The 113529-nt window shown below is 41.8% G+C and overlaps 1 pseudogene; it reads right to left on the bottom strand.

The window, feature by feature from the left end:
* Positions 1–25201: 25201 nt before the first annotated feature.
* On the bottom strand, positions 25202–95259 carry LOC128049512 (mitochondrial-processing peptidase subunit beta-like; annotated as a pseudogene).
* Positions 95260–113529: the final 18270 nt, after the last annotated feature.

Below are 113529 nucleotides of genomic sequence, written 5' to 3'. Positions count from 1 at the left end.
AGTAGTGGGTCGGTTTGAAAGTTGTCATTCTTATTTATGGCTCTCTGATTTTTTTTTTTCACTATATATGTCATGATACATACCCCGTCCATTGAACCCACCAACTGTTCAGACATGGTGCTTTTGACGGTTTGCTTTGAGAATTGATTCTCTGAAAGACTTCATCTTTAAGACCTTGATGAATTCTTTTAAGCAAGCACTATTTATAACAGTTTCCTTGCTAAGAGTGATTTTATGAATGTACTTTCATGAAAGTATTTTTGAAGCTTACTGGCAATTTATAAAAATAGAATATATGAAGATTCTAGCATCCTATACCTTCTACAATGTACCAACCAAAAACATAAGATATTCAAATATCATATTCACTTGAGTTAAACTCAACATTTAGTAAAATATCATATAACTACTGTGTTAAAGGTGTGTGCGTGCTAAGTTGTTTTAGTTGTGCCTGACTCTTTGTGACCCCATGGGCTGTAGCCCACCAGGCTCCTCTGTCCATGGGATTCTCCAGGCAAGAATACTGGGGTGGGTTGCCATGCCCTCCTCCATGGGATCTTCCCCATCCAGGGATCAAAACTGAGTCTTTTACATCTCCTGCACTGGCAGGCAGGTTCTTTACTGCTAGTGCCACTCGGGAAGCTCAGTCTTCACGAAACATTTTTTTTAAAAACATAAACACTTTTATGGAAAGCCTGAGTAGATTCATCCACATCCTTGATCCTTAACATGTTACAAATATGCAAAGTAACATGGAATAGGCATTAATAGGTTTGGTAGATCTGCAAGAAATAGACGTTGGTCATGGTGCACTTTAGAGGCAAAAAGCTCAGCCCAGGAGGAACTGATATGAGAAAACCCCAAAGCAAATCCCTGGCTTGAAGGTTTAAGGGAAATAGCAATGGAGGTGTCTGCAGAGGTGTCTTCATCCATCAAAATGCTTTCAGGTGTAACGAACAGAAAACCCTGACTCAGATGGATTTGCCCCTGAAGACCTTGACGTAACCTTGGAATAACCTGGAAATTGGTAGTTTCTAAACTCCCTAGAGATTCTGTTACACAGTGGAAGTTATGAAACACTGATTTAAGCAATAATAAAATGTATTAGCCCACATAACAGCAAGCCTGGATGTAAAACTGGCTTCAGCAGCTCTGCGCTGCCACCTGATACCCAGGTTATTTCCATCTCTTTGGTTTCTGATCTTTGGCAGCAGTTGCAAAGATCTGCAGGACGGCTGTGGTTGGTCTAGACCACAGTGAGAGAAAGTGAAGGAGAAACCGTCTCCTCCTTGGGCTCTCTCAGAGGCAAGCAAATGATCCCTACTCACACTCTGGACTTCACCTGATGGCTCATTTGTCAGAATTAGCCACTTCTGAGTCAGTCACTGGCAAGGAGAATGGGATTATCCTTAGATCTATCAAGAAGTCCTGGGAACCAAAAGTAAGATGGCCAACATCCATGGCTTTGCCATAAAGCACAAGACCATGTGCGTGAATAAACTCTTATGAAAAAAAATAAAGTCTGGATGAAGGAGACCATTCACTGTGAATGATGAGATGAACTGGAGTGACTTGTTTGGTTTTATTTTATGTTTTACTGCTTTGAAAAATACTTATTTATTTGGCTACATTGGGTCTTTGTTTCGGCATGTGGGATCTTAATTCCCCGACCAGGGATCGAACCTGCAACCCCTGCATTAGAAGGCAGATTCTTAACCACTGGGCCAACACGGAAGTTCCTCACTGCTTTTTCTTTTCTTCAAGTCACAAAACTAATATATGTTCTTTACACAAAATTTTTAAAATTCAGGAAATTAAAATCACATTACTCTCTACCTAATAACATTATTATAATTTGGTTTTAATCATATGTTTTAAATATGAGCTTCCCTGATGGCACTGCAGGAGACACAGGAGATGCAGGTTCAATCCCTGGGTTGGGAAGATCCCCTGAAGAAGGAAATGGCAACCCACTTCAGTCTTCTTGCTGGAAAATCTCATGGTCAGAGAAGCCTGGCAGGCTACAGTCCATGGGGTCACAGTGTTAGACACAACTGAGTGGCTAAACACATAGATACACATTTTAAATATATGTTATATATATTTAGCACATATAGTATATTTAGAATGTATATGATTAGAAACCAAACAGTAACACAAAACACATTTAAGTCTATATGTGTGTATATATTTTAGATATCTATGTATGTCATACATAGATATGTAAGTATATAATTGTATAATAATACACATGGCATTTGTAAGTCTGCTTTTTCGCTAAATATATACTGTGAACATTTCCCCATGTTAGTAAATACTCTTCTAAATCTTGATTTTTGATAGTCAGAGTCTTCCATAGTTAAATGTATAAAATCCAGTATTCTGTTTTTGACCTTTGTTTTTTCTCATGTTTTTAAAATTATAAATATTAGTTAGGTAAACATAACTGTCTTTTCTTTCTCTTAGAGATCTATTCCTAGAGGTGGAGTGGTAGACTTAAGATTAAGAACATTTTTAAAGCCTTTATTAACTACTGCCAATTTATCAACTGCTATCAGCCAGACATCCTGGAATGTGAAGTCAAGTGGGCCTTAGAAAGCATCACTATGAACAAAGCTAGTGGAGGAGATGGAATTCCAGTGGAGCTATTTCAAATCCTGAAAGATAATGCTCTGAAAGTGCTGCACTCAATATGCCAGCAGATTTGGAAAACTCAGCAGTGGCCACAGGACTGCTCAGTTTTCATTCCAATCCCAGAGAAAGGCAATGCCAAAGAATGCTCAAACTACCACACAATTGCACTCATCTCACACGCCAGTAAAGTAATGCTCAAAATTCTCCAAGCCAGGCTTCAGCAATACGTGAACCATGAACTCCCAGATGTTCAAGCTGGGTTTAGAAAAGGCAGAGGAACCAGAGGTCAAATTGCCAACATCCGCTGGATCGTCTAAAAAGCAAGAGAGTTCCAGAAAAACATCTCTTTCTGCTTTATTGACTATGCCAAAGCCTTTGACTGTGTGGATCACAATAAACTGTAGAAAATTCTGAGAGAGATGGGAATACCAGACCACGTGACCTGCTTCTTGAGAAACCTGTATGTAGGTCAGGAAGCAACAGTTAGAACTGGACATGGAACAACAAACAGACTGGTTCCAAATAAGAAAACGAGTATGTCAAGGCTGTATATTGTCACCCTGCTTATTTAACTTATATGCAGAGTACATCATGAGAAACGCTGGGCTGGAGGAAGCATAGGCTGGAATCAAAATTGCCAGGAGAAATATCAATAATCTCAGATATGCAGATGACACCACCCTTATGGCAGAAAGTGAAGAGGAACTAAAGAGCCTCTTGATGAAGGTGAAAGAGGAGAGTGAAAAAGTTGGCTTAAAGCTCAACATTCAGAAAACTAAGGTCATGGCATCCGGTCCCATCACGTCATGGCAAATAGATGGGAAACAGTGGAAATAGTGTCAAACTTTATTTTTTTGGGCTCCAAAATCACTGCAGATGGTGATTGCAGCCATGAAATTAAGACGCTTACTCCTTGGAAGGAAAGTTATGACCAACCTAGATAGCATATTCAAAAGCAGAGACATTACTTTCCCAACAAAGGTCCGTCTAGACAAGGCTATGGTCTTTCCAGTGGTCATGTATGGATGTGAGAGTTGGACTGTGAAGAAAGCTGAGAGCCAAAGAATTTATGCTTTTGAACTATGGTGTTGGAGAAGACTCTTGAGAGTCCCTTGGACTGCAAGGAGATCCAACCAGTCCATTCTAAAGATCAGTCCTGGGTGTTCATTGGAAGGACTGATGCTAAAGCTGAGACTCCAATACTTTGGCCACCTCATGTGAAGAGCTGACTCACTGGAAAAGACTCTAATGCTGGGAGGGATTGGGGGCAGGAGGAGAAGGGGACGACAGAGGATGAGATGGCTGGATGGCATCACCGACTCGATGGACATGGGTTTGGGTAAACTCTGGGAGTTGGTGATGGACAGGGAGGCCTGGTGAGCTGGGATTCATGACGTCTCAAAGAGTTGGACACGACTGAGCGACTGAACTGAACTGAACTGATGAGTGGTATAATGCCTTAGGAAAGCAACTTAGAGAATATATCTGGTCTGTTGTATCAAAAGCTTTAAACATATTTATATCTACTAATCCTGTTCCTGGGGATTTATACTGAGGAATTAATTTGAACTAAACAAAAATAAAAGGTTATTTGCACAAAGATGTTACTGGCAGCCTCTTTTATAACAGTAAACTTTTGGAAACAACTAAATGCTTTAGAAATACATTACTGGAAGCGTTCTGGAGATCATCTTTTACTTTCCACATGTGAAAAACTAGCATCCAGAGAGTTAAAGTATCTTCCCTACGATCACACAGAAAGCTGAGGTATTCTGACTCCCGTCCCATAGCAGGAGACTTATAAAAGTTTAACTTAGAGTGTGAAGAACCTGCCTGCAATGCAGGAGACCTTATAGTTCGACCCCTGGCTTGAGAAGGTCCACTGGAGAAGGGAATGGCTACCCACTCCAGTATTCTTGCCAGAAGAATTCCATGGACAGAGGAATCTAGTGGGCTACAGTCCATGAGGTCGCAGAGTTGGACATAACTGAGCCACTACACTTCAACCCACTTATTTTTTCAAAATATTAAAGTTTATTCATAATGAATACTCAGCCCTTAAAGATTTAATCTCTTTTGGGGGAAATAAAGTTTCTAAAATATAATATAAATTATATTATGATATATGCAAAATAAGCTAATTTTACAAATGTAAAATCTCATAAGATTTTAAAGCATTGAAAAAGCTATATATCCTACTTGAGCTTCATTGTACAGTGCTTATAAGATAATATTATTTTTAAAATTAGAAAACATTAAAATATTTTTAATGTAAAAGATATTTTAAAAACAATGTTCTGTAAGAAAATCTACCTGTTTTGAACAAAGCAAAACTTCTACCGTATTTCTAGTTTCTTCTTAAATAACATAGGAATTTAGAATGCACTAATTTTATACTGTCCCAGTTTCCATCTTCATATTAACTAGAACTCAAATTCTCTAAAATTAGTATTTTTAACATAAGATAAATCATAGTTCAAAATAGTGCAAAAGATTTATATGTACAGTTAAAATAATAATTACAATGTCAATATCCATCTTGATACCCAAATTCCAAAAGAGATTTACTTCTGAGAACAATGAGCTAATTCAAGAAATTGAATTAAACCAGTGTTCCAGAAACCATTCACAACCCTCCCAAATCAAATCCCCCTACTTCATCAGAGTTAGTCACTATCTAAGTTTTAGTGACAAAAACATCTCTTAGAGTTACAGATGCAGAAAACAAACTTATTGTTACCAGGATGTAAGGGTGAGGAGGGATAAACTGGAAGATTGGGATTGATATATACACACTCCGTGAGTCAGTTCAGTCACTCAGTCCTGTTTAGCTCTTTGTGATCTCATGAACTACAGCACACCAGGCCTCCCTGTCCATCACCAACACCTAGAGCTTACTCAAAGTCATGTCCATCGAGTCAGTTATGCCATCCAGCCATCTCATCCTCTGTCATCCCCTTCTCCTCCTGCCCCCAATCCCTCCCAGCATTAGAGTCTTTTCCAATGAGTCAACTCTTCTCATGAGGTGGCCAAAGTTTTGGAGTTTCAGCTTTAGCATCAGTCCTTCCAATGAACACCCAGGACTGATCTTTAGAATGGACTGGTTGGATCTCCTTGCAGTCCAAGGGACTCTCAAGAGTCTTCTGCAACACCACAGTTCAAAAGCATCAATTCTTTAGAGCTCAGCTTTCTTTATAGTCCAACTCTCACATCCATACATGACTACTGGAAAAACCATAGCTTTGACGAGACAGACCTTTGTTAGCATAGTACCGTCTCTGCTTTTCAATATGCTGTCTAGGTTGGTCATAAATTTTCTTCCAAGGGGCAAGTGTCTTTTAATATCATGGCTGCAGTCATCATCTGTAGTGATGTTGGAGCCCCCAAAATAAAGTGTGTCCCTGTTTCCATTGTTTCTCCATCTATTTGCCATGAAGTGGTGGGACCAGATGCCATGATCTTTAGTTTTCTGAATGTTGAGTTTTAAGCCAACTTTTTCACTCTCATCTTTTGCCTTCATCAAGAGGCTCTTTAGTTCCTCTTCACTTTCTGCCATAAGGGTGGTGTCATCTGCATATCTGAGGTTATTGATATTTCTCCCAGCAATCTTGATTCCAGCTTGTGCTTCATCCAGACCAGCATTCCTCAAGATATACTCTGCATAATAAGTTAAATAAGCAGGTTGACAATATACAGCCTTGATGTACTCCTTTCCTGATTTGGAACCAGTCTGTTGTTCCATGTCCAATTCTAACCGTTGCTTCTTGACCTGCATACAGATTTCTCAAGAGGCAGGTCAGGTGGTCTGGTATTCCCATCTCTTTAAGAATTTTCCACAGTTTGTCGTGACCCACACAGTCAAAGGTTTGGCATAGTGAATAAAGCAGAAATAGATGTTCTTCTGGTACTCTCTTGCTTTTTCAATGACCCAATGGATGTTGGCAATTTGATCTCTGCTTCCTCTGCCTTTTCTAAACCCAGCTTGAACATCCAGAATTTCATGGTTCATGTACTGTTGAAGCATATATAGACACTACAATATACAAAATAGATAACTAGTAAGGACCTACTGTATAGCACAGAGAACGCTACTCAATACTCTGTAATGGCCTATATGGAAAAAGAATCTAAAAAAAGTAGGTATATGTATATATATAACTGATTCATTTCGCTGTACACCTGAAACTAACACAACACTGTGAATCAACTATACTCCAATAAAAACTATTTTTAAAAATTTCTCATTGTTTACAGTTTTAACAAGTATGTATATGTTCCAAAACAGTATAATTTTGGTTTGCCTGTCTTGGGACTTTAAGACTTTGACTATAAGAACCAATTGTAAGTATCCTTTTCTTATTTGCATCTGCTTAGATTATTGTTAGTTAGATTTAATAACATTATCAACTTTTTGTTTACTGCTTTATGCATTCATTTCTTCTGTTTTCAATTCCTTCTTTTGTACATTATTTTCTATGTTGTGTGTGTGTGTTAGTCACTCAGTTGTGTTTGACTCTTTGTGACCCCTGACCAGGAGTGGTGGATTTCACTGAAGACAAAATTTAAGTGCGTCTTGATTCTCTGCAGTATGAGTTTCTTCCCCAGGTTGATGGTTCCTGTGTCCTCATATGTGTGATTTTCTTGTTCAGTGTTCAAACAGATCTTCACTGGAGAGAGGAACAGAGCTGTGGAGTGTCCCTTGAGGGCATGAGGAAACAACAACCCCCCAGGAGCATCCTTTCATGAGAAAAGATACTTCAAAAAAACTTAAAAAAACTGTGTTGGGTGGAGAATAATAATGCTAGAGCAACTATTTCTACTAGAATTAGGAAAAGCTTTTTGGTTTGGACAGATTTATATTTACTAGAGGGTGAGGAAGGGAGAGGCCAAAGGCCAGGGAGGATATGCTTCCTTCCTTCTTTTAATTGTTTAGGCAGTCACTGCACACACACACACACACACACACACACACACACACACACACACACACATCCATATTCTACGGTAGGTGTTTGCCAAGAGTAGATTCTCCATATATGCACATGGTGAAAAGCAACCTAACTAGATGATAATCTACATTTATTTATGTGTTATTCAGTATACAGCATGTATACCTTACACTGTGATGTGTTGTAAATAGACTTTGGATTCAGGCAGCATACATTCAAATGCTTTGGGTCTTACTCATAGTATATTGTTTGGTAAATTAGCTAAACACTGGTTTCTCATCCCGCAGTTACCTTTTAGGATTATTGCAAGTATTGGTAACAAGGTAAGGTGCTTAACGTATTCCCTAGCTTTATGGTACCTGCTTAGTAAATAGAGTAACAGTAGTAACTGTCATTTCGTTTGTTCTCTCACTGGAAAAACGTATTAACCATTTTGACAAAGATACACAATTCTATACTTTATCAGTTCTATACTTTAGACTTCTTGCTGAAAGTTGTTTCCACTGATGCTGGGTAAAGAGGACAGTTGAAATGTGTGGATCATTTATTTTGAAATTTACTCCAAGGTTTTCAATAGGATAGAACATCATTTAATTTATTAATTAATATGTTTATACTTTGTTCTGGACACTGCACTAAAATGCTGAAGATAAAATGGTGAGCACGATAAATTGGATTCTGCCTTCCTGGAGTTGATAGCACAGGGGACTTTTCTCCCACCTTTTTTGGGCCATATAGGCAATGTTCTTTGTACTAGAATAATGGATCCTTTGAGATGTCCATCTGGAGACCTTGTCCTCTCAACAGATCTCAGTCTGAGCACCTTTGGAAGCAATGCTTGCTGCATTTGGGGATCCCTAGCTCAATCCCAAATAGGCCACCAGCCATGAAGGAGCCATGGCAAATTTAGGCAAGGAAATCTCCTACAACTTCAGGAACCTGGGCATTTCCGACCTATTCTGGAAGGATTTGAAACCCCCTTAATATAGATATCCTGTAGAACTCCATTCTACTGGGATCTTTGTATAATCAGTTTTTATAGAAGTAGTTTCTTCTGCAGAAGTAACAATCTTCTAAGGAGAAGGAGCAGCTCCCTAATTACCCATTCCCTTCCTGCCAGTCCCCCTCCCCTTTTTCTAAAAAAAAAAAAACAAAAAAAAATTATCTTCTTTTTGGGGTGGGGGGAATTTTCCAATATTTTAACGTGAACAATTTCAAATTATAGTATAGTTGATAAAATTGACAGTAAACACTTGTACACCCTCCACCTAGAATCTACTATTAACATTTAACTAAATTTGCTTTTTCATGTATCTGTTCATCTGTTTCTCCCTCTATCCATCCATGAATGCATCTTTTCTTTACTGCATTGCAAATTGCAGACATCAGTTTTTTTTCCCCTATAAATATTTCAGTATGCGTAACGTTAAGGAGGGTTCAGTATTTGTTTGCAGCCTTTTGTTTTGCTATAAAATGCACAGAACAAATCTTAATTTATCTTAGGTATATATGCTGGTTTTGATAATTCATAAACTTGTAATACCCAAACCTCTTTTGAACAGTACCTTCAGGTTCAGGAAGTTGTTTCTTGCCCTTCCCAGTCAATCTCTGCCAACTCCCACCCACCAGAGTCAACCGTAGTTCTCATTTTTTCTATCATAATTAGTTTTCCCTATAACAGAGTCATGCAGTACTTAGTCTTGTGTGAGGCTTTTTCTACTCGGCAAAATATTTTTAAGTTTCAATCATATTTTTTTGTTTATCAGTGGTTCATCAGTGGTTTATATTACTAAGTAGCATTCCATTTTATGGCTAAGCCACAGATTTAGTATGTCAGCTTCAAGGTAGTTAAAATTTTTACATACTGGTTCAGGGTTTCAAAAGTGAGTGTTTTCAGGAATCAAGGCCGAAGTTGTGTGACATTTTATGACCTAGCCTCAAAAGTCACCTTGATGAAAGTGTTTATAAGCCTACCCAGATTCAAGGGAGGAGAGACAGACTCCAACATTCAATGGTGTGGACATCAGAGAATTTGCAACCATGTGTTAAAACTAACACCAGTGGGTTTACGCTTACCATCTTATGTTTGTTTTCAACTTGTTCTATCTGATTGTTTATTTCCTTGTTCTTGCTTACATGTTTTCTCTTGGATTATTTGGATGCTTTTTACTATTCTTCTGGCTTTTTGATATGTATAATAACAGAATGTTCTTAATTCCTCCCTTCTATTCCTTATATCACTGGTATCATTCATTTAATTTATATATAATCATACATAAACAAAGGTCTATCTAGTTAAGGCTATGGTTTTTCCAGTGGTCATGTATGGATGTGAGAGTTGGACTGTGAAGAAGGCTGAGTGCTGAAGAATTGATGCTTTTGAACTGTGGTGTTGGAGAAGACTCTTGAGAGTCCCTTGGACTGCAAGGAGATCCAACCAGTCCATTCTAAAGGGGATCAGTCCTGGGTGTTCATTGGAAGGACTAATGCTGAAGCTGAGACTCCAATACTTTGGCCACCTCATGCGAAGAGTTGACTCATTGGAAAAGACTCTGATGCTGGGAGGGATTGGGGGCAGAAGGAGAAGGGGACGACAGAGAATGAGATGGCTGGATGGCATCACCGACTGGATGGACGTGAGTTTGAGTGAACTCCGGGAGTTGGTGATGGACAGGGAGGCCTGGCGTGCTGCGATTCATGGGGTCGCAAAGAGTCGGACACGACTGAGCAACTGAACTGAACTGAACTGAAACCTATGTATGGGCTTCCCTTGGTGGCTCTGACAGTAAAGAATCCTCCTGCAATGAAGGAGACCTGGGTTCAATCCCCTGGAGAAGGGAATGGCTGTCCACTCCAGTATTCTTGCCTGGAGAATTCCAAGGACAGAGGAGCCTGGTGGGCTACAGTCCATGGGGTTGCAAAGAGTGAGATGTGACTAAGCAACTAACACTTAAAAAAAAAAATTGAGCTTTTTTTATAATGAATACTCACAAACATATGCATGCTTATATATATATGCTTATATATTTATAAACATTTATAACTGAACATATTATTGCTATTATTATTTTGAATGAACTGTTATATAAACTAATAATAAGAAAAATAGATGTTTTTATTTTACTTTCATTTATTATCTGGTGCTCTTTCTTTCTTTTTGTAAATCTGAGTTTTTAATCAAAATCAATTTCCTTCTCTAAAACACTTCTGAACATTTTCTTGCAAGGCAGGTCTACTGGCAACAAATTCCCTCAGTTTTTGTTTTTCTGAGAAAGTCTTTATTTCTCCTTCACTTTTGAAGGATAACTTCACAGAGTACAGAATTCTAAGTTGGAAGTTTTTTCTATTAACATTTTAAATATTTCTCCCTATTCTCTTCTTGCTTATATGATTTCTGTAGAGAAGTTGGATGTAATTGATATCTTTGCTCCTCTATACATAACTGTTTCTTTTAAGAATTTTTCTTTATGCTTGGTTTTTTAAAATTTGAATATGATATACCCAGGTGTGTGTGTGTGTTTTTTTTATTTCTGTGTTTATTTTTCTTTTATTCTGTTTAGTGTTCTCTGAGATTCCTAGATTGGTGCTTTCATGTCTAATGTTAATTTGGGGAAATTCTAAGCCCTTATGGCTTTATATATTTCTTTATTTCCTGTGTCTCTTCTCCTTCCAAGATTTGCATTATGTGTTTGTAACACCTTTGGTAGTTATGCCTATTTTTGGATACTCTGCTCTGTTTTTTTCAGCCTTTTTTTTTTTTTCCTTCTCTCTTTTGGAAGTTTTTAACATCATATCCTCAAGCTTAGAGATTCTTTCCTCAGCCATGTTCAGTCCACTAGTGACATCAAAAGGCATTCTTCATTTCTGTTACAGAATTTTCAGTCTTTAACATCTTGTTTCAACGAGTTTTAAGATTTCTTATCTCTCTGCTTAAGTTGTACATGTGTTCTTGAATGTCGTCTACTTTTCCCATAAAGCCTTAGCATGTTGATCATAGTTTTAAAAATTCCTGGTCTGATGATTCCAGCATTCCTGTCATCTCTGGCTCTGGATCTGATGCTTGTTTCATCTCTTCAAATAGTGTTTTTCTTGCCCTCTAGCATGCCTTGTGCTTTTTTGTTGAAAGGTGGACATCATGTAGTGTATAAAGGAACTGCAGTAAATGTGCCTTTAGTAATATGGTGGTAAAGTCTGGGGAGGGGGAAAATGTTCACTAATCCTATGATTAGGCCTCAGTCTTTTGGTGACCTGTGTCCTGGACAGTGAATTTCATCAGTTCTTCTCAATTTTATTCCCACCATTCTGTCCTTCAGTAGGACAGAAGGCCTGGTAGGGGCTAAAGTTGGGTATTTCCCTTTCTCCAGTGAGTTTAGGTTCTGATAGAACCCTAGGAAGTTGGGCTTTGATAGAGTAGTTTCTCTAGAGTACAGGTCTTGCTAAGAAGAACAGAATGCTCTAGCATATTTCAAAAGGGTTTCTTTTCTAGTTTCCTGCTGGACGCACTGAGAGAGATTTCTCCACTGTTTACTGTAAAGACCTGGTAAAACTCTTAGAAGTAAACCTCACAAAAGTGTGGGAGTTTTTGCGAGTTGTGAGCCTCTATGACTGGGCCTCTCTGAAGACTTTTTAAAAGACTTTATCTTTTCAATGTTTGCATTTATTAAATTTTATTTAATTAATTTATTTATGGCTGTGTTGGGTCTTTGTTGCTACTTGTGGGCTTTCTCTAGTTGCATGAATGGAGGCTACTCTTCATTGTGGTTTGTTGGCTTCTCATTGCAGTGGCTTCTCTTGTAGACCACAGGCTGTAAGGTACACAGGCTTCAGTAGTTGCAGCTTATGGGCTCAGTAGTTGGGGTGCGTGGGCTTAGCTCCCTTGCAGCATGTGGGATCCTCCTGGACCAGGGATTGAAGCCATGTTCCCTGCATTAGTAGCAAATTCTTAACTACCGGACCACCAGGGAAGCCCCAGACTTGATTTTTTTTTTTTTCGAGCTGTTTTAGGTTCACACCATAATTAAGAGGAACGTACAGAGATTTCCCTCATACCCTCTGCACCTACACATGCATAGCCTTCCCCACTACCAACATCATTCAACCAAATGTTTCATCTTTTACCAAGGGATGAATCTACATTGGCACATAATCACCCAAAGTCTTTAGGGTTCATTCTGGAAATTGTATATTCTAGGGGCTTGGGCAAATGTATAATGACGTGTACTCATCATTATAATATCATACAGAGTATTCTAACTGCCCTAAAATTCCTGGAAGCTTTGCGTCTTCATCCTTTATGTCCTCTCTCCTGGCGATCTCTGATCTGTCACCACAGTTTTGCCATTTCCAGAATGCTATAGAGTTGAAATCACACAGTATGTAGTCTTCCCAGGCTTTCACTTAGCAATGTACATTTTCACTTGCTAATACACATTTAAGGTTCTCTCGTGTCCTTTCACAGTTTGATAGCTCATTTCTTCTTAGTACTGAATAATATTCCATTGCCTGGATAGTTTATCTGTCCATACGCCCACTGAAGGACACCTTGGTTGTTTCCAAGTTTAAGCAATAATGCATAAGGTTATTTCAGTTATAACATCTGTGTGCAAGTTTTTGTGGGCCATGAGTTTTCACCTCTTTTGGATAAATACCAAGGAGTATGACTGCTGGATTTTATGATATGAGTATGTTTACTTATGTGAAACATTGACAAACCATCTTCCAAAATGATTGCACTATTTTTGAATTCCTACCAGAAATGTGTATGAGTTCCAGTTACTCCACACCCTTGCCAGTATTTGGTGGTGTCAGTGTTTCAGATTGTGGTCATTCTCATAGGTGTGGTAATACCTTCACTTTACTTCACTTTAGTCGCTCAGTCGTGTCTGACGCTTTGCGACCCCATGAACCGCAGCACGCCAGGCCTCACTGTCCATCACCAACTCCCGGAGTTCACTCAGACTCACGTCCATTGAGTCAGTGATGCCATCCAGCCATCTCATCCTCTGTCGTCCCCTTCTCCTCCTGCCCTCAATCCCTCCCAACATCAGAGTCTTTTCCAATGAGTCAACACTTCGCATGAGGTGGCCAAAGTATTGGAGTTTCAGCTTCAGCATCAGTCCTTCCAAAGAACACCCAGGACTGATCTCCTTTAGAATGAACTGGTTGGAAAAACAACAAATAACACACAAGGGGATTCCCATAAGGATAACTGCAGATCTTTCAATAGAAACGCTTCAGCCAGGAGGGAATGGCAAAACATACTTAAAGTGATGAAAGAAAATAACCTACAGCCCAGATTACTGTACCCAGCAAGGATCTCATTCAAATATGAAGAAGATATCAAAAGCTTTACAGACAAGCAAAAGCTGAGAGAATTCAGCACCACCAAACCAGCTCTCCAACAAATGCTAAAGGATATTCTCTAGACAGGAAACACAAAAAGGGCATATAAACCCGAACCCAAAACAATAAAGTAAATGGCAATGGGATCATGCTTATCAATAATTACCTTAAACGTAAATGGGTTGAATGCCCCAACCAAAAGACAAAGACTGGCTGAATGGATACAAAAACAAGACCCGTATATATGCTGCCTACAAGAGACCCACCTCAAAACAAGGGACACATACAGACTGAAAGTGAAGGGCTGGAAAAAGATATTCCATGCAAACAGAGACCAAAAGAAAGCAGGAGTAGCAATACTCATATCAGATAAAATAGACTTTAAAACAAAGGCTGTGAAAATAGACAAAGAAGGACACTACATAATGATCAAAGGATCAATCCAAGAAGAAGATATAACAATTATAAATATATATGCACCCAACATAGGAGCACAGCAATATGTAAGACAAATGCTAACAAGTATGAAAGGGGAAATTAACAATAACACAATAATAGTGGGAGACTTTAATACCCCACTCACACCTATGGATAGATCAACTAAACAGAAAATTAACAAAGAAACACAAACTTTAAATGATACAATAGACCAGTTAGACCTAATTGATATCTATAGGACATTTCACCCTAAAACAATGAATTTCACCTGTTTCTCAAGTGCTCATGGAACCTTCTCCAGGAAAGATCACATCCTGGGCCGTAATCTAACCTTGATAAATTCAAAAAAATTGAAATCATTCCAAGCATCTTTTCTGACCATAATACATTAAGATTAGATCCCAATTACAAGAGAAAAACTATTAAAAATTCCAACATATGGAGGCAGAACAACACACTTCTGAATAACCAACAAATCACAGAAGAAGTCAAAAAATAGAATGAACTGGTTGGATCTCCTTGCAGTCCAAGGGACTCTAAAGAGTTTTCTCAACACCACAGTTCAAAAGCATCAATTCTTCGGCTCTCAGCTTTCTTCACAGTTGAACTCTCACATCCATACATGACCACTGGAAAAACCATAGCCTCGACTAGACGGACCTTTGTTGGCAAAGTAATGTCTCTGCTTTTTAATATGCTGTCTAGGTTGGTCATAACTTTCCTTCCAAGGAGTAACAGTCTTTTAATTTCATGGCTGCAGTCACCATCTGCAGTGATTTTTGGAGCCCACAAAAATAAAGTCTGACACTGTTTCCCATCTATTTCCCATGAAGTGATGGGACCACCAGATGCCATGATCTTCATTTTCTGAATGTTGAACTTTAAGCCAACTTTGTCACTCACCTCTTTCCCTTTCATCAAGAGGCTTTTTAGTTCCTTTTCACTTACTGCCATAAGGGTGGTGTCATCTGCATATCTGAGGTTATTGATATTTCTCCCGGCAGTCTTGATTCCAGCTTGTGCTTCCTACAGCCCAGGGTTTCTCATGATGTGCTCAGCATAGAAGTTAAATAAGCAGGGTGACAATATACAGCCTTGACGTACTCCTTTTCCTATTTGGAACCAGCCTGTTGTTCCATGTCCAGTTCTAACTGTTGCTTCCTGGCCTGCATATAGGTTTCTCAAGAGGCAGATCAGGTGGTCTGGTATTCCCATCTCTTTCAGAACTTTCTAGTTTATTGTGATCCATACCTTACTGATGTTTTAATTTGCATCTTCCTAATGACATAGTCTATGGAGCATCTTTTCTTATGCTTATTTGCCACCTTATTTGTACATCATTTTTGGTGAGGTAATTGATCCATTTTAAAATCATTTTTTCCTAATTGTTAAGTTTCAAGAGCTCTTTGTATACATTGAATAACAGTCTTTTATCAGTTGTATCTTTTGCAAATATTTTCTCTCAGTCTGTGGACTGTCTTCTCATGCTCTTAACATTGTCTTTCACAGAGAAGAAGTTTGTAATTTTAATGAAGCCAGCTTATCAGTTTCTTTTGTGGATCATGCCTCTGCATTGTATGTAAAAAGTCATTTCTATACTCAAGGTCATCTCGATTTTCTCCTATGTTATAATCTAGGAGTTTTACAGTTTTGCATCTTACACTTAGATCCATGACCTTTTGGAAATAATTTTTGTGAAGGGTATAAGGTCTGTGTGTAGCTTTTTTTTTTTTTTTTTTGCATGTGGATGTCCAGTTGTTCCCATACCATTTAGTGAAAAGACTATCTTTGCTGCATTGTACTGAATGTGGTCCACTGGAGAAGGGAATGGCAAACCACTTCAGGATTCTCAACTTGAGAACCCCATGAACAGTATGAAAAAGCAAAATGATAGGACACTGAAAAAGGAACTCCCAAGGTCGGTAGGTGCCCAATATACTACTGCAGATCAGTGGAAAAATAACTCCAGAAAGAATGAAGGGATAGAGCCAAAGCAAGAACAATACCCAGTTGTGGATGTAACTGGTGATAGAAACAAGGTCCGATGCTGTAAAGAGCAATATTACATAGGAACCTGGAATGTTAGTTCCATGAATCAAGGCAAATTGGAAGCGGTCAAACAGGAGATGGCAAGAGTGAACATCAACATTCTAGGAATCCGTGATCTAAAATGGACTGGAATGGGTGAATTTAACTCAGATGACCATTATATCTACTATGTGGGCAGGAACCCCTTAGAAGAAATGGAGTAGCCATCATGGTCAAAAAAAAGAGTCTGAAATGCAGTACTTGGATGCAATCTCAAAAACGACAGAATGATCTCTGTTTGTTTCCAAGGCAAACCATTTAATATCACGGTGATCCAAGCCTACGCCCCAACCAGTAACGCTGAAGAAGCTAAAACTGAACGATTCTGTGAAGACCTACAAGACCTTTTAGAACTAACACCCCCAAAATATCTCCTTTTCATTATAGGGGACTGGAATGCAAAAGTAGGAAGTCAAGAAACACCTGAAGTAACAGGAAAATTTGGCCTTGGAATGTGGAATGAAGCAGGGCAAAACTAATAGAGTTTTGCCAAGAAAATGCACTGGTCATAGCAAACACCCTCTTCCAACAATACAAGAGAAGACTCTACACATGGACAACACCAGATGGTCAACACCAAAATCAGATTGATTATATTCTTTGCAGCCAAAGATGGAGAAGCTCTAAATAGTTAGCAAAACAAGACCGGGAGCTGATTGTGGCTCAGATCATGAACTCCTTATTGCCAAATTCAGACTGAAATTGAAGAAAGTAGGGAAAACCACTAGACCACTTAGGTATGACCTAAATCAAATCCCTTATGATTATATAGTGGAAGTGAGAAATAGATTTAAGGGACTAGATCTGATAGACAGAGTACCTGATGAACTATGGATGGAAGTTCGCGACATTGTACAGGAGACAGGGATCAAGACCATCCCCATGCAAAAGAAATGCATAAAAGCAAAATGGTTGTCTGAGGACGTCTTACAAATAGCTGTGAAAAGAAGAGAAGCAAAAAGCAAAGGAGAAAAGGAAAGCTATTCCCATTTGGATGCAGAGTTCCAAAGAATAGCAACGAGAGATAAGAAAGCCTTCCTCAGTGATCAATGCAAAGAAATAGAGGAAAACAATAGAATGGGAAAGACTAGAGATCTCTTCAAGAAAATTAGAGATACCAAGGGAACATTTCATGCAAAGATGGGCTCAATAAAGGACAGAAATTGTATGGACCTAACAGAAGCAGAAGATATTAAGAAGTGGTGGCAAGAATACACAGAAGAACACTACAAAAAAGATCTTCACGACCCAGATAACCATGACGGTGTGATCATTCACCTAGAGCCAGACATCCTGGAATGTGAAGTCAAGTGGGCCTGAGGAAGCATCACTATGAACAAAGCTAGCGGAGGTGATGGGATCCCAGTGGAGCCATGAAAGTGCTGCACCCAATATGCCAGCAAATTTGGAAAACTTAGCAGTGGCCACAGGACTGGAAAAGGTCAGTTTTCATTCCAATCCCAAAGAAAGGCAATGCCAAAGAATGCTCAAACTACCACACAGTTGCACTCATCTCGCATGATAGTAATGCTCAAAATTCTCCAAGCCAGCCTTCAGTAATACGTGAACCGTGAACTTCCAGATGTTCAAGCTGATTTTAGAAAAGGCAGAGGAACCAGAAATCAAATTGCCAACATCTGCTGGATCATCTAAAAAGCAAGAGATTTCCAGAAAAACATCTATTTCTGCTTTATTGACTATGCCAAAGACTTTGACTGTGTGGATCACAATAAACTGTGGAAAATTCTGAAAAAGATGGGAGTACCAGGCCACCTGACCTGCCTCTTGAGAAACCTATATGCAGATCAGGAAGCAACAGTTAGAACTGGACATGGAACAGCAGACTGGTTCCAAATAGGAAAAGGAGTCCGTCAAGGCTGTATATTGTCACCCTGCTTATTTAACTTCTATGCTGAGCACATCATGAGAAATGCTGGGCTGGAAGAAGCACAAGCTGGAATCATGATTGCCAGGAGAAATATCAATAACCTGAGATATGCAGATGACACCACCGTTATGGCAGAAAGTGAAGAGGAACTACAAAGCCTCTTGATGAAAGGGAAAGAGGAGAGTGACAAAGTTGGCTTAAAGCTCAACATTCAGAAAATGAAGATCATGGCACCTGGTCCCATCACTTCATGGGAAATAGATGGGGAAACAGTGGAAACAGTGTCAGACTTTATTTTTGTGGGCTCCAAAATCACTGCAGATGGTGATTGCAGCCATGAAATTAAAAGACGGTTACTCCTTGGAAGGAAAGTTATGAACAACTTAGACAGCATATTAAAAAGCAGAGACAAAGGTCCATCTAGTCAAGGCTATGGTTTTTCCAGTAGTCATGTATGGATGTGAGAGTTCGACTGTGATGAAAGCTGAGCACCGAAGAATTGAAGCTTTTGAACTGTGGTGCTGGAGAAGACTCTTGCAAATCCCTTGGACTGCAAGGAGATCCAACCAGTCCATCCTAAAGGAGATCAATCCTGGGTATTCATTGGAAGCACTGATGCTGAAGCTGAAACTCCAATACTTTGGCCACATCATGCGAAGTGTTGACTCATTGGAAAAGACTCTGGTGTTGGGAGGGATTGGGGGCAGGAGGAGAAGGGGACAACAGAGGATGAGATGGCTGGATGGCATCACCAACTCTATGGACATCAGTTTCGGTGAACTCCGGGAGTTGGTGATGGACAGGGAGGCCTGGCGTGCTGCAATTCATGGGGTTGCAAAGAGTCGGACGTGACTGAGCGACTGAACTGAACTGACTGAACTGATGGCTTTTTCTCCTCTGTCAAAGAACAGTTGACTATATCTGTGGAAAGCTATTTCTAGGCTCTCAATTGTATCCCATTTATCTATTTTCTACTCTTTTGTCAACATCACGCAAGACTCCTGCTGTAAGTCTTAAAGCTGGGTGGTATCCATCCTCCAACTTTTTTCTTCTCTGTTAGTATTGTTTTGGCTATTCTAGGCCTTCTACCCCTCTATGTAAACTTTCAAATCAGTTTGTCTGCCAATATCTATTAAGTAATGTGCTAGGATTTTGATTGGAATTGCGCTGAATCTATAGATCAAGCTGGGAAGAACTGACATCTTGATAATGCTGTTTTCCTATTCATGAACACAGAGTATCTGTCCAGTTATTCAGTTCTTTCATTTTGTAGTTTTCCTTATATAGATCTTGTATATATTTTGTTAGATTTACAAATATTTAATCTTGGAGGGTGATAAGTAAATGATAAGGAACTTCAAGAAAATGGTCACCACTTTCAAAAGAATCTTCTGAGATGGTCTTGATCATCTGATAGAATCATAATAGCAGCTGGCTCAGTCAACATGTTTATGTTTGTGCAGGATTTCAGAAACAGGAGTATTTTGTGAGAGCTGCCCAACCATGCTGGCTCCATCAGTGAAATGTCTTTCTACCCTGATGTGTCCATCATTCACTCATCATCCAGTGACATGAAACTTATATGGGGGAGATTCAGTGAAGATATGGAACGGAAGACTTGAGGCTACTTGACCTTGATATCTCAGATTGGCTAAGTGACATCAAACGGTGCCCAGGCCAGCATCCTCCCTTCATATGAAGATCATTACTGACAAGAAACAATATGGCCATCTTCCAATGACCACATGTATTCCATTTCACCAGAATGATTAAGGCAAGCTTCCAGGGCTCTCTAAAAACCAGCTGCCACATTTCAAAGACTATTTTATTTTCCTCTTTTCTGTTCTTTAAATAAGATTTCTTCAAAAGGGCAGGTTTTGCTTTGCCTATAGTTTACTGTTCTCTAGTCCAAGCTGAAGACAGGGACTGTGGCTAAAATTTGTTGGGGAATTTTTTCAATAACTGGCTTTCTGTGCTTCTTTGAGTTCAGTTCAGTTCAGTTGCTTAGTCGTATCCGACTCTTTGCGACCCCATGAATAAAAACCAAATAGATGCCTTTCTTGCCTACAAGGCAAGAAAGTGCATTTTTAGTTTCAAATTTTACCTTTCCTTGAGAATTCTCAGAGTTGTCCACACTCAGCCTGCAGCAATTTGTCAATTACAGTTGAGGTTTTTCTATCCAGGCAGTGGTTCCCACAGAAGTTTCTACTTAGAAGTTTCTGCTGCAATAAGTTGTAGCTCTCTGTATTCACTTGTTTCTTCAATTTGAAGGGCAACAGTTTGACCTTTGACCTCACTTCTCCGACAGAGAAGTCTAAGAATTGTTGATTTTCCAGTTTGTTCAGCTTTTCACTCTTAGGACAGAGTTCAGTTCAGTTCAGTTGCTCAGTCTTGTCCGACTCTTTGCGACCCCATGAATCGCAGCACGCCAGGCCTCCCTGTCCATCACCAACTCCCGGAGTTCACTCAAACTCATGTCCATCGAGTCGGTGATGCCATCCAGCCATCTCATCCTCTGTTGTCCCCTTTTCCTTCTGCCCCCAATCCCTCCCAGCATCAGACAGAGTAGTGGCTTCTTAAAGTTCCTTACATGTTGGATAGGAAACTGGGAGCTCATTATCTTTCCTCATTATTTTTTACTTTCTGTATATCCAAGTTGCTATCTGATAAATTTCTTTTTAGTCTGAGATTTTTTTTCTTTAGCATATAATGTATTGAATAGTATAAATTTACTTGCAGCAAATTCTGTCTGCCTTCTTTCATCTGAAAATGTCCCTACTTTACCTTCATTTTTGAAGAATCTTTTAGTTGGATATAGAATTCAATGGTGACAGTTTTATTTCCTTTAAAGATGGTATTGCATTGTCTTCTGAGATGTTTTTTGTCTTGTATAGCTTCTGATGAGAAATCAGCTATCATTCATATCATTGTTCCTGGTATGTATATCTTACGTTTCTGGTTGCTTTTAAAATATTCTCTTTCTCTTTATGTTTCACCAGTTTGGGCATCATATATTTAGGAGGAGTTTTCTCTATATTTATCTTGCATGGGGCTTGTTGAATATCTTGGATCCATGGGTTCATGTTTCCATCAGATTTGGAGAGTTTCAGTTATTATTTCTTAAAGTATTTTTTTCTGCCTGCTTATTTCTCTCCCCCTCATGCTCAAATTACATGGATATGGACTGCCCTGCTGGTCCAGTGGTTAAGACTCCATGCTTCCACTGCAGGGGACACAGGTTCAATCCCTGGTTAGGGAAGTTCCACATGCCATTTAGTGTGGCCAAAAAATAACAAAATAAAAAATAAAGAAGGCATAGTTTCCAGAGGCTGAGGAGAGGAAAGAATGGGGGTGACTGTTTAAAAAAATTGCATATACATTAGAAACTTGATTTTATTTTATTGATAACATATTCATTTTTCTATCTTTTTTTCTCTTTCCTCCTATTTCAGTAATTGCTATTGTGCTTTCTTCCCATTCACTGATCCTTTCCTCTGCAGTATTTAAATGCTATTCTTAAGTGCCAGTGTCATAGATACCATATTTTTCAGTTTTATATTTTCAATTTTTTATTGTTTAAATTGTTCTCCTAAAATACTTCATCTCTTTACCTATTATATCCATATTTTAATACAATTTCTTTAACATATTACAATAGTTGATTAAAAGTCCTGCTATGATAATTCTAATAACTGAGTCATCTTTGGGTTTGTATCTGTTGACTGTTCCTACATCCTAACTCCAAATATGAGTTCTCTGATGCCATTTCTTAAAAAGTCAATTCTCCCATGATGCAGCTTTCAAATTGGTGTAGAAAAAAATCCAACATGATCTGAAATGTCAGTGAAGCCTCTTTTCTGGTTTAAAATTTACCTGAAAGGTAGAAGAAGACAGAATCCCATTGGAGTCAGCCTGGAGATGGTGAAAGTATTTGGATGACTTTAGACATCTGAACAGTCCTAGGTTTCAAATGTAGAGGATTTTCTGGGTTCAGTTTAGACTTTACCCTCTTCTTACTCTATGTACTTTTACTGGATGATCCTATCCATTCTTATGGCTCCAATTGCTATCTACATACTGATAAATTTCAGAGCTATACTTATAGCCCAAAACTTCCTAAGTTCCAACCCAAATATCCACTGCGTACATTTCCATGCACAGGTCATAAAGACACTTTCAACCGAGCATGCTGCTGCTGCTGCTAAGTCACTTCAGTTGTGCCCGACTCTGTGCAACCCCATAGACGGCAGCCCACCAGGCTCCTCTGTCTCTGAGATTCTCCAGGCGAGAATACTGGAGTGGGTTGCCATTTCCTTCTCTTATGCATGCGTGCATGCTAAGTTGCTTCAGTTGTGTCTGACTCTGTCCTATCCTTTGGGCAGCAGCCCATCAGGCTCCTCTGTCCACAGGATTCTCCAGGCAAGTATACTTGAGTGGGTTGCCATTTCCTTCTCCTCAACTGAGCATATTCATAACATAATACATGTACACATTCTCTCTCTCTTTCTTTTCTTGCTAGACTTTGTGAAAAATCGTTAGTTGCTCAGTCATGTCTGACTCCTTGTGACCCCATAAACTGTAGCCCACCAGGCTTCTCTGTCCACAGAATTCTCCAGTCAGGAATATTGGAGTGGGTAACCATTTCCTTCTCCAGGGACTCTTCCCGACCCAGGGATTGAACCCACATCTCCTGCATTGTAGACAGATTCTTTACCATTTGAGTTACCAGGGAAGCCCAGACTTTAGGATATCACAATAAAAAACTTTTAAATACTTTATATGAAATTGTATATAAAATTTTTATATTAATAATTGGGGTGGCAAGATTAAATTCCTAAGGTATAATTTCTTGTTAAAGTGTTCACTTTAATAATTAAATCAACATCCTATTTGATATCATTTTACATTAGAATTTTTATTATTTGACCTTTGAATATATATTACTTACATAATCAAAAATATAAAAAGTCTATTAAAACAAGTCATTGCCCAGGCATAAAGAAGATTTAGAGGAAGCATAAATGATTGTCTTTGAATGTGTAAAGGTGTAGCAAGCATAAATCAATACAATATCTCTTCACCACTTCAACTAAAATCTAAAAAGAAAACCTGTTAACTTCACTGAGTTGTGAGTTGGCATACCCTATGAGTTTAAGTTATGAATATCCATAACATCTTTATCGCTGAAACCTGAAAAGACAAGTCCTTTGTTAGGGTGTATCCCAGAAAACCAAAGGGAGTGAGTCACATTCCCTAGCCTGGGATAGGACACGAAATGATGCACAACTGCTGATGTGAAGTCTATAGGTAAGACCATCATGTATTTCTCCTAGTGTAAAGTTGCTGGAAAGAACACTCTTTTCTTTCTTTCTTTAGAGAACATAGGTGATCATTTGAGGCTAAATTGGGAGGAGTTGGCTACTTAGGCTATAGAACAGAACAGCTTGAAAAAATTAAAATTCTTCAAAACTTTGCTCAGGATGTGTCTTTGATTCCCATGCTCTTGTCCTGCTCTACATCTTAAGTGAGCATGGCAGCAAAGACTTGGGGTTTGTCTCAAAACTGCCCGTGAGAAACTGTAAGCCCCGCACCTGAAAGTCTGCTAGCTTTTCCCCTCACTGGGCAATTCAGTGTGTATCCTTGGGGAAGGCCAGCCCCAGGGAGGCAGACAGCCTGCACTAAGTCTCCAGAACTAGTTCCACAGTTGGGCTTTGTTTTTTCCACGGGTCAATAAAGTAGTAGAAATGGTGAAAAGAGCCCAAAAGCTGAAGTCAGAGACCAATATTCAAATTCCTGCTTCTGTGCCTTGATAACCTTAGGTAATTCTTATCTTTCCTTCTCTGAAAAAAATGGAAGTAATAGTACCTTTCTTGCACGGTTGCTGTGGCAACTAGGTTAAGACACTGTAGTACCTGATAGCCAGTTAGTGCTCTGTAAATGCTAATTTTTCCCCACTCCTTTTCCTTTCAACCTCTAGGTAAGTTATGGGAAAGAGTGATGCAGATCTCCAGCTATAGCCACAAAGATGTCAGAAAGACAGGTCTGTGGAAGTGGATATTGTGCATGTTTGTATTTTTACTCCCCTTAATTCTCCATTAGTCCTACAGTTTGGTATGGAAAGAAAGAAGGGAGAATTCCCTATGGTCCAGTGGTTAGGACTCTGCACTTTCACTGCTGAGGGCACGGGTTCAGTTTCTGGTTTGGGAACTAAGATTCTATAAGCCATGTCATGTGACCAAAAAAAAAAAAAGAAAAAGAAAATTATGTTCTCCTACTAAGGTTGGCCAGGCTTCACTGGCAGCTCAGCTGGTAAATGATCCGCCTGCAATGCAGGAGACCCCGGTCGATTCCTGGGTTGGGAAATTCCCCTGGAGAAGGTGTAGGCTACCCACTCCAGTATTCTTGGGCTTCCCTGGTGGCTCAGATGGTAAAGAATCTGCCTGCAATTTGGGAGACCTGGGTTCAATCCCTGGGTTGGGAAGATCCCCTGGAGGAGGGCATGGCAACCCACTCCAGTATTCTTGCCCAGAGAACTGCCATGGACAGAGGAACCTGGCGGGCTACAGTTCATGGAGTCATAAGGAGTCAGACACGACTGAGCGACTAAGCACAGCACACCACTAGGGCTGGACACTTTCAGTTGGATCCAATCTGTTTCACAAACTTCCTCCAAGCAGAGGGCAGCATCTTGCCCCTCCTTTTACTGCAGGATCCGGTAACGAGGGTGTACTCCCCATGGGATAATTGCTGTCCGTAGGAGTCCTCTGTACCGGCAGAAGCTAAAGCCTGGGAAACACTTGTGGGAAAAAACAATCAAATGCACAATGCCAAGGATGTTGTAGTGACTCAGGTTTTTCTCAGTTCAGTAGTAGCCATTCTCCACATTCAGCCTGAAGGAAAAGAGAGGTTATGTGAGGAAGGTGATTCGGAATCCGAAAGCAAAAAATTTCTGATATTTATATACACAGACCTTTTCCCCTCAGTGGTTCACACGGAAATTCAAGAACAGCACTGCTCTTCTGAAAGCTATTTCAGGATTCCACACATCTTGTTGACATTTGGAGACAAACTTAAGCAGTGATGTACTGGTAGGCTGGCTCTCTGGGTGGGGTGTGAGGGACCCTATTGATGGCACCTGCTGGTTTCCATGGTGTAAATACTGCCACCTTGGTCAGTGACAAGCTACCGATATGACATCACTGAGTGTGAGGTTGGGAAAAACTGGCTCTCTTGATTTGGGGCAAGCCAGCTCCGACACAACACTGAGCTCATATTTAGTGAAAATTGCTATAGCTATTGGCGAATTCAACCCTTGTTGAAAAAAGACATCATCGAGTTCTAACATTCACCACCTCCTGCTTTCTAGCCTGGATTTTGGTCATTGTTCCTCCCGCTTTTGGAAGCGGCTTTAGTGAATCTCACTGCTGTGGACCCCAGACCCTTTGACTTAATGAAGATTGATGTCTTCATTAGATTCTGAAAAGGAATGCTCGGACATTTTATTACCTGGTGGCTGGTGCCTAGTACTCTCTGTTCCATGGCCCATCTCCCCCACCTCCTGTGACACATTCCTGAAAAGGCTCCAGGAAAAAAAATGTTACAGACTTGGCAGATCAGCGTTTTCTGATTGTGCAATGTTCTTCCTGAGAAAGCCCATTCTCCAAAGGCATTCATTCTGAAACCAGAGCAAGAAATGTGGGGACAAGCTGGCCACCAGGAGGGCAGCCTAGGAAGACAGGCAGTAGAGCACTTAGGCAGAGTAAGCCGATGGGAGATGGCATTCGTGTCTAGTGCCTCAGTTCTATAGGTTCACGTAAACTGTCAAAAATTGCATCAGAGAGAATAAAGGAATGAAAGTGTTTACTTTTCCAAATACTCTTTCATTTTAATTATTTCACATGCCTTATGAACAATTTCTCATTATCTCGTTTGTGCTTCATAGCAGGCTGATGAGACATGATAAAAATATTGTTAATATAATAAGTATAATAACATAGTACATATAATACATTGGTATAATATGTGACATAACAAGTCTTAATATGATGAATATGATTATGCCCCCTTTACAGACAAAGACACTGAGATTCAGAGAAGACAAATGACTTCTTTAGGATCACACAGACGTAATGATAGTGGAAGAACTTGAACCCCACATGTCTGATGCCAGGCTAGAACTCGCTCTATACCAGACTGTGTGTATGTGGTGATGGGAGGTTTCTATCAGCTCTGATTATGTAATCACATGTGCCAGGTGGCATCAGAACCATCAGAAGGTTCAAACAAGTCTGAAGTTATGCTACTATCCAAGGAGTTTCAACAGGCTCCTGGAGGTCAGGTTTTCTCCAAGGTGTAGTTCAGTGACACCTCACTTACTGAAGGACTGGCAGCGAAGGAGATAATCTGCAAAAATAAAATAACTACGTAATTATTTGTATTCTATAAGCTTCCAAATTTTGAACAAAATATTTTAAAGCTACTTGGCACATCATCCTGTGTTTTTAAACACAGGATGCAAAATGCAGTTTGCTAACCTTTCTCGTTGACTTAGGGTATCACTGTAAATCTCAATATTTTTAGACTTGAATTTACAACCCTCTAGGGCTCTATACCACAAGGTTCCAGACTGCTATGCTGTTTGGAATTCCTGCTTCTTTTTGGGTTCTACAAGTGCATTTACCTTTAAGAGTCTCTTCAACTGGTCCAGATAGACCTGTTAATAAAATGAGAGGAGATAGGCTTTAAATAAAGGTTTACATAATCCTTTCTAGGGGTAAATCCTTTCATCATCTTTTGTTTTAAGGGTATGGTAGAAGCTTTATGGTTGTGCTTCCCAGATCCTTTCCCAGGCCAGCTCTCTTGTCACTCCACTGCTGTGAGTCAGTGACCAATGGCTTGCCGCTTGATCCTTCCCTGAAGACTTGCTCTTTGTCCACAGGAGGTCCTCTACCCAGAAATGCCTGAGAGGTGTCCAGGGGTGGTTGCAGCCAACTACAAATTCAAGGGTATAAAATCCCAGCTCCTTTGCCTCCAGATGGGATAATTCTGTGAGGCCATCCTTGTCCCTTGTCCCAGAGCTTCCCATGGCATTGGGCTAAGGCTGGACTGCAGCAGAATCCATGTCTTGCTTAACTTTGCCTCCAAAATGTCCCTGAGAGCACTTGCATGAGACTCAGCCTCCAATTTCAGAGACTCTAAACTAAGGTCTGTCTAGTCAAGGCTATGGTATTTCCTGCGGTCGTGTATGGATGTGAGAGTTGGACTGTGAAGAAGGTTGAGCGCCGAAGAATTGATGCTTTTGAACTGTGGTGTTGGAGAAGACTCTTGAGAGTCCCTTGGACTGCAAAGAGATCCAACCAGTCCATTCTGAAGGAGATCAGCCCTGGGATTTCTTTGGAAGGAATGATGCTAAAGCTGAAGCTCCAGTACTTTGGCCACCTCATGTGAAGAGTTGACTCATTGGAAAAGACTCTGATACTGGGAGGGATTGGGGGCAGGAGGAGAAGGAGACGACAGAGGATGAGATGGCTGGATGGCATCACGGACTCAATGGATGCGAGTCTGAGTGAACTCCGGGAGTTGGTGATGGACAGGGAGGCCTGGTGTGCTGGGATTCATGGGGTCGCAAAGAGCTGGACACAACTGAGTGACTGAACTGAACCTAAGACAGGTTCACCTGCTTTCCAGCTGTTCATGTTCTGAGCTGTATTTTGGATACATCTACCTATCCCTTTCCTCAACTCAACATTTAACAGAGAAGGGCAACCTAATCATCAAAGAAAGAATTCATAATAAGAAAAAAATATTAGTTTTGCAAAAAATATATTAGAAAATTTTAAATTTGTCAGAACTCAACTTAAAGCCTTATGAGTCACATACTAGGATCCTAGAATACAAATATAAAGGACACACTTTCCCTTCACCTCATCCTTTTGAGAAACTCATGGCCTGAGGAAGAAACCAAGTTAAGTAGGACAATTACCACACATCATAATAAATGCTATTATTGAAGTCTGAACTCATTCAAGAAATATTTCTTGAACATATTACTATATACAAAACTTCTGGAGTCTAAAAAACCCAGAACAAAGAATTGTTGAGTCCAAAGGCTGGAGAAGAGATGATAGTTTTTACTTTGGAAATGATACTGAAGCTGCTTCTGGTAGAGTGAGCAAGGGTTGACCAGGTTAAGGAAGGTGTTCAGATTAAAGAACAATGACCTGAAAGGATGTGGTATTTCAGGGCACTGGGGAGAAGTTTATCATGGCAGGAGTTAAGGAGAAGGCAGAGAATAAGGAAGGGATGAATGTAAAGACCATTATCTGATAGGCTAAGAAGTTTGGGATGAGATGGTTGAATGGCATCACCAACACAGTGGACATGAGTTTGAGCAAGCTCCAGGAGATAGTGAAGGACAGGGAAACCTGGCATGCTGCAGTCCATGGGGTCACAAAGAGCTGGACATGACTGAGTGACTGAATGATTTGAAGTCAAGACAAACCTATGAACCTAGGAATGAGGCCAAGACCATCCCAGTAGGGGCATGACTGTCAACCATTGAGCAGGGAGAGATGTGAGAGATCACAGCTTGACAAGCAGAGGTCTGCATCAGGCCCTTGTGTGCAGCTACCAACAGCCCTAATGGTCTGTGACATCATGGCTTAGCTATGACACTGGTGGTCCAATCCATGTCTCTGCCTGAAAGAATTCTTGTTTTCACTCTTGAAAATTTGATCTATAAAGGAACTTGAAATTCTCCTGCTCAGAGCTTCTTGTGTTCGAGGTGATTAGCTGTCCATATATGACTTGATAGGATCAAAAAGTATTTAAGAGAATCTCGGTCCCCAGACCCCTTAGTCTGTCATCATTGCCTGAAAGATTACAGTTGTAGATCCATCCTTATGATTCACCAGGGTTAGGTTGGGAAAGAAGGTGGGGACTGGAGGGAGGAGAGGGTAAAGAGGAGAGATTGTAGGTGCTCAGTGGGACCATGGGGATACAGAGGTAGTAGGGATGGGGAAAGAAGCAGGAAACCAGAGCTTGAGAGAGGTATAAATGGACATTTTCTTTCCCTCAAAATGATGCAATGGGCAGGTTTTGGCTGCTCAAATTTATCATACATAAATATCACTTAATATCAAGTATTTTAATTATTTTATTATGGAGAAAACCTATTTTCAGACTGAGCAATTCCTGCCTTGGTTTATGTTTTTCCTAGTACTAATAGAAACAATAATAATATATAAACACTGAATAGTTACTATATGCCTGGCATTGGGCTAAGAACTTTATCTTCACTAATCTCATTTAATTCTTCTCTAAAATTATGATGGAGGTATTGTGGGTGCTGACTTATAACGGACCAGAGAAGTAGAGCTTAGAGTGCTTCCCTGACTTGCTCAGAATCACACAGTTGGTGAGTGGCATACCCAGGCCTGCTTCCCTCCAAAGTCAATCCTTAAGCTCTGGCTTTCCCAGCACAGCTATTTGCTCCTTCCTCCATCATTTCAAGGACTTCCCAGGTGATGCTAGTGGTAAAGAACCTGCCTGCCATTGTAGGAAATGTAAGAGACGCAGGTTAGATCCCTGGATCAGGAAGATCCCCTGGAGGAGAGCATGGTAACCCATTCCAGTATTCTTGCCTGGAGAATCCCATGGACAGAGGAGTCTGGCAGGTTACAGTCCATTGGCTTGCAAAGAGTCAGACACTACTGAAGAGACTTAGTACACAGCACCACCATTTCAAATGCTTTTTGTCCTTTAAATCCAATTTCCATTTTCCTTCATTCACTAAACTGATACCATCGAGCACCTTCTGTGTATACTGCATCCCCATCCTCCATGGAGCTTTCCCCACTGATTTCTACTGTTTTTAAACACCTGAGTCTTTAACGTAGGGAGTGAATCTTATGAATAGATTTGTACGGTTCTCTAAATGTTTTTAGTGGGTTTATTTTGTTTTCTCGCCAAAGGTTTTAATCTATGGCTGGGTCAGGATCAAGCCTTCAAGTTTCTGATCTTCTCAACAGCACCCAACTCGGTGTTTTGTGGATATGTCAGGATGCCTCTGACTCTTAGCCCATCCAGGGCCTGTATTTTTAGGAAGAAGAAATGCATGTGTGGACCTGATAAGATCTGAGTGACATGTGGAGAAGATGCCCTACGAGTGATGATCAGCTATGTTTACCATTTAACTCCACAGCGGCCCGCCAAGATAACTGTCGCTGTCTGTGGACAGAAGTTCATGAAGATCACTGCTTGACAGATCAGGGTAAAGGTCTCTTTCTTTCAAAATATGTGAAGGGGCAGGAAACGTGTACACCAGGTGTTTTGTGTTCATGGCTGCCTGGGAAAGATAATTCTGTCTGCTCGATAAGAACACTGTGCTCTGCCCACCAGATTGTTTTTCCAGCAGCTATTTTCTGCCTATAAAACGAGCATCGCTGGCTCTCAACTTCTTTCCGCAAATCCCTTGGGCTACAAACAATAACAAAAGGTATCTCATATTTATACAACACAGTCCTCAGAAAAGCTCAAGGACCTGAACAAAGCTTGTTTTCATATATAAGGGTTCTTATATAATCCCCAAGGGGAAAGGGCAGAGGGTGACAATTGAGTTTGGAACGCTGTCATTCCTAGCTAATAAAACGGAAAAGTGAGGCCCTACAGCAGGATACGCTAACGGTCACGATCAGGACAGGAAGGCCGTTCTTCCCCACTTCCTGTCCAACAGTGTTCTTGCCACTGGGCCACACTGCCTTGTCAGAAATCTGAAAACCTGGAGGAGATGACTGGCAGGGAATGAGTGGGAGAGGAAGCCCAGCCATTCGGGGAGCGATGCCTCAGTCTCACTGTATTTGACAACTGTTGTTTTCACTGGTCAGGATTTTGCAGTTCCTCACATGAGTGCCCTTTTTGTCCTTGGTAGAACAGATCCTGGGGAGAGTGTTCATCACCCTCAGCAGGAGTTGGAGCTGGATCAGAGTAGATTTCCAAGGTCTGGATAGTTTGGGGAAGAAGAGCCATCTGAGCAAAGGGGATTTTGTAAATATTTATTACACACTTAGATACAAAGATGAGTAAGGCATAAGCTTGGGACTCAATCCGGGCACCGTGTTGCAAGGGAGACACGCTGAATGGAAGGATCTGTGAGAGCTGGATGAATACAGTAAAGGAAAGGCAGTCACTTTGATTGTGAATTTGAATCAGGACTCTGTGGGCCTGGGAGAGGGACATTTGTGTTGAGGCTTGAAGGATAAACAGGAAGAGTTTTAAAGGATACCTTCTACACTGCACTGAGGCTGTGGCTCTCTAGTAAAATCACCTGGGGAAGGTTTAAGGCAATCTCTGTCCCTAAATAATTGGATTTAATTGATCCGAGTATTACCTGGGCATTGGTATTGCTGAAGGGCTCCCAGGTCATTTTACTGAGCAAACAAGAGAGACAACCACAGAAGGAGCATGGGCTCTGGAATTAATTCTGTTTGAACACGCTGTTACCTTGGACTAGGGCCGTTGTGGGGGCTGTGTCGGTGTCCCACCACTGCCGTTTCCTCCCACTTCTACCTGTGCCTGTGAAGAAACTCTGCCACGGGAGAGTCTTTCCCTTCTGACAAGCTTTCCTTGACTCAAAAATCCCGGACTGGGAATCAGGAAATCTGGCTTCTATCCCAGGTCTGCCACTGAGGTGCTACATGAGTGTGCTGGGTCACATAAAGACATAAAGACATTCGGCTTTTATATTTGCAAGACACTATGCTGAGGACTCGATGCATATACAGGCTTTGATGTCTCCCATCTGTTGAAGTTTTTAGATCAGGATTTGTAGGTCACAGAATCTATTTAGGACCAGAATTATTTTTCAAGAATGATATAGGGATTTTCCTGGCAGTCCAGTGGTTGAGACTTTGCCTTTCAATGCATGAGGTGTGAGTTCCATCTCTGGTCAAGGAACTAAGATTCCACATACCTTGGGGCCAAAAAATTAAAAACATAAAATAGAAGCAATATTGTAACAAATCCAATGAAGACTTTTAAAATGGCCCACATTTTAAAAATTCTTTAAAAAGATGTAAAACAAAGAAAAGTAGGGTACACTGCATAAAATTGGGGCCAGTATTGAAGTAAAATTTTGTTTCAGTTATAAATATATGCATTTACTGGGTCATAAAGACCTTGATGCTGGGAAAAATTGAAGGCAGAAGAGAAGGGAATGACAGAGGATGAGATGGTTAGATGGCATCACCAACTCAATGGACATGAGTTTGAGTAAGCTCCAGGAGTTGGTCATGGACAGGGAAGCCTGGCGTGCTGCAGTGCATGGGGTTACAAAGAGTCAGACATGACTGAGCGACTGAAATGAACTGAATGTAAAATACATGTCATGTTGTGGGTTGTAAGTTAAAAACGGTAAGAGTACTTTTACCTTTATATGTATGGTAGTACATATACTAAAATTGGAAAGAATCAAAGAAAATTAGCATGGCACCTGTAGAAACTCACAAAACATTCCATATTTTTTTAATGTTACTTTTTTTTAACAACTTAGAAGAATTTGAGAAATATGGGATCAGAGGCTGTCTATGGACCCCTTCCTTCTGCTCTATAACCCTTAACTACTCCAGCTTACCATGAATTCACCTTTCTGTAACTTCCTTTTACTTAGTACCATGTATTTCTGGTATTATTTCATATATTAGCTCAGTTGGTAAAGAATCTGCCTGCAATGCAGGAGACCCTGGTTTGGTTCCTGGGTTTGGAAGATCCACTGGAGAAGGGATAGGCTACCCACTCCAGTATTCTTGGGCTTCCCTTGTGGCTCAGCTGGTAAAGATTCTGCCTGTAATGCAGAAGACCTGGGTTTGATCCCTGGATCCTTGGGAAGGTCCCTTGTAGAAAGGAAAGGCTACCCACTCCAGTATTCTGGCCTAGAGAATTCCATAGACTATATAGTCCATGGGTCACAAAGAGTCAGACACGACTGAGCGACTTTCACGTGACTTCATGTATTTCTGGCCTATCATTTATTTTCTCTAAGAGGGAGGCAGGACAGTGTAATGGTTAAAAGCACCTTAGGTAAATCTATGTTTGAATTTAATTTCGTCAGTCTTTAGTTGAATGACCTGGAAAATACACCCAACCTCTCCCAGCCTTGGGTTTCTTATGTGAGTGATCACATCTAGGACACACAGTGTTTCTAAGATTAAATAAGACACTGTAAGTCAAGCTCACAGCATGAAAATCTTGTTCACAGAAAGTGCTTGGTGTAAGACAGAAATTATTATCTGACTTCCTGTCCCACAGATTTTAAGGCACAGTCCGCAATTTAGTGCCTGGGGTACACAAAGGCATAAATACCGAATGCATAGAAAATCAAGAATTCCAGCCTCAAGCAGCCTTGCAAGATGCAGAACAGCCATTCTCTGTGGGCATACCCCAAGAGCATCCAGGTCTCAGGAGCAGAGACAGGGCACTCTGTCCTCTACCCACACATTCCCTTCACTTTCCCTCTGACATGACTGGCTGAACCTGAGAAGGCAAGTCAGAAAGAAGGATGCAGATCTTGACTACAATTTTCTTCAATGATCAAAACAATCCATGATGTTTCAGTGCAATCCAAACTAAGAGAGATGGAAACTCAAGATCAACTGTTTCACAAGCATGTACCTGAGAAGATTTCAGGCAGAAGCACAGGACAAAGAAATGAGAAAGAGCCAGTGGCTGGAACACTGAGAAAATGAGTCTCCATTTCACACAATACACCAGGAAAAAAATGACTGTCATCCAACAGTCAAAAAGTAAGCAACTGACGAGGTCTTAATTGCCTTAGAAATACTCTGGGAATCAAAGCATTGTCTTGTAAATGATTCATTTCAGGAAATACCTACTAATCAATTACTAGGGCTTCTGTGTAATAGTTTCCCCACGTTTATAGGCAGTGATCATGTGAACTGGATCCTTGACTTTAGAATGAGATAAGCAGCAGTACTGGTAACCTAATCTACTTACTCCAAGTAGCTACAAAGAAATTAGCTGCCTTTAGTGGAAGCCAGCACTTTACAAAGAGTGAAAAAAATCCATGAGAAAGCCTCACACCAACCAAGTCCCCTCCAAGGACTAAGTTGAGAAGATGTTGATGGAAAAGGGGATAATGATCCATAAATAGGCATATGAGAAAGGAGTGGGAAGGGGAGGGAAGCATCATGAGATTGGAGAGGGGAAAAAATGGGCTTTAAAATGATAAAATGTTAAAAATATTATAAGGATTATCCAAATAGTATTACAAAGGACAGGACTGTTGAAAGTAGCACTCGATGCTGGCATTTTTTGTGTGTGTTGGGGGAGGATTTAGTTTGAAATTGTATGATGAAAAAGAAAAGAAAATGTATGTGAATAACGTAGCCCCACCTAAAAATATGTTGCTAACACAATGGTTTTTCAGGAAAGAAAAGGCAAGGATGCCTGGAAATAGCTGCATCTAATCAGCCCCCATCCCAAGCAATCAACTGAAATCCAGGAAATTCCATATGTAACCAGAAGAATAGACATCCTGGAGCATTTTGCCACAGTTAAGATTAGCGGAAACAGACCCCCATCAGCACTGGTAACAAAGAAGAATTAAAGGTGAAGAAACTGCTGTGGGTCCCTGTGCCTCCCTTCTGGGAAGGTGGTGGCCGTGGGGGCAGAAGGATGGGAATTAGGACAGAGGCAGTGGCCCTGGCTGGGCCGACAGCCTATTGTTCTGAAACTGCCCCTTCAGCGGCAGCTCAGAGCAGTGTATTCCTCCAGGGAAAACAATTAAAACAACAGCAGCTAGAGGTCAACTTATCCTCCTGACTTATCCTAACAGTCTCTAAAAATGTTTGTTAACATAGCAATGGTTTATGATTAACAGTTTTGGGGTCTCATTTAAGAAATCCTTCTGTACCCAAAGGTTATAAAGGTGTTCGCCTGTATTTTCTTCTAAAAGATTTGAAGTTTTCCCTTTCACAGTGAATTCCTCTTTCTCTATGGAATTGAAATACACAAAAAGCGCAAACCAAAAAGGAAAAAAATGAATAAATCTCACTTCACTAAAATTAATAACTTCTGCTTGCTGAAAATATCATAAAGAGAGTAAAAAGATAAGCCATAAACTTGGAAGAAAATCCTGATATCACATCTGACAAAGAACTAGGATGAAGAGTAAATAAAGAATGGCTGCAACCTATTGAAATCCAAAAAGACTTGATAAAGTAATTCACAAAAAGAAATATAGATGACTATTCAAGATATTAAAAGTTTCTGTTTTTTTGTTTTTGTCTTTGGTTGCACCTTGAGGCTCGTGGGAATTTTATTTCTCTGACCAGGGATGGGACCTGGGCCCTCAGCAGTAAAAATGCAGAATCCTAATCATTCAGCCACCAGGGAATTCCCAAAAGATTCGTAACTTCCTTAGCAATCAGGGAAATGCAAAATAAAATCATAATGAGATATCATTTTACATCCACTGTACATGTGTGCATGCTAAATCGTTCAGTTATGTCCGACTCTGTGTGACCCTATAGACTGTAGCCAGACAGGCTCCTCTGTCTATGGGATTCTCCAGGCAAGAACACTGGAGTGGGTTGCCATTTCCTTCTCCAGGGGCTCTTCCTGATCTAGGGACTGAACCCGTGTCCCTTGTGTCTCCTGCATTAGCAGGTGGGTTCTTTACCACTGTTGCCACCTGGGTTCATCCACTAGGTGACCAAAAAAGAAATTAGTAATCAGAGAAATGCAAATTAAAATCATAATGAGATATCATTTTACATCCACTAGATTAACAAAAAAATGATGAAATCTGGTAATACAAAGTGTTGGTGAGGGTGTGGAAAAACTGAATCTTATTTATTACTGTTGAGCTATAGAATAGTACAATTTCTTAGGAAAATAACCTGACACTATCTAAAATGAGTAAGGATTACATTTCTATGGCCTAAGTGTGGAAAATCTTGCGTATATGTATAACACTATCAATAGAAAGGAGCACAATCTATATTATTCATAGCAAAACACAAAAAAAGCCAAGCACCACTGTTTGGGGATACCTACCTTGTCGTCTACTATTTTTAAAAAGCAAGAGATGATAAACACAAAATTCAGGAAACTGGTTATGTTTGTGGGACAGGCAGGAAGGTGGGAAAAATTGGGGACAAGGACAAGCCAGAGTCAATTATATCGTTAATGTTAGGAATCCTCTGTTGGCCAGTGGCTTTATATATAATACACATATCCCATTGTAGGCACAGAATATTACATAACAAGTTGCTTTCCATTTCTTAAGAAAAGAAATGGGTGAACAAAGAACAACAATCTCTAATGGCTCAGTGCCAAGGAAGGCAGACCTTGGTAACATGGGTCTCACTAATACAAGAGGAGAAGTGTCACTCAAGAAGTGATGGATTGCTCTATGTCAGGGAGGGTCCGCATAATTTGTGTGCCCCTGGAGGTCCTCCCAGAACATGGGCAGCTGGCCTAGTAACCAGGACCTGTGCCCAGGGTTCCACCCTATTACTCAGGTTGGCATGTGGCCTGGGTGGGCAAGTGGTGATCAGTTATGGAAAAGGCGTGCCACTTAGCACATGAATGATGTATGTGGCAAGATCCATTTTAGATGATTTTCCAAACAGAAAACTGAAGGCTGTTCTGTGGCAAGCCCTTTTGGTCTAATATTGGAGATACCCTACTGTACTGTCCACCTTAACTACATGAATTTGACCCTGAAACAAGGCTGATTTCTCAACAGTTGATACTTTGAATTGTTATTTCAAAGACTCAGTACTGAAGTCTTGAAATTGTTGGTCTTTGTAACCCTAGCATTACTCATATGACTACAACCATTTTCCTGTTATTTCTATCTTTAATATATTTTCATCTTACCTATTCTCCCAAAAGGATTATAAAGTTACTAGAGGGAAGTATGGTATAAAGCCCTGTTTTTTTCACCCTTGCTGCCAAAAACTTGGCAAAATAAGGGCTTGGCTAAAAAATAGGTTGTTATTTTGAAAAATTATAAATTCATAGGTAGTTGCAAAAAATAGAGAGGTTCTATGTACCCTTCACTGAGGTTCCCACAATGATTACATCTTACATAACTATGGAATAAGGTCAAAACTAGGAAACCGACATTGGTGCAATGTGTGTTCCAAGTCCATCCATGTTGCTGAAAATGGCAAAATAAATTTTTTTTATAGCTGAGTAGTATTTCGGTGCCTGGTGGGCCACAGTCCATGGGGTCGCTAAGAGTCGGACACGACTGAGTGACTTCACTTTCACTTTTCACTTTCATGCATTGGAGAAGGAAATGGCAACCCACTGCAGTGTTCTTGCCTGGAGAATCCCAGGGACGGGGGAGCCTCATGGGCTGCCGTCTATGGGGTCGCACAGAGTCGGACACGACTGAGGCGACTTAGCAGCAGCAGCAGCAGCAGTATTTCATAAGCCTATATATGTATCACATCTTCTTTATTTGCTTTAAACGTTCAGCTCTCTGCTACTGCTAAGTCACTTCAGTCGTGTCCGACTCTGTGCGACCCCATAGACGGCAGCCTACCAGGCTCCCCCGTCCCTGGGATTGTCCAGGCAAGAACACTGGAGTGGGTTGCCATTTCCTTCTCCAATGCATGAAAGTGAAAAGTGAAAAGTGAAAGTGAAGTCGCTCAGTCGTGTCCGACCCTCAGCGACCCCATGGACTGCAGCCTTCCAGGCTCCTCCGTCCATGGGACTTTCCAGGCAAGAGTACTGGAGTGGGGTGCCATTGCCTTCTCCATTCAGTTCTCTATCAGTTGTATTAATAATTATGTTCAAAATATTTTGACTGAGAGCATTTTAATCACAAAATTAACATGTTACTATTAATCCAGTTAAAATCTTACACAACAGAACCAATAGCAGCAGTAACTGAACCCCTATAAAATTATATTTGGTACACACTTTTGAATTGTCTCAATATATACAGCATCAGTTCCTGCTTCCAAGCTCAGGGATACTGGGAATTCTTTTATAATATAATATTTGCCTACCAATATCTTTGTGGAGTTGAACAATAGAGCTACAAAACTATGTTTTAGAAGAATTTTTGTGCGACTTTACTTTCAGTGAGACTTATACAGAGTCACATCTATTCTGTTTGAACAAGATGTAGCATGTCTGCAACAACGTCAGATTTGCAACTCATACAGATTCCCCACAATCCTGTATCTGTGTGGGAAGTGTGGAAAGACTAGAAGCTATAGCAGAGGCTGTCATGACAGATGAGATGGCCTGGCTTACTGCTGCTGCTGCTAAGTCGCTTCAGTCGTGTCTGACTCTGTGCGACCCCATAGATGGCAGCCCACCAGGCTCCACCATCCCTGGGATTCTCCAGGCAAGTACACTGGAGTGGGTTGCCATTTCCTTCTCCAATGCATGAAAGTGAAAAGTGAAAGTGAAGTCGCTCAGTTGTATCCAACTCTTCATGACAGCCTGGACTGCAGCCTACCAGGCTCCTCCATCCATGGGATTTTCCAGGCAAGAGTACTGGAGTGGGTTACCATTGCCTTCTCCAAGTCTGGCTTACTAGATAAATTCAACCCTCTGAAATGACAATCCGAGTTGCCCATGAGTATGTTTGCAACTGTAAGAGAGACTGTACCTTTGATGTTTGTAACCAACAACTTCAACATCTCTTGCAAGGTGTGTCAAAGGCAACTTGTCATCCATCAAACAAATCTCACTTCCTATGAATTAACAGGGAGGCAGAGCTGTTCTTTTTCCTTTGTGTGGGCACAAAAAGTCACCAAAATGAAACTTTGCTAACTTAAGCTTTCCATCATAGGAGATTCCTCCAGTCATAGTGAGAACTATTCTTGGACCTTTATAATGTGTGTTTGTATACACAAGGTCTTAATAATTTATAAGTAAGTAAAGTCACTCAGTCGTGTCCGACTCTTTGTGACCCCGTGGACTGCAACCCACCAGGCTCCTCAGTCCATGGGATTCTCCAGGCAAGAATACTGGAGTGGGTTGCCATTTCCTTCTCCAGGGGATCTTCCTGACCCAGGGATCGAACCCAGGTCTCCCTCATTGGAGGCAGACGCTTTAACCTCTGAGCCACCAGGGTAGATTTGATATTTTCAGTTGGTCCCCAAATTATCCATCCAGGTGCAGAATTTTGATATGCTGTGGCATGAAGATAATAAAAAACAGCTCTTTGTAAATTGCATATCACTTTGTGCATCTCTCCAAGGATTACTCTGTGCTCATATTCAGTTTCTGCTTCCCCAATGTACTGTTTTGTGTTATATCAGCAAGAATTTCTACGGATCTTGACAAGTCTTTAGAGAATTCTTTGGCATAATATGTCATCTGCTTTCTGGTGGTATAGGCTTTGAAATGAGCAGCCTTTTTTCTTTCATTTTCTTTTTGGTGACCTTGAAGTTTGAATGTTCCAGAGAATGAGCTGTTCCATTATTCTTATTTTCATATCAAATTCCAACATTAATCCAGACATATGGTGCATATGACAATCCAGAGTTTCCAGAGACCAGTCTGAGTTCATTTTCCAAACATGTTACTTATGTTTCAGGAACATTCAGAGCAACCTATATAGTAGTTTGTGTATTTCTCAATCTGTTGTTTCTGAGTTATAATGACGACCCACTGGCCCATCTGATCAGGACCCTCTCAGTGAAACCCCACCACCACTACCACACCATGGGCATCAGCATGACTTAGACATCCACTGCTACCATCTCTTCTCAATGTCTTTTATCTTCTGTTTTATTTTTTCAATCTCTTTTCCTCTCTGCTGAATATCTATCTAGTAGCTCTTCAGTTCTTTCTTCCAGTTCATTAATACTCTTTTCCATTGTGTCTAATGGTGTACCCATCCACTTGGTTTTTCTAGTTTCATTTACTATGTGTGTTTCTTTTCACCCAGGAGTTTTATTTGGTTCTTTTGTAAGATCCACTTGGTCAAATTCTATAATTTCTGATATCTTGTTATACTGCAAATATTCTCATTTCTTTATTAAGACAATCAATCTACTTATTTTATATTTCTTAATTTATAATTCTAATATCATCTATTCTTATAGCTATAATCTTGTCATTTGTTATTGATCTTGTTCTTTTTACTTATTCTCATTCCAATGACTTGTTTCCTCTTGCAGTTTTTTTTACTTAAAAAATTTATTCCTCTTGTGTTTTTATAATTTTTGTATTTCAGTTAGTTTGTAATTATTTGAGGAAACTATTTGAGGTCTTGATTTAAGAATATCTATCCAGGAACTTGTTATGAATCTTGAATCACTTTCAGTTAAATTCCAAAGCTGAATATTATGGGACCGCAATTCTAGTTTCCAGCTCTAAACCATCATGAAGACCACTTGTGAACAGCAGTTTTCAAGATAGACTCTATCCAGTGGTAAGCTTGAGATAAGAAAATTTCTTTATTGTTTTCTTTTGTGGTTAGGTTTTCTTCCTTTGGTTTACATTTGCATTAAAAATGTCAACTTCTGTGTCTTGAATTACTTAAGATAGATCTTTTTCTGTCTTCATCTGGTTCAATTTCTAGGCATTGTATCCCCAACCCTGCTTGATGCCAATTAAAATAAAGACTCTAGGCCACCAGTGATAAGTTAATAATCATAGGGACCCATTGCTTCAGGATGGTTGGTTACCTCTGAAGATTTGTGCTTTCTTGCATTTTTAACCTCTGATGATTTCCATCATTTTCCTGACAGCTCAGATAACCATTTTAACATCTTTTATCCATGCATTTTAGATGTTGTGAGCCCAGGAGATTCCTTGTGATATTTATTCTTTAATATTTTGGAAAGTAGAAATTTGAGCACTATTCTTAGTGAAGTTGCTCAGTCACGTCTGACTCTTTGTGACCTGTGGACTGTAGTCTGCCAGGCTCCTCCGTCCACGGGATTCTCTTCCAGTTCATTAATACTCTTTTCCCTTGTATCTAGTGGTGGGTTGCCATTTCCTTCTCTAGGGGATCTTTCCGACCCAGGGATCAAACTCGGTCTCCCACATTGCAGGCAAATGCTTTACCCTCTGAGCCACCAGGGAAGCCCCAGGTACTCTAATTTATAAGGTTTCTGTTGTAAGGTAAGCTATATCAAGAAACTGATAGAGTCCTCATCACTCCCCTACTCCCACCATCAGATAAAAATCCTCTAAACACATCAGACTCAAACACTTGAGCTATTAGGGCCAAGTTACCATTTTTACCCCATTACAGCATGACTGCTGCCCCAGTGCAACACTAGATAACTTCTTTCAGTAGAAGATAGACTGAAGATAAAGTAAGGAGGAACAGTGTCTGGGTTATGGATAGGCATCCAGCATGAATTACTTATTTCGAGATTCACGATAACCTAATGAAATTAGTAGCCTTGCTTTCATTTTATAAGTAAGAAAGCGGAACCTCAACAACATTAAGCAATTCATCTGAAGGATACAGAAGGAGTGAAAATGTTCTGAAAGCTCACCCAGGCACATTTTCCTAGAACAGGCCTTCAGAGGACCTGAGGGTTAACCATTTACTTACTTATCCACTCATTTGTGGATTCATTCAAGAAATCCTTCTTTCTTTTTAAAAAAAAATTTATCAGGGAAAAGTTGATTTAAAGAAACTTTTCTTGGGAACTTGCCACATGTATGACACTGTGCTAGACACTGACCTACAAAAATAAGACAAAGAGTTTATATTTCACATTCTCATATAAAAAGGGTTAGAGATGACTGGATCATAAGTTGTATGACTGGGGTTATGAGACCACTGGAAAGGGTGTCACCCTGGAGACTGGCTCATGTGTAGTTTGGGATGGAAAAGGGAAGATGTTTCCTACCAAAATGGGTAGTGAAGTAGAGGTAGGAACTTCAACAACAAGTGAAGGAGCAGTCTTTCTTTTTCCAGGAGCTGACTTTTTCCTTTTTCTAAAAAAAGGAACATTAGAACTCAAAACGGTTGTCTTTAAGAAGGATTTATTCTTTCTAGTTACCAGGTGCAAAGCTGTCTTAGTACAAGACCAGCTCACTTGCTGGATGGGATAGATCAGTAATGGTTTGGTTATCCAGCTTGTGGTCTTCTCTAAAATTGAAACATCACACAGGAAAAGACTTGTCTAGTACAACAGCTTATAATTGCGTGTTCCTCTTGATCACATAAGTCCTTATATCAGGAGCGCTAATCCAATTTTTTTAGATTCCATTTCCCTACTGGCCAACAAAGTTTCCTTGCTGGGTCTTGCAAAATTAAGCTATAAGCTTTTCTTCCACCAAGAGTTCAAATCTAAGCACAGATGTCAGAATTAATCCCATTACCTTCAGGCACTCTTAACCCCCCTAGAAAAGTAAATTTGTCTTGCTGCCTTTTTTTTTTTTATGATGAGGAATTCTCCCGTACTCAACAACTTTCTTCACATTGTTGGTTACACTTAATTGGGTTTATCTTTGTCTAAAAAGACATGATGGACAGGCCTTTTGGCAAGTGTTCCGTGTTTATTTCTAGGGCTTAAAATGTGGGTCATAGACACTGCTAAAGACTAACTATCCGCTGGGAATCTTTATCCCACTCTACCTGTTTATTCTAAAAACAAAACTGTCATCAATGACCCTGGAAAACAGAACCTGGAACTTTAAGGATGTTGTACCAGTTACATGATATTACAGCTAAACCGAGTATGCCCAGTGGTGTTAATTGGGGTCATCTTCCAACGTACTTTTGAGGTCTGTGATTGCTGCCTCTGTAATCGAAGTCTCTTAAATGCTGCCTACTTATCAGTAGTTCAAACTGACCCTTGGTCTTTTAGATAAGTCACTTACCATCAGAGTTGGGCATTTAATTTGAAATTGGGGTCTTTTCTAACTAAACTTTTGTTGAGTGATCTCTAATGAGTCCCTTATATCTGTAATTCTTGGCAGTACGCTTTGGACAGGACAGAAAGGGTTGCTTCACATTCTGACTGGAATACTTTGTAAATGTGTAACCTTGGACAAGTTACTCAAACTCCATTAGAGTTTCTTTATCCACAAAATTGGGATAATAATGTTCATCTAAAACATTTTTTGTGAGGAATAAGCAAAATAATGTATGTAAAATTTAGCATAGGACATGACTTTGAGTAAGCACTCAATAAACAGAAGTTGTTCTGATTTCCTTACTAATAAGGGCATGCTGTCCACAGTTTTGACAAGAATGGGTTGCCAACTTATTGCCAAGAAGAGGGAAGCTACAGGTTTACGCTCAAGATGGTATGAAGAGCCAAAGTGTCCAAGTTGGTAAACAGATTTTATACACTCATCTCTGCCCAGGGTTTGGCAAATAATATTGCAGGAACTGTGAAACAAAGGGGACTGTGGAAAGTGGGGTAGATTGAAATTGTACAGCGGTTTTGCAGTCTCTCTATTTCCATAGCCTGGGCCCATCAGTCCTCATTATCTCTACTGCCTGCAGCTCCTCTTTGCTTCCCAGTCTAGGATTCCTGAGACCACTTTGCATGTTAGGCATTAGGTCTTAAAGCACCTAGGGGAGTTATGTTGGGTGTGGTGGTGAAGCAGATGTGTTGAAGTGCCTGGAAGAGGAGTCCAGCTACATTAGTGTGCCAGGTGCTTTGCTGGGAGCCTAGGAAACCATGGCCATGCCCATTTCTGTCCTCAGTTTGTGTACCACAGTCCAGTGGGTGAGAAAATCAAGGCAATGCCACAGTAGAGCAGTGAGCGCCATGCCGGTTTCAGCATAGGGTTCTAGAAGCCACAGCTAACCCTCCTGGACATCAGAGCTAGGGATACCAATGCTGAGAAACAAAGGTGTAAATAGGGAGTCAGCTAAAAGACAGATGTGTGTGCATGTGCGTGGACCTGCCCCTGTGTGCTTAGTGGGATGTAGGGGAGGGCAGGAATGTTCAAAGGAGACGAGAGATGGAGCATTTGGAAAGTACTCCTGGTACAAAGATACAACTCGTGTGGCATTTGGAAGTGCAGGCATTGGAGGAACTGTTTGTCTAACTGCTGTTGGTGCCTCTCCGGTGTCTTGTATGGGACTCAGTCAGCTATGGGAGATTCCTGAGCCATGTGGAGGGTCCTCTGCTCTGAGGACGCTGCTACGAGAGACAAATTCCTTCTTCCCAGCTTCTCTTTGATCTTCCTTGTTTCCTTCTCCCAGTCTTCTCCATATCCTCCCAAAGTGTTTCTGCTGAAATCCTGGGCTTTGTCCTGGAGTTCTGCAGCTTGTGGAGTTTTTAAGGAGCAGATTCTCAGGGGTGGGGTCAGGAACGGAGCCACCACCTTCCCGTCAAGCTGCACCCATGCATAGGGCAGGGACACTTGCTGTCCGAGCTTCCTGTTGTGTCCAGCCCACTTTGGCCCTCTTCCTAATCCCTGGGACCTCTTTGCCCGCTTCCTTCTAAGAGAAGCTTGTTCTTTCAGCTCCAAGTTCAGAAAAGAAAGCATAGTCCTTTCTTCCTGCACCCCAGTTCTGTCTCAACTCCTGACAGAAACTGTTCTACATTCCACTGAACCCTGACTAGGAAAAGTATTCATTACCCACTATTCACAGGAATCTCTCTGCCACAATAGTCAGCCTCCCTCCTTTCTCTCTCGGTTTGTGTGTGTGTAAGTAAATGTGATCATATCCACTTTTTGCAAATAAGAATATTGGGGATCAAAGATATGATTTGTCCAAGATCACCAGCTAGTGAGTAGCAGAGAATCCATGTCATGTCTGATTCAAAAACCCCCGAGTTTTCTTTTGTGTTTAAAAAAAATTTTTCTGACTTTGAAATATTTATGTAGAAAAACCCAAATAATACAAAAAAAAAAGATGTAGCTTCCTATATTCTTACATCTTAACTCACTATTGACATTTTATGTATTTATCCTGTTTTTATTTTATGCAGTTTTAAATAAATGTTTATAAAATTGGCTCATATGTATGAATGTATATATTTTTCCAACTTAATTGGGATATAACTGACACATAATACTGTAAGTTTCAGGCGTACAGTGTGATTATTTGATACACAGATATTGTGAAACGAATGTCACAGTAAAATTATTAGCACATCTGTTTCACAAAACTATCATTTTTTGTGGTGACTATATCTAAGCTCTACTGTCTTAGCAACTTCAAGTAGACAGTATAGTGTTGTTAATCGTAGTCATGCTGTACATTACATCCCCAGAATGTTTTCATTGTATAAGAAAAGTTTATATCCTTTTACCAAAATTCCCCCATTTAACCTAACCGTCAACCCTGGTAGTCACTATTCTAATCTATTTAACTTTTTAAATTCCATATATAAGCAATCTCAAACAATATTTGTCAACCTCTGTCTGACTTACTTCACTTAACATAATAGGCATATATATATATTATATACATGTACAGTACACATGGGCTTCCCTGGTGGCTCAGACGGTAAAGCATCCGCCTGTAATACAGGAGACCTGGGTTTGATCCCTGGGTTGGGAAGATTCCCCTGGAGAAGGGAATGGCTACCTACTCCAGTATTCTTGCCTGGATAATTCCATGGACAGAGGAGACTGTTGGGCTACTGTCTACGTTGGACACGATCTAACTTTCTACAACAAATTAATTTTGAGTTAAGTTATACCTATTCAGACTTTTATCCAAATTATATAAACTAAATCTCTTTTAACAAGAACTTGTTAAAAATATTTGTCACTTGTTTGTTGATAAATGATTCCATTACTGTTTATAGTTTTTGGATTCCTACCAAATTATTTTTCAAACGTGTAGTGATCTGCATATTTGTTAATTTCCTCATTTTTAGAGCAAGTGTTGGGTTGGCAAACTCTAGTCCACAGACCAATCTAGCCTGTCATCTGTTTTGGTAAACAGAATTTTATCAGGACACAGCCATACCTCTTTATTTATGTATTGCCTATGTTGCTTTGTATTTATCTATTTATTGCTTTGTATTTATGTAATGCCTATGGAAGATTTGGGCTTCCCTAGTGGCCCGGTGGGTTGCCATTCATGGGGTCGCACAGAGTCGGACACGACTGAAGCGACTTAGCAGCAGCAGTGGCTCAGATGGTAAAGAATCTGCCTGCAATGCAGGAGACCTGGGTCCCTCCATGGGCCTGGAAGATCCCCTGGGGGAGGGCATGGCAGCCCACTCCAATATTCTCGCCTGGAGAATTCCATGGCCAGAGGAACCTGGTGGGGTCCATGGGGTCTCTAAGAACCAGGCATGACTGAGTGACTAACACCAGGCCTGCTTTGTGCCCTTCTGTCAAGTTACGTAATTGTGACAGAAACAGTATGATCTGTAACACCTCAAAAACTTCACCACCTGGATCTTTACAAAAAACTTTTGCCACCTTGCTCTAGAGAATAGACTCCTGTATTGTCAACCTCCTATTCCTCTTATCTTGGATTTTCAATACTGTTCCTGTAAGTCTTGAGTTGATTTTTTTCATGCTGCTCAGTTAGAGAGAGATGTATCTGGACTAGGTGTGTGTCACTAAGTGGGATGCAGGGATTTCTCTCAGTTGTCCTCGTTGATCACTTCTGGTTGAGTCCTTCTCAGGTTTACAGAACAGTGACTGCACATTCATTTCCTAATCTTCTGTAACCAGCAGGGGCTAGCGTAACCTGGCTCTGGGGTTCCAAGAGAGAATTTTCTGTCTTCCATCCACAGTTTTCTCTGTTACAAATCACTAATAAAATCATTGGCACCTCTATTACTTTTGAAAGGCAATACAATTGTCCCTTAAACAATGCAAGGGTTTGGGGTATCCACCCTTGTGCAGTCGAAAATCCACATGTCCCTTTACAGTCAGCCTTCTGTAACCATGAATCATGTAATACTGAGGCACATATTTACAGGACAAAATTCTGCATATATCAGTGGACTCATACAATTCAAAGCCATGTTGTTCAAGGATCAACTACATAATGTAATCTTTAAAAGCACAAATTCTGGAATCAGATTGTCTGGTTAAAATTGCAAGTCTGTCACTTACTAACAATGTGGATTTGGGTAAATTATTTTTTCTTTGTTCCAATTTCTCATCATCTGTAAAAATCATAGGGATTATGCTATTACCTTTCTCACAAGTGTTGTGAATAAGACAGCTAGTGCTCACTAGGATATTCAGGAGCTCCTTGACATTTCCCAGATGTCTCTGCTGTGATTGAGGCCATGTGACCAATTCTTGCCAATGGCCTGGGAATGGAAGTGTCATAGGTCACTGCCAGGCTGGGGCAGGTAGGAGCTGGTTTGCCTTTGCATCCTCTCTCCCTCTACCAGGGCGCCCTTAAGTAGAATCACAAGATACAAGGAGTCAGAATCTGAGCTACCAAGTGGAGGACAATCTCTATTTACTCAAATCCAACTTTGCATAAACAACAAATAAACTTAGGTTATGCTAACTATGAAAATTTGGGGATTATCTATTTCATTTTACCACAGCACAGTTTATATGAATACAGGATTGTTTTAAATATCGATTAATACATAAAAAGCACTTGGATTAATGTCTAGAATAATAAGTGCTATAAAAATGTTTTCCTTTCCTCCGTCTTCTTCTTTTTAAAGGAACCAGAATTCTTTCTTAGCATGGACCATTTTGTTTTTCACTTATATCTTTACCACTCTATTCGCTATTCTACCTATGATGAACCAGCCTCATATGGAAGCATTTACCACACACACACACACACACACACACACACACACACACACACACACCCCATCTTGTCTTAAGGAAGTTAATAGTCTACAAACAGAGCCAGAAACGTGGGCATAGAGTAAGGTAGGAAAGAGTTCTCTATCTCAAAAGACAGCAACCCACATATGAAGTTCTGCTTAGGCAGACTGTGTGTCTTCAAGCAAGAGAAAGAAATCTCTGTGTCTTAGGACTTATCTCAGGTTGCGAGGGCTGCTCTGTCTCATGAGGGAAAGCACGACCAGGCTATCATTTTGTTTTCTCAGTACACTTCCATTTGCCTCACAGTTAGGAAAAATTTCTCCCAGACTCTGCAATAGGCTGTTTTTATCTTTCAGTGTTAACCATTTTCATCTTTTTCTAAGTCTCCAGTGGTTCTTTCTTAAACCATCAGTCTTGTTTGCAACCTCCACTGGCATTCACTCAGTCATCTTTCTTACTCAAATTATACTCAGGCTATACATTCTCAATGAAGTTATTTTAATTCCAAACCTATTTGCTTTGATTGCTCTTTAATTAGTTGGAGGATGGAACACCAGAACAGCTTTGATTAAAAGAGTAGCTAAATATGGGAAAAGAATCTTTAAAAAGAGTGAATATATGTATATGTGTAACTGATTCACTTTGCTATACACTTAAAACTAATACAACATTGTAAATGAACTATACTCAAAAAAAAAAAAAAAAAAACCTCTAAAAATATAAAAAGGGAGTGGCTCAAGTTCAGTATTTTTTGTCCCCCATAGTGTTGCTTATTTCAAATAGCAAGCCATCCTTTGTTTCTTCTTTGACATATCAAGTATGCATAATCTAACTTTCTTATTCTTATTATAGTAGAACTCTACTATTCACAGTCTACATCCTGAGCCCCAGTGTAGACTTTCCATGTTGTTTTGGAGTCATCGATTTAAGAACATGTAAACGGGACAGATTTGGTCAAATAAATAGGGAGCAAATCATGAAGGGACTTTAGCATCAAACTTAGGTCTTCGCATTGTAAAGGATGTGGTAACTTGTTACCATATGCATTTAAGAAGGGTGATCCTGGTAGGAAACAAGGAAGGAAATGAAGAAGATGAGGCTTGAAAAAGTGTGAATAGAAATGTGGGTGTAGCCCAAGAGCCTTTGGTTTACCCCCTCAGCCTTCAGAGAATGGAGAGGAAATATGAACTGCCGTCAGGAAGGTAAAAATGATGGACTTGGTGTCTGGTTGAAGAAAACAGGTAGGATGATGCTAGTTTTCTGACTTGAATCACTATCGCTGTGAGTCCTGGTGTCCCTTATTCATCAAAATTCAACTGACAAGAGGAAAAGATTTTTGGAGAAGAATGTAACTTATTTTGCATGTGTTGTGTTTGAGACATCTTGGTAATATTCTGCTGAGATGTCTGAAAGGCATTTGGATATATAGACCCAGAACTCAGGCATTTGAATATATAGACCCAGAACTCAGGCATTTGAATATATAGGCCCAGAACTCGGGCGTTTGGGTATATAGGTAACTAGAGTAGAGAGGAGGAGAGAAGCAGTGTCAGGCGACCATTAACTTCGGGGAGACGTCTGAGAGATGGCAGTGCTGCGGGTAGACCCCTGAGGGATTAAGCAACAGGGATCCGAGAAAGAACAGCAGTGTTACTGAAGGGTAGCTTTAGTCTGCTGTTCCCAAAACACTCCAGGGTTTCCTAGAGATTCTAAAGGAGAGAGAATCTTAAGTGGAGAGGAAGTAGTATCCTGATGTTCAGTTGATGGGGACTTGGGAGCCAGCAAAAGCTGACATATTAACTTTCTCTCATTAGCCCCTGTATGCAGAATGCTTTATCCATTCATCCCTCAGGGGTTACCTTATTATTCAGTAACAGAAAAGTCTCAGACTTTCCTCTTCAAAGCATTATTGGCCTTTTACTTCTTTCATTCACGCAGAGCCCAGGGCCGCATATGGAGGCAGCAACTTGTGGAAGTAGCAGGGACTCTAGAAACCTTCAATTCTAGATTTAAATTTTGGGTAGTAACTTACTAGCTAGAATACACTGGTAAAACTGCTTTGCTTCATTGAGCCTCTCTTTTCTTATAACTTCACATACTCTTGAGGTAAAATAAGGGAATATAAAGACATTTGACACAGCTAGTTTTCCCTATTTTTGTTTTAATTGATGAGTAGTGCTTTTATGCTTTAATGTCAGCATCTCAGCCAAAGACTTTTTTCAGTAAAGTGCACCTTTGTACCAATACCTTTCACTGAGGTCTGAGAACCTGACCCTCATTTTACTTCATGTTGGTTTTAAGCTTTCAAGGTGTGTCTCTGATAGGTTCTGACTAACAAGATAGGGTCTTGTTTCACTTTGATGAAGTTCCAGAAAGCTATTCTTCAACAAAAATACTCCCCTCACCTCCGATTTATGTGGCCCACGGAAACTGCAGTCGAATTCTCTTATAGTTCAATCTTGTCTGACACAATTTTCTTTGTTTGAACCCCATGAATGGAGATACTGCTGCTTCTGCTTCTCTGTCTGCCCATGAAGGCCCCAACTGCCTCATTTATTTCCTTGAGGTTTGTGATCCCAAATTCCTATTTTATTTACCCACTACAGTCCTTGATTTTTTTAAATGAATCAATTTATTTTAATTGGAGGATAATTTCTTTACAATATTGTGATTTTTTTTGCCATACATTGACATGAATCGGCCATGGGTATACATGTGTCCACCCACCTGCCATCCTGAAGCCCTCTCCAACCTCCTTCCCCACCATATCCCTCTGCGTTGTCCCAGAGCCCTGGCTTTGGATGTCCTGCTTCATACATCGAACTTGCATTGGTCATCTATTTTATATATGGTAAGATACATGTTTCAATGCTATTCTCTCAAATCATCCCACCCTCGCCTTCTCCCACAGAGTCCAAAAGTCTGTTCTTTACATTTGCGTCTCTTTTCCGGCCCTACATGTAGGATCGTCTTTACTTCATAGACCGTAGTCTTTTGCCTGCGGAATCATGTGGATTCCTCTAGTTGTGTAAATGGTCCAGCCATTTTATTGAAATGTTCAAATATCCCTCTGCTATCTGAAATTAAAGGTTCCTATGAAACCTTTCCTAAGCTGAAATGACCTAAAGTGAAGAAGCAATTACCTGAGGGCATGTCTTGCTAACAGAAACACAAAATAAATGAAGATGAAGTACAAAAGCTCACACAGTTCAAGGGTATGGAGGCTGATGCTGAGTGTAGTTCCCAGGATGGAGTTTGGTGGTACCCCTCCCTCTGCTCAGGTGCAAGCTTCCTCCGTACGGTTGATGTAAGACCAACACTAAATGCTATTTTCATTTTTTGTCTTTTTGTGTGATAGCAAAAACCTCTTCAGATTTCTTTTGGTTAGATAAAACAAGTACTGATATAAATCTTTCATAACAGCAAGGTGGAGTAAAGTGAACTCTCGAAAAGTAGGGGATACTTGGACCTGATAAAAGACTGGGCTCTGGCCATCAACATACTTGTGATCCTGGCTTGGTTATGGCCGCCATGGGAAAAGTAATCTTCCAAACTTCCTGAAATGAATTTTAGCGTGTTTTATTCTAGATTCTTAAACTAAGCATCGCCTTCCCTTTGTCATTGTTAGCCTGAGACCCGAGGCATTGAGTACATGTGGAAAAGCTGACCCACCATCCCTGACCTTGGATTGTAGAAGTATCTTCAAGGTGAAGCTTCTGTGTTAGAGGATTTCCAAAGCAATCTTGAAAGACCATTCTCTCTTGACCAGCCTTTTTGATTTTTTCAAGAAAATGAGCCACTACTACAGCTTTTCTCCCCCATACCATTGCTGTTAATTCTTTACCCCTTTCAAGAGTTAGATGCTCAATGTTTTATAGCCTGAAGTAGGCCCATATCAGGCTCTGCGGTACTTAGTTTCCTCTCAACTACCTTCAGGGAAATCACCCAAGATATTACTCTCATAAGGCATGTTTTCTTAAAAGTCCTGTTGTTCTAAACTACTTTAAAGTTAGAAACTATGGAAGTTTATTTTACAGTTCTGTGAATAGCATTTTAGCTTACTGAGAGGCTTTTAAACATAATCGTGGCTTCCTTTTTTATCTCTAGAATTACCCTTCTGTTTTCTGAAGTTACTTTAAGGATCATCTTTCAGAAGGAAAACAACTTGACATATACACCACTTCTGAGCCTGTTTATCCAGAGTGGAGGGTGAGAACAATAATAGGCATGAAAAACAATTTCATGGGTGTTAAGCTGTGGCTCCAGGTTTCACCTTCAAGGAATCAGCGTCTCCGCTGCTGCCTCTGGGGGAAGACGAGACATGAGATGGAATATTGCTGAATTTGCTTTCTGAAGAAATATTCAGAAGCACCTACTCTTCACTCTGCATCTTTTTACTGGCGTACCTGATTAAACATCTATAAAAGCAACTGCAAAGTAAAAAAGCCACCGCAATAAGGACCAGATGCAAATGTGCCTACTGGAAAAGGGAGCAGATTGAGGTGGGAGCTTGGCGTGTGGATATGACTAGGAAAGGGATGATCAATGAGGCAGCCAGAGATATGTCTCAGGAGAAGGCTGCGGAGATCATTCTGGAAACTTCCTCAGTCTCTGGTCTAGGCCAGAAAGATTCAGGCTGAGCCAAGAGCTCATAAATATCTCTGGTCAGTGAGTTAGTCATTTAATGAATAAGGAAACTATGCACGAGCTTCAAGGTTAAAGGTTAACAGGCAGGGTTTCCAAAGCAATTTCATTAAGTAGACACTAATAGATTACAACTTACATATTCCCACATTAAAACAAAAAATATATCTTTGAAATTTTTCCTCTAACCATCAACACTACCAAGAGTCATTAGTTTTTTTAATATATCTACAATGCAAAGTGCCTTGTTAGTACATTATGTAATCATTAAATATTAAATAAATTTTGGAAGTTAAATCAGTGAAATAAGGCTTTAAAAAGATTGTTCTAGTTGCAGAAATATTGCAAGATTTCTAAAGGATTATATCTTTAAATTACTTCTCTAATACTCTTAATTCTCTCCATTTTAAAGAAATAAATATTTGAAATTATAAAAAAGAAACAATAAACTGTTTCAGCTATAAGTCTATCTTGGATTCAAAATTATAAAATAGGTATGAGTGAGAGACTGAGGAAAGCTGAAACTTTAAGAAAGGAATAAAAGAACCATATTGTATGTAGGATATAATAAATATTGGGACATTAGCTGTGTACACATTGATCTTCCTGAGCAGACAGTGGTTCTGTAGATAGTGGTTCAGGGAAGGACCTTGAATTCATCTTTCTGTTTCTCATTGTGCATTAATTCAATAAATAGGTGTTGAATTCAACTCTGTGTCACTGGCATTATGGCTATACACTGGGTTTGCAGGAAAAAATCAGTGAAATTGTTTATAGCATATTGAATCATAGTATTTGAATTATAGTATTTGAATCAATACACTAAAGCTCTAGACTCTGTGCTGTGGATCCTCACTTTACTACCCCATGTTGGCACTGTACAAAGAGCTGAATAATGCTGGGAAAAGGTATATAAACTTACTAGATAGGGAGCATTTCATTTCATCTGGAAAGTTCGGGGAAGACCTTCTAAAGGAGGCATAATGTGAGCTGAAAGACCAGTTGGATTTCATCAGGTGGGGAAAGAAAGAGATCATGAAGAGTGAGGTGGGTTTGCATAGATGAGTAGAGGAGATGTGAAGGATGTTTCGGATAACAGAAAGGAAAGAGAAAGAATATGGAAGAAAATAAGCTCAAGGCAATTTGGGAAAATAGTGGACAGACTAGTTTGGCTGGGGAAGACAACTGTTGTGCTGATATAGGAGATAAATTTGAAAAGGTACAGATGATGGTGGAATGAACTTGCTCCCTGAAGACAATGAGAAGCTATTGAAAACCTTAAGGCTAGTAAACCACATAAGTAGAAAGTCTTCCTGGCTTCCTCTAGACCAAAAATGGACCTCAAGACTTGGAATCCTATCTTGCCCAATGACTGAATTTAGTTAGATAGAAGTTAAGCTCAAATATAGAGCTTGACTTTCAAGGGTCTCAGATCTCAGTTATACAATTATGCTATTTTGTTTACTTTCCTTTTTTATGTAAAGACACTATTTCAGGTCCCAAGAAGATATTAATGATTAAAAGAAAAATAGTGTTATCCTCATGGAGCTGACAATCTAGAGGGAGAAAATATAATGCACAGGATGAAATAAGTACAGAAAATGTGTGAAAATTTTGAATATATTGCATATCTGAAAGTTACTAAGAGAACAGATTTTAAAAGTTCTCATTGCAAGAAAAAAATTATTTTTAACTATGTAAGGTGATGGATGTTAACTAGATTTATAGTGCTGATCATTTTGGAGTCTGTACAAATATCAACTCATTATGTTTTGTATACCTGAAACTAATATTATATATCAATTATAGCTCAATTTTTGAAAAAGAATGAATCACATTAATGTGCACATTTGTGCACTAAGTTTCTGGACAATGGCACAGACTTAAAAGAATCATAGTAAGAATTCTTACTAAGAATCCCCGTTCAACAGACCTTAAGGGAAAGTCCATTCTATTGACTATAGTAAATGTTATATATATAACGTATGCTATATGTATATATATAATATATATGAATGTTAGCTAATGATAAAAGGAAAGGATAAAAATAAAAAGGAGAGGGAGACAGGAAAAATTAGAGTATTGAATTTTGGACAGGATTTCCAAGGAAATGGAGAAGGCAATGGCACCCCACTTCAGTACTCTTGCCTGGAAAACCCCATGTTCGGAGGAACCTGGAAGGCTGCAGTCCATGGGATCGCTGAGGGTTGGACATGACTGAACGACTTCACTTTCACTTTTCACTTTCATGCATTGTAGAAGGAAATGGCAACCCACTCCAGTGTTCTTGCCTGGAGAATCCCAGGGACAGGGGAGCCTGGTGGGCTGCCGTCTATAGGGTCGTACAGAGTCAGACACGACTGACGTGACTTAGCATTAGCCTAGCCTCCAAGGAAAACTTGTCTAAGAAGGTGACTCGAGTAAATATTTGAAGGAGTTGAGGATGAAACCATGTGGATATTTGGAGGAAGAGCTTTTGTGGGGGAGGGAAGAGCAAGTGCAAAGGCCCTGGTGTGGGGGCATGCCTGGAATATATAAGGAAAGAAGTGGAAGGAGAAAGGATATGATTAACAGGAGGTAAAGTGAGTGATAACACTTCAACACTGTGGTGTTGGGGGAAGACTCTTGAGAGTCCCTTGGACTGCAAGGAGATCCAACCAGTCCATCCTAAAGGAAATCAGTCCTGAATATTCACTGGAAGGACTGATGTTGAAGCTGAAACTCCAATACTTTGGCCACCTGATGCGAAGAACTGACTCATTTGAAAAGACCCTGATGCTGGGAAAGAATGAAAGTGGGAGGAGAAAGGGATGACAGAGGATGAGATGGTTGGATGGCATCACCGACTCAACGGGCTTGAGTTTGAGTGAACTCTGGGAGTTGGTGGTGGACAGGGAAGCCTGCTGTGCTGCAGTCCATGGGGTCACAAAGAGTTGGACACAACTAAGCGACTGGACTGAACTGAACTGAGAGTGAGTGAGGTGGCCTTCCCAGGTGGCACTAATGGTAAAGAATCCGCCTGCCCAAAGCAGGAGACATAAGAGATGCAGATTCAATCCCTGGGTCGAGAAATCCCCTGGAGGAGGGCATGGCAAACCACTCTAGTATTCCAGCCTAGAGAATCCCATGGACAGAGAAGCCTGGCAGGCTACAGTCCATCCGGTCACAAAGAGCTGGGCATGACTGAGTGACTTAGCACTCACACAAAGTGTGTGAGGTAAATGAGAGATAGATCACATGGCCCACATAGGTCACAACAAGGATTTAGCTTTTACTCTGAGGCCACTGTATTCTATGAGCAGAGGACTGACATGATCTGTTAAAATTTCAGTGGAATCGGTGTGGCTCATGTGTTGAGAATAAGCCATGAGGATGAGCTTGAGATCAGAGACAACAGCAGAAGCAGGAAGACCTGTTAGGAATAGGGTGGCAGCAGGAGAGAGGGTATTCAGTTTTGAATATATTTTAAGGTGGAGCATGTAGAATTTTCTTTTGGACAAAATATGGAGGAAGAGAAAGAGAGGAGTCAGGAACAGCATGGTGGATATGCCTGAGTGACTAGATTATGGGAGGAACTGTTTTCTTTCTGATAGCAGTGGAAGGCGGGCCATCAAGGGCTTAGTCATAGATGGGATAGGCTGGCGAGTTCTAGTAAACATCCAAGTAAAAATATCAGCTGTGATATTTTTATAGATATAAGATCTGGGGCACAGGAAAGGGGTTTAGCCTAGACACACACACACACTGGATCATAGCACATGGATGGTATTAAAGCCATAAACTAGATGAGATCATCCAAGGGGAAAGAGGGCTTCCCTTGTAGCTCAGTTGGTAAAGAATCTGCCTGCAGTGCAGGAGACCTGGGTTCGATCCCTGGTTTGGGAAGATACCCTGGAGAAGGAAATGGCAACCCATTACAGTATCCTTGCCTGGAAAATCTCATGGACAGGGGAGCCTGGTGGGCTGCAGTCCATGGGGTTGCAAAGAGTCGGGCACGACTGAGTGATTAACACTTACTTATTTACTTAGGGGGAAAGAACCGCTCCAAGTACTGATCCCTGGGCACTGAACATTCAGAAGCAGGGAGGGTGGGAGGGCAGGGAAACCAGCAAAAGAATCCAAGAAGGAAGGTTTGTAAGATGGGAAGAGAACAAAGTGTGACGTCTTAGAACCCAGGGCAAGAAAGGGTTTCAAGGAGAAGAATGTTATCAACTGAGTCAATAGCTGCTGATGGGGAAAGCCAGATGAGGCCTGAGAAAGGAGGACTTAGCTACATAGAGCCTTTGTGACATTGAGAAGAGCAGCAAAGGTCCACAGTAGAGAGCGGCTGAGTGCTTGGAGAGGCTGAACCTGACTATTCTGTTTTAGTAATGTCATTCTCTCGGCTTGGTGTTTTCTTAGATGTGTACCTGGTGGGAAAAAGGTCTCTTTTTAAAAAGTGCTTCCATGGTCTTTTGCCTTTGCGTGGCTTTTATCATGTGTTCATTTGTGGATTCAAGTGGATTTTTTTTTTTTTTTTTTTTTTTTGCCAGAAGACATATTGATGGATGACTCCTTTGGGCAAAGGCATGGTGCTAACTGGTGTGCTGAGTTGAGAGGTTAGAGGAAATTCAGAGAAATAAGAGAAGTAACTCCAGTGATTCCATCACACTTCCGTTGTCATTCATCCTGGAAACAAGGTTCACTGTGGTGTGGATATAACTGAGGTTGCCTCACACCCATCCAAGAGTGGGCAGGTGACCTAGGCTTAGCCAATCAGAATGCTGCTTCTCCTCGGCTACAGTGATTGGTTCAAGGGCCAGCAACCACCGCCACACCCAAAGCTCCACTATCTAGCACCTGCATCCAATAGCAAACCAGGCTTGGGGAGGACTGGGATGTGAGTGGCTCAAATGGGGAAGTTTTCAGCTTCCCGAAGAGGCCCCAAACTGGCAGTGTACAGAAGGCAGGTGCCTGTGTGCTCTCCAGAGGACAAATGGCAGTCTCCAGCAACAAGTGGGAAGCTGTGACTGCAGGGAGATCCCTGGCCAAAGGGCACGTCCCACAGGGAGCCTCCCTTTCCGACTTGGCCCCCCTCAGCTGACTCTTGGTACTTGGTTGGACCGACCTCAGGAGCAGCCTGGCTGTTTTGCATTATCAGCATGTATTACAAAGCCACATGATAAATGACGGCCTGTTTCCTCACTTCTGTTTTCGAGGGCACCACAAAAGGACATCACACTCAACAGTCATGCTGGACCAGAACTCCCTCCGCCCCGACCGTCCCACCGCGCCCCCCCTTACACCCCCCGCACCTCCGCACCACATGAGTAAGATTCTCCCCCAAGCGTGATTGATCACAGGAATGGCAGGACTCCAGCTGAAGCTGGGTAGAGAGGAAGGATGGGCATTGGTATTAAAGTGGATGGAAAAGTTAAAAGAGTGAGAATTTTTATTTTTGCAACGTGCCCCTCTGCTAACCATTATTTCAAAGCTTCCTGAATGGAAGCGAATCAGGAAACAGCAGTGGGACTAATAAAATCATACTGGAGAACAGCTGGGGATAGCATCGGTGATCATTAATAACACCACTATTGTGGTCAGACGCACACTTGGCTAATCTCTTTTTTTTCTCCCAATGTCCCCAAGTTTATTTATTCTTTTTTGGACAATCAGAGTGTAATTCAAAAAGTTAAGTGACTTGCCCAAGGTCATCCACACTGGATCAAAACAGGGCAAGAATTAAAATTATGTTCTTGTAATGTTGTTTCTTCACCCCTCCACACTGGACGTGCTTAGCTTTCCTGGCTGTGCCCTTCTGCCCCCTCTGCCTGGGGCGGTTCAGCTCATTTTCAGTCTCAGTGAACAAGGCGAACAATGTTACTTTCAACACTAAGCCTGAAGATGAATGTCCTAGAACGAATCCCCATTGCTTTTTCTGGCGATTGACCTGGTTGACCTGGCCTGAAAATTGCCTTAAGCAAAAGCACTTCAGACCTTAAAGAATTTGTTTTCTTTTATTCTTCTCTCTTTCCTTTGTGGCAGGGACTTTTGTCCACCTAGTTCTCAGTTTTTAAAGAAAATATCCATTGACTTTAACTTCTTTTTCTGTTCATGTGCTCATTCATTCATTAACTACATTCATAAAGCATAAATATTTATTGAGCACTTACTATGAACCATGCCAAGTTCTCGAAGGGCAGTGGCCCAATCCAGTTAGGGGGTTAGGAGATCTTTCCTTGGGCAAGGACAGATTAGCTGAGACTTGAAGGATGAGTGGGCTTTAGTCAGGCTAAGATGGGGCTGAAAGAAAATTCCAGAACAGCAGGTACATACACCTGAAGGCAGTAGAAAGCAGGGCCCCTCAAAGAAGTGCCTGGTGGGTTCAGTTAGCAAGAAGGAGGACTTTAAGAGATAGACTCTAGAAGCATAAAGGTTGTTGAGGTGTGTGGACTTTCTCCCAAGAACCATGGGAAACTAGGAAGGTTTTAAATACACAAGCTTCTAGCTCCATCTCTTTCTTCCCCCTTCATCCTAGAACTCTGATGGCTATGAGAGAAAATCAAGGCTTTTTATTTTAAAAAATACCTGAGTTCCCAGGCCCTGGGCACTCTCATGCCTCTTTAACTGTGTGTGTGAATCCCTACTCCCCAGGCCTTTTGATTACAGTAAGAGAGGAGGGGGCAGTCCTACAGTATGGATCATCCCTTGGTGAGATCTAATTTCAAGAGTGGCCCTAAACAGAAAATGGTTAAGAGAACCCCAGTGACTACGGCAACACAAAGAAGGGGATTAGGGGACAAACACAGCTGGGGAGGAACAATCCTAAAATTCTGTGATCCAGGGCCAAATTCCACAAGTGCTTCAGAAGGCACCTACCAGGCCACGCTTGTAAACTGTGTCGGGAATCAACACAACGACCCTCCTGTCTCCTGCTGACTTGTTTTGGGTGTGCCCTTGAGATTCCAGCCCCAATTCTCCACTCAGGGAGTGGAATCTTGGAACGTGCTCCCTTTTTAAACCTTCGACCTTGCCTTTTCACCCATGCACACCCCAATTCCTCAGAACTGTTTGTGATGAAACCATTTTCGTCACTGCTCCCGCAGCTTCAAAGCCATTCCCTCTGCTGCCTACGGAGAGTAACTGACTTATCTGGGGCCTCCCTGGAATTGGAAGAGAGGGAAACGGATCTTACTGTTCTCTGAGCATGATCCTGCCTTTGCTCTGGCAGCTTGGCAGCTTGAGTGCTTCCTCAAGACACCTACCTCCCATGGAGTCTCTGCTTATCTATTACCTTCTTACTGAGGTCCTCTCTGTCTTATTTAACAGCACCCACCAGCTTCATCCTTCTTACTCTACTTTCCTTTTCCCTTTTTCTACACATTTGTCTTAGAATACACTAATTTATTTATGTGCTATGCTTATTGTTTATTGTCTGTTTTATCCAACTGGAATGCAAGTTCACAAGGGCATGGGCGTGTCCCTCCCAAACTCACACAGCATTGCTTGAGTGTGGTGAGCATTCGCTGAGTGGAAATATTCTGCTAGCAGGATGATGCTTTAGTTCCCCCATTGTTACTTTTATGTTTTGTAGGCAGTGGACACTGATGTCATCAAAGTGCATGAGTTTATGCACAAGTAACATCTCCCCTCCAGGGTCCTCTGAGGTACCTCATATTCAGTCAGTTCTCCTTTGACATGTAGGAATGAGACAAAAGATAAGAAGTCAGTCTCTGATAGGCACTGAGTATCAGGGGAAAAGGTTTGATGCCCACAGGCAGATGTTTTTAAATGCTTTTAAAACGGGGGCAGGTGTTACTGAGCCCTGAGAAATGTCCGTTGATACGAACTCTCATGAAGTCAAGAGGTGGCAGGCCAGCAAACAGTGACCACACTGCAATCAACAAGGTCAGCGAAGAATTTACATGCAGGAAGTCATCTATTTTTAATATTGCAATTGCTTTCCTGTTTTCCTTTATTCGGTATGTTACCGCAGGAGCCCCATTCCAAGAGTTTTGTTTGAATGCTTTCCTCTCTTATTTTTCTTTTTAAAATTTGGATCAACCTGGTATTTCCAGAGAGCAAATGTTCTCCTATTATTTAAAGAAAACCAGGAGGAGGCCGGGTCATCTGTCAGGCTGAACAATGCTGGACTGATGTAGAGAGTGAGGGTCACAAAGGTTGGAGATGCTTAAGGGTCGGGCTGAAAGTGATCTCTCTTGGGGGGATGGTGTGAAAGAATGGGTGGTTGAGCCAACCCAGTGAAGCAGGAGGTTTCTTGCCAAATTGGCAGGACTTGAAGTGAGTCCCCAGTATTCCAACCCCCACTCCCGTCCTACCTCACCACACCCCCCTGGAGCAAGAGGGAGACATTCCTTTCATACCCAAAACACTCCAAGCCCCTCTTGGATGTATTTTCCTGGCCAATTATCTGTTATTCAGCTGAGGTTCTGTAGACTTTGTATTTTCCAAGCACCAAAATTGCAAAGTTTCCCAACTGTTTGATTATAACTCTGCAATCAACTCTGTTTGCTCTATTCTTTCATTAGCCCTTCACAGTGCCATGATTGGAACAGAGGCAAAGGCAATCAAGAGATTTTTCTGAACACAGATTCTTTTCTTTTTGCCACACTGTGCAGCATGTGGAACTTCCCTGACCAGGGGTCAAACCCTGGCCCCCTGCAGCGGAAGTGCAGTCTTATCCACTGGATCACGAGGGAAGTCCCAGAACACAGATTCTTTATTGTAATGTAATTAACGTTGAGCTACATCTGTGCCAGACTATTGCAGTTCACTGGGTCCTAAATGCCCCAAATGGTCCTCCCTTTGTGGCTGAAGCACTTGAATTTGAGTTGATGGACTGTTGGTCATTCTTGGAGTTTACTCCCTGGTCTTCCATCGACCCCTCTGGCCTGGTTATTTCAGCTCTGCTCAAACAGTCTCAGGGAAGGCATTTCCCTCTCTGAGTAGCAGCCCTGGACTTCCTGCCCTGACCTTGCAGATGTTTCCGTAATTTCTCCTGGAAATCTTGATGGTCCTGTGCCCCTTGCAAGTCCTAGGTTATGCCCACTCCCTTTTTCTATGTCCCTCGTTTGGTGTCTCTAAGTCATATTCAGATGTCCAGTTTGGGCTCCTTTTTGCTGGTAGCACAGCTCTGCCTATTTTTCTTGTGACTTCGGCAGACTCTTAAGGGAAATGTTTTTATAGAACAGAAAGGTGTTAAGTGCACTCATCTTTCACAAAGACATTGCAACTAATAAACAACCCTGAATTTTTGTATTCAGAATGATTTCAAACATCCACCCATGAATCCAAATGGAATTTTGCACTGAGCAATGCTAATGCCATATTAGAACAGAACCTGTCAAAGTTAAGTAATTCATTACTGATCAGAGCAGAAGCCCAACAAAGAACTCTCACCACCAGTACCATCTCCAGATCTGGAGTTACGTCTTAGGGAAACAAAGCATTCCACCTTGTAAGAGTCAAGCGAATAGTTCCTTGTTCTAGACACTCACTGCTGTTGTCTCAGACATCCATAGCCTTTGAAACAACTATTGTATTATTTGAGCCAGAATTGGCTAATCCTGTACCTTGTTCAACAAATAATATAGGGGAGAATACATATAATAAAATATGGGCCTAAAATTGAGTAACAGGGCCAGAGAAATGTAAATTATAACAAATGCAGACTGAAGATGAAGGAACTCAAAAAATCTTATCAAGTTACCATAATTGAGCAGTAAATTTGCCTCAGAGCTCCCTGATGGCCAAAGCAAAGAAAGAAATGTGGTCATCGGTGTGTATGCTAAGTCACTTCAGTTATGTTGACTCTGCCACACTATGGACTGTAGCCTACCAGGCTCCTCTGCCTGAGGAATTCCCCAGGCAAGAATATTGGAGTGGGTTGCCATGCTCCTCTCCAGGGGATCTTCCTGACCCAGGGATCGAACCTGTGTCTCTCCTGCATTAGTAGGCAGGTTATTTACCACTAGAACCACCTGGGAAGAACTGTGGTCATTTATACAGATGCTTTTATCCACTAGGGGAAAAATATATATATATACCCTTTCCTCAGGAAGCAAAGCTTTTTGCTTTTAGTTTTGAAGGATTTGTCTCATGGAAGGCTTCAGCACTTGCATAAAGTTATCTATTTCAGGATATATCTGTGAAGTGAAATCTTGGGTAGGATGCAGAGTTTCTCTGAGCAGCAGTTTTTCATCATGTCCAATCCATTTTAGGGGCCCATCGCCCATGCCTGGACAAAGCTAAAGATGAATCATTTCAATAAATGTGTTTAAAGATTTCATGCGTGAAGCACAAATATTCAATGCATGATACTTATGTTTAAGATTGTCATGAAGTGTGAAAAACAAGCTGTTAGGTAGATTAATTTTCCAAAGAAATTTCCCATCCCCTTTTGATATAATTGTGTAAAGAGGCTGGATCCATATGTATCTGAAACTACTCATGAATGCCCATATTTACACCCCCAGGATTTTTCCTGACTGACTTGGTAAGGAATGTGTCAATTCCTAAACTAACCTCTCTGGCCAAGGGTGCAATACTCTCTGCAGGCCAGACTGGGGCTGGAGTGGGGCCATTGTCTCTCAGGTGAGGTGTGGGTTCTGCTACCCAAATCAAGGGTGCTGGGAAGCACAAAGCCACAAATGTCTACTCCCTGGTTTTTCCTTCTTCACACACGTCCCCGCTTTGCTAGCCTGGACAATTTAGTTGCTTCTGAGATCCTTGCAACCCAGATTCAGTTGCTATCTCTAACTGAGCTTAGGAAGACACAGAAGACATACAACATTCATTTTTTTTTTTACTGTTGGAAGAGAAACAGTGAATCGTGAGGAAGCAATAGTTCTGCTCCCTTTTCTGGCTAACGCAACTTAATTTGTAAAATATTTCCTATCATCTCACTGCTGTTACCCAGGGAGCTAGGTGGAAAGCCTCCAATATTTGTGTAATTCTTTAAATCCTGCCCTCCTATTAGCCACCAAATGCTGCTTGGGTCATTTGACCTCAGAGGAGCAAGACTGAAAATCAAAACATCCACACTAAGAGACTCACTGAGAAGAATTTATCAGCTCTTGATATGAATTATGGCATAAGTCGGAGGAGCACTCTCACACATATCCTGGTGGGGCTGGAGCGCTGTGTCTTTGACGTGCGCTCTTTTTCTTCTCCCATCCTGGACCGGATGTCCGCTCTTATTCCGTGTCACACTCCAAGTGTGGGAGGGCGGGCAGCTGGATGAAGCTCACCAGGGAGATACGCCTCTCCGCTCAGACCACACAGTGCTGCCCTGACTCTGTCAGTCCAGGGAGCATAGGAACAGGGGCATGTGCACGCTTGCCTGGTTGCTGAGTCATGTCTGACCCTTTGCGACCCCATGGACTGTAGCCTGACAGATTTCTCTGGCAGGGCAAGGACTCCATGTAGTGATCACTTGTCCATGGAATTCTCCAGGCAAGAATACTGGAATGGGTTGCCATTCCCATCTCCAGGGGATCTTCCCAATCCAGGGATCAAACCTGTGTCTCCTGCATTGCAGGCGGATTCTTTACCATCTGAGCCGGGAACAGGAGCACAGATGGTGTGAAATAATAGTACTTAAACATGATTTTTTGTCCCAAAGCCAGTCTGCAGTGCACATGGAATGTCATCACTGCAATGCACGCTTGTGCTGTGTTAGCCACTGAACATATTATATGTATGTACAGTGTGCAAAACAGACTTACCTGCCTAAGTCTGGTAGGTTACGAATCACTTTTCCCTCATCTCTGAAAATCAGTTGAAAATATTCGCTGAAGATATTCCTTTTGAACCTCAAATTCAGCATGTCCATGAGACTTTGCTATGACCAAAACCTCAGAATCATCTTTGTCATCTCCATTTCCTGTTCTCCATCTAATTATGTATCAATCTGCTTATACACCTGTCTTCCTCTCTGAAAATATCTCCTGAGCTCCTCCTGTGCAACTGGCACTTGGCAAGGCTCTGAGTATAAGACGGGGAGGAAGAGCAGACAAGGTCTCTCCCTCATGAAGTCTCCCATCCAATAGAGGGGACAGATGTTCCTCAAATCATCATAGACACAAATAATGAATTATAACCAGGACAAATGCTAGAAAGAGAAGTAAGCTCAGTTGATGCTTATTTCACAAGAAGCATCCTGAGTTTATTTTTCACTTTTGAATTTATTTTTTCTTTCCCTTCACCATAGCCATACGCCTTGAGCAGGATTTATAATCTCATGTCCAGATCTCTGCAGTAAACCTTCTGTTCTCTTCCGCTACTCAGCAAGATGTGAGGACTTCTCACTGCCAACACACTTTGGACCTTTTTGTCTGGATGTCTCATTCTCTGGGCTTCCCTGGTGGCTCAGAGGTTAAAGCGTCTGCCTGGAACGCTGGAGACCTGGGTTCGATCCTATTTGACCCTGTCACCATTGTTATCTCTCCAAATTTTACCACTTTTTAATATCCAGAAAATGCAAATGAACTTATTTACAAAACAGAAATAGACTCACAGATATAAAACACAAACTTATGGTTACCAAAGGGGAAGGGGGGAAAGGAATAAATGCGAAGTTCAGGATTAAAATATACATATTGCTATATATGAAGTAGAAAACAAATGAGAACCTACTGTATAACTCAGGGAACTATACTCTATATCTTGTAATCTATAATTGAAAAGAAACTTAAAATGTATAGAATATTTATATATGTATATATACAAATATAGGCTTCCTGGCTAGCTCAGCTGGTAAAGAATCCACCTGCAATGCAGGAGACCCTGGTTTGATTCCTGGGTCAGGAAGTTCCTCTGGAGAAGACATAGGCTACCCACTCCAGAATTCTTGGGCTTCCCTGGTGGCTCAGATGGTAAAGAATCTGTCTGCAATGCAGGAGACTTGGATTTGACCCCTGGGTTGGGAAGATCCCCTGGAGGAGAGCATGGCAACCCACTCCAGTTTATTCTTGCCTGGAGAATCCCCATGGACAGAGGAGCCTGGCAGGCTACAGTCCATGAGGTCACAAAGAGTTGGACACAACTGAGCAACTAAGCAGAGCAAAGCATATACATGAATCATTTTGCATCTGCCTGAAACTGACACAACATTTTAAGCAGCTATGTTTCAATAAAAGTTTTTCAAAAAAGACCCAGCAGAAGTGTGATTCTGTCATCTCTAGCCAGAATTGGACTCCTCCATCTCCCTCCAAGGTGCAGTCCTTGTCCTCATCACTTTATGGCTCATCTTACACACCACAGTCACTTGTGTATATCCTCTCACTCAAGTGTGTGCAAATGCCTGCAGGGCAAGGACTCCATGTAGTGATCATTTGTCATAATTTTGGCTGTACCAGCCTCTGAAATCCCTTTCCATGTTTTGGGAATTGAGTATTTGTTAAAAGTCTCAACCCACATCCTACAACGGAAGTTCCTAGGCATTCATGTTCCCAGGCATCTTCATTGTTAGGGTTCGGACATGTGACTGTGTTTTTCCAAATGAAAAGCTAATGATGCAGAGCAGCAAGGACATCAAAGAGGCTCTCTGGTGGAGGCTGAAGCCCAGCAGTGGTGGTGTGCTGCTGGCATCTTCCAGTGCCCATGATGGTGCAGTCAATGGTGACAATTTCCTTAACAGATTCAGTCTGTGAAATGACTTTAGGGTTTATCCCTGTTGGCATAGCCATGTGTCTCCAGGATTCTCTGAGCTACTCAATATCCTGCTATAAACCCCTTCCTGCTTAACTCAGCTGCAGTCTGTCTTAGCCTCCAAGGATAGTCACACAGAGCCTCAGTCATGGTAAGAACTTTGTAAATATTTGTTGAATAAATGCATGAACCTGTTATTACTAGCTGTATTAGCCTACAACTGTGCTTCCCCATCCAGAAATGAGCTAACAATTCCTATCCCAAAAGGATGCTGTAAGAACTGGATGAGATCATGTGTGCACAGCAGCTAGGACATGGTTCAGTTCAGTTCAGTCACTCAGTCGTGTCCGACTCTTTGCGACCCCATGAATCACAGCACACCAACCTCCCTGTCCGTCACCAACTCCCAGAGTTCACTCAGACTCACATCCATCGAGTCAGTGATGCCATCCAGCCATCTCATCCTCGGTCATCCCCTTCTCCTCCTGCTCCCAGTCCCTCTCAGCATCAGAGTCTTTTCCAATGAGTCAACTCTTCACATGAGGTGGCCAAAGTACTGGAGTTTCAGCTTTAGCATCAGTCCTTCCAAAGAAATCCCAGGGTTGATCTCCTTCAGAATGGACTGGTTGGATCTCCTTGCAGTCCAAAGGACTCTCAAGAGTCTTCTCCAACACCACAGTTCAATAGCATCAATTCTTTGGTGCTCAGCTTTCTTCACAGTCCAACTCTCACATCCATACATGACTACTGGAAAAACCATAGCCTTGACTAGACGGACCTTTGTTGGCAAAGTAATGTCTCTGCTTTTGAATATACTATCTAGGTTGGTCATAACTTTTCTGCCAAGAAGTAACGTCTTTTAATTTCATGGCTGCAGTCATCATCTGCAGTGATTTTGGAGCCCACAAAAATGAAGTCTGACACTGTTTCCACTGTTTCCCCATCTATTTCCCATGAAGTGATGGGACCGGATGCCATGATCTTCATTTTCTGAATGTTGAGCTTTAAGCCAACTTTTTCACTCTCCTCTTACACTTTCATCAAGAGGCTTTTGAGTTCCTCTTCACTTTCTGCCATAAGAGTGGTGTCATCTGCGTATCTGAGGTTATTGATATTTCTCCTGGCAATTGTGATTCCAGCTTGTGTTTCTTCCAGTCCAGCGTTTCTCATGATATACTCTGCATATAAGTTAAATAAGCAGGGTGACAATATACAGCCTTGACGGACTCCTTTTCCTATTTGGAACCAGTCAGTTGTTCCATGTCTAGTTCTAACTGTTGCTTCCTGACCTGCATACAGATTTCTCAAGAGGCAGGTCAGGTGGTCTGGTATTCCCATCTCTTTCAGAATTTTCCACAGTTTATTGTGATCCACACAGTCAAAGGCTTTGGCATAGTCAAGAAAGCAGAAATAGATGTTTTTCTGGAATTCTCTTGCTTTTTCCATGATCCAGCAGACATTGGCAATTTGATCTCTGGTTCCTCTGCCTTTTCTAAAACCAGCTTGAACATCAGGAAGTTCACGGTTCACGTATTGCTGAAGCCTGGCTTGGAGTATTTTGAGCATTACTTTACTAGCAATTGTGCGGTAGTTTAAACATTCTTTGGCATTGCCTTTCTTTGGGATTGGAATGAAAACTGACCTTTTCCAGTCCTGTGGCCACTGCTCAGTTTTCCAAATATGCTGGCATATTGAGTGCAGCACTTTCATAGCATCATCTTTCAGGATTTGAAACAGCTCCACTGGAATTCCATCACCTCCACTAGCTTTGTTCGTAGTGATGCTTTCTAAGGCCCACTTGACTTCACATTCCAGGATGTCTGGCTCTAGATGAGTGATCACACCATCGTGATTATCCGGGTTGTGAAGATCTTTTTTGTACAATTCTTCTGTGTATTCTTGCCACCTCTTCTTAATATCTTCTGCTCTGTTAGGTCCATACCATTTCTGTCCTTTATCGAGCCCATCTTTGCATGAAATATTCCCTTGGTACCTCTAATTTTCTTGAGATCTCTAGTCTTTCCCATTCTGTTCTTTTCCTCTATTTCTTTGCGTTGATAGCTGAAGAAGGCTTTCTTATCTCTTCTTGCTATTCTTTGGAACTCTGCATTCAGATGCTCATATCTTTCCTTTTCTCCTTTGCTTGTCGCTTCTCTTCTTTTCACAGCTGTTTGTAAGGCCTCCCCAGACAGCCATTTTGTACATAAGCAATAAAGAGGAGTTTCGGGGTGGAAATAGGGACCTGATGATGATAACAATAGATCAATGAACACTCCATGCTTGCATAGAAAGAGAGAATTCGAGAAAGTTCTGTGTGTCAGGGACATGAGCTGAACTTCTAAACTTGTTTCATGTCATCCATATTTAAACATGGGTTGTCTTAGTGTTTCCACAAAATCTGAGGGTTGTATGCCTGGGCTTGGCACCTGGCAGGACCATTAAATGCAAATCTGTGTGAAAACTCACCTGAGAGTGTACTGTAAAGCAAGTGTTTCTTTTGACATCATTACATCACCTCGAGAGCCTCAGAAAAAGCCAGTCTTTGACTCAGGAATCTCAGGAAGTAAACCAAGGTTTCAGTTCAGTTGTTCAGTCTTGTCCAACTCTTTGCAACCCCATGACTTGCAGAATGCAAGGCTTCCCTGTCCATCACCAACCTCCTGAGCTTGCTCAAACTCCTGTCCATCCAGTCGGTGATGCCATGATTAAAGAACAGCAAATCTTGAACCAAAAGAAGACTTTTTCAAAGAACCAGAGCACCACTCGCAGGACAACAGAGGAAATTGAAGAATGAAAGAGACGTCAGGCGACCTGTACCTGCAAGAAAAAGAAATCAAGAGTTCAAGCAAATAGCATGTTGAGAATAGCTTCCAGCTGACCCGACAGTGAGAAAGCAAAAGCAGCCCAGTTCTGAAACCAGCTGCTGAAAGCAAAGGACAATCTTAGAAAAAGTGTGACATGGCAAAGACTGTTAATCCAGTCTTTGATCCATATTTTTCCTTTATACCTCTACCACACAGATGATTACAGTGCTCATATTTTCGTACCCAGGGTCAATGTTTTTGATATTTTGTTCCTCATGGAGGTTTTTTGGTAATAAATTTGACTTTTAAAAAATGCGATATTTAAATATTTATTTTGATTGCTGAGTTTTGGGGAGTTCCCCCTGTTTTTCTCCTCAGTTGCTTCACTTTGGTCCTGGCTTGGTTCATGCCAGATTGTAGTTCACAAATATTCTCACATAGGATCACATCCATTCTTCATAGCAACCCAGCAAGAAGGTAATGCTAGCTCCATTTTATGGTGATACAAGCTGAGCCGTAGGGAGATTCAGTGTCTGGCCCAGCTTCATGCAGCTAATTGAAAAATTTCACCTGTTCAAGTCGAATTTGAACACCAGCTTCATTCTAACTACAGAGATAAAACTGCAGTCTAGGACAATAGTCAGGGGACAGCATAGGGAATCAGGTAATACTGGATTGAAACAGAAAATTCAAGAAGCATTATAATTGAAACTGAGATAACTCTATGTTTAAAGCAGAATGACTGTAAGGTTGAAAGGAATTACTTTCCAAGGAGTACATGACACGTGCCTCTTAGAAAGTCACACTGAATGAAATGTTTCCACGATATTCTCTTCTCCAAAGAAATAACTCTCTCTACAAATTCTTTACGTCATCAGCTCTGTTTGGCATGCAAGCCAGTTCAAAACCCTACTTGTGCTCTCCTGCTCCATAATAGCAACCTGCTTTAAGTATTCATTTCTTCCTTCGTTAAAACCAGGAATTGGTTTCCCTTGGATACACACGGTCAAAGCCACTTTTAATTAAATTTCTGAGGAACTTGGCAGAATGAAGGAAAAACATTTGACTAGCCAGACAATCTTCATGAGAACAATATCCATAAGTTCGACAGAAAATTGTTTTCATTAATTTATAATTACAGCTCATTCTCACTCACATGCTTATCTACAGAGAACTTTTGGAAGCACACAGGCAAGAACCTGAAAATACTCCAGCCAGCTGAACTTGCGCCCCAAGGGGAAACACCCCTGATGAGCCTTTGCAGCGCAGGCTTCAGTGTCGAGTGTATTCAGGAAGACAGGACTCCCTTTCAAGTGCTTGCTGTGCAGTTTCAAAAGTGCAGCTTTTTTGAAAGGGAAACTGGTAGATGAATCTGCCATGGGAAACCTCAGAAGAAGGACTCATGAACTCTCATTCATGTGCTTTCAGTCTGGGTCTTAGTGATACTAAGAGAGCTCAGTAATATTGGTGGAGTCTCCTTGTAGTCCAATTTTTATTGCAGAGAAAGGAGACATGAGAAAGTTTTTTTTTTTTTTTTCAAGAGAAATGGTTGTGATAGGGATCTTCTCTTCAGACATCTCTAACAAATTCAGTGTTATTAAACATTCTTGAAAAACATAATTAAATCTTCCCAAAGGGAAAGGTTTGTCTATACTAAATGTCCACAGTGAATTGTCCATTATTTCTTTAGTAAACAGATAATAATTGATCGATGATTCAGGCAGTGTTCCAGGATTAGGGATACAGCAGTGACTGAGGCCAGAAGCCCTGGCCTTCTTGAAGCTTTCATTCTAAGGGAGACTATAAGAAGACAAACAAATGACTAGTAAAATTTCAAGTCCTGATGAAAAACATTAGGTACAGAGAATGGCAATTGACAGGGTAGTAGGAGCAGTCTATTGTTGATGGGATATCCAGGGAAGACCTTTTCAAGGACATTTGAGCAAATGCCTGAGTGATGCAAGTGGGCAAGCCATGTGGGAATCTAGGGCAAGAGTCTTCTAGATGGAAGGACCTTCTAGAATGTGAACTCAATGAAAATAGAAACTTTGTTTTGTTCACCAAATCCCCAGATATAATGTTTGCCACATAAACATTTCATGCATTCTTATTGAATTTTTGCTGGTGCAAAAGCCTTAATGTGGGAACCATTGAAAAAAGCAACATGGTTGGTGTAGCTGGAGCTGAGGAATCAGAGAAAGGGTTAGATATGAGGTTATCGTGGCATTGCTACATGTAGAGCCTCAAAACTGCCTAGTTTCAATAGATAAATTATATGGTCACTTTCCTAATAGCCTATGATAAGGAGCTGGGATGTAATTGTGATGGGAAAATAGTAGAACATTTTCAGTAGGTGAGTAATGTTATAGTGTTATTTCCTTTGTTAAAAAAAGATATTTTCACTATGTCCCTATTAGAATGGCCAAAATCTAGGACACTGACAACATCAAATACTGGTGAATATTTGTGGCAATAGGAGCTCTCATTTGTTGCTGGTGAACATGTAAAATACTACGGCCACCTTAAAAAATAGCTTCGTGGTTTATTACAATCTAAATATACTCTTACCCAAAAGTTTGTACTTTTGGGTATTTACCAAAAGGAGTTGAAAACTTATGTTAACATGAAGACCTGCACAAAGATTTTTTTCAGCAACTTCATTCACAATGGCCAAAACTTGGAAGTAGCCAAAATGTCCTTCAAAATATAAATGAATAAATAAACTTTGATACATCCAGAAAATGGAATATTATTTAACACTAAAAAGAAACTATTGAGCCATGAAAAGACATGGAGGAATGTTAAATGTGTCCGTCAGTTCAGTTGCTCAGTCGTGTCTGACTCTTTGTGACGCCATGGACTGCAGCATGCCAGGCTTCCGTGTCCATCACCAACTCCCAGAGCATACTCAGACTCATGTCCATTGAGTCAGTGATGCCATCCAACCATCTCATCCTCTGTCATCCACTTCTCCTGCCCTCAATCTCTCCCAGCATCAGGACCTTTTCAAATGAGTCAGTTCTTTGCATAAGGTGGCCAAAGTATTGGAATTTCAGCTAGAACATCAGTCCTTCCAATGAATATTCATGGTTGATTTCATTTAGGATAGACTGGTTTGACCTCCTTACTGTCCAAGGGACTCTCCAGAACCACAGTTCAAAAGCATCATTTCTTCAGCACTTCAGCACTCTAGTACTTCAGGACTAGAGAAGCTAAAAAACACAGGCCTCTGTGTGCTTCTTTATGGTTCAACTCACATCCATGCATGACTACTGGAAAAACCATAGCTTTAACTATACAGACCTTTGTCAGTAAAGCGATGTCTCTGCTTTTTAACATGCTTTCTAGGTTGCTCATAGCTTTTCTTCCAAGGAGCAAGCATCTTTTAATTTCATTAAAATGCAGTCACCATCTGCAGTGATTTTGGAGCCCAAGAAAATAAAGTCTGTCACTGTTTCCACTTTTTCCCCATCTATTTCCCATAAAGTGATGGGACCAGATGCCATGATCTTAGTTTTCTGAATATTGAGTTTAAGCCAACTTTTTCACTCTCCTCTTTCACTTTCATCAAGAGGCTCTTTAGTTCTTCACTTTCTGCCATAAGGATGGTGTCATCTGCATATCTGAGGTTATTGATATTTCTCCCAGCAATCTTGATTCCAGCTTGTGCTTTATCCAGCCCGGTATTCCTCATGATGTACTCTGCATATAAGTTAAATAAGCAGGGTGATAATATACAGCTTTGACATACTCCTTTTCCGATTTGGAACCAGTCTATTGTTCCATGTCCAGTTCTAACTGTTGCTTCTTGACCTGCATTCAGATTTCTCAGGAGGCAGGTCAGGTGGTCTGGTATTCCCATCTCTTTCAGAATTTTCCATGGTTTGCTGTGATCCACACAGTCAAAGGCTTTGGTGTAGTCAATAAAGCAAAAGTAGATGTTCTTCTGGAATTCTCTTGCTTTTTCCATGATCCAGCGGATATTGGCAACTTGATCTCTGGTTCCTCTGCCTTTTCGAAATCCAACTTGAATATCTGAAAGTTCACAGTTCACATACTGATGAAGCTTGACTTGGAGGATTTTGAGCATTATTTTGCTAGTTGCTGCTGCTGCTGCTAAGTCGCTTCAGTCGTGTCCAACTCTGTGCGACCCCATAGATGGCAGCCCACCAGGCTCCCCCGTCCCTGGGATTCTCCAGGCAAGAACACTGGAGTGGATTGCCATTTCCTTCTCCAATGCATGAAAGTGAAAAGTGAAAGTGAAGTCGCTCAGTCGTGCCCAACTCTTAGCGACCCCATGGACTGCAGCCTACCAGGCTCCTCCGTCCATGGGATTTTCCAGGCAAGAGTACTGGAGTGGGTGTGAGTGCAATTGTGAGGTAGTTTGAGCATTCTTTGGCATTGACTTTCTTTGGGATTGGAATGAAAACTGACCTTTTCCAGTCCTGTGGCCACTGCTCAGTTTTCCAAATTTGCTGGCATATTGAGTGTAGCACTTTCACAGCATCATCTTTCAGGATTTGAAACAGCTCAACTGGAATTCCATCACTTCCACTAGTTTTGTTCATAGTGATGCTTTCTAAGGCCCACTTGACTTCACATTCCAGGATGTCTGTCTCTAGGTGAGTGATCACACCATCATGACTATCTGGGTCATGAAGATCTTTTTTGTATAGTTTTTCTGTGTATTCTTGCCACCTCTTCTTAATATATTCTGCTTCTGTTAGGTCTATACAATTTCTGTCCTTTATTGTGCCCATCTTTGCATGAAATATTCCCTTGGTATCTCTAATTTTCTTGAAGAGATCGCTAGTCTTTCCCATTCTATTGTTTTCCTCTATTTCTTTGCACTGATCACTGAGGGAGGCTTTCTTATCTCTCCTTGCTAGTCTTTGGAACTCTGCATTCAAATGGGTATATCTTTCCTTTTCTCCTTTGCCTTTAGCGTCTCTTCTTTTCTCAGCTATTTGTAAGGCCGCCTCAGACAAACATTTTGCATTTTTGCATTTCTTTTTCTTAGGAGTGGTCTTGATCCCTGCCTCCTGTACAATGTCACGAACCTCCATCCATAATTCTTCAGGCACTTTGTCTATAAGATCTATTCCCTTGAATATATTTGTCACTTCCACTGTATAATCATAAGGGATTTGATTTAGGTCATACCTGAATGGTCTAGTGGTTTTCCCTACTTTCTTTAAGTCTGAATTTGGCAATAAGGAGTTCATAATCTGAGCCACAGTCAGCTTCTGGTCTGTTTCCTGACTGCATAGAACTTCTCCATCTTTGGCTGCAAACATTATCAATCTGATTTCAGTATTGACCATCTAGTGATGTCCATGTGAGGAGTCTTCTCTTGTGTTGTTGGAATAGGGTGTTTGCTATGACCAGTGCAATCTCTTGGCAAAACTCTGTTAGCCTTTGACCTGCTTCCTTATGTAGTCCAAAGCCAAATTTGCCTGTTATTCCAGGTGTTTCTTGACTTCCTACTTATGCATTCCAGTTCCCCATAATGAAAAGGACATCTTTTTTGGGTGTTAGTTCTAGAAGGTCTTATAGATCTTCATAGAACCATTCAACTTCAGCTTCTTCAGCATTACTGGTCAGGGCATAGTGGATTTGATATTGAATGGTTTGCCTTGGATATGAACAGAAATAATTCTGTTGTTTTTGAGATGCACCCAAGTACTGCATTTTGGACTCTTTTGTTGACTATGATGGCTACTCCATTTCTGCTAAGGGATTTTCGCCCATAGTAGTAGATATAATGATCGTTGACTGCAGCCTTGAAATTATAAGATGCTTACTCCTCGGAAGGAAAGTTATGACCAACCTAGATAGCATATTTAAAAGCAGAGACATTACTTTGCCAACAAAGGTCTGTCTAGCTAAGGCTATGGTTTTTCCTGTGGTCATGTATGGATGTGAGAGTTGGACTGTGAAGAAAGCTGAGCACCAAAAAATTGATGCTTTTGAACTGTGGTGTTGGAGAAGACTCTTGAGAGTCCTTTGGACTGCAAGGAGATCCAAGCAATCCATTCTGAAGGAGATCAGCCCTGGGATTTCTTTGGAAGGAATGATGCTAAAGCTGAAACTGCAGTACTTTGGCCACCTCATGCGAAGAGTTGACTCATTGGAAAAGACTCTGATGCTGGGAAGGATTGGGGGCAGGAGGAGAAGGGGATGACAGAGGATGAGATGGCTGGATGGCATCACTGACTCGATGGACGTGAGTCTGAGTGAACTCTGGGAGTTGGTGATGGACAGGGAGGCCTGGCGCGCTGCGATTCATGGGGTCACAAAGAGTCGGACATGACTGAGCGACTGAACTGAAGTTAAATTCACCCATTCCGGTCCATTTCAGTTCACTGATTCCTAAAATGTCAATGTTCACTCTTGCCATCTCCTGTTTGACCACTTCCAATTTACCTTGATTCATGAACCTAACAGTCCAGGTTTCTATGCAATATTGTTCTTTACAGCATTGGACTTTACTTCCAACACCAGTCACATCCACACCTGGGTGCTATTTTTGCTTTGGCTCCATCTCTCTGTTAAATGTGTATCGCTAACTAAAGATGCCAGTTTGAGAAATTTCCATACTATATGATCTGACTCTATGACATTCCAGAAAAGGCAAAACCATGAGACAGCAAAAGGATCAGTGGTTGCCAGAGGTTATAGTGGAGTAAGCGAGATAAACAGGCAGAGCACTGAAGATTTTTAGGACAACAGATATTCCCCATATGATACTATAATGACGGATACATATCATTATGCATTTCTCCAAATCCATAGAAGGTACAAAGCCAAGGTTGAAACAGAATGTAAATGATGACCCTTGAGTGATTAAGATCTGTCAGTGTGTGTTCATCAGTGTGGGACATCAGCGAATGTCCCACTCTGGTCGGCGATGTTACTGGTGGAGGAGGCTATGCATGTGTGGAGGTGAGACTATGTGGGAAAAACTCTGTATTTTCTGCTCAGCTTTTCTGTGAACCCAAAGCTTCTTTTTTTAAAAAAATCTTTAAAATATTAGTGAGGCCAATATAACTATGTTATCATCATCTATACTATGACAATGATAAGACACTATTAAGAAAGTTTTGTCTCCAGGAAAGCAAGGATGATTCAAAATCAGAAAATCAATCACTGTAACTTACCACATCAATAGACTACAAGAGAAAAACTATACAATTATTGCAGCAGGACCAGAAAAAGCACCATTAAATTTTAATAATTATGTATGCTTAAAAATAAAAATTCTTAGAAAATCAGATCTGGAAGGAAATATCTTGATTTTATAAAGGTCATATGCTAAGTATCTACAGAAAACACTATGCTTGGTAGAGAAATTCTAGAGGAATTCCTTCTAAGACTAAGAACAACACAGGATGCTCGCTCTCATTATTATTGCTTAACCTAATATTGGAGGTCCTGGGCAATGCACTGTAAGGAAAGAAATTGAATCAAAGGCCAAAGGATTTGGAGGGAAACAAAATAATTGTCATTTGCCATAAACAAGATCATCTATATATTAATAGAAAACTATTGGAATAATCAGCCATCTATTAGAATGAGTAAAAGTTCAACAATGTTGTCAGATACAACTTAAAAAATCAGTAGCATTTCTCTACAGCAGTAGCAACTATTTATTAAACATATTTTAAAAACTAGGATACACTTCAAAACAAAAACAAAAATGGTAAAATACCTAGGGATTACTTTATCAAAGAACATTTAGTGATCTCTCTGGTATACAAGTATGTAATATTCATCTTACAGAATATTCATCAAGCTGTAAAAATAAATGTGCAGAGTGAAAGTGTTAGTTGTTTAGTTGTGTCTGACTCTTTGCAGTCCCATGGACTGTATTCTGCCAGGTTCCTCTGTTCAAGGGATTCTCCAGGCAAGAATACTGGAGTGGGTTGCCATTCCCTCCTCCAGGGGATCTTCCTGAACCAGGGATTGAACCTGGGTCTCCTGCATTGCAGGCAGATTCTTTACTGTCTGAGCCAACAGGGAAGCCCCAAAGTGAAGTGAGAGTGTTATATACATAAGTTTAAAAAAAAAAAAAAGGACTGGGCTTGGAATATTCTGAAGAGAAAAAAATAAGATAACAAGGGGAAACTAGACTTACTAGAAATTTGGAAGTATTATTAAGCAACAGTTACTGAAACAATTTGATGAAGAAACATATACTTAGAGTCTCAGTGGAGAAAATATGAAATTCTATTAAGATATATAAATATGACAAGAGTAAATGAATAGTTGTTCCATACCCTTGAATGGGATAACTTAATATAATAAAGATGTCCGTTCTCAGCAAAGAAAACTATAAATTCAATGAGATCCCAATGAAATCCCAGCTAGATTTTCCTTTTAGAAATCCAATAATTCAAAGCAAATTTGATAAGGAAGTTTAAGGATTCGTGAGTAACCAAGTCAACTTTGAAAAAGAAGAGCAAAGGGTGGGGAAATAAGGGATTGCTTTACCACAAAGTCATAGTTATAAAAACAGCACACATCTGATAAAAGTACAAATAGACCAGTGAAACACAACTTGAGGCTCTGAGACAGAGCTGCATTCCTGTCTAACACCACATACATGGATGGACTCTAGCTAGTTTAAGACCTAAATATATGAAGGCAAAACAGAAAGTTAATAGAAGATACATTGGAAAATATTTTTGTGACTCAGAAATGGGAACAAAATTCTTAAAGAAAATTCCCAAAATACAATCTATGAGTACAAACCAAACCATGGATGGATTTGATTACCCCAAGAAGAAGTTTTTCTGTTCAATGAAAATAACCATGGACAGAGGTAAGAGATGGAGAACAGGTGGGGAATTTGTTAATTCTAATAGAAATTCAGTCAGGGACTTTACTGATGGTCCAGTGGGTAAAGCTTAGTGCTCCCAATGCAAGGGACCCAGGTTGGATCCCTGCTTGGGGAGCTAGATCCTGTATATTGCAACTAAGAAATCCACATATTGCAATGAAGATCTTGAGAGCTGCAACCAAGACCCAAGAGTAGCCAAAATAAATAAATGAAGATTTAAAAAAAAAGAAAATCAAAGGGAAAAAATACTTGATATATAAAGAAGAAAAAGCATAAAATGATATCCAGTCTGTGATGAGGTGGTCAGAGTCACTGAGGTTTGCAAAAAAATGGAAATTAAAACAAAATCTCTCACTTTACTCAAATCAGATTAGCACGATTTATGAAGTGGGAGCTCACACTGAGTGTTGTGGAGAGGTGGGGATGTAAAGATCTTTATTCCCTGCTGGTGGCCCTGTAGACTGGCAGTCAGGTTGGCTAGCCGCCTGCCCTATTTGGTCAAGTTAAGACTAGTATATCAGATGACCCAGCCATCCTGCTGGGAAAGCCTGTCATCCTGCTGACAAAGGTCCTTAGGAGATGTATATAAAGATGTTCATTTTCTCACCTTCAGGTAGAGGTCATCTGGGGTCCCTCACTAGGAGAATGGAGAAGCGTTTGTAGTGGATATTCTCTAGGGAGTAAGCAGCGGTTAGCCAAGGCTTCGTATATGATTAGCAACATAAAGAGAACTTTGATGCTGAGAGAAAAAGTGAAACAGACTGAGGTGTACAGTGCAATACGATTTGTGTACGTTGAAGACACAAATACATGTACAAGTTGAATTTGTGTACACAAATTTGTGTACACTGAAAATACCTGCATAAGAGACAACAGTATTTTTTTTCCCACGGGCAATACATAATTTTGTACATACCAGAAAAGTATGGAAACAAGCCTTGCATAGATAGATGGTGATGAGACATCATGAGCTGAGGATTTGGATTTGAGATCGAATGTGGAATTTACAAAAGAAGGGAGGGAGGGAGGAAGGCAGGAAGCAATGAAAGTGGAAGGTGATTCTGATCCAGGCCCTCCTGCTGAGCCAGTCGGTGTCTGGTTAGGCTGTCTCAAGGGTGGTCCTCAAAGAGGGTGATCCAAGGCCTTACCATACAGGGCTGGCCTCAAGAAAGTTGCCTGTTGGAGAGATCATTGAAAGAGGGGTATTTGTGGGAGATCTATCCATGGGCTTCCCAAGTGGCGCAGTTGGTAAAGAATCTGCTTGCTAATGCATGAGATGCAAGAGATGTGGGTTCAGTCCCTGGGTCAGGAAGATCCTCTAGAGAAGGGAATGGCAACCCACTCCAGTATTCTTACCTGGAAAATTCCATGGACAGAGGAGCCTGGTGGGCTACAGTTCATGGGGTTGCTGAGAGTCAGACACGACTGAGCACACACTTCTATCCATGGAAAAGCCCAGCCAGAAGAGCAGTGCAGAGACCAGGTGGCCACAGGTGGATGAGCAGGGTGGGAATCCTGGTCACCTAGTCAGGTGCCTGAAGCATTGTGGCTTCTTCACAGTTGGGAATAAAGATGCGCGCTAAGTGAACCTATGAGATCCAGCCAGAGTGTCGAGAGATACAGGAAAGACACCTCTGGACCAAGTCTGCAGATGCCGTGCAACGGTGAGGGCACTCACCAGACACCACCCATGGTGCTGGCAGCCACACTGGTTTGAAGGGGCCCAAACTGGCCAGATTTGGACTGAAAGGTATATTGTAGATATAATAATTCCAAGTGAATTAAAAATGTAAAGTAAGACCCACAGGTGCATAGTTAAGGGAACTAAGTGGTAGTAAAATAATTTGTAAGGTTGTACCTGTACTGAAACATTTCCCTAAAGGGCCTGAAAACCTTGTAAAGCTCAAGGTAATGCATTGAAACAATTCTCTGATATGTAAATGTTTATAGCCAATCTCTGTATGTTTTGACTTTTCTATAAAGAAAATCACTCCCAAATATTACTTTTAAGCCTCCTTTTAGGTATCTTTATTTATCACTTTTGTTCCTGAAGCAGAGGCTTTAAATTTTTTCTTAACTCAGATCCCTATATTCTAGGCTAGGCAGTCCTTAATAAATAATTTAAATTATTCATGTTGCTGGTCTTTAAGGAGCAGTAAGTACTCAGCATGTCACCATGGAAACCAGTGTACTCACTATCAGGCTCTTTCAATCACCTCCATCTAAAATCCTCCTGCTGATTTGACCATTGAGGGCTGGAGACCCAGACTGTAGCTGGGATGAATTCCAAATATAAGTCAATGTTCCCAAGAGTCTCAAAATGTCCTTCAGGGATGCCTGTACATATCAGAAATGGAGTAGCCATGGATCCCTTACACAGACTTTTCTTTTTGCCATGACACGGACAGAAATATCTTGTCCATGCCCATACCTTCCTAGTCTACCTTTTCAGGATAGATATGGATACTCAGGATGAGAACCTCTGGGGCTCTGTCTTCAGTCGGATTCCTTTAGGGCACACTCTGCACAGGAAGCAGGCAGAATTGGAGAGAGAGCATGGCAACTCTCAGAGTGGAGATGGAGATACTTCTTAAGGAACTCACTAGTAACATTCACTTACCCTACTGTTACAGGAAAGAAACACTCCAAGCTAGCTTTAATGAAATACAGTGCTCAATTTTATGTAAGATGTTAAAAATTCTTCCCTGTGCAACTACATGACTAAAAGGCCACCATCCTAAATATAACCCCTCGCACCAGACTCTTCACGCCTCACCCACTCCTGCACGGTGGGTGTCAGAGACGGATGGGGTCATCTGGCTCATGGATCACTACCCATGACCCAACAGAAGGGCCTGGCCCACGGGAGGGGTTCAGCAAAAACTTGTTGAATGAGTAAGTGATTAACACCTGGCTGACTATTGCTTTCTTAAATGGGTTGTTGATACTGTAGTTTTCAGACTTCTGGATTCCTTACACCAGTGTCAATATCCAAAAAACACATTTCAGGACCCACACAATGGTGCCACGGATTGGAGGTGTCAGGACTCACAACAAAACAGCAAAATGACACACAGACAGCACTGTGGTGACCACTTCACAGCAGGAAGGCTTTTCTTAAATTTTAGAAAGGTAGAAATCTCATCTAAGGATAAAAGCAAATTTTAAAGAATTTAACATATTTAACTTATTGAAAAAATTTTTACAGTATCCTTCTTTTCCCCTTTTCTTCACAGACCAGTGAAACCTTAGCATGGGTCAAGTTCTTAGGTCAGCGCTTGGCAACCAGATACAAATAACCTGCTTGCTTAAAAGATTATCAACAATAAATCATCTTTTTCCTTTTTTATTCTCTGCCTAGTGTCCTGCTGACTTCTGGTGTTCAATATCAAAAACTTTTTTCCACTCCTTTTGCATATAATAAATGAAATCTACATTCCTCTCCCCCATAATTTACCTGTTTGCCTAAAATACTTTCGGTTGTAACTCCTTCATTTTTCTTTTTTGCCTGTGATATCAAATTCTTGCTATTTTACAGCTCTAAGAGTTAAAGTTTCCCCTTATCTTTGTCATCTTTGAGACTTATTGCTAACATCTGGTATTCTCATAATTCCTTTAATTCAAGGAGCTTAACGTGCTTTCCATAGTACCTCTAATCCTCTAATACAGCATTGGTCTATTAACAGAGAGGGAGGCAGGCATTCCGTACCAAGGCTCAGATCTAGTGATTTGGGTGTTGACTTTTTTAACAACTTCTTCCAGGTTGCAAGCCTCTCCTTAGAGACTATGAAGTTGAGTGAAAGGTTAAGGTTGCCTGGGGAGACTCTTGAATATGAACTCCTGACTCCATTGTCCAAAGGCATTGCTACCTTTACAAAACAACTTGGCTGAAGGGGCCTGGGAGAGTGTCCTTCCGGTGGTCCACATCACTGTAGATGTGACTGTCTACAAGAAAACATTTGCTGTAAACTGAAGATATATATTGTTCATAATAGGGAAAAGATACCATGAAAGCCATTATCCCTTTCAATCAACTCACTTTCATGATGGCTGTATTCAGAGTTTTGTTTTTCCTGGAAAGGGTGAACCTTCCCTAACTGGCTCTCTCCAGGCAATGTCAAGGACAGCAAACTGTGCTAAGATCACCACCTAGCGTCTAACTTTGAAATTACTGCTGTCCTAGAAAAGACCTCTGATTTTAAACTTTGTTCATCAGCTAGTATGAGGGTATCTTTTATTGTGTGTTCTGCTGTAGTGACTGTTCCTTTTGATCTTTGCTCTGGAAGTGAATTTTCCCACAATATGGATGGTGGGGTGTCAATATTGCATATGTTTTTATTGCCCAGTGAGTGCATGACCTCATGATTTGGTTCATTGGTTTTAAGTGAGGATTTGACTTTAAAACATGAGTTAAATGCTCCTGAAGATTGATCTTTCAAGACTCAGATTTCACCTCTTCCAAGCAGCCTTCCATGACTTTTCTTCAGCTTCATTCTCTGCTGGGTGGCTGCCCCATCTTTCTACTTTTTAAGACTGTATGTACATATCACGGCTCTTGTCACTGTGGGCTGCGATTGGCTGCTCAGCTGTTTTTCATTCCATAGGGTGCACACACCTCGAGGGCAAGCACTGGGTCTCATGGTCTGTATTATATACCCTGAACCCAGCACATGGAGGGACTCCATTGTGAACATTCTGAATCTGTTGAATGAATGAGGTTTTCTAAGAGTCAAGAGTGAGGCTTTTTTTCTTGTAACTCTCAGCTTTCTTCTGCACTCAGTAAAGCTCAGTAAAGCATTCTATCCTAAAATAGCTGAACCAAACAAAACTAACAGCTCTAGGTAAGATCTTGACAAGATAATCAAAATCCTGATTTGAGGGCAAAATCTTGAATGCAAAGGTGAATGAAGCTCTGATGACAGGCTACATCTGCCTTTCAATATCAGATTCCCTGCTCTGTCTAGTTAACTTTACAAGGTGGAACATAACTGTTTTTCTCTTATACTACAGTCTTAATCAGCCCTGACTGTCTTTAAACAGTCATTTGCAGCAGGGACCAGAAAGAGGAATAGAAATGGGGGAGCCTGGCAAAGTGGGAGCTCTCCCTTAAGGGGGTCCACATCTCCTTCCTGGAGACCTCCTGCTGATGTGCGATAAGTTCCTGTCATTCTCCCAAATTAAAAACTTTAATCTTCCTGTTTCTTAGGAGAGACGCTTCTCATCCAAGCCTAAGGTGATTAATCCCTCGTGTGATATTGGGTAAAATTACCTGATCCTGATTAGTCGGAGTCCTGGAGTCACTAAGGGCTTCCCTTGTGGCTCAGCTGGTAAAGAATCTGCCTACAACGAGAGACACTTGGGTTCGATCCCTGGGTGCTGTAGTCCATGGGGTTGCAAAGAGTCGGACACGACTGAGCAACTGAACTAAACTGGAGACTCTAACGTACCATTTGGGCTCTAAAACTGAGATAAATCACACACACGGACTCATCACTGGAACTCTCTGCTGGGTGGCTGCCCCATCTTTTTACTTTTTAAGACTGTGTGTACATATCATGACGCTTGTCACTGTGGGCTGCGACTGGCTGCTCACCTCTTTTTCATTCCATAGGGTGCACACGCCTCGAGGGCAAGCACTGGGTCTCATGGTCTGTATTATATACCCTGAACCCAGCACATGGAGGGACTCCATTGTGAACATTCTGAATCTTAGGAAGGAGATTCCTAAGTTCCTCTTAGGAAGGAGAGAGGGTTAAGAACAGGAGATTTGGAGTCATAGTCACCGGAGCTCAAAACCTGGCTCTGTTGCTTATTTGCTATGTGCTTTTTCAAAAAGAATCATTGATATTGCTAAACCTATCTCCTCCTCTGCAAAATAGGGTATAGGCACATCATACCAGCTCGTGGGGTGGGTTGTAAAGATTCAGTGAGGTTTGCTGCAGGTAGCCTGCTCAGTGGACTCCGTGGCTTATGAGTAAGTGCTTAGTGAAAATACTAGCTCCAAAGACTTGCTGCAGGCAATTCTGTTCCCAAATCCTGCAGTGTTTTAATCACACTCCTGGACACAAGACAGCAGGGGTATCCTTCAGGATCTACTGACGTGTGGTTACCAGGGAAACCACCCTCAAAGCCTGCACTCTGGGCGCTGGCACCGCTGACAGGCCCAGCACTAGGCAGGCCACAAGCTCTGACCTCTCCAGTTCTTGTTTAGCTGCAGCCTCCCTCCACCTCCACCCTCAGCTTCTTACCCTTCTAGACCCAGCTCCTGGGTCACTCCCTCTCTGTAACCTTACCTTGGCACCCAGAACAACAGATGAGTCCCTCCCCTTGGCACACATTACCCTCGCACTCACAGTTGGCTGTCTCCCCTGCCAGCCTCTGAGCACTGGAAACTCAAGGACCACGCCTCCCTCATCTTCATCTCTCAGTACTTACTTTATACTTGGCATTTAGTAGGCCATCAGCCAATGCTTCTAAAAACAAAATGTAGGCAGTGCTGTAAACATTTATTTAGAGAGAACCCTTCTACCTCTTGACTCCCGTTTCTCCATCCTGGTTACATCCCTCGGAAGAGCAATGCAAAGGGAAAGAAGTGAGCACCGATGCCCTTTCAACACAGTCTAAGCTCAGAAGCAAGCAGCAGGGAGATGTTCATTGTTAAATCATCAATACAAGTGGCCTTTGAATAGACACATGAGGGAAGTCCCCTGGGGACACTCCAGCCAGCCAGTGTGAAGTTGTGGTTTGAGGTGAGTTTGGCCAAGTACTTGCTCCTTTGATATGGACAGCTCTCCCTCAAAGAGTGGTCCACGGGGAGGCACCTGCCCCATCCTCCAGATTTTTGTATGGATGGAGCTTTGAAACAGTCACTGACAATTTTTGCCTCTTAAGTCCCCTGGCAGTACTGTGTTAAAAGAGTAAAAAAGAATTCACGAAGTTCAAAGGAATGTCAAGGTGGGACAGATCTATAGTATCCACTGTGCATCTCAAAGGATACGTCCTTGGAGCCTTAGAGGTCAGTCCTCTGGACTGAGCAGCTGTTTCAAGTAGGAATGTGTTTATGTGTATGTGCCCAGGAGTCTGGGATGTTTTAACTGAGCTCTTGTTCTGCTCTGGAGCTTACACACAGGGAAGATGGTCTCAAGGTATGAGAAACCTCCAAATTTTCTAGGGCCAAGTTTAAATAAGAGATCATTCTTGGTGTTACAGTCTGTAGTTCCAGGGGCAAGCAATGCTAACCCGAGTTAGGTCTTATACTGTTGAGAGATGGAAGCTGGAGGTCGAGGCGGTACACAAGACAGAGAGGCCATTTCCTCATCTCTGCCTTCTTCTGGGGGGCGGGGGGACGAGGATGAGCATGGCTGGATCTTGTCCACAAAGATCAGAGATGGCAACCCGCCCCCAAATTACTTACAGAATTGTGAGTTCTGTAAGAAGGGGTGACCTTCCCTGTCCTGGTTAGCAGTGCCAAAGCTTCCTGACCTAGTACACCTGGCCTGAGCAGAGCACAGCCACGCAGAGATGAAGGACCAAAGACCACTCCTGGCTGGGCTCTGAGGGGCCCAGAAGATGTCCTGAGCCCGTGGACTAGGGCTGCAGACTGTGCGTCAGACCGGGGCCCCCAGGCTTGCCAGGAAGTGAGCACATTCTATCGGGGGATGAAGATTCAGGGCTCATATTCATGGATCAGAAGTCAATGGAATCAAGGGTCTCTTTATTAGCTACTGTTACAGTTTCCATCTGCAACCACGGTGGAATATACAGTTTACAAGATAGATTAGTGGCCAGGAAAGAGGGTAAATATATTTTATCATAACCAGTCCCAAAGGGAGACTTTCCCCAGTCCCCACCTCTCTAGTCTCAGATCAATGTCAGAAGAGTAACTATCAGAAAGAGGGCAGAGGGGAGAAGACCCCATCAAAACCAGCCACAGCCACCTATGCTGGGAGGGGCCACTTTGAGTTAAATATACAATATTGAAAATTTTAAATGGACAGAACTAAGTCTTGGCAACTAACATGAGACTGTTATAATTACCGAAAGTGAATTTGAAGTTATAGGATTGGATTGAGATGCCTTAAAGGGGGCCACCACCCAGTGGGAAAACAGGGACTTTGATAGAAGACAATGGGAAAAAAGCTGGGAAAAAAAAATCAACTCACACTTCTGTGCTATTGAGTCAGACTGCTTCCTAAACTGGTCATGTGTGTATGTGTGTGTGTGCACGTGTGTATAGCTGTATCTGCTTTTTCTAAAAGTTATTCAAATGACCTTAAAAGATGAATATGTCTATACAAGGTCAGTTCATTTGTAGATAACCCAGTACCATGACTGGGCTTGGGTTAAGAACTTGGAGAAGGGAATGGCAACTCACTCCAGTATTCTGGCCTGGAGAGTCCCATGGACAGAAGAGTCTGGCAGGCTACAGTCCACGGGGTTGCAAAGACTGGAACACCACTGAGTAACTAACACACACTCACTTGGAGCACGCACTTTGTCCATTGAGGTTGAACATCACCCAGTTCATTGGCTTAACTAAAGGGGGTGTAACACAAATCCCATCAACGAGAATGACAGCATGGTTGTGGTCACAACACGAGTTAATCATGCTCCTTGTACTTAGGCTACTGCTATGAATTCATGCTTTTCACTAGTATGAAAAGTCCTGCAGAAGTCTTTCTGGATATGAGCTTTCTGACACGCTCCTGGATGTGTGTGCTGGTGTTTCGTGGGTTTGTGGGGGAAGCATCTTCTCCTTGGTGGTGCTTCAGCGGTGCTGTGGCAGGCAAAGCTGCCCACTGAAGCTAAAGGAAGAAGCCTTTCTGGAGGAGGTCACAGAAATCTCATGGGGTTTCTTTTAAAATAAATTTAGACCTACAGAAGAGAAAATAGTACAGAACGTTACATATTATAAATACATCTTTTGTTAACAGGACATTACTGACTGGGGACACGTCAGTGTTTACTTACATAACAAATCGCCGGACGCAGGTATTCGTTTCTGCTAACCCCTCCCCCCGACCCTGCCCAGTCCATAAAGTGTTAACATGTAACATATTCACAGCGTGTACATGCGTGCTAAGTGGCTTCAGTCGTGTCGGACTCTTTGCGACCCTATGAATTGTATCCTGCCGGGCTCCTCTGTCCATGGGATTCTCCAGGCAAGAATACTGGAGTGGGCTGCCATCCTCTCCTCCAGGGGATCTTCCTGGCCCAGGGATGGAATCCATGTCTCTTATATCTCCTGCATTAGCAGATGGGTTCTTTACTACTAGTGCCCCGGGGAAGCCCATTCATAGTACACTTGTCGGAGCTATTGACTAAATAAAGACTTCACCCAGTTTCTCCATGAGTGCCCCTTTCTGTCCTAGTATTCAATCCAGGCTACCCACATTGTATCCTGTTGTCTTATTTCTGCACTTTTAGAGGAGACAACTTCCAAGATGAGGCTTCTCTTCCTGAAGTCTGTTTCCCTGGCCGCTGGACTTGGCATCAGGAGAAAAGGGTGGAGGCCAAGAAAACGCAGTGCAGGTCTTTAAACCTCTCTGCCTGGAGGTCACAAGTCAACCAGATGGCTCCTGCCCAGTCGCCTGCACCCCTCCCCATCTTATCAAGTCACCAGAGATGGATTCTGGTGGTTCCCGCAGTTTTTATTTGGAAGGGCCTGGCTAAAGTAGCAAAGTGTCCGGATTCTACCTCCGCTGGATTGAGAAGATGCTGAAGCGCCAGAAACAAGAGGGCAGCAGCTGGACTTTATGTCCTTCTGCTGCCACCTCCCAGTCTTTCCCCTTCTTCTTCCTTTCAACTTCTGCTTCTCCAGACAGGTGTTTGCCTCTCTGCTGGCAAGTCTATTTCACTTTTACCCTGCTCTTCTCTGTATTCAAGGGGCTAATGCCTGCAAACCCCATGCCCTTTTCCAACAGAAAAGGACGAGCTCAGCCCAAGGGAGGCACTGGCCACAGACCAGGGAGCAGAAGGAAGAGAGACGTCCCTCCCCGTCTCTGCTTTGTGTGGGGGCAGCTCTAGCAGTGGCTGGGCAGCTCTTCGTGGCCCCCCTCTTGCCAGGGGCCCTGCTCTGGCTCTGATGCCCCCTCTGCACTTTTCCCCCCCAGCAGTCAAAGCGGTAGCTACTCCCCACGGTTGCTCATCTCTGGGTTGCTTCAGTGCCTCCTATGTGGCTTTTAAACTTTTCTGACACCTTTGTAACTAGTTCTCCATATTAAGTACCCTCTATAAAAACTACCTGGGATGGATTCTGTTTTCCTAGCCAGACTGTAATTGGTACAGATACCCCAATCATTGCTTCCTGCTCCTTTCCTGGATGAGCAGAGGAACTGGGGGGACTAAGCCCCACTAATTCTGCTCAAGGGATTTGTCATCACCGGCGGGGAAGGGGCTTCTGGGCTCAGTGGCATAAATGTGGACAGAAAGCCCTACTTTATTCCTTCATCTTAAGCTCTTGCCAGTAACCCTGAATGTGACCTGGTGATAAGCACTGGTCTGTATTTCATCAAACCAAGAAAATATTGCATTCAAGTATTCTTCACCTATAAAAATGGCAATTTCACTTGACTCTACTTAATAGAGAAAGAAGCAGATAAGGAATAGATAACAAGTAAATTGTCCATGATGACTTACAGCAAATAATAAGGCTAACATATACTGCTTAACATGTGGAAGACATCCTAAGCTACTTTAAATAGTAACATTGGAAAATTCATCCACGATGCCTGATCTAAGTGTTTTGTGTATATTGAGTCATCTAATCTTCAAACAACCCTGCAAGGTCAGCACTACTTCGTCCTGTTTTATGGATTAGGCACAGAGAGGTTAAAGTCACACAGTAAGTGGCAGGGTCAGGATTTCAAGCCTGGGAGCTTGGCTCAGAAACATATTTCCTGCCCCATGACACTATACATGGTCTTGAAGCGGATATTGTTACATCCACTTTACAGATGGGAAGCTGAGAATCAGAGAGGTTGGACAACTTGCCCTAAGTCACACAGCTAGGATGTGCTAAAATGGCATTGGGACCCATTTGCAGCCATCCAACTGCAAAGCATAAATGCTCCCCCCTTCCGTGTTCCATCTCTCTCCAGTTTGCCCTGAGAGGTCTGTACCGCTCCTCTTCACTGGGCTCCCTTGTCTTTGCCGCAAAAGATAATAATGTACATATTTCATCATATTGCACCTGCACATCAAAAACTCTTGCAGCATTTATTGAGTTTTCTTCTCTGTGGTGCCCAGGAGACCTACTTGTGTGTATAACCAATTCCAAAGTAATTCACTGCATTTGTGTTAAGACCTCTGCCATGTACAGGGTCTAAGGAGCTCTTTTGTTCCCGGATCTGTTCTCACTCCCTCTACTTACGCCTTTAAAAATTGAGCATTTAATATGGCCTTGATTACACAGTTTATGTTTTATATTTGTGTAGTCCCAAGAAGCACAGGTATTATTTCCATGGATAGTAGGCTTCTATTCTGTTCTTTAGAAATGCAGGGCAGGATTTGTATGATATTTTTCTGTTCAAAGATCAGAAATGTTAATACGAAAGATCAAGACGTTAATACCATCAACGTTGAACAGCAAGGGTTGTAATACTTAAATTGGCCACAGGAGGGCTCTATTTCTTTGTCCCGCAGGTCCACATCAGTAACAGCTTTTGGGGCCACAGATGTGAAATGCTATTCTGGACACAGTAATTAAACCACACTTAGTGCAATTTATCAAAAATAAGTGAAATTGTTTGTTTAGTGGAATGATAAATTCTATCATTTCTTTAATCTCCAAATACAAAGAGGAAAACCTTTTAATAAAATGAATTTGTTTTCCAGCAGGAATTCACAAGAATCTCCCCATTCCTATTTGGATAGTAGTCTTGAAAAATACTAATTCCATATTAAATTTACTTAAAACCCCCCCCCCCCCCCTCTTTTTTGTGATTGAGTGTTCCAATGAATCTTTCTGAAAAATTGGATAAGAACTGAAATGCCACCTAATCTTGAACGTCATTCTAAGGCTGGGTATCAGTCAGGGTCTATGCAGGAAAACAAAAACCACAATTGAAATTTCAACAGAAGGAATTGAAGATGGAGAATTGATCACACAGGTGTGAGAGGGCTGAGGGAGCAAAAAAGGGACCACCGAGGTAATCAACATCATTAACGCTGAGAGTAGCAACTACTCTCAGGGTTGAGGAACAGAGGAGGAAGGAGGTGGGATTATCAAAACCTAGATGCTCCAGGAAAGGGACTTGGTTATGCCTGTACTTCTAAGAGGGTGCAAGGAAGCTGCTTTAAGCAACTCTGACACCGGATGGACCCCGTCAATGCCAAGGTGAAGGGTCCTTGTGAGGCAAAGTTCGTAGGAGCAGCAGGTCTCCACCCTACCCCAATTCCAGCCTTTTGGTATCTCGCTAGTGCCCCCTACTGGCAGAACATAACCAGGAGCCAACTGTCAAAAGAGAGGGGTCAGTCCTCACATTATGAGCAGAACATAGAAAGGTAGTTTTGGAGCACAGATCACTCTCTTGGCTATTCAGCTAAGGTACACGCTTTTCCTACATATTTAAAGTTCCATACAAAAATGATAGCTTCTTGGTTTGGCTGTAGATGATATCATGTTCATTACCTTTTAGTACTGGACATGGGTGTACCATGTAATGGGTTTTCCCAGGTGTCACTAGTGGTAAAGAACCTAGGTTTGATCCCTGGGCTGGGAAGCCCCTGGAGAAGGGAATGGCACCCCACTCTAGTATTCTTGCCTGGAGGATCCCATGGACAGAGGAACCTGGTAGGCTACAGTCCATAGCGTTGCAGAGAGTTGGACATGACTAAAGCAACTTAGCATGAACTATGTAATATGGACTTCCCAGGTGGCGCTAGCAGTAAAGGACTCGTCTGCCACTGCAGGAAACATAAGAGATGCAGATTGGATCCCTGGGTCAGGAGGTTCCCCTGGAGGAGGAAATGGCAACTCACTCCAGTATTCTGACCTAGAGAATCCCATGGACAGAGGAGCCTGGTGGGCTACAGTCTATAGGGTCGCAAAGAGTAACACAACTGAAGCTACTTAGCATGCACATACATAAAACAGCCACTTCGAAAATCAGACTCTAGCTGATGTACTATGTAATACCCTGGAGAATGCCTTAGTTCTAGATAAGGGTCTTATGTAATAGGAACTTGATGTCCCTCAATACATAATGAGGATCCACCAGTCCAGAAACCCCTTCTCCCCTAGCAAGCTCAGCAGGAGGGGGAGCCCTGGTTGGCAGCCATGGCTTTCAAATCAGGGCAGCAGTTGCATGTCACCTGACAGAAACTTTTCTCCAGGATGAAACTGGACCTCAGAAATGGAAGAGCCCGGAGTTGCAGGAACGGAAAGCAAATACGCTGTGAGTGGATATTCGGTGACATAGTGAGAAAAGCCACTCCCGCTTTTACCCTTGATCCTGCACCTATATGTTCTGGCTTTGGGAGAAATGTATTGGCAACTGATTCAAAGCATATGCGGCATTCTATTAATTAGAACTCTGACCTTCAGGTGATTCTCCCAAATTGGGCTGTAACTGAGTCTTCCACAGCCCATTCTGCCTTCTACAAGGCCAGCTGCTCCTGGGTGATGGGATCTGTGGTGAACGTCGCTCAGTCGTGTCTGACTCTGTGACCCCATGGACTATACAATCCCTGAAATTCTCTAGGCCAGAATACTGGCGTGAGTAGCCTTTCCCTTCTCCAGGGGATCTTCTCAACCCAGGCATCGAACCTAGGTCTCCCGCATTGCAGGCAGATTCTTTACCACTTGAGCCACAAGGGAAGCCCCTGATATGTGGTGCGCCCAGTGAATTTCACGGTATGGACCCCATGCAACATCTTGTTCTCTAAGAACTGAGTCCCTTGGTCAGAAGCAATGCAATGTGGAATTCTATGCGTGTAAATAAGGCATTATGCAAATGCGTTGATGAAAATCTTCTTTAAGCATGGGTTTTTTGATGGCCAGTACACATGTTGGCAGAGAATAAGCTGTTGGATAATAGTGTCCTATAAATCAAGTCAGATTTCACCCTCTGTCCTGTCCTTTACCATCTTCCCTACTTTCTTTTTTTGTTTCTAGATGGGATTTTCTGTTTATTTGAGGACAGATATTTATGAAGCCAGAGTCTTGTTGATGCTGAGCTGAGTTTGCACCATTATTGATGTGAGTCAAGTTTTCACCACACCTATATTTCAACACACGTCTCTGTCAGAAAGAAGAATGGGGAAGGACAATGGGAGGGGAGGTCACACATGCATTCAGAGGCAAACGTTGGCCTAAGATTGACTTGGCTTCAGTCTCAGTATTTATCTTGCTGTGCATCATGATTTAATGAAAAATGGTTATTCCACACCCTTGCACAGTCAATTATCACCTATATTTGTGCTTCTCTAAGGAGAAGTATGTAAATACACTGCTTTCCCTCAAAATGACCAAGGACTTAGGGAATTTTCTATTTGTTCAATATTGTTATGGCAACACTGTTGATGTTTGGTGCTAGTTTTCAATGTGATAATACCTTCAATGTTTTGTGCTAATACCAGACACAGCACTAAACCTGCCTGGTGTTTTTACAAGCATTTAAAGAGCTGAAACTCACTCCATCCCTGAACATCTTAGGACTGAAATTGTAAGGACCAATTCACAAGTGAGGGTTTATCTAGAAGACACCGTTCCCAAGTATCAGTTCGGTTCTAGATGGTACGTTCGTTTCCTACAGGAAAAAAAACAAAAACAAAAACCCCACCTTCTCTCCCTCCACTTTACTTGGTTGACTTTTTCACATTTCAGTAGCATGTTTTGTTGTCAAATTCTCTTCATTCTTATGACTATGGAAAGAAGAAGGCTGAATTTTCTTTAATGTATTCATGATTTTTTCCCACCAACATTTAATGAGGACCTACTTTATACTGAGCACTGTGTAGGTACTGAAGATACCTCTGTTATCTTCCACACCAGCCTCAGTGAACCAGGAGACTGACAATAACAGGAACAAAAAGCCTAATTCCCTGCGTCCTCTGCTCATGGGAATTCCAGGCTCATCCTTGCCTCTCCTGATTTGGGGATGTCCACATGCTTGCAAACAGTGGGCTTCCTCTACTTCTCTCTAGGCTGACATACTTTGCATGGCCTTGGAGTCACCCTTTGTGACCTCACTTCTGGGAACAAGTAAGGGAAGCACTGGTAAACCCTGACCGTTGAAACCAGAACAACTAGCTCTGCTGTCAGAGTCAAAAGGTGAGGGCAAGGCCAGAAACAAGAAATGATGCTGAAGGGGTCAGGAGCTGTGGGAAGTGAAGAGCGAGAGTCTAACTCTTGCCTTTTATAGGGTGTGGAGACAGGGCTATCACTCAGGATTCTTTACACTGCTCACAGTCAGCTCCTGGGCACTCCATTCACGTAAATCACAGTGTGGCTGGCAGCAACTCAAGACGTGCTGTGCTCAGCCTACGCAACTGTACTAGCCTTGCTCTGAGGCCTGGTTCGTTTTGTTTTATCTTGGGCACTAGGGCTACTGTAGTGCCTGGAGGGCTTTACTTAGAAACCAGGATGGGGCAGACATACCAGCATCTCCCTCATCACTCCATTTCCTTCTGCATTAGAATATGTCCACTCTTTTCCACGTCAGTAGTTTTACCCACTCTCAGAGCTACTGCAGTGCTTAACCCTTGGTTTTATACTGAATCTAGCGATATCCACATTGCATTTATCTCAGCCTTTTTTTTTTTTAAGGCTGCTTCTTCCTGGAAGAAGGCAGTCTGATGCTTCTCCCACTGTGGAGCCTCAGTTCTCTTTAATACCTGCTTCAGTCCTCAGCCTTCAACTTCAACTTGGCCTTCAGCAATTGCCTTTCCTTAATGAGCATTGTTCTCCTGGGCTGCCTCTGGAATATTCATATTAACTCCTGTTCCTGAAGCTGAATCAGTACTCAGCTTCTAGCTAAGTGTCTTTGCCTGAGGATATTTGATTCCTCACGCAAGCTGATGCCTCAACCCTTTATTCAGGTCCTCTAGTAGTCATTAGGCTAGCTCACTACTGTGTCATTCTTCCAGGCATATGGCAGAATGGCACTTAACCCCCCTCTTAGAAGTTCCATGCAGCATGTGACTTGTTCAGTCAATGAAATGTGACAGATTATGACACTTCTGGGCAGAGGCTTTAGAATCCGGGGCGTAATATGCCATGCCCCTTTCCTTGATCAAGAAGACACATGTGATGGTGAAGCCAGGACTATCTGGGTCCTTGAACGACTAATGAGAGCCTGCCTGACAACCATGTTGGACACGTAACATGAGAAATACACATGGGTTGTGTGAAGAAACTGAAAATTTGAAGTTACTGTGGCCGAACCTTACCTATCCTGACAGACACAAGGTCCCCGCAGGTCTGGAACTGCAATGAATACACACAGCTCTGGCTTTGCTGCTCTGCGCTCTACCAAACCAGTATGGTAGTCCAAAAAGCAGCCAAGTGAAAACGACGGCAATGATCATTTACTGAAATCATTTCTCACCTTCACAGTCATCACTTCTGCCATCTTGAAAGAGGTCAATAGACTGATCTTGGGTGCTGTGATTGCCACAGTGATGCAACTGCAGAGAGGGGGGAAAGAAGGACAGTGGCACGCTGCCTTGCAGTCCTGGCTTATGGAAGAACTAAGCTGTTTCCAAAGGGCTTTATGGTTCCCCTAAGCCAGAACAACAGGACTCTGGCACATTGTCTGGAATGACAAAACCAAACATCATTCCTGAGGCAGGGATATAACAAAAATGCCAAAGTTGCAAAGAGTGACTGTGCCCAGGGTTTCTTATTTGATTCCTTTGCTCCCAATCTTTTCTTTCTGCTGGTCCCCAGATGGGGACCATGATGCTCTCATCCAGGTATGGAATCTGGAGATTTATGACTATAACCAACAGATCTGTTTAGTTAAAGTTGCTAAGTTGGCAAATTTGATTTAAGAGCCCTACCCTCCTCAGTTCTCAGCCCTCTGACTATTTCCTGCTATATCGAGGCTCCTTCTGGAAATGCTGGCTGTCAAACAGCCTCCCTTGGACTGATGTTAGCTGGTAACTACTTCAACAAACAGCATTTCAGCAATCTCTTCATTCTGCATGCCTCGTGTGAGAGGCTCTGGGGGTAGAGAGATGGTAAGGTCACTGACTTACAGCCTCGTGCAGGGCTGACAGATCCTGTGCAATGGGCCCAGTCCAGCCTGCCACAGGCTTGGTAGTTTCCTGGAGCACAGCCATGCCCATTCACTTCCATGCCATCTGGGGCTGCTATGGGGCTACCTCTGCAGAAGCTAATACTGCAGTTGCAGCAGAGACCGTGTGGCTCACATAACCAAATATCTACCATCTGGTCATTTTCAGAAAAAGTTTGCTGATCCCTGTTGAGTGGACAATCGGCCTTCTAGGGGAGTTTGCACTGTTGTCGCAGTTCTCTTAAAGGACAATTCTGTGAGACTCAAGGGTATTATGTTAATGGGGGAAATTCAGGCATAGGGAGCTATTTTGAGGAAGGAAGTCATGTCTAGCTGCTGTCAAGCCATACACGTCAGGCAGCTGCCTGCTCTATCAGTCCAGGAAAGCGGAGTACTGCTTCCAAATCCCTGTGCAAAACAGCATGCGCAGGGGAGCAGAGGCTGCTTAGCTTTCACGGCTGGGGCTGGTCCCACAGAAGAAGAGGCGAGCACATCCTCTGTTGTTCCAGAGGGCCCTTGGCTTCAGGGTGGCCGCAGGAGCCGAGTCTGCTTTCTTCACTCCTCTGGGTTTTCTGATGACGGCAGAGTGAATGATTTGTGAGCCCTAAAGAAAGGTTTCATTCATAGCTCTCTCTCTCCACAGGCACAAATGGGGAGTTTCCATTGTTTGTTTGTTTTTTTCCTGCTCAGGGGAAAATGGGAAAAGCCAAGGCAGGCTCAGGTGGGAAGGCTTTTTGGTGCACTGTGTCCACTCCAGGAGTTAGAGGATGTCTGGCTACCCTCTGAATCACCCAGGCTGTCACTGGCCAAGAAGAATCCTGCCCCTGAGAACAGGGGCCAAGCAAGTTTCCTTGCCAGAAGGACTAGCATCTTCTAAGCAACTTGGCAGGTGCTTACTCCTGAAATGGGGCCTGGGCTGAAGCCTCTGCCCCTGCATGTGTGTAACCCGGGAGAGGCTGTCAGCCGGGGCTGTGACTCCTCCCAAGGCTGCAAATGACCCTTCTGGCCTGAAGTGAGCTGAGGAGGACCTCTTCTTATTCTGTGATGCTCAGGGGAGGAAAAGCACACAGGGCCTCTGAGCCCTTCTTCCTCCTCTGATGTTGTCATGGAAATGTAGTCATCTCAGCAAACAGGGGCAGAGTGTCTGGAGGGCAAGGCCATGTCCTGATAGGAGCTATGAGAGGATGTGGTCACATTACTCTCAGAAACCGTGAAGCAGAGACAGAAAAGTAAATAACAAAGTCTAAAGCAAGATGGATAGTGTGAAGTCCAGAAAAGGCATAAATCCTAGATTTTAGAGAAAGGCATGTCTAGGTTGAAATCTCAACTGTGTGACTTACCAGCTGTGTGACTCTGGGTATATCCATGATTTCATCCAAAGAACACTAATTGATGGCTTACTATGCACCAGGAATCCTTTTAAGAGCCAAAGATTCAGCCTGGCCCAACTTAGAGAGGTGACCTTTCTCAGCCTCATAGAACTTACTCATTCTAGTGGAGGAAGACAGACAATAAACTTGAGACACATAAATTAAAAATATAATTTCAGAGAGTGATAGGGGCTGTGAAAAAACAGAATGATGTGCAAGAGTGACTCAGAGTGCTAGCTCTTTAAGAACGAATGGTCAAGGGAGGCTTCTTGGAGGAGGTGGCATTTGAACCAAGACCCAAGGAAGGAGGAAGAGGATTGCAGGAAGAGGGGAGTATTAGTGCAAAGGTCTGCTCACTTGAGGCTCTGAGCATCAGCTTTTTTCTCTATAATTGGGGGAAAATTCACTTAATGGGATTGTTGTTATATAAAAGCAAGGGCTTCCTAGGTCCCACCCCCCACCCGCCAACTCCAATGGTTAAATAAGACAACACACGCCAAGTATTTAGAATAATCTTTTGTGCATACACGAATGAATGAATGGTGGGAGGGCTTTGAGGTAATAAGTACAACATGAAATTGAGTTTGTTTGGGAACTTGACCAGCAAGAATGAACACAGAACCCCAAAAGGCTGACCTTTCCCCGAGTAAGAAAGAATTCCTCCTGTCTATGCCTTCTTTGAACTAGGGCTCACTTTTTTCCTAACCAAAACATCAGTGCTTCCTGAGCCTCAAGCTTGCCAGAAATTGGATGGAGTTATCCCTTCAGCTCTCCCAGTTCCCAGGTCATCAGCTCAGGTGGGAACTAAACCATCTGCTCTCCAGTGCCTTTAGCCCGCTGACACAATCTTGCTGATCACGGGACTTGCCAGCTTGCATAACCAGGCATCGCACTGTGGTGCTGGAGAAGACTCTTGAGAGTCCCTTGGACTGCAAGGAGGTCCAACCAGTCCATCCTAAAGGAAATCAACCCTGAATATTCATTGGAAGGACTGATACTGAAGCTCCAGTACTTTGGCCACCTGATGTGAAAAGTCAACTCATTGGAAAAGACCTTGGTGCTGGGAAAGATTGAAGGCAGGAGGAGAAGGGGACGACAGAGAATGAGATGGTTGGATGGCATCACCAACTCAATGGACATGAGTTTGAGCAAACTCCGGCAGATGGTGAAGGACAGGGAAGCCTGGTGTGCTGCAGTCTATGGGGTCACAAAGAGTCAGACAGGACTTAGTGACTGAAAAACAACAAAATAACCATGCAAGCCAATTTCCTGTAACGAACCTGTGTGTGTGTGTGTGTGTGTGTGTCTGTGTGTGTGTGTCTGTGTGTGTGCGTGTCTGTGTGTGTGTGTGTGTGTGTGCGTGTCTGTGTGTGTGTGTGTGTGTGTGTGTGTCTGTGTATGTGTGTGTATCTGATTGGTTCTGTTTCCCTGGAGAATGCTGACTTAACACAAGGGCCCATTCTGAGGCATTCCTTTGTTTTTTCTAAGATTTTTTTTTTTTTTTTTTGATGTGGACCATTTTTAAAGTATTGAATTTGTAAAAATATTGCTCCTGTTTAACGTTTTGGCCTTTTGGCCACAAGGCATGTGGGACCTCAGATCCCTGACCAGGGATCGAACCAGCATCCCGTGCATTGGAAGGTGAAGTTTTAACTACTGGACCACCAGGGAAGTCCCCAGGATTCCATTTAATTTAATCACATCTATAAAGGTCCTATCTCCAAATAAAGCCACATTCTGAGGTATTAGGAATCCTGGTTTCAACATATTATTTTGGAGAAGAGTATACAACTCAATCCATAACAGCAAGCAAATCATCCTTTATGTGTTTGCCATTGTTACCTGCAGCTGAGACAACACCTAATTGCTCACACAAGGTACAGATTCACATACCAAGGTTGATGGTGCACAAGAGGGTATCTTGCTACATCTCCTTGGTAGCATGTTACAATTTCTTCCAACTTTGAAGAGTCATTTGATGATGGGCTTGGGAGAAAGCAGGTCTCTACGGGTGTCAGTTTGATGACTGATTTGGGGGCATCTCTCAACCATGTTTTAATTTGCCCATTTCCAGCTAACATTAAAATGACATCACGCATCCCGGATGTGAAAGTCATTCCAAACACGGAGTCATCATCTGCACCTTGGGGCTGGGGAGGGGTGTTCAGCAGCCATGGAGAGGCAGCTCTCTTCAGCCAAACTTAACTGAAATGTCCCAATTCTTGCCTCCCAGCCAATGTCAGCTGCTAATCTGTATGAATTAATGCAGTAATAATTGAGCCGTATTCAGCAAGCACTAATTTCTTTCACTACATCAAATCAAGCCTCATGACTGTTTCGAAATAAACATGCCATGCCCAGAATGCTGAATCCCTGTGCCGGCAGCTGGGCTCTGGGTGGATCTGGAACGAGTTCAGGTAAAAGGTGGGGCTGTCCAGTGGTGAGAGTCATTCCTGAGCATAGCAGACAGGTAAGACGTGAGCCCATCCACATTTTAAAGGGTGAAAAGAGGCCAAGCTTCGATTCTTGCCGGTATCCCAGCAGCATTCACCCAGGCAGCATCCTTCCACCCTCTTCCTTCTTCAGGAGCTCCCGTCTCCGGAGTGCAGGAGAGAATAGCCCGGCAGCTAAGATCTCCAGGTGAGCGGCTGCTCCTCGGACCTTGCTGAGGGGGGCCTTGTGGTGGTGCTGCAGCGAGAGACCAAGAAAGAGACCATCTCAAAGACTGACAGGTCAGACTGCAGATAAACCTCAGAGGAAGTGCCTGGCAGGCTCACAAGAGAGGAAACAGGAAAACCAAAGAGCACGTCTTCAAGGCAGGGAGCCAGAGATGCTTTCCTTTGCTCTGTCCGCAGGAGGGGAAGTGGAAGGAAGAGCAAAGGCTAGAAGGACAATGAAGGAAGTAGGGCAAGGATGGCCGAGTTATGCTAGAGAGCATATATGGAAGTTCTCCAAACAAGACAGCCAACAAGTCGGTGGGAAGTTTAGACGTTCCAGTCTGGTCTCTGGGCAATGCTTTCAGTAGCATCATAGACACCGATGTTGCCACCTCACCTCTTCTCACACCTTCATTATTATTGTGCCAGGCCCTCAGCTGCACACAGGTTCCGGGGTGGGGGCGGGAGGGTGGGCGAAGACCTTGCTTTCTCTCTTCTCTCCCTTCCGTTCCTATCCCTTCTCTCTGTCTCTCTCCCTGTCTCTTCTCCCTCTGTCTCTCTCTCTCCTCTCTCTGTCTCTGTTTCTCCCCTCCCACCTTCTTCCTCTCCCCTCCATGACTAGGTTCTAAATAACTTTGGGGAAAATTAATATTCTATTCAGTGGAACCACTGTCCACTAACCACTTACTAATTAACTTTCCAAATAAGCAATTTAGGACTGAATTCCACATCTTTTCTCCTCACGTGGGTTGCTCTGTGTAGAATAAGGGTCTCCCCCGCCCACCTCACCCTGGGTGCCCCCCTCAAGCTCTCCCCCCAGCCCCACCGTGTCTGCTGCCTCCTACCCCACCCCCTGCTCCCCACTAGCTGCTTATCTCTGGCAAGCTTAGAATGTCAGCTCCAGCAAAGCTCCTTTAGATTTCTCTCCTCTTCCTTCTGTCCTTATCCTGTCAGTCAGGATGAAAGAAATTAAGTTGTGTAAGTCTGTACGTTTCTCTGTGATCCCAGCTCCCAGGACTTAGAGCTGCCTGCAAGTTCCCCCATCACCTGGGTCTGGGTTCAGACAAGAAAAGCTTCAGGAGTTCTGGGAAATGAATGTCATGGTGTTCTCAAAGCTCCAGCTTTCCAGTCCATACCTTGGAAAGTGGAAAGGAGGCTGTGAATCAAAGCTCCGAGGAAACTGATTCTGGCGTTGGTGGCAATGCCCCAGAACCCAGGCGGGATGAGACTCCCGGGCCGCCCTCCCCTCTCCGGAGCTGCGCCGCTGTATATGGCGCGCAGGCCGTGCACGCACAGCATGCGGCTGAGGGGGCAGCTCCTGTTCAGCGCTTGGTCAGCTCACCAAGGCGCCAACTCCTGTGTTTTCCTGTAGAGCCGTGTCTGCCTCAGGCAAGGAGTTATTTTTGTTAGGCCCTGGGGTGGCGCCTGCTTAGAGGGCACAGTCTTTTTCAGATTCGACACCAGTGCTGATTAGGTGTATAGATGACAAGATAACAAACTGGTTGCTTTTTTGAAGTTTAAAAACATTAAATGTTTTCAGAGCATTCCTTTTTAGGGCGTGTTTTAGAAGTATTGTAAATTTAGTGCCGTGTCTTATACCTTTTGTATGTGAAAGGTATATAATAATAACAAGTATGTTATTATATATGACAGTAATATAATAGTTATATTACGATAATATAATATATAATATTAAGAATAATAACTTCCCTAGAGTGGCTCAGATGGTAAAGAATCTGCCTACAGTGTGGGAGACCTGGGTTGGGAAGATCCCCTGGAGAAGGAAATGGCAACCCACTCCAGTATTCTTGCCTGGAGAATTCCATGGACAGAGGAGCCTGGTGGGCTACAGTTCATGGGGTCAGAGTCAGACACCACTGAGTGACTAACACTTTCACTGTGTGCCTATACATTTTGTCTGCAATTCTTCCTTCCCTAAGGTTTACTATGGGTACAGTATTCTTCCTGCTCCATTGACTTTGGCTTTGGTCATATTATGTTTTGACCAGTATAACATGGGCAGAAGTAAGAATGGGCCAGTTACAAGCTGAGCCTAAAAGAGGACTGGTGAGATTCTGCCAGCTTTCTTGAGTCTCCTTCTTCCACCATGAGAGGAACATATCCCCCAGTAATTATTGCTTTTTGACCTGAAACCAAGACATATTGAGCCAACCTGAACTTGACCCAGAGCTTGAGTTCAGCCAAGTTCAGGCAAGTACTGCTGACTACAGCCGAATCACCTGAACAGAACCATGCATGTGAAATGGGTGTCCATTGCTTTAAGTCACGGAAAATCTGGGATTGTTTGTTATGCGGCATTATCACAGTGATAGTAGATGCCTACAGTACCTGACTTTTTTTTAACAACGTCTCACAACCACTCTTTAAGATATGTGTTTCTTTTTTACATAAAGGGAAATGAAGGTCCCGAGAGGTCCAATAACTTATTTAAGTTAAAAACTGTTATAACCACCAGTATTAACATTTAGGTCTGTTCCAGTCCAAAGCCTGACATGTTTCCATCTCCACCTCCCTTGTACAACTGACCCTTGAACAACACTGGTTTGAGCTGTGCAGGTCAACTTATACATGGATTTATTTAAATTAATATATTAGAAAACATTTTGGAGATTTGTGACAATTTGAAAAGACTCATAGATGAACCATATACCCTAGAAATATTGAAATGATTAAGAAAAAGTTGGGTATGTCATGAATGCATAAAATACACTAGTCTAATCTTACATAGGTAAAAGGTGAGTGGTATTTAATGTAAAATTAATGTGTTAGTTTTCTTACTGTTTTATAACTTTACTTTCAAAGAATTGCATATATGACATACACATCATATATATAATGTACATATGTACAGTATAACTCTTTCATAATTAGAGAAACTGCATATCATTCTATTGCCACAAGTCAGTGGTTTTTCAAAAAAGTCACAGTTTTCAACACTGTAATACTGTATGCCATAAAATTTTTATTACAATAAATTCATTAGTGTATAGGCTAGGCTACTGTGAAGCTATTGTATCGATTACACCAGACTACCATAAAGCAATCATATTGCTTCTTATTTGTTATCAATACATGAATCATTATACCAGTAAATAAATCTGAGTTTTTTCACATTATCTTTTCATTTTTGGTGTCTAGCATTAGTAATATGCATACATAACATCTACAGTGTTTTGTATAAGACAATATTGATGTAGATATTGACAGACAATTCATCTTGTAAACAGATGATATAAATGTACACTATCAATAAAAACAGTACTGTAAATGTGTTTTCTTTAAGTTTCTCTTTATAACATCTTTTCTCTAACTTACTTTATTGTAAGAATACACTGTATATAATACGTTTTGTTGTTGTTGCTTTAGTTGAGTCCCACTCTTTTTGACCCCATGGACTGTAATCTGCCAGGCTCTTCTGTCCATGGGACTTCTCAGGCAAGAGTATTGGAGAGGGTTGCCATTTCCTCTTCCAGGGGATCTTCCTGACCCAGGGATCGAAGCTGTGTCTTCTGCAAGTCTCTTGCATTGCAGGTGGATTCTTTACCACTGAGTCACTGGGTGAAGTTGTCTTGCGAGGTTATATAATACATATATAAAATACTTGTTAATAGACTTTTTATATTACCAATAAGTCTTCTGGTTAACAGTAGGCTATTACTAGTTACTTTGGATAAGTCAAAACCTGCACAAGGATTTTCAGCTGCATAGGAGGTTGGTACCCATAGCCCCTATACTGTATTGTATCCAGAATACTGATGTTATCTTGCCCCTAGAGTTCCTTAACTAGCAAAAATGACACAACTATGACCAGTAAGTTTGAGTCCTACTTACAAAGGCAGGGGAAAGGCACTAATGGGTTTTTGTTTTGCAGGACTGAGTTCAAAGGGTCCTTCTGCTCAATTGTCAGTCCCATACGGCATCCTATTAATATTAAACAGAATCTATCCTTCCCCTTCTTTTCTATCCACACCAAACTTCTTGTTATTTGAAGTCATATTTAGCAGAAGTAGCAGATCCCTATTTCTCCAGACTGACATGACCTGAGATTGAGGTAGAGTTTAATTTGGTATCTTTGTTGTCAGTACAGTGAGCCAGAACCTGAATCAGATCATTGAACCGAAGGATGACTTCTGTCTTCGATAGCACTTTGGGGGAAGCAAACAAAAACAAAACATTTGATGTATTGTTAAATGAAAAAAGCAGGGTGTAGAACAATGTGTATTGAAAGTTATTATTTGTTGTATTTAAGACACATATCAAAAAAAAAAGACACATATCCATATATGAATGCTTGTATCTATATAGGATGTTTCTGGAAGAATGCTCTAGAAACTGTTAATAAAGATTATCTCTGGTAAGGGAACTGATGGCTGGGACTGGGGCAGAAGCTGGGGCAAGGTTGGGGGAAGGGCGCAAGAAAAAATTAATTATTTTTCACTGATTACTCCTTTAAAGCTTTATCAATGGGTGTGCATGTTCCAACTACCCCTCAAAATAAAGATTAAATTTCTTAAAGGAGAAAAGTGTACTCCCTCTGGCCTAGCCCCTCCTTTCACCGCAATCAGACTGTGTCTCTCAGGACTCTATACCTCTGATTTTGAACAGACTTGGGAGGAGGAGCTGGCACAAGAGGAGGCGGACCCTCAGGTACATTTCCTTCCCTCCATAGATGAGCCCCCCCCCACCTGCCCCCCATCTACATCTTCGGAGTCTCCACGCACAAAAAAGACAAAATGAAGGGGCAGGAACCAGAGCCTATTGCTTTCCACAAGCGAAAGTGATCAGCTGTTTTCTTTAAAACAGAACAACAACAAAAATCCTCTAATCTCACTCTGAGTTACATTATGAACATTCCAAGAGTCAGTGCATAGAGTTCCACCTGCCAGCCAAGGATGTGTTTCTGTTAAATTTTAATTACAACACTAGAGTTTATTAATTGTTTCAACAAACAGATATCTACGTCCATTCATTAAGAAAAAAGGAGGCGGGGGGGGGGGGGTGGGGGGGGTGGACAGGGTAAATAAATCAACCTTTAGATCATGTTCTTCTGCAAACACCAGCTGCACCGGAACAGGAAGGCAGCCTGTGAGCAGACTCCCACTGCCGAAGCTGTCCACGCATGCGCCCGGAGCCTGTTGATGTGTCCTACGGCCCACAGGAAAGAACCTCAGCGGAAAGCAAGAAGGCAGAACAATTGTGTGAACCTACCTCCCTTTCTTACCCTCCAAACATCTGGCTCCTGCGTGTGTCACCTCTTTGATTCAAACCTGCCCTGGGATTATTGACAAAAAAAAAAATCTCCATCTGGAATTGGAAGGGCGGGGTAGTGGTGGTGGTTGTGGGCCAACTACTTCTTCATTAAAGAACAATTAGTATAGGCTCACTTTTTGCAGCAGGTTGGTTATAACCGTGTTTTTGAAACTGTCCAGCTAGCTCTTTGCCAACTTTTATGGAGAGACTGAAACAAAAGCTGGAAGCAAAGAGATAGTAAGAAAAGCCCCTATGACTGGGCTATGGGAAAAACTTAAACACCCAAGATGCCATCTTGGTATTGCAAGCCATAGGGAACTCTGTGTTTTTTAACATAATGCATTTATAAACACAGATGTCAGGGATGACAAGTTTATTTTTGTAGTTCCACATCTTAGGGTTCCCCTAGTTGATTCCTTTTCTTATCTTCTTCAGTGTCAGAATAGCCAAACAGGATTCAAGTGATGTATCTTGGATGGCTTGCTTCCCTGAATTGTCTCTATTCATTTACAGGACAGACATTTAATTCCACCTGTAGTCACGGCAGTTTTTCAATTGTCACAACCATTGTCCTGCTCATTTCATTTTACTGAGGTGCTTTGGATAACAACCTCCTGGACTTACTTTGAATGCAGTTTGATAGTAATGTTGCCTGGAGATCAGCTACTAAGTTTATGTGCTTGTCAACTTTTAACTCTATGTCTAATTTTAAAATGATTAGAACCACTTAAATTAGATTGGGCTCCAGTGTTAAGTTGCAGGCAGAACTTGATGATTGCTGGCTGCATGCTCAGTCTGCAGGGAACTGCTTTCCTTTCTCTTTTCTACCTCTCTCATTATCAGCACTTGCACCCGGAGATGGGTGGATGGGTGGATGTAGAAAGTGAGGGAAATAAAGCGCTGCTGAGCCAGCACCACTGGAAGAAATTTAATAGGGTTAAATGCAAAGTCGTGCATTTAGACTGGAAAAAAGAAATCAATTGCATTCTTTTACTGTCTGAGCCACCAGGGAAGCCCTTATTGCACACTTTTAGATTGGGGGAGACATACACGACAGAGATTTGAGAGTTTAGTTAACTACAAGCTGATTTTTTAAAAATTAAAAATTGTGGTAGAACTTACAATGCTAGTGCATTTTTAGTAAAAGCACTGTTCTAAACACTTTACAAATATTAACTGTTTTCTTTCTTTATGGGCAATGTTATAAGTACTATTAATAAGCCGAATTATCAGATGGGAAACTGAGGCAGAAAGAGAATAAATAATTCACATGTAGTTACATCGCTAGAAAATGCCAGCTGAATGCTAAGCTGAATGCTAAGTCGCTTCAGTTGTGTCCGACTCTGTGCAACCCCATAGATGGCAGCCCACCAGGCTCCCCTGTCCCTGGGATCCTTCAGGCAAGAACACTGGAGTGGGTTGCCATTTCCTTCTCCAATGCATGAAAGTGAAAAGTGAAAAGTGAAAGTGAAGTCGCTCAGTCGTGTCCGACCCTCAGCGACCCCATGGACTGCAGCCTTCCAGGCTCCTCCGTCCATGGGACTTTCCAGGCAAGAGTACTGGAGTGGGTTGCCATTGCCTTCTCCAGAAAATGCCAGAGCCTCAGTCAAATTCAGGCAGTCTTGCCTAAGAGTCCACACTCTTAGTGATGGACCTTGATACAAGCCAGTAGTAGCCAGCTTCACCTTTCATGTTGTCCCTGGTTGAAACTCATTACAGTGAATATCATGAAGATCAAAGTCTCTGTGAAAAGTAGTGGTCAAGACCCAGGCTTAAGCCAATTAGCTTTCTCACCCCCTAGCCAGGTAATCAGTTCAAGATGAACATCTTAATGTGTTCAGATCAAAAGTATCAGATTCAGGACTCTATTTGAATGTTGGACTAGTGCATAGGAAAATGGAGTCTATGTTTCTTGGCTGCCATCTTAACACCAAGTGGAGCCTTGAACAAAGCCAAGAAATGAGAGCAGAGCTAGAAATGGAGAAAAATTAAGTTCTGGTGACAACATTTGGGCCCCTGGATCAAGCTCTTCCTGTAATTGGCATACCCTCTGGCTTTTTCAATCATGTGAATCAACAAATTCCCCCTTTCTCCTTAAACCACATTAAGCTATTTTTCTGTGACTTCTTTCCAAAATTGTGTTAATTTCTACACATACATTAACTCTTTCAATCCTCACAAATTCCCCATAAGGTTAATAATATGTTCACATTTCATAGATGAGGACTCCAAAGTGCAAAAAGATTAATAACTTGCCCAAGGTCACATGACTTGTCCACATGACTTCAGTGAACACATCCTTAAACTCCCACATAATGGAGGGGCATTGGAGAGTGTTGAATGGAAGGCAGCACTGTGATTTGAAGTTGGAAAAGCAGACCTTACAGGCTAATAGTGAGGAGCTTCAAGATGGCAGGGAAAACACTTTGAATTTCTCCTCTATTCCCTGCAGTGGCTAGCTCCATCTGTGCACACACATGCTGGCGTTCAATATGAACTTCTTGCTTATAGAGTGAAGTGGCCAAGGAGAGAATGAAATCCCTGCAGTCTGGGAAGACAAGAGACTTAGATTAGCAATCTCCTCCCATATGAAGGGGTGTCTTGTGAATGACAAAGACAATGAGACTATATGACCCCTGGCTGGAGAACAAGGATACATATGTCTGTATTTCAGAGACATGAACAAAGGTTCAACATCAAACAGAACTTGCTACTCTCAGGAAGTCTGAGGCAAAGATGTGCAACACTGCAGACTAATTTCCTGAAAATATTTAAAAAATAGAGCTATTATCTGCCTACCCTATTTGATATTTGCTTAACTTCCAGAAGCTCTTTCACATTTCACTGCACATGTCTCTCCTTCTATTGGAAATGACCCTCCAACTCCTTGTTTGTTTAGCAAACTCTTAAACAATTTCCAAGATTTAACTCCAATGCCACCTTCTCTGGGAAGCCCTCACTAACTTGTTACTCAAGCAGGTTCAATTCCTGCTTCCTTCGCCTCCTCACAGTGTCTTGTGTACATCTCTGCTGTCCCCTACCACACATTGTTTCATGAAAGAGCATGTTTTGTTTCTCCTTGTATTCCTAGCATCATGCCTGGATCCCTCTCTAGGTGATCTTGCAAATCCTGCCAAGAAAGCCCTTTCTCAACCTCTTTGCCTGACTTATTTCTATTTGTCCTTTAGGAGTCTGCTTAGACATTACCTCCTGGGAAGACTTACTCAACTCCTGAAAGTTGGGTTATGATGTTTATTCTATATGGTCCTCACCACACCCTGTTCATATGTAAGGGTTAGAGATGGGTATCAATGTCTGATTGCCTGAGTGTGAATCCCAGCTCTGCCATTTCACAGCAGGTTCTTAACCTCCCTGTGTCTCAGTTACCCATCTGTAAAATAAGAATAGGAATAAAAATAATATCATCTTCTAAAGTTGTTCAGGTAAAATGCCCTGACTAGTGCCCAGCAAAAAAATAATAATAATAATAAATTTAACTATTACACTAGATGTTAACTATGATTATCATTGTTCATTAATTTACTACAGATTTGTTAAAGCACTTATATCTCAGGCCTGGGCATACAACTATCAATACAATTCCTGTTCTCATAATCAGAATATTAGGTAAATTAATGAATGAATCAAATGCAATATATATTAGTTATTTATGAAATTAAGTTGATGGATATTTCAATCATTATTAGCTGTGTTGCCCTGAGGATCTCTGCCTTTGGGCCAATGGCATTCCTTCCTATACAAAAATGTCCCAGTGAAGTCTGAGAAAAGTGAATGTGTTCTGAGCTTCAAATTAGAATTTATTTGAAAGCAAAATATAGATAAAGTCTGAAAGCCAGATTTTGCTGAGATGGAGAAGGAGTGAAGCAAGTCAGAAAGAGAAAAACAAATATTATATATTAAAGCATATATATGGAATCTAGAAAAATGGTACAAATATACCTATTTGCAGGACAGAAATAGATTCAGATGTAAAGAATGGACCTGTGAACATGGGAGGAAGGGGAGGGTGAGATGAACTGGGAGATTAGGATTGGCACATACACACTATCATGTGTAAAATAGATGGCTAGTGGAAAGTGCTATAAAGCACAGGGAACTCAGTTTGGTGCTACATTGATGACCTAGATGGTGGGACAGGAGGAAGGGAGGCTCAAGAGGGGGAACATATATGTATACATATAGCTGATTAATTCTGTTGTGCAGCAGAAAGTAACACACATTGCGAAGCAATTGTACTCCAATAATGTTATAAAATGTTTTAAAACTACACACTTGAAAGAAGATCTCCCAGCCCCTAACTGATTTGCCTCCAGTGGATGCAAATATAGCAGAGGCAAACTGCCTTTACCAAGCCCAGTTCAAATTGCAAACTTGTGAATAAAACCAGTGACTATTGGTTTAAACCTGTAAGATTGGGGGTAGTTGTTACAAAGCAATAGATTATTAGAGCACGTCACTCACCCTGTTCTTGGCTCATTCGTTGTCAGAACTGAAGTTTTTACTGATTTTTGCTATCAAGAACAAAGCTTGGAAGTCTGAGCATAAAGTCTGCAATCAATCCCTACTGGGGAATGAGCACAGGATCTGATATAAAGAAAGTTCCTGGTGCCCAGGAAGGAGAAAGTCCTTCTAGTGCAGGAAATAGCTTGTCCAGGGTCTCTGATGGTCTGAGACTTGAGCAGAGCTGCCACTTTTGTCTAGTAAGGAGGGGGAGAGCATGGAGAACGAAGACAGAGAGCCCCAGAGAGGAGACAGCTTGAGAGGGATGGTCAAATCTCAGAGAAAACAGATCCTTGTACATGGCTGCAGTAGAACCACAAATATTGAGAGGTGACTACGTGGGAAACACTCTTCTAGGCACATAGGAATCAATAGGGAACGAAACAGACAAAGATTCCTATCTTCACAGAGTTCACCTTCTAGTAATCAGTATAGAGATGATATTTAAAGCTATGACATGCAACAAACAATCTAAATGAATAAATCATATAGTCCATTCAGTTCAGTTCAGTTCAGTCACTCAGTCATGTCCAACTCTTTGCAACCCCATGAGCTGCAGTACACCAGGCCTCCCTGTCCATCACCAACTCCCGGAGTCCACCCATACCCATATCCATTGTGTCCGTGATCCATCCAACCAACTAATCCTCTGGCATCCCCTTCTCCTCCTGCCCTCCATCTTTCCCAGCATCAGGGTCTTTTCAAATGAGTCAGCTCTTCGCATCAGGTGGCCAAAGTATTGGAGTTTCAGTCCCTCCAATGAACACCCAGGACTGATCTCCCCTAGGATGGACTGGTTGGGTCTCCCTGCAGTCCAAGGGACCCTCAAGAGTCTTCTCCAACACCACAGTTCAAAAGCATCAATTCTTTGGCGTTCAGCTTTCTTTATAGTCCAACTCTCACATCCATACATGACCACTGGAAAAACCATAGCCTTGACTAGACGGACCTTTGTTGGCAAAGTAATGTCTCTGCTTTTGAATATGCTATCTAGGTTGGTCATAACTTTCCTTCCAGGGAGCAAGCATCTTTTAATTTCATTGCTACAATCACCATCTGCAGTGATTTTGGAGCCCAGAAAAATAAATTTAGCCACTATTTCCATTCCTTCCCCATCTATTTCCCATGAAGTGATGGGACCAGATGCCATGATTAGACAATGATGATTACCAAGGGAAAAAATAAAGTGGAAAAAGGGAAGACACTAGGGAGAGCATGTTTGGTTTGCCAGTTTGGGAGGGAAAGTCTTACTGGAAAGATAGCAAGTGATTGCAGACCTAAAGGAGATGAGCAAGTGAAAGTAAATGTTGCTCAGTTGTGTCCAACTCTTTGTCATCCCATGAACTATACAGTCCATGGAATTCTCCAGGTAAGAATGCTGGAAAGGGTAGCCGTTGTTTCCTTCTCCAGGGGATCTTCCCCACCCAGGAATTGAACTGGGGTAGCCTGCATTGCAGGTGGATTCTTCACCAGCTGAGCTACCAGGAAAGCCTGAGTGAGGCCTCCCTGTAAATATGGGGATGTAGATGGAAACAGCAAGTGCTAAGGCTGTGAGACAAGCATGTCTGTGTGGTCAGGGAGCAGCTAAGAGGATAGAGAGGCAAACATGGTGGGGTAAGGCTGCTGCAGTGGGAGAATCTCCAAGGCTGTAGAACAAACCACTGTGAAACATGATAGCTACAACAACAATCATCTTTTTGTTTACATGAGCAGGACTTGGTGGGGACAGCTTGTCTCCGTTCCCCTGTGGTGTCGGCTGGGGAAAATCAGTGAAGGGCTGGGGCATCCACTTTGAAGAAGGCTCACTCACATAGCTGGCAAGTAGGTGCTGGCTGTCAGCTGAGAGGTCAGAAGGGGCTACTGGCTGGAGTCTTCAGTTTCTCTCCATGTGGCACATTCTATAGTCTCCTAGGCTCCCTCAGCCATGGTGGCCGGGTCCATTGAATAAATACCCCCAAAAGGCAGTGAATGGAAGCTGCTGCATATAACCTTATGCCTAGCAGTCACAGAAGCCAGATCAATAGCAAGAGACAGAGCTCCCTGGTCTCTAAATAAAAACAGCATCAAAGAATTTGAAGACCAGGTTTTAAAACTGACACAGAGGGGGAGCAAAGAAAGAAATGAGGTTAGAGAAGGCGATCTGATCATGCAGGACCTTTAAGCTGTCATAATGGATTTGGCTCACTCTCAGAGAGGAATGAGGAACTGAGGGAGGATTTTGATAAAGGCATGACCCGATTTGATGAATGTTTAGCAGGATCACCCTGGCTGCTAAATTAAGAACAGACTGAAAGTAGGCAAGGCAAACCAGTTAGCCAGGATCCAGGCAAGAGATAATAGTGGCTTTTACCAGGGTAACAGCCACACAGAGGATAAGAAGTGGTCAGAATGTGAATACATTTTGAAGGCAGAGTGAACAGGATTTCTTGATGGATTAAATACACAATATAAGAGAAACAGATGAAATGAGGATGACACTGAATTTTTGTCCTGAGCCATTGGAAGAATGGAGTTGCCATTATTTGATGTGATGACTGAGGAAAAGCAGATTTGGCAGCTAACAGAAGGAACTTGCTTTTTTGACTTGTTAAGCTAGACACCCAAGTAAAGATGCTGAGTAGGGAGGGAGATCTATGGGCCTGGAGTTCTTGGGGCAGGGGCTAGGCAGGGGAAGCCAGGGATGGAGATATAAATTAGAGAGGTATTAGCATAGAGATTATATTTAAAACCATGAGATTGGATGAGACCACCAGCAAAGTGAGTGTGGATGGGAAAAAAGAAGGGCCCAAGAACCAAGTCATGGGATAGCCCAATGGTGCAAGATCTTGATCAAGGGGAATGAAAAAGGGCCAGCAAAGGAGGCTGAGAAAGTGCAGCAAATAAAACAAAAGCCATAAAGGATACTGTGTTAGATAAGAGAAAGGGTGTCATTATTATACATGGTATATTATATACAATAAAATACAATATTATATTATATATAATATTATAATGTACAATAATACTAATTTTAAAAGATGATTTTGATCTCTACTTATTCTCCTCCTCCCCAACCCCCATCTCTATCCCAAAGAATAAGGCAATCAGCTACAAAGTTTTCAGAAACAGATGATTTACCATTTACTCATTTTAAATGTAATTAAAATAATACATTTATAAAAAAACTCAGATATTAAAAACAAATATAAAAAGAAAATGAGAGTCATACATTATCCCTCCATCTAGAGATAACCACCCTCAATATTTAGGTGTGTGTACTTCTACTCATACATTGTATGAACATGGGATCACACCAGATGTGTAGTTTTATAACTCAAAAAAAAATTGAATTACATAGCATGGGCAGTTCATTGCTAATTAACATTTTTACACATCAACTTAATTACTGCTTAGGATTTTGGTTTGTCTATGTACTAATTTTTCATCCAGTCCCTGTAAGAGAACATTTAAATTGTTTCTCTTTTTCACTGTTAGAAGCGACAGCAGAATTAATACTATTTTAGTTACAGCTTTGAGCAAAGCCCTGATAGTTTATTCCCTATGAATAAAATCCTACAATTGGGTCAGTTATACTCTAGCTGGGTCAAAGGATATGCAAAACTTGAAGGCTTTTCATACCTATTGTTATGCTGTCTTTCAGAAATATCTTACCAGGGTAGTCTCCTCCCAGTGGGATATGATCATGTTCATTTCCCCATATCATGTCTCTTACTATTAGCACTAAAGGGTCTTTGCCTTGAATGACTTGTGGAGATTTCTTCTGACCCTTTCTTTCTGTTTCCAAGGTGAGAATGAGACTGCTCCCATTTGGTTTTTTGTCTTACTTAAGGGAATTGTCTGACCTCTGGCAAGAAGGTTCTGGCCACCATTTTTTAAGCCCTCAGAAGGCACAGACACATAACAGCACTGGGAAGCCAAAATGGTTTCAAGTCAAAAAGCCCTGGAGTGGGAGCCATCTGTCTTGTTCTTGGGAATTACTCACAGCCTGGGCTCAAGGCACCTCAGCTGACTTCCTTCCAGTTCTTAATTTCTACAATCCGTTGTCTTCCTGTTTCACAGAAGACTCTTGCCGGCTCATCCTCAGTATCTGTGGACAGGAAGGTCAATCCAAAGTCAAGCATATTTGGACACAATTCTGCCTCATTATCCTTCCTTGCAAGTGTACATCCTTAACAGAAGTTTGAGTTCTATCTTTGCCTTTGTTCAGATTGATAGAGATCTTTCAATTCAACTTGGATAATATTTGTTGAATGATTAAATCATTTGAGACACGGTAGGCATTACAGAAAACCATGTCCATTCCTCTGCACTGATAAGGTCTTTTTCTTTCCTTTCTCTGTAGTAAACTCCTGTTCACCCACAGACGTTTCCTCCTTGGTCTCCTATCTAGTAGATTCCAGATGTCATAGCTGTCGTCATCACACTGCCACCAAGGCAACGTGATTCACTGGCTACTTCCAAGGCTTATTATTTGACTATGAGATCACAGCAAATGAG

Source organism: Budorcas taxicolor, chromosome 6 (genome assembly GCF_023091745.1).
Source record: "Budorcas taxicolor isolate Tak-1 chromosome 6, Takin1.1, whole genome shotgun sequence".
Classification (NCBI taxonomy): Eukaryota; Metazoa; Chordata; class Mammalia; order Artiodactyla; family Bovidae; genus Budorcas; species Budorcas taxicolor.
The sequence above is the reverse complement of the archived record's forward strand: the minus strand, read 5'-3'. Positions and strand labels throughout refer to the sequence as shown.